Raw genomic sequence first — 144,179 nt, forward strand, 5'->3', positions numbered from 1 at the left:
TGCTACCCTCTCTTTATCCTCACCTATTTCCCTAGCATAATTTGTATATCTCTGTCAAAATCTCTCTACTAGAAACTTTACTTCTCTGTCAGACTTTGCCTCTAAGGAATTCAGCCTTTCTATTCATGCATAGTAAAGACTGACTTCCCAATGTCAATAATAAGCCTCTTATATCAGTCTAGCCTTTTTGGGTTTATAAATTCCTTTACAGAGAATCTCTGTGCTGCCAGATGTGGGTTCCCCAAAACTCCCTACCCTTGTGCCAAATCCCAAAGGGATATAGGGGAGCCAAATCTATTCATTTGGTTCCCTAAACCCCAAATCTTCCACTAGACCTTATCATTTAACTCCCTGACCACCAGGAACCCTAATCTTATTTTGGTTCCCTAAATCCCTGACAAAGGGAACCCCAAAACCTAAACCTCATCATTATCATAGAGATTGAAAAAGAATGGTCAAATAGGATGGAAGATGCAAATTAGGAGAAAGAACAATCAGTGAAGACAAATGAAAGGATTGTCTAGAACAAAGCTTCTTAAATTTTTTTCACTCAGGACCCCTTGTCACCTGAGAAATTTTATGTGATCTCAAATATATAGGTATGTAAAATAGGTATACAAATTAAAAATTACTGATAATAAATTACAATTTCACAACCCCCACATTCAGTCATACAACTCTAAGAAGCTTTGGTCTAGAAAAATATCAGGCAGACAGCTTGAGGGTGATAAAAACTAAGAAAAAGCCACTGTCTTCATCATGTCAGAGATCGTTGGTGATCTTTGAGAAGAGTTTCATTGGGAGGCAAACCATCTTATAAAAGACTGGGTTATGAGGAAGTAAAGGCAGTATGTAGACTATGCTACCCTTTGTCCTCAAGATTCTTTATCTTGTCTGTTCTGCTTATTTCTTCTTATCTCATTTTGAGCAGCTTCTTTTTATATTGGTTGAATTAGAATGTCCAACCCAGGTCAGTAGTTCATAACATGACAGTTTGTTATAGCTTAACTTTTCCTTATAATAGTGATGTAATAATGAAAATAATGTGAGAATGAACATGAAAGTTATGAGACAGATGATGATTTATTTATTCCTTCAAGGAACATTGGCTGTTTACAAGGATCTGGGGCATATGCTGGTAGCTTAGGAAAAGAAACAGCAGTTGTAAAATTGATATTCTTGAAACTGACCATGCTAATCTCCTACTAAAATTTTTCACTGGATCCCTATTTTCTAAAGTATAAAACATATATTCCTCAGCCTAATTTTTAAAGCTTTTCATGCTCTGACCTCAACCCATCTGCTTTTCCAGTCTTATTTAATATGATTCCCCTTCATGAAGTCTGCATTGCAGTCAAAGCAACTTGCTAGTTATTTTCTTTATAGAACATTTAATTTCCTTTTCCCCTGCCTCTTAGAATCCCCATCTTCTTTTAAAGCCTTGTAAAAGTTCCACAAAGCCTTTTCTGATCTCTTTCTACCTCTTGAAATTATCTTGTATTGCCTTGTATAGACTTTGCCGATTATCTTTGCATTTCTCTCACCCCTACCCTCTTCTTTCCCTTCTTCCTCATTTGGAACTGATTGAGACCAGGATTGATTTATTTCTTTTTGTTCTCATTCTTTTTTTCTTCCTCCTCCTCCTCCTCCTCCTCCTCCTCCTCCTCTCCTCCTCCTCCTCCTCCTCCTCCTCCTCCTCCTCCTCTTCCTCCTCCTCCTTCTCTTTCTCCTTTTCCTCTTCCTCTTCTTTTTTCTTCTCCTCTTCCTCTTCCTCATTTTCCTTCTCCTCATTTTCTTCTCCTTCTCTTCTTCCTCCTTTTCCTTCTCCTTTTCTTTCTTATCTTCCTCCCTCATCTTCCTCTTCCTTCTTTTCCTTCTCCTCTTCTTCATTCTTCATCATCTCCAGGTCTAGCACAGTTCATCATTGTCTCTGAATAAATATTTGTTGAATTGAATTTAAAAAAACAAAACAAAACAACAATAACAATAAAAAACAGCCCCATCTCATCAAGGAAGTACAGTGATTGAGCATGATAATGAAAGCTGTGATTAGTACAATATAAAAAGGTTGATGCTTCCACATATGTATAGTGGGATGCTGGCTGATGGAGGACTTGTGTTTTCTTGGTGTTAATTATTAGTCCAAAATTAGTACAAGTGGTAGACAATTGAATCATACTTTGTCGCATCTTTGCTTCAGAGGCTGCATTGAGTGCACAATCATCTGCAAACAAAAAATCATGCACCAACACTCTTTCCACTTTGATTTTGGGTTGTAGCCTTTTCAAGTTGAAGAATTTACCATCAGTGTGTTAGCTGACTTTGATTCCATGTTTATTCTTGTTGAGTGCTTTTGACAACATAGCTGAAAACATCATTCTAAAAAGCATGGGAGCAAACACACAGCCTTGTTTTATTCCATTGGTGACTGGGAAAGCTTGAGAACATTGTCCATTGTCCAGAACCCAGGCAAGCATGTGTTTGGGAGGCTTTGAAGGAAAGTATAGGAGAGAAGTATTAGTTAGATTGACTACCAAACTGAAGGTTTACAAGGCTGATCTGTCATTGTGCTGATTTCTCTCTTTCTCTCTCTCTCTCTCTCTCTCTCTCTCTCTCTCTCTCTCTCTCTCTCTCTCTCTCTCTCTCTCTCCTTCCTTCCCTTCCTCCTTTCCTCTTTCTCTCTTTCTTTCTTCTCTGAGGCAATTGGGGTTAAGTGACTTGCCCAGGGTTATACAACTAGGAAGTGTTAAGTGTCTGAAGGCAGATTTGAACTCAGGTCCTATTGACTTCTAATCACCGTGCTCTAGTCACTGGTGCTCTAATCACTGGTGCCACCTACCTGGGCCCTGACTTCATTTTTGCATGCCTGTGAAACCTGGACAGTCTACCAGTGCCATGCCAGGAAACTGAATCACTTCCATTTGAATCGTCTTAGGAAGATTCTGAAGATGACCTGGTAGGATAAAATACCAGACACTGAGATTCTTTCTCGAACTAAATTGCCAAACATTCCAATTCTGTTTCAGAGAGCACAACTCTGTTGGACTGGACACATTGTTTTAATGTGAAATGTATGCTTGCCAAAAACATTATTTTATGGAGAATTCATACAGGGCAAGCACTCACAAAGTGGTCAGAAAAGGTGATACAAGGACACTCTCAAGGTGTCTCTTAAGAACTTTAGAATTGATTGTATGATGTAGGAAATACTGACATAGCATGATGTGCCCTCATCAGAAAAAGGACTGTGCTGTAAGAGCAAAGCAAAATTGAATTATCCCAAAAAGGAAAGGCAATCAAGATTAGAGAAGTTGCTCCAAATGTTCATATGGACTATTTGTATCTGACCCATGGCAGAGCATTCAGAGCTCAGCCACAGTGGGACACATTGTAACTTGACTCTAACATAGTGATGTAATTTTGGTTGAAGGACAAAAAATGAAGGACAATACAACAATAGGAAAGGCTACAGTAGCGATGAGAATAATAGAGATGAATCATGTGATCTCAGTTTTCATAAAGCCCTCTGATATTATCTAGTCCAAATATGACTTGGAAAGAGCACAAGAAATAGGCCCAAAGCTGGGATAGAGAAAACTATGTGTGAGGAAAAGCTAACAGGTCAGTTTGGTTGGAAAACATGAAGTACATAGAATAAATGAAGAAATGATGTGTAAAAAGGTCAGAAATATAGAAAGGGACCAAGTTGTAAGGAACTTTAAGTGTGAAAAAGAGGTGTTTGTATTTGATCATAGAAGTATTAGGGAATGGTTAGGGTTTATATGCTGATGAAAAACCTGGTTTAAAGTATAGCCTCTGAAATATACTAGATTATGATCCCTGACTCCTAGCTTGGTGTCCCAAGCACCTCAGTAAGACTACAAATTGTAGAGTTGGTGCCAATTTGTATCAGCATAGGCAGTTTCCTCAATGGGCATTTCCTATAAAAACAACAAAATATTATCAAGGATTATTCCCCATTAGGCAAATAGACAAAATATATAAGTAAATATTTCTTAAAACAATTATAAAACATCAACAATATTCTGAAATATTTACTCTAAATCACTAATAATAAGAGAAAGTAGAACCAAAATAAGTCTGAGATTTTACCTCACCTTCAATATAATGGCAAAGATGTTAATGTTGGAGAGACTGTAAAAAGACATACACACTAATATGTATTTTAGGGAGTTATAAATTGGTTCGACTGTTCTGGAGAACATTTTGGAATTAAGCTAAAAAAAGTAACTAAAATGTTCATATACTTTTTACTCCCAGATTGCACTGCTGAGCATATAGTTAAAAAAAGCTGACCCAAAGAAAAGTCTCATATACATGAAAATATTTATAGTATTTTTTGGAGGGGGGGGCATAATAGCAAAGAACTGGAAAAAAAGTAGATTGTTTTCACTTGAGAGGACAAAAAATATAAACAAATCATGGTAGAGCAATGTTGTGGATATAATGTATAATAAAGAAATACAAATGTGAGGAATTTAGAGAAGCATGGGAAATCATAAGAACTGATGCAGAGTGAATTAAGCATAACTGGGAAAAACAGGATTACAATACTATAAATGGAAAGAATAATAAAATCATTGAATTCTGCTTTAAAAAAAGAACATTAAACTTGAAATCAAGAGTCCTCCACTCTTTTTCTTCCCTTACCTTTTTAGCTGAAGATCCTGCCTCATACATTACTGAAAGAAATTAAAGGCATTCAATGAAGAGTTCCCTCTTATTCTCCTCCTTATCTTATATACCTTTCTTACACAGGAATTCTTAACCTTTCTATGTACTGGACTCTTTTGGCAGCCTAATTAAGTCTATGGACTTCTTATAATTATCTTTCTAAATACATAAAATAAGTTAGGGTTACAAAGGAAATTACTTATATTGAAATAGTCACAGAAACACACAAACATACACACACAGAGTTCACAGAGCTTAGGTTAAGAACTCTTGCTTTAACATCTTCCTCCATTCTCTTCTTCATTCCAATTTCTGATGAAGATGTCTCCAGTCTTCTTCAGTAGATTGCCTTAACTATTGTTCTTTCTCATGTTCAATATCTCTATATTTACTATGTAAATATGCCTAGGACTCCCCCATTCTTAAAAAACAAAACAAAACATCTGCCTGGATTCTACCATCCTGGGTGTCTTCCGTCCTAAATCTCTTTCCCCCTTTTCTGCTAAATTATTTGAACATCCATCTACACTTGGTGCTTTCATTCATTGTCTTCTAAACTCTCTGCACTTGACTTCAGGCTTCATCACTCAAAAGAAATTTCTCTCTCCAAAACTACTACAATCTCTTAATTGTTAAATCTAATAGACTTTTCTCAGTCTTTATCCTTAACTTGCCTCCAGCATTTGACACTATTGATTGATTTTATTTTGGACACTTTAAACTCTGAGTTTTTGTGACTCTGCTGTCCTTTGCATCTTCTCTCCCCTTCTCCTCCCCTTTCTCTTCCCCTCCTCTCTTTTCCTACTTCCCCCTTCTCCCCTCCTTCTTTTCCTTTCCTCCTTCCCCCTTCCCCCCTTCTTCTTCACCTCTCTCTTTTTTTCCCCCTCTCTCTCCCCTCCCCCAATATCCTTTCACTTGAATTTCCTGGGTTCAGTTATCATTCCAAGATCTATATACATCCAGTTCTAATTTCTCTCATTCCCATTTAAAAAAAATCAACTGATTGTTGTACATTTTGAACTGGATATCCACTTACATATCTAATCAGTTGCCAAATCTTATAATTTCTTTCTCTCCAGTATCCTCTCATATATGTTCCCTTAAATCTTCTCACATGGCCACCACTGTAGCCATCTTTCAGATGGATTACTTCAATAGCTTTTTAACTGGAGTTCCTGCCTCACATTTCTTCCTATTTCAATTCATCTTCTGCTCAGCTGTCAAAATGATTTTGTTAAACATTTAAATCTTATTATGTCACCTCTCCATAAACATACACCTCTCCAGTGGCTCCTTTAAGATAAAAAACAATCTGTTTTGCTTTTAAAGTTCTTCACAAACTGGCCCCTTATCTTTCCAGTCTGTATAGATTTCTGTTCTTCAGTTACAGCGGTATGCTTATTGTATTTGACAAAGAACAGGGCTCCCTCTCTTGCCTTTATGTTTTATGTTGCCCTTGCATCTATGTAACAATTTATGTAATTGTGTCCTTCATTAGAAACAATGTAATCTCTCTGACAGAAAAAAAAAAACTGTTTTTACTTTTTCTTTGTATCTTCAGGGCTTAACACAGTGTCTGGCCCTTAGGTGTTCCATCCATGTTTGTTGATTGATGATCCTCGCCATTACTTTGCATATAATTTTGAGCATCCCCAGATAAAAGACTTAGGCAACTGAGGCAACTTCTTTGGGGATATGGTTACTCAATCATAAAATAAAGAATTTGAACAAGATGGATCGATAGCCTCTAAGCTCACTTTTAGCTCTATGACTCTATGACTTTATCGGCCCTCAGTTTCCTTGTTTGTAAAATTAGGGGTTTGACTACACGGTTTCTTTTGTCCCTTCCAGATTTGTACAAGTCATTTTGCCTTAGTTTCCCCATCTGTAAAACAAGAGCTTGGATCCGATGATCTTTAAAGTTTCCAGTTCTACTAGTCTCTGATTTTATGATAAACCCTGGGGACCATGCAGTTTCCAAGTTTGAAAGTGACTTGCTGACACATTTTGGTTATGCAAAAAAGCAAAAGACATAGGGACAAAGAAGCAACGTGGCTGCATCGGCACCTGTCCCTCACTCGGAAAAAAGGGTCAACTCTCCAACCTGAAGCAACGTTTGAGTCAGCCGGGAGAGGGGTGGCAGGACAGAAGCCGAAGGGGATAGGAATGGGGGAGGAGTGGGAGAAGTGTGTGCGGGGAATGGGGGAACAGGGGAGAAAGGGCGGGGACGGCGCCGGAACCCAAATCCCGCGGTACCCGCAGCGTCGCGGGGGCCGGGTCCCAAAGAACGCTGCGCTCAGAGACAAGGCTGCACGGCGCAGTGGATCCGGCAGGGGGCGCACTCGAGAGGTGGGCGGTCTCCCTCCTTCCTCCCCCCGAGGAGGCGGGGAGCGCGCGCGGAGGAGCCGGAGCCGGAGCAGGACCCGAAGCTGAGGCAGGACGAGTCGGTCGGACTGGAGTCCCGGCCAGGGCCGGGATCATGGGAGGTGAGGGAGAGGCCGGGATTCGGGAGGCCACGGAGGCTCGGAAGGCGATGGATAGGCCCACGGGAGAGGGGCGGGGCGGCCGGGCTTGGATCGCCGGCCACGGGGCTCACCCCCGCTTTCCTCTTTAGTTTTGGGGAACAGTGAGACATGGGGGGGGGAATGGTACGGCGGGAAGAGGGGCGGAGCAAAGGGATGGGAGGGGACCACTTGGGGAGAGGGCGCGGAGGGGAGAAAGGGGGGCTGGCAGCGGAGGGGGGGGGCGGTGGAACCAGCTGGCGAGAGGGAGAGAGGAACGGGGTAGAGGGGGGAGAAAGCCACGTTCTTCACCCCTTCCCCATTCTCCCCCTCCTCATTCTCGTTCCTTCCAGTTCTCTCTTCATTCTCTCTCCCCCTCCTCATTCTCTCTACCTTCATTCTTTCTCCTTCCCATTCTGTCTCCCTCTCTCCGTTTTCCCTTGGCCCTTCTCTTCTCCCCTCTTTATTCTCTTTCTTTTCTATTCTTTTTTCGTTCTCTTTCTCCTTTCCTATTTTCTCTCTTCTTCTACATTCTCTATCTTTCCTTATTCCCCTTTTCCTTCCCTTTTCCCTCATTTCGCCATTCCCCTCTTCTTTTTCCCATTTTTTTCTCCCTTCTCCATTCTTTCTCTCCTCCTCATTCTCTTCCCACACTCCATTCCCCCTTCTTGCTGCAGGTGGTAGAGCAAGCTTGTTCCCCACATTGGAGGGGCAGGGTCGGTTCCTTGGGATGAGTGAATCTAACCCTTTATACCCTTCTGTCTCCTGCCTTTCCTCACCAAATCTTTGCTTCCTTAATTTTCTTATCCTCATCCCCTTGCAGTAACTTCTGCTATCTCCCCCACTTAAATTTCACTTTTTCTCCTTCCTTGGTCCCAGTTTCCTTTTGTTCACTTTCAAAACCACAAACCTCTTCACCTCTTTTTTTCTTAAACAAATCTGTTGGTTTCCCCTTCTCTCCAAAGAACAACTCAGCTTTTTTCCCTTGCTTTGTGTATTGCCAAATTTACCTAGCTCACACCTGCTTTCTTATCACTCAAATTTCATTCATCTCCTTCATTTCCCTATTTCTCCACATGAACTATGGACATTATTTTCAAAATTGCTTTCCCCCTCTATTTGGAAAATCAAAAACTGATTCTTTAGGTAAGACCTGAGGAATAACATCACCACTGTGATATTTTTCTGTGGGTTCACATAGGTATATGTATGTATGTGTGTGTATATCTGTGTTTTTTCTTTTTCTTTGAAAACAAATTGGTGAGGTTATGTTGATTATATTGGGGAGCAAACTGATTAATGAAGATGAAGTAATTAATAGAATGTAGGGTTTCATTTTTAAAAAAAATCTTGTGTTTTGGCTTTTGGGTTAAATTCTATAATATTTCTTTTGTCAGTGATTTTTTTTTGAATGGGCTTATGTAGTCAGAAAACTTGAATTCCCTTATGATATTAATTTCTTAAGTATGCTAAAACCCTGAGGTGGTCTTCTAAATAGTGATAGTTTTGAGTTATTGATATATTGAGGAGTCTTTAGAACCATTATTTTTCTCTAGTTTTTCATTCACTGTTATTTCTGAATATTCTTCAGAAAAAGGTTAATCTGGCTGGCTCTTTGAGTAAAAAGAATGTATTATTGCAAACATTAGAATTTAGGCTTGCTAAAACTTCAGAATGGCCACAGGTTGGATATAGATATACTAAATTTCACTAGAATGAAACAAGCATGGAATGTATGATCAAGACATAATTCTTTAATAGAATATTGAGATGTTAACCATACTTGATTTGATAATAAAGCATTGTGTTTAACACAGTGTCTGGCCCTTAGGTGTTCCATCCATGTTTGTTGATTGGTGATCCTCACCATTACTTTGCATATAATTTTGAGCATCCCCAGATAAAGGACTTAGGCAACTGTCGCAACTTCTTTAAGGATATGGTTACTCAGTCGTGAAATAAAGAGTTTGAACAAGATGGACTGATAGCCTCCAAGCTCACTTTTAGCTCTGTGACCCTGATGTTGTTATTCCTTAGTTAGTCTGACTGACTCCATTTGAGGTTTTCTTTGCAAAGGGACTGGAATATTTTGTCCTTTCAACTCATTTTACAGATGAAGAAACTGAGGCAACGTGGGTTACACGACTTGCCCAAAGTACTTGAGGTCATATTTGAATTTGTGAAGATGAGACTTCTTGACTCCAGGCCCTGTATGCTAAGCAGTGAGACTTCTTGCCTGTATTCAGTGATAATGCACAAATTCTTAAGTTTATGAGAATTACCATTTGTTTTAAACTATAAGGAAGATAAAAAGCAAAAGCACTTAGCAGAGAGCACCTTAATTTTTTAATTATGGCAAATTTTTTAAGAGTACAAAAGCCATTTTCCTAAATATACTTTGTCAGACTTTTTGAGGTGGTGGGGCAGAAAGGTTTATCTTCTCGATTAAATAGAAGGGTTATGGTTTATCTTGGTAGAAGAATCTATCAACCAATCAGCAAACACTCATCAAGTGCTAAACATTGGAGATAATAAAAAGAGGCAAAAAACATTTCTAGCCATTAAACACTTTCCTGTGGGGGGACTCAAAAGATAGAAGAGAGGATTTTAGTTATGACTTAAAGGAAGTCTGAGAAACCAATAGGCAGTGATTAGGGAGAGCATTCCAGTCATTGGGAATTGACAAAGAAAATGCCTGAAGTTGAGAGATGGAATATCTTGTTGGCAGGAGAGTAAAGACACTGGTGTCATTGGATTAGATCAAGTAGTGGGGATCCATAAGGAAGACTTGAAATGTAGGAGGGGGCTAGTTTATGAGAGTCTTTGAATACCAGAGAATTTTGCATTTGATCTTGGAGGCAGTGGTGATGGGTTAGATTAGATTTGTTAGGGACTGAATGAGGCAGTGGTGATGGGTTAGATTATATTTGTTTAGGGACTGAATGGAATATAGATTGGAGTGGGGAGAGACTTGAGGCAGGCTGATCTATCAGTAAGATATTATAATAGTCCAGATGCCTGTGCCAGAGTGGTGCAGTGTCTCTGAAGAGAAGGAAGCATATTGGAGAGATATTGTAAAAATGAAATCATCAGGTTTTCGAAACAGACTGGATATGGGTAGTGAAAAATAGTGAGAATAGAGGATGAGTCTTAGGTTTTGAGAAATGGAGAGGATGATGTTGCCTGTAAAAATGGGAGAGGGAGGCAGAAGATTTGGGAGAGAGATAATATTCTCTCTGTTGGACATTTTCACTTTAAGATATCTATTGGACATCCACTTAAAAATGTGAGGTAGTTATGCCCTCTCAGGGTATAATTTAATCCAATAAATATTTATTAAACTTTTATCACATACAAGAAATTATGCTCAGTACTGGGCATATAAAGTCCTTTTTCTCTAGGATTTGCATTCTTTGAGAGAATGCTACTTGTACTTTAATTATAGTACAAGGAAAATTGTAAAGAGCAAGGGCCAACAGTGGTCGGGAGGGAAGGCTTCACAAAAGAACCTGAGTTGTTTCTTGAAGAGAGACAAGGATTATGAGAGGCAAAAATGAAGAAGGGATGTGTTGTCAAAATAAGGGATAGCATATATGGATATCAAGAGGCTGAAAGTGAATTATTAATCCTACAAGGACATTCTGGGGTACGTGCAGAAGATGCTAGTTGGGCATCTAATGCTTTCTATGTGTTGGGTGTTTGGAGATAGAGCCTGTGCAAGAAGTATATAGCAAAATGGGGATGAGATGGCAGAAATTGTGAAACAGTGTCTGCAACTAGGAACAGCTAGTAGTCCAATTTCATTGGAAAGTAAAATATATGAAAGGTAGTGATGTGGCCTTAAATATCAGACTAAAGTAAGGAGTTTGTATTTTATTTTATAATAATAATAGTTAACATTTAAATAGTGCATCCTATGTGCCAGATATTGTGTTAAATACTTTACAATTATTATTTCATTTGATCCTCGCAACAACTCTGGAAAAGTAAGGGCTATTATTTTTACTATTTTATAGATGAGAAAACTGAAACAAAGGTTGTGACTTGCCTCGGGTCACACAACTAAGTGTTTGAGATTTGACTTGAATTTATGTCTTCCTGTGACTCCAGGTCCAGAGCTCTAACCATTGTGCACCCAATACAAGGCAAGACATAGGCAACAGGAAACCATAGGAAAGTGACATGATCTTAGAAAGATTACTTTGGCAATTATGTGGAAGATTGCTAGGAGAGGGGAGAGACTCAGAGTAGAGGAAGCAACTGGGAAGATATTACAATAGTCTAGGCAACTGGTGATGAAGACTTATATTAGGCTAGTAGTCATAGTAGAAGAGATAAATTGGAACATATCCCTAGGCAGTGGGGAAAGAGTTAGAAGAGGATTAATTTGATAAAGGGGTTGGTTTTTGTCAAAGAGGAGGCCATCTTTTTATCACAGACTAAAGTAAAGAAGGAAAGAATGCACATTGATGTAGAGGGGTGTTGAGAGAAGAGAGATTGTACTACATTTGACTATTTGCTCAATAAAGCAAGAGGCAACATTTGCTGAAAAAAAAATGGTGCTGAGAAGGTTTGGAACAGCCATCAGAGGATGGGATAGAATTGAGTGAATAAAAGTTGGCTGTAATATTAATTTGATAATCTCAAGCATCAGAGAAGAATGGTGTGGATGATTCAGGGTGCAGGTTTGGCTGGATGAAAATGGAAGTAGGAAAGGAGGACAAAGGAATCAAGTGTGGAGGACAATGGAGAGCTGGACTTGTCAATTATCAGATCAAGATTATGAAGAGAGGAAAGGGAAGTCAGAGAAGAGATGAGGGATTGATTAGAATGGAGAAGCCAGAAGTTATAGGACAGAAGGAAAGAAGATTGTAGTGAGGAAAAAGAATAAATTTAGGAGTAAAGCAGAGGGGGAAATGAAAGGATTTGGCATTCTTATTATGAAGGTGGTGTAATTTAGAGTAATGGTAAAGTTTAGGGTATGACCATCTCTGTGAGTGATTGAAATAGATTATTTTCCTTGGAGAAAGGTGAGGTAGTTGGGAGGCTTACTTACTTCTCCCTTCTGTTTGGTTAATTAAGCACTTTTCTCCCCCATCTTTAAATTTGGGCTGGGTTTGGAGTAGAAAAAGGAGTGAGATTCTGAGATTTTCCTAATTTTTTTTTTCTTTATAACAAACTAATTTGAGCACCACTCATCTTTAAATTGGAATTGACTTATAGACATTGTATGCTGCATCAAATTACAAAAAGCTGGGGGAAGTCTGATTTATGAGAATATTGATACACTTTGGAAGGAATTCTATAATTTGGTTCCAGAGACATTTATTGCTTATTGTGTTAGGTATCAGAAGGGACCCTACATAGAATCACGGGATCACAGATTTAGAGCTGAAAGAGACTTTAGAGATCAACTAGTCTAGATCTCTTTAGGGATTTGTATGGACTATAATAATTTACCTTTATTATTTAAATATTTTATAAGTATATAACAATGCTGTGAATCAGCTTTTTTTTTTTTTTAAATAGATGAAGAAACTAAGTCCTAATCACAGTGTTAGTAAATGCTAATAAATGGATGTCTTTTCATTCTGTAATCTAAGACACTACATAATTAGGTTTTGGAGTAGAAATGAGTCCTAAAGGAATTTTGATGATTAGAGAAGAGGAAAGATATTCAGGGGTATGTTAGCAATAAGAACAACAAAATGGAAGTGTGAATGATTACAGGGAGGAACTTGAGTTGATTACAGGGAGGAACTGAAGATGGTTACTCAAAGGCAATGAAAATTAATTTAGACAAGTTGAAGGTGTTTTTGGGGTCAAAGGATCCATGAGTAGCCTTCGGCAAGTTACTTGATTTCTGTCGACTTCAATTTCTTCTGTAAAATGGGGTTGCTGGATTAAATAACCTCTTGTGTTGTTTTTGGTTTTAGATCTAGAGTCCTGTGATTTTATGAATGAAGCTAGTTTATGGACGGATATGAAAATTGAAATGTCCCAGATGGGATATTTGAACATTATATGATGAGCTATAAGAAATCATTGTATGATATGGGTAGAGGGCAGGATAAGTTTTTTCTTTAGAATCATGTAAATTTGGTCTCATTTGTAGGTTGCAAGAGAGGATTTTCCCCTAGTATATTTTTATTTTATTAAATATGTTTAAATAAGTATAAAATTTTTTTCTTAACATTTTTTTGGGGGGTGTGTGAGGCATTCAAAGTTAAATGACTTGTTGAAGGTCACATAGCTAGAAGCATTTGAGGCTGGATTTGAATTCAGGGCCTCCTGACTCCAGTGCTGATGCTCTATCTGCTTGGTCACCTAGCTGCACTTTTAACATTCCAAATTTTTTCCCTTCTTCCCCTTCCCTCTCCTAGAGAAGGCAAGGAATTCAAAATAGATTATACATGTGAAGTAATGCAAAACATTTTGCCATGTTGCAAAAGAAAAGAGATAATAAAAACTTCAAGAAAAATAAAGAAAATTTTCAAAAGAGGTTTCATTCTGCATTCACACTCTTTCAGTTCTTTCTCTGGAGATAGATAGCATTTTTCACCCTAAATTCTTTGAAATTAATTGTCTTAGATCATTGTGTTAATCAGAAAAACTAAGTCATTGAAAGCTGATCGTCATACAATATTGCTATTATTATGTTCTGGTTCTGTTCACTTCGTTTTGCATCAGTTCATATGAATTTCTCCAAGTTTTTCTGAAATTATCCTGCTTGTCATTTGTTACAGCACATTAGCATTCCATCACAATTATATACCACAACTTGTTCAGCCATTCCCCCATTGAAGGACATCCTCTCAATTTCCAAGTCTTTGCTACCAAAAAAAAGAGCTAAGTAGTTTTGTACATGTAAATCCTTTTCCTTTTCCTTTGCTTTCTTTGGGATGCAGACCTAGTAGTGGTATTGCTGAGTCAAAAAGTGCACACAGATTCATAGCCAGGACTTTTTGTAAATAGATTTTTGGGGAGAAGATGCAATGATCTTCACAGTCCAGAGACTCTGTGTGTAAATTTAGATATCTATATAAGCATTAAAAATCAATTTTAGGTTTTTAACAGGGGGACAAAATGATGAAAACAGCATTTTAGGGAGATGAGTTTCTGAGCTGTGCAAAGGATATATTGGAAAAAAGAATATTTATAGGCAAGAGCCAGTAAGGAGGGGATTGAGTAATCCAGGAACAGGGAGAAATAAGCTTCTTGATTAGAATGTTTTTGGTGGGGATGAAGAGAAAGAGAATGAGACATCTTGAAAGAAATAACAGAACTGTGTTGACAGATTGATAAATTAAAAGAGAGGTAAGAATTGAAGATGACACTAAGGTTTTCAATTTGGAAGTTTGGAAAGATTATAGTGCTATCATGGGAAGTAATTAACTAGTTTCCTTGTTCCCTGAGAAGATTTCATTTGACTTTACTATAGAATCAAAGATTTATCTGGAATGTGGAGAAAGGGGACAGGACAATTGAACAGCAATTTGGAGTCAGAATTTCATCTCTATCCTTGAGAACAGCAAATTAGTTCAGATTTCCTCATTTTCCCCTCTCCCAATTAAATTGTTAGTAAACAAATGATATACATGCAAAAGACAACTTATAGGGAAGTGTTTAGAAATATACCTCTTAAACCAAGCAAAGGAATTTAATGGATTTTTTTTTCTTTTGGAAGCATTTTAAGAAAAAAAATTCTGTCCTATTCTGTAGTTGAAGAATATGTGATTTTCTTCTTCACTCTTTAGAATTTTAGAAGCATGGGTTGAGCTGGGACAAAAAGGAGAGAAATTGAAGCTTAGTGGGGAAAATAAAGCATAATGGACAGATATGTTTTGTTGAGCATATGAAATGGTAAATGAAGTCAAAGAGAAACACATCTACAGAAACTTTATTTTAGATTTGCATCTTATTTTAGTGGTCTTAGGATTTCCAGGGCAAAACTGCTTGTCCTTTTGCAGAGGGGCATAAGAGAGACATCAGTTTTCTGTAATTTTAGAGAGCTCCCTGGAGTACTGAAATATATGGGACCTAAAACAAATTTGAAGCAAGTCAGATTTCACATATTGGCTATTACTTTTCAGATATTTACACTTGGGTTTCTTAGTTATGAGATACACATATAATGTGTGGAGTTGAAAGAATATTGGCCACATCAAGTCAGCTAGCCACATGATTTCATTAAGTCACTTGACTTCTCTTGGCTTCAGTTTCCTCTTCTGTAAAATTGCTAGGTTGGAATAAATAATCTCTAAGGTTTCTTTCATTTTAAAAATCATATATATATATAAAATTAAAGCTTTTTATTTTCAAAACATGCACAGATAATTTTTCAACATTGATCCTTGCATAGCCGTGTGTACCAAATTTTCCCTTCCTTCCCTCCACCATATATATATGTACATATATATTTTAATAATAGCCTTTTCAATATTGACCTTTGCAAAACTTTGCAAATTGTTCCAAATTTTTCTCCCTTCCTTCTCTCCCCCCTTCCCTAGACAGCAAGCAATCTAATATGAGGTTAAACATGTGCATTTCTTCTAAATTTTCATATTCATCATGCTGCTCAAGAAAAATCAGATCAAAAAGGAAAAAATATGAGAGGGAAAAGAACCGAAGCAAACAAACAACAACAACAATAGTGGAAAAAAAAAACAAAACTATGATTTGATTCATATTCAGTCTCCATAGTTCTCTCTTTGGATGTGGATGGCTCCTTCCATCACAAATCAATTGGAATTGCCTTGAACCACCTCATTGTTGAAAAGAGCCAGTCCATTGCAATTGATCATTAAAACATACTTTTGTTGTTGCTGTGTATGAAATTGTCTTGGCTCTACTTTACTTAGATCAGTTCATGTAAGTCTTTCCAGGCTTTTCTGAAATTAGCTTGCTCATTATTTGTAAAGGGCTGAAACTCTTGAGTTAATGCACTGAGGTCGGACAACCGAGCACTTAAGGCTAATTACTGATTGGACAATACTGTATAAGCATATGCTTGGAAAATGGCCTTCCCACTATCCTGTGCTGGCTCGATAATTGGTATATATAGAGAATTGTAGGCGGAACTAGGGGGTGAAGTAAGACTAGCCAGGGTTACTTTTGGGCAGGAGGCGAAGAAGAGAGGTCATGGAGATTCTGTGTCCATCCAAATCACTCCTACCCCTAAAGACCAAGAATAAAGACCAAGGGCTTGTGCTTATCTTGACTCCGGCTGATTCTAAGGTATCTAGGGTGCTAATTTGGTCTTTGCAATTATTTCTTATAGAACAATAATATTCCATTACAGTCATATGCCACAGCTTATTCAGCCATTCCCCAGCTGATGGACATCCATTCAGTTTCTAGTTCTTTGCCACTACAAAAAGGTCTGTTACAAAGATTTTTGCATATGTAAGTCCTTTTACCTTTTTTAATGATCTCTTTGAGATACAGACTCAATGGAGATACTGCTGGATCAAAAAGTATGCACAGTTTGATAGCCCTTTGAGCATAGTGTTATATTGCTCTCCAGAATGGTTCACAACTCTATCAGTAATGTATTGGTATTACAGTTTTTCCATATCCCCTTCAACATTTATCATTATCTTTTCCTGTCATCTTAGCCAATCTGAGAGGTCTGAAGTGGTATCTCAGAGTTGTCTTAATTTGCATTTCTCTATTCAATAGTGATTTAGAGCATTTTTCATATAACTAGAAATGGCTTTAATTTCTTCATCTGAAAGCTGTTCATATTCTTTAACCTTTTATCATTTTGGGAATGGTTCTTTTTTTTATAAATTTGAGTCAATTCTCTATATATTTTAGAAATGTGGCCTTTAACAGAAACACTAGATGTAAAAATTTCCCCCACCTTTCTACTTCCCTTCTAATATTAGCTGCATTGTTTTTGCTTGTACAAAAGCTTTTCAATTTAATATAATGAAAATTATTCATTTTGTATTTCATAATATTCTCTTTTGGCCACAAATCCTCCCTTCTTCCCAGCTCTGAGAGGTAGACTATTCCTTGTTCTTCTGATTTGCTTATATTATCATCCTTTATGTCTAAATCAAGAGCCCATTTCAATCTTATCTTTGTATAGAGTATTTAATGTTGATCATGTCGTTTCTGCCATACTATTTTCCAGCTTTCCTAGCAATTTTTGTCAGATAATGAGTTCTTATGCCAAACTGGAGTCTTTGGGTTATAAAATAGCAGATTACTCTAGTTATTGACTATTGTGTATAAAAACTGTATTATTCTATGATTTGTAACTTTTTATGTTTTTAGTTCTTTAGCGGGAGTTATAATAAAAACCATATTGTCACTTTCTCTCCTCTCCTCCATCCAGAAAACCTCTCCTGCTTATTGTAGAGATGCAATTAAATTCTAGAGACCAGCTACGTAGTGTAAGAATGTGTTTTCATCAGTATGGATAATGTGTCTTTGTTTTGTCTACCATTTTGACCACCTTGAAGCTGTGCACAGTTCTTTATCTTTTGCATTACCTTCAAGATGTAAATAATCCCCCAAATTCCATGCTTTTATTGGGGCAGCATAATTTGATGGAAGGAATGCTTCAGCATTTGGAATCAGGTCAGAACTGAGTTCAAATAACCTCTCTATCACTAATTGTTTATAACCATACTGCTCTGCATCTCCCTAGCTCTTAAACAGATGTTGCCTGAATTTCAAACGAATGTACTTTTTACTACTTTTTGAAAGTACTTTATTCCAAATTAACATATAAAAAAAGGAAAAAACACTTTAACTTTGGTTACTCAAGCATATATTTTTGGGAGAGGCTGTATTGCCTAGTTGGTAGAGCACTGAAGTTAGTCAGACCCAGGCTGGAATATTTCCTCAGATGCTTAAGTAACTGTGACCTCTTGAGAGTTACTTAATTATTACAAACCTTTTCCTTTTCTGAAAATAGTGTTATACTAATCTTAGTGGTTTGTTGCAAATATCAAAGCACTTTGAAAACCATATAGCACTATAAGAATATGAGTTGTGAATGGTGTTATTGAAGCAGGAAGAAACTTGAAAAGGGAAGAAAAATCAAAGCTTTTTTTTTTTTTTTTTTGCATGACTTAACTACTTGCACTTGTCTTTGGTTGCTTTATTTTTCTTTAATTCAGTGCCTAATTAAAATAAAGATCCAAAAAGTCAAAATATGATGCATTATACTAAAATGTAGGGCATAAATGTTTGATTTTTGTAGATTTCTTTATGGATGAAAAATCATTGTCTCTTATTTTAGTGATGATTTATTATAGTGTATAACTTGTTCAACAGAAAAGGGAACTTAAATGTTCTCTTTCTTTCTGTTCACTTAATTTCCTATCTCCCAAGTTAATACATTTTCTTTTATATATCATACCCTACTACCCACTGATTATCTTAAAACAGCTGCATTAATTGATGGATTTTAATGACTATTTACTATAAGTAATTGTGGTTTGTTAGGCTAAGTATAGTACATGCTTTTTCCATGCTTTTTAGTTAGGAAATCATTGACTATCTGTGGAAACACTTGAAGAAGGGAATTTTACCCACTGGGACTCATTCCTTTCTCCCTACATCTGATTTGGTTCTATTCCCAGGTAGTACTTAGGCTATAAATAGAGGCTGTCAATTGAATGCCAGCAAGTAGTTAGTGAAGAAAATGAAAACTGTCTTTACTCTTTAGGGTATATGGCAGATTGCTGATAGAGATTCTGTGGAGCTATAAGATTGGGGTTTTAAAGCTGGTTTGAATTTTTTTTCCTGTTAAATTTTCATCATCAATCTTAGCTATAAGTGCTCCATACTTGTCAAATGCATGATTATAGCCATGTTGCTACTGAATGTCACCCTGTAGTCAAGGGATAGGTGGAAGTTCAATTAAAATGAAAATTTAGAGCTGAAGTTCCAGTATTTGGTGTTTGCCTTTTTCAGACAACCTCCTATGCTTGCTTGTCCTTGCCTCAAAGAAGCCTCTTCCCTGTCTTGTTGGTTCCTTTTTACATTGTTGGATTACATGTTCAGGAATGTACCATTAGAAATACTAGCTATAAGGAGCCTAATGATAATGTATCATGATAGACTAAGGTCTCTAGCCAATCCTTAGATTTATGGATCTTCATTCTTATATAGAGGGTCAGCTCAGTCCACATTTGTTGTTCCTAGCTAGCCAGTAACAAAAGCTGTTCTATAGCAATTTCTTGAAAACTTTGAAGCTAGGCTTTAAAATGCTAATCTGAACTGGTTCTGAAAATCTAATCTTTTTGTTGACCTCCAAATTTGTATTGAGAGCCTTAGATTACTGAAGGTAATACTGTTGCAACAGGAGGCATTATTGAAACTATTGCTATAATTCATAAGGGAAGATTTTGCCTTCTTATCCTAGGCTTTCATCCTCTTGTAGTTCTTACAGCTATTTCTCCAGCTTTTATATGCCATCTGACTAAATTATTTAGCGGTAATAGGGATTGAAGAGGGAGAGGTTTATGGGTCATCCTTTATAATGCTAGTGTTATTGTTGGTGAAGAAAGTGGTGTGGATACATACACCCATGCACACCTGTATATATACATACATACACACACATGTATACACATGTATATATTTTAGTTTTTATTTTTCTGTATGTGTATATATCCTTAAAACATTCATTAAAAAATTTTGAATTGTATATTCTCTCCCTTCTTCAACTCCCTCTTTGATCCATTGAGAAGGCAAATAGTATATGATATCCATTATACATGTGAATTCCCGTAAAACATATATGATATCCATTATACATGTGAATTCCCGTAAAACATTTCCATATTAACCATGTTGCCGAAAAAGAAAGTGGAAAAAAAAAGTTTGTCTGTATCCAGAGCTCGTTATTTATTTCTCTGGGTGTATATACCATTTTTCATTATGAGTCCTTTGGAATTGTCTTGGTTCATTGTATTGATCGGAGTAGCTAAGTCTTTCACAGTTTATTACTGTTAAAATGTTTCAGTTACAATGTTTACCTGGTACTGCCCATTAGTTTTTTTAAAGCCATCCCCTTTGTCATTTCTTACAGCATAGTAGTAGTAGTCCATTACAATCATATGCCACAATTTATTTAATTATTCTCCCAATTGATAGGTACATGGATTCATTTTCAACATATACTTTACTGATATTCTAAGGATTTGATTTCTGAACTAGTTAGTAACTCTGGTCAGGGCAGCTAGGTGTCACTGTGGATAGATTCATCTTCCTGAGTTCAAATATAGCCCAGTTGATTGTTATCCTTCTTTCTAGAAGAGGACCAAAATGGTATTACTATGTTAGGGTCCAGTCACAGTGTGTTTGTACCTTGGAATGCTCTACCAGAGGTTGGACACAAATAGTCCTTGTGAACATGGGGTTGCTTCTCTAACTGCACCTTGTGTTTCTTCTGAGCTAATTCAGTTCTGCTTTGCTTATAGAGCATAGTACCTTCTCTGATGAGGGCCTGCCATGCTGAATGGTCCTGGTCAGTGTCTCCCATGTCATACAATGAGTTCTGAAGTCTTCAGATACTAGCTGTATGACCCTGAGGAAGTCATTTAACCCTGTTTGCCTCAGTTTCTCATCTGTAAGTGAACTAGAGAAAGAAACGGCAAATTATTCCAGTATCTTTGCCTAGAAAACTTCAAATGATTGAACAATAATAATCTGGTCACAGACAAGTGTGTGGTCATGTAAATTGTTTCAGGAGAACACACATGGGACACATGCCATGGGCAATGCCATGGGACACATGGGCAATTGAGAAATATATAAACAGAACACAAGACACAAAAGGAATGAAATATATCTTTGGATTAAAGACTTGCCTCATCCATCAGTGTCAATGCAAGAGGTCCTGAATTCTGAATTGTTATAATCATGAAGCTGCACACTGCAACATTCCACATTCCTTAGAGCCACAATTGCACTCTGAGGGAAAGGATATATAGAAATTACTTCTAAATACTCTGGTTCATTGCAGTCCTTGCTAAGCCAGAAACACTGCTGTAATTCCTGGCAGTGTGCCTCTGTTCCTTTCCCACTTTTAGGTGGGAAAACAAGCTTTCCTTGTGCTAATACTTGTAATGAATGCTGCAAAACAAGGTTTTATTCTTTTACTGTACTGTTTGGAACCCTGGAATAGAATTATACGCTCACAGATTTAGAACTATAAAGGTGTTTATAGGTCATCTAGCCTAATCTCATATAATTAAGTGGAAAAACTTGGGTTTGAACCCAGGTCCTCTGTTTTCAAATTCAGCACTCATTCAACTATATCGTAAGATTGAGCTTATTGCTTTAGGTTAATTGTTATAGCACATTGTTACTTCAGGTAGGTATTATTTCTAGTGGTGTGATTTAGTCTAGATTAGTGATTTAGGTATTGGTGTTTTCATAAAATAAGGAGACATAATGGAGTTCTACTTATATTTGTCTTTCAGCATTGTTCATTGAAAAACAGAATTCTTGCATTCATAAAATATGTATTAAGAGCCTCTTATGTATATGATGCTCTGCTAGTCCTTAAGGCAGTAGAAAACTTAGGTAAGATTTGGTCCCAGTCTTCATAGAATTAATAATCTAGTATCTGGGTAAAATGTTCTTTGGATTTGAAACAAGAAGGCATGAGTTCAAATCCTGCTTCTGTTTACTATCTATGTAACCTTTGGGCAAGTGATTTAATCTTTCTGGGTTATAGGTTCTTCATTTTTAAAGTGAGGTGGTTGGACTAAATGTAATCCCAGAGAAACTGAGGCAAGATTGAAATTAGAGAGTTTTTAATATTTTATTTAAAAAGGAGAGATTTACTGGGACCAAATGGATCCATGGTTTGGTCTCAGGGTTGAATGAGACTATCGTCTCCAAGAATCCAGCAGCCAAAGTTGAGTTCTCAATGACATACACACACGTACACACACACGCGTGCGGCTCAGCTACAGGGGTAGATGGAGGCAGGGGTGGAGTCAGAGCACTGAGAGCAGGAACGGGACTATCAATCTGGTTCTGACAGGGTGGGGGAAGCACCTGAGATGGGGATGACATAAATGGGGGAGGCACCTGGGATGGGGATGAGATAATGAGGGGAGGCATATAAGATCTTTATCCTATCAAACATTCTGATGATTAAGAGGGAAGGGTGGTGTTGCAGCATTGAGCATTACAATTAGGAACCGAAGCAGGACAATTAGGGAAACTGAGTCAGGACAATAAAAGGGAACTGGAATAACATAAGTGACCTCTAAGGTCTCTTTCAGCTTCAAATCTATGATCCTATTGCTTGAGCACATTACATTGTTGAAGAAACAAGAAGTAAATGAACTTTTGAGAGTTGGAAGTTAGTTACTTGTGGGAATAACTGTATTTAAATATAATTGATTTCCCTTGTAATCGCCTGTATTTTAATATATTCATTTTAAGAACATTCTGAGAAGGGGGCCTATAGGCTTTACTCAGCAGCCAAAGAGGGCAAAGATACAGAAAAGGTTAAGAATCTGTGGCCTGTAGAAATGGGAGGTAGAAGTGAGGGAAAAAGCAGAGAATTATGTGAGTTGTTTTGGGTCACAAAGCTATGTATCAAAGGTAGGAATGAATCCAGGTCTTTTGACTCTGAGGTCCTCTCTTATCTTTTGGTCCCTGGTGTTAAATTTATAGATAAAAAGAATTATTCAGATTCTGTCTCTCTCTCTCTCTCTCTCTCTCTCTCTCTCTTTTTAATCACCAAGCATTTATTAAGCACCTATTTTATGCCAAGAATAAATCTTTTTTTTTTATATATTCTTTTAATTCTCTCTTTTTTTTTCTTTAAATAACTTTTTATTGACAGAACCCATGCCAGGGTAATTTTTTACAACATTATCCCTTGCACTCACTTCTGTTCTGACTTTTCCCCTCCCTCCCTCCACCATCCTCCCCCCCCCCCCCCCCCCATGGCAAACAGTCCTTTACATGTTAAATAGGTTACGGTATATCCTAGATACAATATATGTGTGCAGAACCGAACAGTTCTCTTGTTGCACAGGGAGAATTGGATTCAGAAGGTATAAATGACCCAGGAAGAAAAACAAAAATGCAAGCAGTTTATATTCATTTCCCAGTGTTTTTTCTTTGACTCAGTTTCCCTAATTGTACTGCTTCAGTTCCTAATTGTAATGCTCAATGCTGCAACACCACCCTTCCCTTTCCTTTGGGTTTTTCTTAGCTGCTTCTGTCCATCCTTGATCAATTGAAACTGAATTAGCTCTCTTTATTGAAGAGATCCACTGCCATCAGAATACATCCTCATACAGTATCATTGTTGAAGTATATAATGATCTCCTGGTTCTGCTCATTTCACTTAGCATCATTTCATGTAAGTCTCGCCAATCCTCTCTTTTATTCATCCTTTTGGTCATTTCTTATAGAACAATAATATTCCATGATGTTCATATACCACAATTTACTCAACCATTCTCCAATTGATGGGCCAGATTCTGTCTCTTACTTAATGCTGGACAAACTATATAATTTCAGTGCCTTAGGCAATATGTTAAGAATGAAGTACAGACTGATTGCTGATCTATATTAGTAAAGGTTCTTGGCAGCTAGGATGGAGTACTGGGCCTGTAGGTCTTCCTGAGTTCAAATCTGGCCTCAGACTGATGTGTTTACTAGCTGGATGATCCTGGGCAAGACAATTAGTCCACTTTGTCTAAGTTTCTTCATCTGTAAAACGAGATGGAGAAGTAAAGGGCAAACCACTGTAATATTTTTGCTAAGAAAACTCCAAATGGAGTCATGAAGAATGGGATACAATTGAGAAACGTCTGAGCAACAACAGATTAGTAAAGGGAATTCCCACATGGGAAAAATTTTTTATGCAGATGAAATCAGTTTCTGGGGATGCAGGATTGTTGGGCTGTTGCAGTCATTCTGACATGTAGTGATTCATGAGAATAGAAGGGATTTAGTAGTTAAAAAGATGGACTTCAACACTTGACAACTTGGGGTGTGTGTGTGTGTGTGTGTGTGTGTGTGTGTGTGTGTGATAAATCAAAGTTTTGAACCAGGGAGTCAAGTTGCCATCACCAGAAACAGAAAAAGGGCACTGATGGCATACTTTCTGACATTTTGATTTTTAGGTGTTGATCATGTTTGAGGCATCTGTAGATGAGCTGGAGCTGAGGTTTAGCTCTGCAGAGGACATGGAGATTTGAAAAACATCTGTTTTGAGGTAGGTTGTAATTGAGGCTATGGGTATCAATGAGGTGGCCAAAGGGGAATGTAGAGAGAGAAGAGAAGTTCAAAAAGGAGACACTTAAGGTTCTATGATATTTTGATAGTATTCTTAATTACCTTCAAGGATCATGACTTAGATTTGCTAGTTAGTCCTAAATTGGCCACTTTAAAAAAAATAAATTTTTCATTAAAGCTTTTTTAAAATTTCTAATAATATTTTTAATGACAAAAAAGAAAAAAGAAAAAATTAGCATAATTAGTGAATACAATATAAAAATCTGAAAATTTGTGCAATGTACGCTTCACCTCTATATAAAGGTTGAAGTGGGAGTGGCTTCTCATATCATTTCTTTCAAGTCGTGAGTGTCTACTTTTTACAGGCATATTTTATAAGAAACTTATTAGTATAGACTTCTTTTTTTTTAAATTTTTTTATTTAATAATTACATTATATTGACACTCGTTTCTGTTCCGATTTTTTTCCCCCTCCCTCCCTCCACCCCCTCCCCTAGATGGCAAGCAGTCCTTTATATGTTGGATATGTTGCAGTATATCCTAGATACAATATATGTTTGCAGAACCGAACAGTTCTCTTGTTGCGTAGGGAGAATTGGATTCAGAAGGTATAAATAATCCGGGAAGAAAAACAAAAATGCAGATAGTTTACATTCGTTTCCCAGTGTTCTTTCTTTGGGTGTAGCTGCTTTTGTCCATCATTTATCAATTGAAACTCAGGTCTCTTTGTCAAAGAAATCCACTTCCATCAAAATATGTCCTCATACAATATCGTTGTCGAAGTGTATAATGATCTCCTGGTTCTGCTCATTTCACTTAGCATCAGTTCATGTAAGTCTCGCCAGTCCTCTCTGTATTCATCCTGCTGGTCATTTCTTACAGAACAATAATATTCCATGACATTCATATATCACAATTTACCCAGCCATTCTCCAATTGATGGGCATCCATTCATTTTCCAGTTTCTAGCCACTACAAACAGGACTGCTACAAACATTTTGGCACATACAGGTCCCTTTCCCTTCTTTAGTATTTCTTTGGGATATAAGCCCAATAGAAACACTGCTGGATCAAAGGGTATGCACAATTTGATAATTTTTTGGGCATAATTCCAGATTGCTCTCCAGAATGGTTGGATTCGTTCACAACTCCACCAACAATGCATTAGTGTCCCAGTTTTCCCGCATCCCCTCCAACATTCATCATTATTTTTTCCTGTCATCTTAGCCAATCTGACAGGTGTGTAGTGGTATCTCAGAGTTGTCTTAATTTGCATTTCTCTGATCAATAATGATTTGGAACACTCTTTCATATGAGTGGTAATAGTTTCAATCTCATCCTCTGAAAATTGTCTGTTCATATCCTTTGACCATTTATCAATTGGAGAATGGCTTGATTTCTTATAAATTTGAGTCAGTTCTCTATATATTTTGGAAATGAGGCCTTTATCAGAACCTTTAACTGTGAAAATGTTTTCCCAGTTTGTTGCTTCCCTTATAATCTTGTTTGCATTAGTTTTATTTGTACAAAAGCTTTTTAATTTGATGTAATCGAAATTTTCTATTCTGTGATCAGTAATGGTCTCTAGTTCATCTTTGGTCACAAATTTCTTTCTCCTCCACAAGTCTGAGAGATAAACTATTCTATGTTCCTCTAATTTATTTATAGTCTCGTTCTTTATGCCTAGGTCATAGACCCATTTTGATCTTATCTTGGTATATGGTGTTAAGTGTGGGTCCATGCCTAATTTCTGCCATACTAATTTCCAATTATCCCAGCAGTTTTTATCAAATAATGAATTCTTTTCCCAGAAGTTAGGGGCTTTGGGTTTGTCAAACACTAGATTGCTATAATTGACTATTCTGTCTTGTGAGCCTAGCCTTTTCCATTGATCCACTAATCTATTTCTTAGCCAATACCAAATGGTTTTGGTGACTGCTGCTTTATAATATAATTTTAGATCAGGTACAGCTAGGCCACCTTCATTTGATTTTTTTTTCATTAATTCCCTTGAGATTCTCGACTTTTTATTGTTCCATATGAATTTTGTTGTTATTTTTTCTAGATCAATAAAATATTTTCTTGGAAGTCTGATTGGTATAGCACTAAATAAATAGATTAGTTTAGGGAGTATTGTCATCTTTATTATGTTCGCTCGGCCGATCCAAGAGCACTTAATATTTTTCCAATTATTTAAGTCTGACTTTATTTGTGTGGAGACTTTTTTATAATTTTGCTCATATAATTCCTGACTTTCCTTTGGTAGATAGATTCCCAAATACTTTATGGTATCAACAGTTATTCTGAATGGAATTTCTCTTTGTATCTCTTGCTGTTGGGTAGTATAGACTTCTGCAATGAATCCTTTTCCTCTCTTTTGGAAATAAACACTTGAAAAGTTAAGTTCTGATATGTGCGATAACACTTAAAATGTTAACTGGTCTAGAAGAATAATTTCCAACCTTTAAGATGAAGCTTGTGGGATAGAGGTAGGACTAAAAAAGGGTATTTTGAAATTATTTCAGAGTTCACATATCTTTATGTTTATCAAGAGTTGTAATTTTGATCTTTAGACCCAGCAAAATATGCAGTATGACATATAATAAATGAGCAAAGGCACCTTATGTATACTGAATAAATAATTCCTTACACAATAATGTTTTTCAACATTTTTAAATATATATGAGTGCTCTTGGGATTAATAAAACATAATTTCATTTGTGTTACTGAATTTATAATTGCTTTTTGTCAATATATATTCCCTCAATCAATAGATTGTAATTATATAATTATCCTGTAAAGGCCAACACATTTAAAAAAAAAATCTTAAAAAGTGTTCTTGTACTCAGAGTGATTGTGAACTACTGGTCTAAACCAGTGAGCCCTAAACGTTTTTGATTGTACACTTTTCTTAATAAAAAAGATTTTGAGTACCTCCCCCCATATATGTATGTGAAACTTATTTATTAATTATGTGTCTACTATCATACCAATAATTATATCTTATAAAAATTATACAAAATAGAAATTTAAAAAGGATGAGCTAAAGATGAAATAATATTCTAGAGTGATTATGGAGCCACTAGAGTTTATTGAATAGGGGAGTGATTTGATGAAACTTATACTTTGGGAAAATCACTGGCACCTAGATGGAAATTTTAGAGAAAGGATTTAATTAAGGAAGGCAGATAGATCATTTAGGAGGCTAGTTCAGTAGTCCAGGTGAGATGTAATGATCGTCATGTGAGTAGAGAAGAAGCAGATACAAGAGACATTGTGGAGATAGCAACAACAATATTTGCCTAGTGATTGGATATATAGGGAGAAGAAGAGTGAGAAGTTGAAGATGACATCAAAGTTATGAGTGAAGGATTGGAGGAATGGTGGTGCTCTTAATAGAAATGGGGAAGTTTAGAAGAAGGGCAGGTTGGGAGGAACAATAACAAGATCTGCTATGAACATTGCAACTTCTCTGTAAAGGGTCATTCTCTCAGACTCATTTTGCCCACCCAAAATGAAAATAATGGAGGCAGAGTTCTTACTGTGCATTGCCCCAAACCAGAGCTTACTTTCTGAGGAGTACCTGCAGTAGCTACAAAGTAATCTGAGGGATAGGAAATAGATATGCTGGTGAGAAAATTTTCCAGTGGCATCTCTGAAGCTGGATTGTGGGTACTCAATAGTTAAATTATAATCGCCCCGAGAGACCAATGTTTGCTGCAAAATGCTTGGAGAAAGTTAGGGGAATAAGGGTAGGTGTGATTTGTTGGAGATACATTTTATAACTTTTCTTCCCAACTTCTGATTAGGCGATTTTGTATGTATGTGTATAGACACACAACACACACACACACACACACACACACACACACACACACATATACACACACATCCTTTGGGGTCAAGCCACACTTTCAGAGAGACTCTGGGCCTTAACTTTGGAGATAACTGGTCTAAGCAATGTGGGGATTTAGAAGAGCATTACTAGGTAAAGTGGTCAGAAAATAGAGGCAGTGGACCTTAAACTGGACCTTGAAAGATATTGATTCTTTCAGTAGGCAGAAATAAGTGGAGGGCAGAACATTTTAGGTAGATAGAATGTTCTGAGCCAGGAATATGGCAAGTGCTCCTTGTTTGGAGGGATGAATAGACCAGTTTTGCTAAAATGAAATTCCTTCCACATAGTCAGCAAGTGAAAATGAATATTTCATGTTGAATGAATATAGCAGAAGGGTTCTATATTGAGAAATAGTGAAATAAGAAGTTGGACACGTTGGTTGGGTTATAGATTTGGAAGGCCAGTCTAAAGGGTTTTGATTTTTTAGGAAGTAGAGAGCCATTGAAGGTTTTAACCTATTTGAGATTTTAAGTAATCTGATCAAAGCAGTGTTTTAGAAAGACTTCTCTGTTGACTTGGGACAGCTTGGTGGTGCAGTAGATAGAGTGCTGGGCCTGGATACAGAAAAACTCATATTCCTGAGTTCAAATTTGCTTAGACACTTACTGGCTGGGTCACTTGACCCTGGTTGCCTCCTTCTCCATATATATAATATGACCTGGAGAAAGAAATAGCAAACCAGTACAGTATCTTTAAGAAAATTTCAAACGGGGTCACAAAGAGTCAGACATGATTGAAATAGAACTGAAAAATAATAACAAAAATCTCCTAAATTCTTTGTGAACATACTTTCAGCATGTTAATTTGTGCTTTGCTACCAAATGCAAAGTGTTGACAGTGATCATCTAAAACCTTCCATATGCTGATGTATGTTTGTATGTACTTATGACTCATGAGCAGAATAATGTTCAACAATTGTTAGGTTGTTTTGCCAAGTCTGTGTTTTGCTTTAGTCTTTCTGGCATGAATAGTGTGTCTTCCTATAGTGTTTTTCTTAGCAAACATCTGAATTTGTCTTGACTCTGAATGTTACTTATAATATTATAGATAAGACCTCAGAATGATCAACCCTTCTAAAAGAAAGACAGCCCATTTGACAGAAGTCAGTGCTATTTTTAGAAAGAGGTTATATTAGGAACAGAAATCAAACCAGTTCGGTATGCTTTGATTCTCACCCTTTTAGGAAGTGGTATTGATATATGTTGCTGTTTTTGATTGATTACTTCACCTGCATAGCTCATCCAAATGTCACATTTCAAAAGAAATTTCAGTCCAGTAATGCTCAGAAAGCAGCATATAATAGAAAGTTCATTGGACTATAGAAGGGAAGGAGGAGGGAATGTGCATTTATATAGCACCTACCATGTATCAGGACTATGCTTTACAAATATTATCTCAATTAATCCTTATAATAATAAGCCTGTGAGGTAGGGGCTGTTATTGGTTATACCCATTTTGCAGTTGAGACAACTGAGGCAGACAAGTTAAATGATCTGCCCAGGTCACATAGTAAGTATCTTGGATTGTATTTGAACTCAGTTTTTCCTGACTCCAGGCTCAATTCTCTGTTCTCTGTGCCACCCATCTGTCTCTTGTACATTCCTTTAATTAATGTAAAATTTTTGTAAAGTCATGGAGTTTGTTCATTGACAAAAGCTTTACTTTATGAGCAGCACACTACCACGTTATTTAGTAAGTGAAGAATGTAACACACTGAGTTTTAAGAGGGCATAACACAAATAATTATGGCAGCAGCTTTACTAAGTGACTTTTGTGTCTCTTATTGTAGATATTTTCACACCAAAAGTACAATTAGTGGTATCAGTGGTGTATTCTCACCTATTTATTTGGGGATTACATAGTCATATATTACTATTTCAGTAGAAATGCTGATTTTATAGAATGAAAGTAATGTAGTAGCATCATTTATCTGATGACATGTAACTGCAAACACCTGGTTACTATATCTGTCAAGACCGTACAGAGGGTTCTAGCATTTAAAAAATTATTTTAAGAAGCAAGTTTCCATCCAGTGTCATGACATTTCTTTTATTTTTTTTTCTTAACATTTTCACCAATTTGCTGCTGTCTTATTTTCCTTTCACTTCAAGGTATTTAAAATAGTAAATTTTATTTCACATGCAAAATAATTAGCTTTATTAAAAGCTTGTTTCAAAAAATTGTTTCAATTGTTCAATGTAATTAAATTACACACTCTTTGATGTGTCTTTTATTTAGGTAACTTGTTTTTGGCAGCTTGAAACAATAAAACTAATTTTAAATGCTTTCAATTAAGGTATTTAAAAAAAAAAAAAAAACTTTGTAAATGGGGCAGGCAGGCAACTTGAACTGACATTCCAAAAAAACTAACTGGATATAACATATAAAAATGAGTATTGCAACTTGATGGACCAGTAATTAAAGTCTTTTTACCCTAAAAAAAAAAATCAACTGCCAATATAAGTGATATGTGTGGTTCAGGTGTAGACTGGTATGGTTATAAGGAGGCCTGGGACCAGTTTCTGTCACATTTGAATGAGCTGTACCACCCATGTTCCTTAGCTGTCACCATCTTAGTTTTCATCTACACTGTGTTTTGATTTCTGTTAATATCCTTTGCATCAATTATTTGTTTGTTACTAATTGATTCTTGAATGATTTTTGGGTTCAGAATAATGACATATGGATCCTTTTCAACCCATCTCTAATCTCTATATCTCTAATTTTAATGAATTACAACTATACTATTGTTACATGAGAGAATGGATGACAAGATCATGGAGTTTTAGGATCTGGAGCCTCAGGGATCATCTATTCTAGCGTTTCTTAACCTGGGGTCCATGAATAGATGTGTGTGTGTGTGTGTGTGTGTGTGTGTTGTGTGTGTGTGTGTGATTGTCTGTGAACTTGAATGGGAAAAAATTTACATCTTTATTTTCCCCAACTTCTAATTGATGTTTACTATTTCTTTCAATTATGAATTTTAAAATATTCTGTGGAGGAATGTGTATGTTTCAATAGACCACCAAAGGGTTCTATAATACAGAAAAGATCAAGAACCTTTTATCTCATCCAATCCCTTTATTTTGCAGAGGAGGAACCGAACCGTTTCAGAGAAGTTAAGTGACTTTTAGAAAAAACCTTTGCTCTCTTTTTCTCCAACAGAATCCATTCTTATATCTTTGCATTTCGAGTCCAATACTTTTTCTTTTATAGTACACACACTGTCATCTAATCATTTAGTGATTTAATATTTTGGATATCTAAATACTTAATAGTTCTATATAGCTTTCCATAATATAAAATGTAAAACTAAGATGTCATTATTCAGAATTTAGGTTGGTTATCTTTAGCTAAGCATCTTCTTTAAACTCTTCACTGTGTTGATCTTAAAAAATCAAGAGAACTGTTATGCATTCATATGTTCACCTTCATTGAACATGTTCATAGTCAGTAGACTGAAATATACTACAGTTACTTGTTACTGCTTAATTATGTGTGATTGAAGCAGCAATGCTTATTTTACCTATAATTAAGATTGTATGCGGTTTGATTGATGGGCTTGAAAATGCTTGTTTCTAGCACTAGATTGCTATCATAAGGACATTTTTTGAGGCTGTTTTTATGCATTGTAAAGCACTGTAAAATTATAGGCTATTTAAAAATAATGAGAAATGAAGTTCAAAAAGATGAGGAAAAAAACAAATCTGACATAATTATTTTAGAATAGTCAGGAAAACTAAAGCCCAGGATTGACTGAAACTTTTGATAAATGTTAGTGATAATAAAAAGGCCCTTTTTAGTTATGTTGAAGGCAAGAGAAGTAACAAGAAAAGGATGAGACTTCATTATAGGACAGTTCACAAGAAGATGGAAATAACCCTACTCACTTTATACCGTTTTTCTACCAAGAAGAATAATCATTATTCTCAGATGGGTTATTATAGAAGAAAAAAGTGGTTCACTGGTTATTTTGGAAACCCAAGTAAGTGAAAAAAACAGGAGCAACCTTTCTGTTTTCAAGTTTGGTAGCTGGTTTCAGTCAAATACTAGCTCATAAGTTTTGATGAAAATTTACAAATAAGATGACCATAATACTTTCAGTGATCTTTGAGGAATCATTAAAAAGTGATAAGAGAACAAAGTTACAAAAAGATACATACTATGAAAGTGGATATAGGTAGATGTCCCATTTTTTAAAAAAAGGTGAAGAAAGTAGATTCTTCAAACTACAACCAATAAACTTGATATGAATTCTTAGAAAAAATACTAAAAGAGATTATTAAAGGTGTGCTTTATAAAAACATTGAAAAACTAGTGATCACTCTTTTTTTTTTTTTGCTGAGGCAGTTGGGTTAAATGACTTACACAGAGTCACATAGCTAGGAAGTCTTAAGTGTCTGAGACCAGATTTGAACTCAGGTCCTGACTTCAGGGCTGGTACTCTATCCATTGCATCACCTAGCTGCCCCAATCACTCTTTTTTTTTTTTTTTTTTTTTTTTTTAAATTATTATAACTTTTTATTGGCAGAACCCATGCCTGGGTAATTATTTTTTACAATATTATCCCTTGTACTCACTTCTGTTCCGACTTTTCCCCTCCCTCCCTTCACCCCCTCCCCCAGATGGCAAGCAGTCCTATACATGTTGAATATGTCACTGTATATCCTAGATACAATATATGTGTGCAGAACCGAAGTTCTCTTGTTGCACAGGAAGAATTGGATTCAGAAGGTAAAAAATAACCTGGAAAGAAAAACAAAAATGCAAACAGTTTACATTCATTTCCTAGTGTTTTTTCTTTGAGTGTAGCTGCTTCTGTCCATCCTTGATCAATTGAAACTGAGTTAGATCTCTTTGTCGAAGAAATCCACTTCTTTCAGAATACATCCTCAAACAGTATCATTGTTGAGGTATATACTGATCTCCTGGTTCTGCTGATTTCACTTAGCATCAGTTCATGTAAGTCTCTCCAAGCCTCTCTGTATTCATCCTGCTGGTGATTTCTTACAGAACAATAATATTCCATAACATTCATATACCACAATTTACCCAACCATTCTCCAATTGATGGACATCCATTCATTTTCCAGTTTCTAGCCACTACAAACAGGGTTGCCACAAACATTTTGGCACATACAAGTCCCCTTTCCCTTCTTTAGTATCTCTTTGTGCCCCGATCACTCTTAACCAACATCATAATCATAAAAGCTGGTAGTGTATTAAGGATTTCAAAGAGATTTACATATGTTATGTAATTTGATCTTCACAACAATTCAGTTTGGTAGATGAATTTATCTATATTTTATAGATCAGAAACTTGAGGTTTAAAGGGATTAAGATTTACCTAGGATCACACAGGTACTAAATGTTTGAAATGGAATTTGAACCCAGGTTTTTCTGACTACATGTATTATGCTTTAAAGTAGGGCCAGATTATTGAAAGCTTTGAAAATTTACAGGAGAAATTTATCTTTTTAAAAAAGATTTTTATTTTCAAGTTATATGCATATATAGTTTTCAGTATACACCTTTGCAAAACCTTGTGATCCAAATATTTTTCTCCCTCCCTTCCCCCTTCCCCCCTCTTCCTTAGAGGCAAGTAATCCAATATATGTTAAACAAATGCAATTCTTTTATACGTATTTCCACAATTATCATGCTGCACAAGAAAAATCAGATCAAAAAGGGAAAACATGAGAAAGAAAACAAAATGCAAATAAACAACCAAAAAAAAAAAAAATGAAACTACCATGTTTTTATCCACACTCAGTTCCTACAGTCCTCTCTTTGGGTGCAGATGTCTCTCTCCATCACAAGATCATTGGAACTGGCCTGAACCATCTCGCTGTTGAAAAGAGCCACATCCATCAGAATTAATCATCATTTAATCTTGTTGCTGTGTACAATGTTCTCTTGGTTCTGCTCACTTCACTTAGCCCATGTAGGAGAAACCTACATGGATTGATGCTTTCTGAAATCCTGTTGATCATGAGAAATTTATCTTTGATAGGATAGATATTAGGAAGCCATTGAGAAAAGTAATTATTAAAGTATTGTTTTAGTAAGATTAGTTAGATAGTAATATGCAACATGGATTGGAGATTGATTATTACAGTTAATAGAATTTTCTTTTCGTTTGGATTATCTGTATCTATTAGACGTCCCTTTTGTTCGGAGGCTGTTGAAGTAGGAAAAAAAAAAGAAAAAAAAAGAGAGGAGGAAAAGCATGTATTCTCTTAGAACAATTTATTCACATTTATCAAATTAATAAATTTAGTTATTTATAGATATTTGTGAACTCCATTTAGCAAAATATTACTGTGTATAATTGCAGAATTTTCTGCCATTCATCATTTGAAACAAAATCAGCAAATGTTGGTTTGCAGTTTCACTGGACATTTTAATGAATGCTGTGAATTGGTTCAAACTGTTAGCTGAGGTTTTCAGTAAACTAGTAGAGTATATTGGGCTTTCTTTACTCAGAACTGAGGTTGGTTACCTCTAATAGAAGCATCTTTGATGTTGCAGTTAAACACTTCTGTTTGTGTTGATTTGAAAAAAGCAAGGGCATTTGTTAAGTATGTATTATATGTCCTCCTTAGTTAATAGACTTGTTAAAAATTACAGTAGTGTGTTATAAGGATCAAGAATGTATTTTCATTTAATACCATCATTTAATGTTATCTATCTGCTACATATTTTGATTTAAACTTCAAGAATAAAAGATAAATGGAAGCATATTTCCAACAACTTTTAAATGCTTACAAACTTAAATTCATTTTTGAAAGGGATGCTTTATTGTTTTCTCTTGGCTCTTTCTCGAGGTGAAAGGTGGGTAGTTATTTCTTGGTGTTGCTGGATAATTAGTATTCTCCTCCTCCCCAGTATCCTTATTGGAGGATTTCAGTAAACTTATATACCTAGACTTCTGAGAGCTGCTCTCAATTTGATGACAGTTATAAGGATGATTGACATTTCTTTTGCACTTTAAGGCTAATAAAAGACTTTGCATAATGAACATCTGATATAATTAGTGAATTACTTATTATTTATTTAATTATGTGTGCATATACTGATAGAGATATGGTGATATTGGGAATAAAACTACCATGGTTAATGTTTCCTAAATAACTGCTGAAACACTGGAAATATTTTTTATAAAATGAAACAGAGCAATATTTTAAATCATAGAGCACTACTAAAAAATTCCATCTCTGCGTGATTTTCAAAGTGATTAGAAAATTTCAAAAATTGTAAAAATGGATAAGATTTTCAATATATTATTATCAGATTTTATTAAAAACACATGAAAGATTATAAATGTAATACTGGCTAAACAAGTTATAGATCCAAAATATCAAATCTGGCAAAATAAGAAGCCCTGTTGCAAAGACTAGGATTAATCACCTTTTTTGCTTTTAGAAAGAGAACGCATGAAGGTCAGATATCAGCAGCAATTTTACATGAATATATCTAAATTTTTTTTTTTTGATGCTATGCCATTTTCCCTATGTTTTTTACACAAACTGATATCAGATTACAACATCCATGTTAATACAGGAATTTCATTTCTAGGTTTGTTCTTTATTGAAATAGGGTGCCATCTGAAATATTGCAACAACATAGTCTTGGACTGAATGGCATTACTGGATTTTAAAGAACATTGTCCCAGAAGAGCATATTTTAATAGTTTTTAAAAACATTTTATATCCACTTAATTATGTGCTGTGGAAGAGGCAGCTGTCTACCACCATTTTAATTCATAAGAAAGGCAATTCAGACTTGCCATCCATACCCCTAAGCTGTAGAGTTTAGGGTAGGATTTATACCTTTGTCATGTCAGATTTGAATGATTTGAATACAAGGAACTGATATATCAACCATAAGGGCTTCATGCCTATTGATGGCCTCAGTGCTTGGCTCTATCTGACCAATGCATTTGACTCGTTTTGTACAATTCTGTCTGGATGGCCCTGAGATAAAGTGGTTTGCATGAATACATAGCAGGTACTCTACTGGGATAGTAAGATTTCTGACTCTTCTGGAGGGTGTCCTTACATCAAGCATTTCTATCCAAGAAGGTATAAAGCAGGGTTGACTTCTTAATCTAACCCTGAAACTGATGATCATGCCCTGAGAAAGATGGGGCTAGTCTTTAAATTGTATGGTAGGAAAGTTAGTGTCCCAGCCTATCTAGATGATTTAAGCCATAGGGACTGATAACCTGACCTCCCTTCCTTAAATGTTGAATCATGTGAGTGAGGTTGCTAGATTAGGCAAAATATATATCCTTGTTAATTGTCCTCATCCAGAAGTCTTTGCCACCTATCTGAATAACTTCGGACAAGAAAAGGAGTAGAGTGCAGCAGCAACTGTCCACAAACGTTTCATCTAAATGGAGGATAAATAAATAACACTGTCCTGACCCAAGGTTAAATGACAGATCTTAGATTCTAAGAGTGGATAGTTTGAACTTAGACATTTTCATCAACAACAATTAATTTACAAACCTTATCAGGATAAAATATACTCAAACTCTAGCTTTTTTTTTTACCCCTTTGGGAGAAAGATCTTTTACCTGGCTTGTAGACTGGCATTTTATTCGCAGATCTGAGGAGATTTGGCTCTGGTGATAATCATTATTATCTGTGTCAGTGGAAGGCATTAAATTAAATACACCTTCAAATCTTTGCTACTCTGGTCCTCTTATCCAAAAGTACAGTTTCATGTTAAATAAAACTAATTACCTGCTAGAGAGCTGGAAACCACTGAAATGAGGATAAATTTGAAGGTTCCAGTACTTAGAGAGGCACTACCATTGTCTCTAGCTCAGGAAGTTACAGAATGTATCGCAATGTAGTGATAGTTGGCATTTTGGGAAATTGGGATCCAGCAGTGATACAGTGTTGCTCAAATTAAAAATCAGCATCATATGTATAGACTTTTTTTTTTAATAGCTTTTTATTTACAAGTTATATGTATGGGTAATTTTACAGCATTGACAATTGCCAAACATTTTGTTCCAATTTTTCCCCTCCTTCCCCCCAGCCCTTTCCCTAAATGGCAGGATGATCAGTAGATGTTAAATATAGTAAAGTATAAATTAAATACACAATAAGTATACATGACCAAACCGTCATTTTGCTGTACCAAAAAAATCGGACTCTGAAATATTGTATAATTAGCCTGTGAAGGAAATCCAAAATACAGGCAGGCAAAAATATAGGGATTGGGAATTCTATGTAATGGTTCTTAGTCATCTCCCAGAGTTCTTTTGCTGGCCATAGCTGGTTCAGTTCATTACTGCTACATTGGAACTGATTTGGTTCTTCTCATTGCTGAGGATGGCCAGGTCCATCAGAATTGGTCATCATATATTATTGTTGTTGAAGTATATAATGATCTCCTGGTCCTGCTCGTTTCACTCAGCGTCAGTTTGTGTAAATCTCTCCAGGCCTTTCTGAAATCATCCTGTTGGTCATTTCTTAGCGAACAATAATATTCCATAATATTCATATACCACAATTTATTCAGCCATTCTTCAATTGATGGGCATCTACTCAGTTTCCAGTTTCTGGCCACTACAAAGAGGGCTGCTGCAAACATTCATGCAATATGTATAGACTTAATAAGGCAACTCTATTAGAAGAGTATAGACATATATAGAGAACATATCACCAGTATATAGAATGAATTTTTGAGAAGAATATTTCTTTTTTTATCTTAATAAGGGCATAAAGTGTCCTTTTTAGGATCCAAAGAGTAATAACTGCATTTATTCCACATAGAATTTTATTGTGTAATATTTTATGTAATATACATTTATATATTACCTTTTTGTAAACATGCCTACGTGTATACTTTTGTTCTATTACTATTAGGTACTTAGTGTTAAAAATTCTGAAAAGAATAATTTTACAACATAAGTTCTGTATATATGTATACTTTAAATGTTATTTGAATAAGAGTAAGATATCTGTATTTTACTGATGAGAGAGAAGACTCTAGTCTTCTGGTTCTAAGTTCTGTGCTTTTCTCATTATTGTCACTAAATCTGAGGAGGACGGGAAGCATACTCCAAGACACTAGCATTCAGAATCCTCTTTAGAATTTTCAGACCTACGTTCTTAGAATATTTAATTTCTGTTGATTGAACAGTCACTGCCCTCTACCAATATGCCACATCGTCTATTGTTCATTATACTTATTGGAATCCATTTTGATGTGCCAGTTATTTACGCCTGAAACTTTAAACAGATTCAGATCATCTTTAGCTCATAAACTCCTTCTGTCTTTGTTCTTATCCTGGGTAATGCTGCCGTAACCTTTGGATCACCTGTTTTATTAATAGCAAATTTATCCGTTCCCTTGAACTTTTCTTTTAATCTTTCTTCCACCTAAATTGAGTAAATGTCCATCAGTTGGAGAATGGCTGAACAAGTTATGGTATTTGAATGTAATGGAATATTGTTGTTTTATAAGAAATGACAAGCAGGCTGATTTCAGAAAAGCTTGGAAAGACTTGGTTCTTCAATTTCACTGGCTATTCTTCAACCATTATTCAAGAATAACCATTTTCTTGTGAAGTCCTGGCAATTGTCAGGCAACAAGCATTTATTAAGCCCTACTGTTTACCAGATATTTCAGTGATAAGTGCTTGGGATACAGTTTAAACAAATGAAAAAATCCCAACTTAACGGCACTTCTGGGCCACTCTCCAGATTTCCTTAATATTAGAATTAGGTTCCTAGTTTTCTTCATTTAATCTCCTCCATCCTCAGAGATTTAAGGATTCCTGTTGACCGCCTATATAATAATACACTGACCTCAGAATGAGAGTTGGAAGGAACCTTAGCAACCATCTACTCCAACTCATATATGAAAGAATTCCCGATAACATTTCAGACAAGTAGTCAATCAACTACTGCTTGAAGAACTGCAAGGAGATGGAAACCACCATCTCTTGAAGAAAACCATTCCATTTTTGGACAGCTCTAATTTAAGGAAGTTTTTCTTGACATTAACCCTAAATTTTTCTCTTTTCAACTTATACCTATTGTTAACTATTTGAAAATAGCTATCATGTATTTTTACTTCCTTCACTCTTTCATAGGATCATTTTATTATTAGCAAATTATTCTGCTTCCTTCCCCCTCCCCTGCCCTATCTTCTTTTTTCCATCATGCCCAGTTCTCATATGATATGACCTTGAGGCTTAGAACGGAATATAATTTGCCAGATAGGGTCTTAAGTTATTCTGTCTGTTGTCATTTGTGTATAGCTAATTTCCAAATTTGTAATTGCAACCCTGACTTCTCTTGAAATCCAGATTTGCATTTTCAATTGCTTATAAGATAGAATAGTCTGGGTAGAATCATTTCAGGAATTAGTGGAGACATAAAGCAAAGGAAGGATCTTTGGGGTAGCATAATAAGCTGCATAATCTAGGGCTGTATGGCTTTCAGAGAGGAGGGGACTCAGGTGTGCTGATTTAGTATAGCTATTGGAGAAGCTAACTTAATCACAGAGCACAGAAGTATCTATAATAACTGGGCTAGCAGATTACCTTCAGTTAAAGTAACCAGGAGAGAGAATATGGTAGGAAAGAATTTCCAGCTACTCGATCCATTGAGAGCGTTAGAGGAGGGTTCTATAATGCAGGAGGCTTATGGTCACATAGATCCCAGAGGCATGGGACCGGGACAATATTTTAACAGATTCCATAGCCAGTGAAATTGAAGATCCAAGAAGTGGCTGAAGATTTGAAACCCAAGTGAGGATGTTGCAAGATGCAGAAAAAGAAGTGATTGTGCCACAAAGCACGAGCCCTTACATCTTGAAGTAGATTGCAGAATTACCATATCTAAATATCTAGAGCTTGACTTAGCATCTTGTCAGATATTTCTGACTGAATTCCTGGATGAAACATCAAAAAAAGGAGTTAAACAGGAAAGAGGTGACTAAGAAAATCAAAGGCCTCTATATATTTGTAGTTAGGACTAGATCTGATTTGTGAACTTTGTATTTTCTTCCCCTTCTTTGTTACTTTTAACCATTATCTTTTTCCTGTTAGTACTTACTTGTTAAACTCTTAGAATAAAGTTGCCTTGTCATTTTTAGATTGCAGAGTAGAACAAAACATTTCCGTTGTCTCTTGAAGGCTAGAAGTGAGTAACAGTCAATAAGTAAACATGTATTAAATGATTATTGGGTGCCAGACACTGTGATGGGGAACGAAAGGCATCAGAAGAGCTGATGACAGTAAGAAACTAGGAAGTAAGTAAATAAGCCTAGACTTGGCAGGTTGGCCATGGTGTCATATATTCTGAAACCAGAGTCTGTCTAGACATGTAATTTAGAACTTTGAAAAGATGAATGTGCCAAGTTTGTGGACTTGGAATTGAAAATTAGTTATAGAGAGTACTCTTTAAAACATTTCTGAATTTTTATTTTTCCTCATTTATTTCATAATAAATTTTTAGTTCCCTCTTAACTAGGTGCAGTCTGAGATGTTTTATCCATCATTGTCAATATAATGGCTCTGGCATTGAATGCAAATAAGCTGAATTGAAAAAATTTTCAAACTTTCTATCTATTATACCTCTTTGCATTTTTAAAAATAATGCATTATAATAAAAATAAATATCCAAAACAATTGACCACATGGATTCATGTTATTATATGTGTATAGCGAATATTTTAAAATGCAGATTCTGTATTGCCATATTTTCAAGCATTTTAATCAATTAAAATGGCTTACTCTGATAATACTTATTACAAATTTCTTTTTCATTGTTGAATAAAACATTGGGTGGAATATGGTAAAGATCATGATTTCAGTCACCCATATTTACAGACTTGGTGTGATCTTTAATCCTCACTCTCACCCTACATGACTAAATCATGCCATTTCTACCTTCACAGCATTTCTCTCATGTGTCCCCTTCTTTCTTCTGACAGAGCCACCACTTTAGTTTGAGCCCTCATCACTTCTCATCTGGACTCCTGCCATGGCCACCTAATTTACCTCCCAGCTTCCAGTGTCTTCCACACAGTTGCCAAATGATATTCCTAAAGTTCAGATCTGTCATTCTCCTAATAAATAAACTTCAGTGGCTCCCAGTCACTTTTAGGATCAAATATAAACTCTTCTGTTTGGTATTCCAAGCTCTTCACAGCCTGGCCCCAATTTATCTTTCTTGATTTATTTCACTTCCTTTTAAATATGATGGTTTAGCCATACTGTTCTTTTACTATTTTGTTTTTTTTCCAAATACATGCAAAGATAGTTTCCAACATTCACCTTTGCAAAACCTTGTGTTCCAAATTTTTCTCCCTTCCCTCTCCCCAAGACCACCACCAAGGGAAAAAGAAGGTAAAAATACTATACTTTGATCTACATGCAGTCTCAGTAGTTCTCTCTCTGGATTGGATGGCACTATTGAAATTACCTTCATTGTTGAAAAGAGCCAGCTTTATCACAATTGATCATCACATAATCTTAGTGTTATTGTATGCAAAGTTATCTTGGTTCTATTCCACTTAGAATCAGTTTCAGGCTTTTGTGAAATCAGCCTGTTCATCATTTCTTATAAAACTAATAATATTCCATTATATTCATATACTGTAACTTATCCAGCCATTTCCTAACTTATGGGCATTTACTCAATTACCAATTCCTTGCTACTGCAAAAAGAGCTACTACAAACCTTTATGCACATGTGAGTCCTTTTCCCTTTTTTATGATTTCTTTGGATGTAGAAACACTGCTGGATAAAAGGGTATGCACAGTTTGAAAATCCTTTGGGCATAGTTCCACATTGCTCTCCAGATTGTTGGGATCATTTCACAACTCCACCAATGTATTAATGCCCCAGGCTCCCCACATCCTTTCCATCATTTATCATTATCTTTTCCTGTTAGTCTGGGAGATGTGAAGTGGTACATCAGAGTTGTCAATGCATTTCTTGAATCAATAGTGATTTAGAACATTTTTTCATATGACTAGAAATGGCTTTTATTTCTTTGTCTGAAAATTGTCTGTTCATATCCTTTGAGCTTTGTTAATTGGGGAATGACTTGTATTCTTATAAATGTGAGTCAGAAATGAGGCCATTATCTCTGAAATACTGGTTGTAAAATTTTTCCTCCAGCTTTCTGCTTTCCTTGTAATCTTGTTTGTGTAAAACCTTTTTAATTTAATGTAATCAAAATTATTCATTTTACAGTTTATACTGTTCACTAATTCTCCTTTGGCCATAAATTCCTCTCTTCTTCATAGTTCTGAGAGGTAGACTGTCCCTTGTAATTCTAAATGTAAATGCTTATAATATCACTTTTTATATTTAAATCATAAACTCATTTCAACCTCATCTTTAGCCATTCTGTTCTTACTGACCTTCATATAATATATGCACTCCATCGCCATCTTCATGTCTTTACATTGACTATATATATATATATATATATATATATATATATATATATATATATATTTGCAAGATACTCTCTCCTCATTTTCACATTTTAAAATCCCTAATTTCCCTCAAGACTTTGCTTAAGAGCTTCTTCAAGAGGTTGTTTCCTGTTTCTCCCTTCTCCAAATTGCCTTGTATTTGTTTTAGCTGCTCATATTTGTGTCCTTGATAGAATGAATGTAAATTTCTTGAAGCAGGGACTATTTCAATTTTGTCTTTGTATTTCAATTGTCTGATATATTGCCTGGTTCTTAGTAGGTTTTTAATAAGTAATTTTTTGATTCATTAAGTGATATCTGGAAATTCCTCCAATTTAACTTGAACATAAATAAATGAATGTGTATTATTATTCCAAAATCAGTAATTGTTAGATCATTAATGAGCAATTTTTATTTTTTTTAAAGTTTGTACATTATGAATATATTGTGTATTGCCTCTTTTAATGAGGGGATAGAAAACTTGTTCACAGGTCATGGAGTTTACTTAGAATGAGTTTAACTTGGTAGAGGCCTTTCCTTTTGGAAGGAGCTCTTGGGTTATGAAATTAGGAATTTCTTTTGAGGGAATAATGACAAAAAGGGAAATATAAGAACTGATTTATATAGGTAGTTTTTAATGCATCGTAAGATAATGTTTTACTTCACCTGGAGTTCTGAGATTCCACATTCTTTACAACAGGTCACTAGGACTAGTTATATTGATAAATTCCAATGAAAGCTTTAATAATTGACTCAGAACTCGGCCATTTCAGTAGGCTGAGAGATTGCTGGTAATTGGTTCCTTATGGGAGAGGGAAGGAGAACATTCCAGGATAAAAATTATGGAAAGAAATAGCAAAAGAAGTGGCTGAGTCAGCCCCCATGCATTGCTGCTGTAGAGGAAACTAGTAATTGTAGTGCTGGTTTAAAATACTGAAGTAATTTAGGTATACTGTCAATCTGAAAGGCAGACAGAGAATTGAAGGGGAATGCCAGCTATTGAATATGTGGAAAAGGAACAAATGAGGCTCATTTGGTTGCAATGGCACATATTCAATTAGAATACTGTCTCTAAAAGTTTTTTTTTTTAAATGATAATAACAAACTAAAATTTATTTTTTAAAAACCATTTCTGCCTCTTTTCTGATATAAATAAACTAGTCACAAGTTTTCAAATATTTTTGGCTCTTGCAGTAATTTGTTTTGCACTGTAGATTCTATAACACTTATACTTTACACAGTACTTTAGAGTTATAAAGTCTATAAAGTGAATTGTCCAAGGCAACATGTATAGTGTCATAGAGGGTATCTCTTGATCTTTTGATTCCAAACCAAGTACTTTTGCATCTGTGCCATGTTCCCTACAGTGTATTTGACATCATTTTACTATTTCCACAACTATCACTCTAATTCAAACTATTTTGTTGTAATAGCTAACTCTTTCTTAATCTAGTCTTGATTAGTCTACTGCCAGATTAATTTCCCTAAATATAGCAGCAGTCATGATGTTTCCTGTTTTGAATCAATGGTTCTTCATTTTCCATATTAGGTTGTCCACCACAAAAAGTCCATATATATACGTCTGTTTGGCACTCAAGATCTTCTTCAGATGTCATGTCAGTAAACATTTCTTAAATTCTTGTTATATAGAATAGGTAATAATATATTGAATATAATAGTAATGTAATATAGAGTAATATATATTATATATAACACACACATATGTGTATACATAAATATGTATGTGTGTATATACATATATATCACTACATGGGATAAACATACACAGATAAAAACTTCAGTACAGATATTTTAAAAATTCATCTTTATTAAGCTATTACTATGGCATTGTGGTAACAACAAAGAAAGTAAAAATGATGGCTGTTTTCAAGGAGCTTACATTCTAATTAGGGAGACAATTTGCAAATAACCCTACTGCATCAATTATTCATTTCATTGGAATTTATCAATATAAACTAGTCCTACTGATCAGTTGTAAAAAATGTGGAATCTCAGCAATCCAGGTTGGAATAAAACATCATCTTACGATGCATTAAAAACTACCTCTGTAAACTCAGGAGATCCTTCCAAAAGGCAAAGATTATAAATAATCTCCCAGAAAAAGCACTAATAGTGGAGGTTGGTAGGACTAGGAAATGACTCTTGTAGAAGGTGGGATTTGAACCAAGTCTTGAAGAAAGATAAAGCAGCAAGATGGAGTTGAAAAAGGAGAACATTTTGTTTTATTGCCAGTAAAGAGGTACAGTGTAGGGAGATAGAATGTCCTGTGTGAGGAATAGCAAGAAGGCCAGCATCTAGATTGGGGAGGAAATGGGAGAGGAATAAAATGTATTAATGGATAGAGCAGTGGACTCTGGAAGATCTGTGTTTAAATCTGGCCTCAGACACTTATCTTCTATGTGCCTTTGGACAAGTCACTTAACCTTGTTTGCCTCAGTTTCCTCATCTGTAAAAGAAGGAAATGACAAACTATTCCATTATGTATACCAAGAAAACCTCAAATAGGGATTGTGAAAAGTTGGATACCACCCAACATAACATTTACTGTATTTTTCCTTTACTATAGTTACTTATCATCATGTGTTGCAATTCCCATAATAAATACTTGTGCTTTCTCTTGGACATTTAAAAGATAGATTAGCATGAAGTAGAATGGAGCTGATCATAAGGTGGCCTTATTAGCAGTCTCCTTCCTTTTTTTTCCTTTTCCTTTCTTTTTTGATCATGGTGGTGTAACTGTAAAATGACACCAGTTTTCTTAAAATTTCTTAAATAAGACCAGTCTAGAAAATAGTCTGTGAAAGTAATTTCAAATTAGGAATTCCAGAAATGTTTTGAAAATAGCAGCATTGTTGGAATAAATTGGAAATCTACTAAGGTAAATTTCTGAAGGAGGAAATGCATGGCTGTGTAAATTCTGGTATATTTTTTAAAAGAGCAATCTCATTTCTTTATAACCCACATCCCATTTAGGATCACTTGTGAAGTACAAATAATGACAGGGCTCATCGGGTTCTTTTGTTTTAAGAAAATATTAAATTAAAATTGAGGTTCTGAATATTTAGTTTAACACTCAGATTTAGAACTTCAGCTTTGGGTTTACATGGACTGGTTTCAATCTTGGTACCTCACATAAATTATTCTTGTTAGTTTACATCCCCACTCATGTTTTCTCTGAGAACATCATAATTTGGCCCATTTTGCCTTTTATCTGTCAAGATATATATGGCTCATATATAAATCTCCAAGAAAAGGTAAAAAGACCCTCACCTCTCATGAAAGTCCTTAGATTAACATAGAGAATATAGGGGAGCTTTACTTTTATCTGCCAGCCAAGGCACGAGGGACTTGTACCCAAGATCAAACATGTCAAGACATGTCTTCCCTCTTTAGTGAAGCTCATTCCTTCCCTTCTGGACAGAAATATAGTCATCCAGATTTTAAATAGTTTTTTAAGATTGAAGCTGCCTCCAAAGAGGAAAGAACCGGCAGTTCATAAAGAATCAAACACCTTTTCACTCTACACCAATACTGGTCCAGCCAGGCTCATTCCTTCACTTCATGACAGATTCTGGTTCTTTCTAGGACTTCCTTTTTTTTTTTTTTTTTTTTTTTCTTTTTTCTTTTTTTTGCTGAGGCAATTGAGGTCAAGTGGTTTGCCTAGGGTCACACAGCTAGAAAGCCTAGGTATCTGAGAATGATGCGGGAAAGATTCCTTTCTAGATTCCCACCTTCTCCTAGTTAATAATGTAAATGGCCCTTTAACTCTTAATTTCCAGGAAAACTAATTTCTCCTGGTGTTGGTCCAGGGTGTAGACTAAGAAGTCAGGGGAAAACTGGAGGACTATAAATCTAATCAAGATAAGAATGCAATTTAAGCTCTTAGAAATCTTTGAACTGTGCTGCCTTTCTTTAAAAAGAGTTGGTTCCTCAATAAGCAAAGATCTTAAGCCTTCCCCCCACTTTCCCCACTCTTATATGGGGGAGGGGTGGAAGGGGTCAGAGGGAGTTTAAACTCAAGTTCTTCTGACTTCAGGGCTGGTATTCTGTCCACTGTGTTACTTAGCTGCCCCAGGACTTGCTTTTTTTAATCTGCTGAAACCTTGATTTAGGAATTTTTCCCTTTGGTAATTCTGCCTCTAGGAAATCTATTTGTAGTCTCTGTATTCTCTCCATTTTTATTTTCCTTTACAGCCCAAATCCAAGGGCTCAGCTTTATACTAATCTTGATTTTAATCATCCATTCTCCTGCTAGTGAGTTTTCTAGCATTCAGAGCAAGGAGTCATGTTCCATCTAGTTACCAAATGTGGGGATCAATGAATATTAGTATTCTATATAGTCAGATGACATCAGACACTTTAGACCTTGTCTTAGTAGCTTTGTAGTTAATTTGGATAATTATATTAAGATCTCTTTCTTTTTCACTTTCTCTTTCAGTAAGATAGTTTATGTCTCTAAAAAAGCAGAGTTTAACTTTAAAAAAAAATTATTATGTTATTTTTCCCCAGTTACATATAAAAGAATTTTAAGTATTTGTTTTTAAAACTTTGAATTTTAGTTTTTCTCCTTTCTTCCCTTCTTCCCACCCCCCCATTGAGAAGGCACATGTGAAATCATGCCAAACATTTCCAAAAACATATTGTGAAAGAAAATATAGGTCCTTCCCCCCCCCCAAAAAAAAACACCTCAAGAAAAATAAAATGAAGGAAAAAAAGTATGTTTCTTTCTGTATCTAGGTACAATCTTAGTTAATAATGTAAATTGCCCTTTAACTCACAAATCCTTTTGAATTCCCTTTGAATTCCAATAGAAGATCTGGACCTGTCCCAGTCCCACCCAGATCTGAGCCAACTTTGGGGCTACACCCCAAAGCCCCTCGAGCTAAGTCTCCTATTATAAAAAGGCCACGCTGGGAAACCCCTCTTTGCAGAGATTCCAACCATGCTAGCCATGTGAGGACCCTCTGTCCACTGGACCCTCTGTCCAGTGCCCTCCTTATCTCTATCTTCACCTATCTCCTTACTTCCAAACCCAATAATAAACCTCTTTTATCAATCTAGCTCTCGGGCCAATAAATGCTTTTATTGGGGACTCGCACCGCTACTAGACCCCATTTAGCGTCGCTACTAGACCCCATTTAGCCGCCGAATCCAAGGGGGTTGCAGGGGAGCTTTGCTTGACTCCCTGTACCCCAAACCTGCACTAAACCTCAACTAAACCCTAATTTCATTTAGGTACCCCAAATCTAGACCTCAACAATTGTATTGCTTAGAATAGCCAAGTCAAGAATTCTTTTCAAACAGATGAAATTAGTTTTCTGTAATTACTAATTTAATAGTTTTCTGTAATGATGAACTCTAAAATGGCTTATAAAAATAATTAAGAAATAAAATTTAAATCACTTCAGTTAGTTTATTACCCAATTTTATATAAAAGAAATACTTAAGAGGTTTAAGGTATCCCAGGCTCATTTGTTCAACTTTAAATCAATTTTATATGTTTATTAAATTTACATAAAACTAAGAATAATTATTGAGCTATTGGATGACAGAATTGAAACTAAGAAGATAGATTTTACTTATTTATATTAAAAAATCAATTTCATGGGTATGAATTGGGGGAGGAGTTAGTTCAGTATTCAGGTTAAAAAAAAAAGATCCAGATTCTGTTTGACTTAAAATTTAATATGCATCACAATGTACATGGAAGTGATAAAAGTCTTTAAACCAGAAAAGAAGTGTATTCCACAGTTCAGGACAAGCCATATCTGAATTATTCTGTTAAGTTCTGAGTGATATAGAAAAAGATGACTTGTGGTGTAACAAAAAGGATACTGGAGGCAAAGGATCCAAGTTTCTGTCCCAACTCTGACACTTAACTGTCTATAGGAGCTAGAATAAATCACTTACCTTCTTTAGGCCTCTAATTTCTCATTTGTCAAAGGAAGCTTTAGACTAATGATTCCTAAGTTCTCTTCCAGCTCTAAATTTATCCTATTATCCTATTTTTGATCAAATGAAAAACAGAGGGGGTTTATTTGTACACTGCATTATAATAATTGTAATAACACTATCAATCTACCTTCTAGATCGTATTGATCTACCATCTACCAGAACATGGCTCTTGAGCCAGGAAATGATTTCTCTTTTGGATTTTGGAAAATCTTTTTGGATTTCTTTGATTTCTCCATCATGCTCCTGATCTTGGGACCTTTCCTCTCCCCTTTTACCACTTGCTCCCTTTCCTATTCTTGGAAGTATTGTCCTTTCCAATTAATAAGCTTCTTCAGACCTAGGACTTCCATTATAAATTTCGATCCCTATCACTTAGCATTGTTTGGCGTATAGTTAGCATTGAATAAATGTTTACTGACTGACCTACTAAGTGACTTTTTGTGATTAGGGTAAAACAAAACAGCTTTATACACTTAAGTACCCTCTGAGGACATCACTGTATGACATCAGTACAGATAGATCCATAGAATCTTGGAAGGGATCTGCAAAAATATTAAAAGTTCATTCTCCTCATTCTCTTTATTTTATGGAGGAAGAAGAGGAAACTGAGGTTAAATGGAGTAAGCGATTTACTCCAAATCACACAGCTTATTAGAAGCAGAATACTTCATAATAATCCTGTTTTATCAAAAAAAGGTTAAATTGTGCTAATTCAGCCTTTATTAGGTACTTCTAAGTGTTGGGAACTCAAAATGTGAAAAACATACTTTTTAAGAGCTGGTAGGAGTTTAGAATTTATTAATATTTTTAGAGAGGCAGGAAAATGTATAAAAAGTTATGATTTCTATTAGAGGGATTTAGAGATTAAAAAAAAATTGAAGACTAATAAAAAGAAAAGTTTCATTATCTGGGAAAAAAAAATGATTTGTTAGGGTACTTTATTCAAGCCCCATTATGCCAGATACAGGGAGGATTGCTGCATTGTTACTTATTTTCAAAGCTTTTCTGACTAGGAGCAAACAAAAACAATAAAAGATTTTCTGTAGTTAGGGATTAGTTCTTGTCTGCTTAGGCAAAGAGTAATTGAATTTTTTTCAATCCAACAGTTGACATATTTAGTTTTCCACCTTTCAACATAAGTTTATTGCCTCTTTTATTCCAGGGCATAGTTCCAGTTTGAGGTGAAACCATGAAGAAAAAGTAGAACAAATAATAATGCTTTTCCGAAATCGTTTTTTGTTGCTGCTGGTCTTGGCTGCTTTACTGGCCTTTTTGAGCATCAGTCTGCAATTCTGTAAGTATGTCATGTCATGGTTTTTTTTTTTTTTTTTTTTACCTTTTTATTGTTGAGTATCCCAGAAGGGAAGACGTGATTAGGTATTCCTTGTTTATTCATTTAAGGAATAATGAAGTATGGAAAATCTGAATTCTTTGTTGTTTTTATAACATGAAAATGGAAAATTTGTGTATATATAAGTATTAGTTTTGTTTTATTGTACATTGTTGTATATTGTTCATCCTCCCATGCCCTCTCCTTTGGCCAATTGTGACCTCTTTACTTTGCTTGCAAAGGTTTACTAGGAATGCCCTTATTGACTATCATCCCTTTCCCACTTTACCTATTTCTGGATCTGTTACTTTTTTTTTTTTTTTTTTTTTTGATATTTGACAAAATGTTTTATATCTTAGTCATGAATCTTACTGTTATTTGCTTCTCAATAATTTAGTTCATTTAGGTAACCCAAACTGTTGGAATTAAACATATAAATGAGGAACTTTTATTTTTTAAATTTTTTTTCATAATTGTAACTTTTTATTGACAGAACCCATGCCTGGGTAATTTTTTACAATATTATCTCTTGTACTCACTTCTGTTCCAACTTTTCCCCTCCCTCAGTCCACCCCCTCTCCTCAATGGGAAGCAGTCTTATACATGTTAAGTATGGCACAGTATATCCTAGATACAATATATGTGTACAGAACCGAACAGTTCTCTTGTTGTACAGGAAGAATTGGATTCAGAAGGTAAAAATAACCTGGGAAGAAAAACAAAAAAGCAAACAGTTTACATTCATTTCCCAGTGTTCTTTCTTTGGGTTAGCTGCTCCTGTCCATCATTGATCAACTGAAACTGAGTTAGATCTCTTTGTTGAAGAAATCCACTTCCATCAGAATACATCCTCATACAGTATCATTGTTGAAGTATATAATGATCTCTTGGTTCTGCTCATTTCACTTAGCATCAGTTCATGTAAGTCTCTCCAAGCCTCTCTGTATTCATCCTGCTGGTGATTTCTTACAGAACAATAATATTCCATAACATTCATATACCACAATTTACCCAACCATTCTCCAATTGATGGGCATCCATAAATGAGGAACTTTTAATAGGTAGATGTCATCCTTTTTATAATCAGTTTAGAGTGATTTCATTGTTGTGAAATTTCCAAAGCAAATTGAATTATGGGAAAGAGCATAATGGGATTGTAAAAAGAACATAATCTAGGAATATAAGTGTAGTTTGGGAGAAATCAAATTTTGGATGAAATGTCTGGGTAAGTAAGTTTTTAACAAGTTTCTTCATGTAATTTGCAGACTTATAATGGATGCTTAAGAAATGTTACTGTTGATAACAAAATTATTGAAAATATTTTTTTTAAAGAAAAAGTAATGGACCTACAGTTGATTAATGAATTTAAAAGTATAAAACTTGACACTTTCAGTGTGTGACTCAGTGGTTTGTTTATTATAACTTTTCATTCAAAAATTTTCCAGTCTTTGCTTGGAGAAGTGAACTCTTAGAGTCAACTCCAATTTTTCGTCTGAAAAGTTGACAGGTTAACTAAATGGTAGAAGCTAGAATAAGGGTTCATTTTATCTGCTCCATTTCTGTTTCATGAGTTGGTTTCCACGTCATTGAATTGGCTTACTTGGTTTGTTTATATAACTCTACTGAAAGTACCTTCTGTTTTAGGACAGTCAATTTTAAGACATACTTTTATAGACACATTTTGCAGGGTGAATTATCCTGTGTACAAGCACTTTTTTCTCTTGGATTTATTGGTGATACAGAGGAATCAGAAATTAAGACATGGATATTTTTACATCATTTCTGCTCTTAGGTAAACTTTTATGCAAACTAATTTTTCCTCCATTATTGTGGAAATTAGATTTATCTACTTAGATAATATTGAGTGTTTATACTATAACATAACTATAACTATAGAATAAGAAACTAGATTGTGAAAGTTTAATTAAGCATGTTTTCTTTAGGCTTCCTACTTTTTAAATGAACTTTATATCACTATTTTGACTAATTTGTAGGTAGTGAATTAACAACATAAATATTTTTAAATTGTATAATCAAATATAACATGATGATAAGACATAATATATTTGGTTTTGTGTTTTAAAATGATATTCTTTGCTATATTAATGTTTTTTCCTGATATTTTGAGAAGTCATGATGCTATTTAATATACAACAAAGTCATTCTATTTTCAATAGTATTTTTCTTTTAATAAGTACACTGGTGAACTTCATAAGTTTATAGATATTTAATCATTTACATTATATTTGATTGTGTAGAGGTGTAAAGAGATATAAAATATGCTTTTTTTTTTTTTTTTTTTTTGCTAGGTAAACCTAAAAAATCCTCTAATTACTGATTCTATATAAGTTAGATTTGTTTACACACAAAATACTAAGTATTGTGTATAGGGAAGTAAATAGTAAAAATTTAATTAAATAGGTTTTCTTTATGAACTGGTCTTCAAGTGTGTTATTTAAAATAAATGGATTTTGCTCCATTTTTTGGACTAATGTTTTGATAGGGAAGTAACAAATAGAAATACTTTTATAGCTTTAAATGATTTTTAAAATTTTTATGTTTTAATATTTTGAATTATGGAATTGCTGCTATTTCTGCTTTCATCTTTCATTATTTAATACTATATTTTCTTCCTTGATATTCTCTTCTATCTAGGTTTTTAGGATCTCATTCTCTCCTGATTTACTTCCTACTTATGATACCTTCTTTTCTGTCTCCTTTGTTGTATTCTTTTCCAGTATCTTTCTTAGATCTCATAAAGGACTTTTTTCAATTACCGTGAAATTTTGCAAATTATAGTTGTCTGTTTTTGTAGGTTAACTCCTTTCTAGTTTGTGAACTATATGTCAGGACTGGACAGTTATATAAGCTCTTTATCTTCTTGAGTGGGTAAAACATTACTGCTAAGTAGGTTCTTAATAAATCAGGTGCTGAATTCTAAATTCTGTTGTTAGAAACAAAATTAAGAATATGTAAGAAGCATATGTTATTTATTATTAGGAGAAAACATCAGATTTAATTAAACATTGCTTGAAAATATAATAGCTTAAATTGAATTGAACATTTAAAAATAAAGTTGTGTATATGGCAAAGACTTCGGAGATTTACAGATTCATCATGAACCTGCTTTGGTTTTGTGTCTGCTTTTTACTTGTAGGTGATTAAGTACCAGTTTCATGCTTAATATTTTATTTAATATTTAGTCTTTCTATATTTCAAACTTAGATAAGGAAGATTGGTTAATGTTTTTAATTGTAGGTGAATATATAGATTACCTTTAAATAAACTGAGATTAAACTTCAGAGAACCTTATGTGCCTGTTGTGTGCAAGGCATTATTATAATCAATTACATTTTAATTTTTACCTAAAAGAAAGTTATATAGATTTACTGAAGCATATTAATTTATTTGGTTAAGACTTGCAGATTGATGCTCTCTCTATATAGTTAACATTTTCTAATTATGTTGAAAGAATTGACCTTCGCAAACTGTATTTATGTGTAAGACATTAGTGCAAATAGGAATAAAACTCAAAAAATGGTATTAAAACCATTGTCACTAGTCAGAATTTTTATTATAGCATTGTATGAAATCTATTTGTGTTGTTACTAAAGATCTCTTGGTTGCCCATGCCAGTGGTCTTTTCTCAGTCCTTATTCTACTTGATCCCTCAGCAGCTTTTGATACTGTTGCTCACTTTTTCTTCCTTGATATTCTCTTCTATCTAGATTTTTAGGATCCCATTCTCTCCTGATTCACTTCCTACTGTTGATACTTCCTTTTCTGTCTCCTTTGTTGCATTCTTTTCCAGACCATGCCTTTTAACCATAGGTGCCCTCCTGAGCTGGACCCTTTTCTCCATGGATACAGTTTCATTTGGTGATCTCATCAGCTCCCACAGATTTAATCTCCTATCTCAATTCTCAAATTCTCAAATCTGTTATCCTATCGCAATGTCTCTGCTACTCTCCAGTTTCTATCTGCAGCTGTCTTTCAGGAACCTTGAACTGGATATCTTGCAGAAATATGAAACTCTCTTGATTTGCCCAAAATGGAATTCATTATATTTTCCCCTGAGCCCTCCCTGTCTCCTACCTTCCTTTTTATTGTGGAGGGCAACAGCATTCTCTCAGCCGTTTAGGTTCACAACCTACAAGCCAACCTGGATTCCTCACTCTGCTGCCCCCTCCCCACCCCAAGGCCTACCAACTTCCCCTTTGCCAGATTTCTTCAACAAGCTGCCCTTTCTCCCCTGCCACTGCCACCATCCTAGGCTGACCTTCATCACCTTGGCTATTGTAATAGCCTGCTCTTAAGTCTGCCTGCCTCAGCTCTCTCTATTCTAATCTGTTCTCCATTCATTCATTAAAATGGTTTTCCAAAGCATAGATCTAATCATGTCACATGACTCTTCTCCACACTCAGAAAACTCTTTTGACTTCCTGTTGTCTCAGGATCAAATATAGAGTGATCTGTTTGGCACCCAAAACCCTCATAACCTAGTCTGTTCCTACCTTTTCAGTCTTACACCTTCCTCCCCACTACTTACTCTCTGGTTCAGTGACATTGGCCTCTTGCCTGTTCCACACACAAAACAATCTGTCTCTTAGCTCTGGGCATTTTCTCTAGCTCTCCCATAAGCCTGGAATGCTTTACTGCGTCTGTTCCAACTGTTGAGGTGTGAAAAATGAGGGTTGAGAGATCCTCTGGTTGATGTTGCAGATTCTTTGCGAAAGAATTTGCATTGGAGAAGTTTGTGGCAAAAAATGAGTTTATTACACAAGAAAACAGGTTTTTTAGCAGGCAAAATCCTATTAGGATTATTTGCAAAAGTCTGGGCACACAGCTTTGATTTTATTGATTTTTTTTTTGTTGTTGTTGTTGTTGCCCCAAGCTAGGGAGAAATTTGAAAAACTAATTTTCGAATCAATAGGAGTAGTGATTATGCCCCAGGCCAAGATCTCCAATTGAATCATAGGACATTATTTATCTGGGAGTTTGTCTTATAAGCAGGAAGGTAGGGCCTCTCCCAAAAGCCAAGAGGGGTTTTGATTCAGGGCCTTTCCAAGCCTTCCCCCCAAAAGATCAGGGGGAGAGTTTACATCACAACAAATGACCTTTTTTGGATTCTTCCCAATTAAAATCCTGTATTCCATAGGAATCCTTTCCCAGCCCCTCTTAATTATAATGTTTTCCCCTTGTTAATGATTTCCTATTTATTCTGTATATAACTTTGTATGTATTTGGTTTCATATTGTCTCTTCTCTTAGATTTCAAGATTCTTGAGGGAAGGGACTGTCATTTGCCTTTTTGCGTGTGTGTGTGTGTGTGTGTGTGTGTGTGTGTGTGTGTGTGTATGTATGTTAGTCCTGAGGTTATCATTGTGCTTAGCACAAAGAGCTTGATAAATATCAATTGATTTATTATTGAGAACCAACAGAGGAGAGTTGCTTCAGTGCTAATCCTTTGATCCTGAAATGGGAATATACAGGAATAATATATTATAGTTGGAGGGAGTAAGGGAACTAAGAAATGAGAATATTGCTTACTTGACCAATATAGATAGCACAGAACCTCAGGAAGTAGCAGTGAGTAGATTTGAGTTTGATTTTTGGGAGAGACTGGCTGAATGTGGTAAGCAGTAAGCATTTAGGGAGGAAGGAAAATCTTTTTTAAAGCAAAATTGTAAGATATTTGAAGTTTTTACACAGAGATTACAAGCATATTTGCTTATGATTGACTTCATTCCATGAATGATAATACTTTATTTTTCCTCATTTCCTTTTTGTCTGCTCTTCCTGATGATGATTTTTCATAGACTAATAGGTCACAGTCACCAAAATGATCTCTGAAATCTGACTCTTCTTTTTAATTTAATATCATTATTTTAAATTTATTTTTTATTCTGAACTTATCAAACATCAAAAAAAGAACATTGAAAGTATAATAGAAAATGGGGATTATATGTGAAATCATGACTCTTATGTAAAGCTTGCTTTAAAAAAAAAAAAAAAGAAAACATCATGTATGGTAGACACATGCCTGTAATCCCTGATATAGAAAGAGGCTAACAGTGTAGATTGCTTAAATTCAGAAATTCTGAATTTACCTGAGCACTTCCAGGGTTTTTTGTGGTGATCAGATGAGAAAATATTTGTAAAGGGCTATGTAATTGCAAGGTGTTATTATTATTATTATTATTGTCATTAGCAGTTATAGTAACGTATCTAGAATATTTTTTTTAGGGCAGCCCTGAGAGAAATCTTCTGACAAATAGAATTGTTCATTGCCTTTATTGCTACTGAGTTACCTTAGTTATCTTGAGTATTTTGATTTGGGGCTTCTTTGATATTTTAAGTAGATCTTTTGATTTGACTATTATCTCCGCTTCTTCATTTCACTTCCTTCTGTTCTTATTTTGTGTTACTGCTTTATCTCTTATTATAAATCCCCAGAAAGAATTCCCTCAATGTGTCAGAAGCCTCAATTATGGTGACTTTGGACATTTCCTTTAATTTTAATGCTGAGAAAGATACTGACACGAATTATCATATTATCTCTTAGTTTAGATTTATAGACTAAAGCATAATCTAGTACCTATTTGTTTTATTAGATATTGGTAGTAAAGAATTGGTACTAAATGGAAAAAAAATCACCTATGAGTACAAGGTACTGGAAAGCAAATATAGGGATTCAGTAAAGAACAAACTGTGCTGACGTGTCTGATCTGATGTCCTATAATAGAGTTATAGGAAGTGCTGAGAAGAAACTATAGATAATATATTTTATTTAAACCTATCTTGGTCAAAATGAGGCTTCATTTTTATGCTCCATATTATGTTATCAGCAAATTAGAAAAATGTCATCTAGTTCTGTGATTTTTTAAAAAAACATTCTGCAATTGTATTCTGTGGAGTAGAATTAATCATCTCCAGGATCTAGTCCAGAAGTTTAAAAAAATGATGGCTACATCTTGTGTACATCTTTTTTTTTTTTTAAAATATTTTATTTTATTTTATTTTATTTAATAATAACTTTATATTGATAGAATCCATGCCAGGGTAATTTTTTTACATTATCCCTTGCACTTGTTTCTGTTCCGATTTTTCCCCTCCTTCCCTCCACCCCCTCCCCTAGATGGCAAGCAGTCCTATATATGTTAGATATGTTGCAGTATATCCTAGATACAATATATGTTTGAAGAACTGAACAGTTCTCTTGTTGCACAGGGAGAATTGGATTCAGAAGGTAAAAATAACCCGGGAAGAAAAACAAAAATGCAGATAGTTCACATTTGTTTCCCAGTGTTCTTTCTTTGGGCGTAGCTGCTTCTGTCCATCATTTATCAATTGAAACTCAGGTCTCTTTGTCAATCTTGTGTACATCTAACTGCTAAACAAAAACTGTTTTGGCAAACAATTTCATTTGAAGCACATCCTTTTGTTAAACTATTTCAACAAAGGATTTCAGTTGAACATGAGATTGCATGCCTAAATTTAATGGATTATTTTACTGTTATGTGTGTGGAATTGTGGCTAGGTGGTTAATTTTTGTGTCTTACAATCAGTAGTACTTTCAGATATATTCGTTCTGTTTAATACATAGTTAAAAACAAAATTACCTTAAAAAACCCAAACCAAACCAAAAGCTTCCCAAACATATCAACCCTTGCTTTCAGCATATCGAAGAAATATAATATTCTGTTGAAAAAGTTATAAAAAAGATTTCCATTGAAGAAATTGACACTGAAGTGGCTTCAAGAATAATTCACTTAACTAAATGCAATGTAATTCAGAAAAAAAATTAAATGTGAAATTCAGAATTACATTGTACAATTATATTCATGCAACTACTTAATTACATTGAATTTTTTTTTTAGTCCACCTAACACCAGTAACACCAGTCAAAAATGGAATGAATGGTAAAAATCGCAAGAGAATAATGCCTGATCCATTGACTGAACCTCCTGTTGTTAACCCTATTCATGAAGCTCGTATTTACTGCAATATTCCAAGCATTACTGAACGTAGTGCAGAAGGTAGGTTTTTGCAATATTGTATAACAAATTCAGTATCTACAATAAATAGTTTTTTTTTCCCTTAGAACTACTTTGAAATAAAGAGTTATAGGTTTAAAATACTTGGATGGGGAGGGGCGGGTCAGGGCAAAATGATAGCAGGAATAAGTGTACTCAGCCTTACAGCTTGGTTATCTTAAAGTTCAAAATCTTTTAAAATGTAGGAATATGCCCCAATATGTTTCATGGAAATTAGTGTTTTATATTGATAAGTAGAATTTTGCTCTGTACACAGTTTTTTAAAGGAATATCTTTTTGTATTAAAGTATTCATACAAAACCTAGTATATCTTAATATTGTTCCCAAAACTAATATTTAAACTATACATTTCTTATTCTGTAGGTCATGCACCTTATTATTTCAAGTTAGTTTCTGTTCATGTGTTAATTCGTCATGGAGACAGATACCCACTTTATGCCATTCCTAAAACAAAGCGACCAGAAATTGACTGTACTTTGGTTGCTAACAGGTAAGCTGCATTTAACAAATCTTTTCCATGATTATAATTATTTTTGAAACTAACATGTTGTTTCATTTGTTTCATACCACCAGCTGTTGCTTGTCCTTTGTTTACACATTTTAATTTTCAAAATTAAAGAGGTAACATTCTTTAGGATTCTATTTTTAAAAATATGAATGATTATTGTGGTTTTTAAAAATAAATTTAGGTTATTGTGACAGCTAGGTGGCATAGTGGATAGAGCATTATCCCTAGAATCCAGAGGATTCAAGTTCTCCTGAGTTTAAATCTGGACTCAGACATTTGATACTTGACTCTGGGCAAGTTACTTAACCCTGATTGCGTTGGGCCCCCAAATTTAAATTTAGGTTATAAATTTCTTGAGGGCAGAGACACTTGTCTCATTCATTGTCTCTTTTGGATGGAATATGGCACAATGGAAAGAACATATTTGTTGTGTAGTCTAGAGGCCTGGGTTCAAATATTACCTCTGAAGTTTACTGCACATGTGACTTTGACAGGCCTTGGTTTCCTTATCTGTAAAATAAAATCCTAACTCTAGGTCCATGATGTTGTCATGCCCAACTATGCCCAGCCATGATATCTTTCATTTTTAGTAAAGATGTATAAATGGAAAGAATATCAAAATAGGAAATGGAAAATATGAATCTGGAAATTCTAAGATCTTAAAATTATAATGGTAGCTAACCACAAGAAAAAGTATGAGATGACAAGGATGTATTTAGAAATATGTAATATCCATAAGAGACAATATGGTCATGTGGTTAGAGGGCTGGTCATGGTGAAATGAAGACTTGGATACAAGTTCTGCTTCTAACACATACTAGCTATCTGACTGTGACCCATCATTTCATTTCTCAGCCCCCACCCCCATTTCTTTCAAGACTATAAATTGCTGAGCAAGTGCCATTGATAAATAATTTCTTTACCAGAAGTTTCCTTAAGGCAACTAATAAGGCAATAGATTTTATTTCTAAAATATTAACAATGTTCTTTTAAATTTCGTTTAAATTATATAGTAGGAATATGTCATTTACCTAATCAAAAGATCAGGAGAAAGGCTCCTACTTGATCTGGGTTCATATAGGCCAACAGAATTAATCTGGTATCAAGTGAATTCTTTTGGTCACCTATACCTGTTTGTATAGACACTCTTTGACCTAAATTGGAGCTTGTATCTCTCTTCAGTGGCCTGAACTGTCATATAATTACCAACTTATGCTGATTACTTCTTAGGGTCATATTTGAATCTGCTTGTACGATTAGGGCTTGTACAACTGTTTCAGTTCAGTTTGTTTTCCACATCCAAATTGCTGTGTTATAGAACTGACTTTGTGGTTTTTTATCCACCTTTTTTCATGTGCTCATTTTGTATCTTACAAAATGCCTAGATATAGTAGCTACTCATTGAATGGAATCAAATTATCTCTCGAAACTAAAATAGAAGAATATTAATTGATTTTAAAATTTTATAGAAAAAAATTTTCAAAGTTAATAGAATGTTTTTTTTTATTTTTCTTTTTACTCTTTAAAATTAAAAAAAATTTTTTTTCCTGAGGCAATAGGAAGTGTTAAGTACCTGAAGTCAAATTTGAACTCAGGTCCTCCTGACTTCAGGGCTGGTGCTTTATCAAAACATTGTACCACCTTGCTGCCTCCATTTTTTTACTTTTGAACTGTCATTCCATGAATTTTCATGCATCAGCATTACTTAATTTAAATTCCAATTTGAGTTATTTGAATTTATTTTCTGATAAGACTACTTTTTTTTTTAGTATTCTAGTGAATAACTTATTACTTATACAGTTTATACTACTGTATTGTTGACTTTTGAATGGGTATGCAAAATAGGTCCTATATTAAGCTTTATGCATTAACATTTATGATATGAATAGATACTCAAGAGTAAATTAAGAAAATGAGACCAGTTCCTTGAAGTTTGTAAGAATTTAACATTTTTATTACTTTCAGTATTCAGCATGCATAAAATTTTCTGATGAGTCCAAAGTTAGGTATATTTTTATTGAAGAAGTATTTATTTTCATATGCCAAAATGCCAAAAACTTAATTGTAATTTTAAGGTTTAAGCCAAAAGTATGATGCCTGAGTTTTATCTGTAGAGGATATATTAAGTACTTAGTTTTATTAACTATTTTTTAAGAAAAGGACAATTATATAGTTAAATTAGGATGAAATGATTTTTTATTTGTCCCTGTCTTTATCAGATCTACTAATACCTGTATAACAGATTAAAATTTGAATGAGAAAGAAGCTTTTTCTGATAAATACTTTATTAATTGCTTCTTCCACTGAAGTTCTAATTTGATATTTTATTGAGAGGTTAATAGTGGCCTTGACTTATTTTAGGTTATGCTAATAGCAGCTCTCATAAGTTCTATACCAAGCTGGAAAGTCTTTGATTACTGGATGTCTCTGCTCTGGAGATTAGCCTCGTTAAATTCAGAGATTTATCACCAGGTTACCCATAAATTGATGATTTTTATTTTTTCTTGGCAATATCTTAAAGAACATTTACTATATTTGTGGAGGCATCAGGATCTGTGTAAATGAAAGAAGTACCTACACCAGTGAAGTCATAGATCTTTGAAACATTAAGTAATAATTTTATAGGTAAAAATTTCTGAATATGTATTTCCTTTATGTGGAGATAATAGCTAAGATCACAAACTACTGCTTATAGAAAAAAAAACCTACCAGGTTTTTAATTTATTTTTAATATGAAAGAGTATTTATGAATAGTCACACTGAAAACATGGAGAATCTAGGAAACTGTTTCTTGTAACTGTCTTTAGTTATATATTTTAAGTTTAATTCTCAGATAACATTCACAAAACTTTTGCTTAGATTCTGAATCAGAATCCTGAGATATTGAAAGAAGTGTTTTCTGTGTCTTAAAGGGTAACCTATAGTTTATGAAGATAAGTATTATCAATTTTATTTTCATTTTATGAAAAAGATTAATTTCCAGATTGCATACATTTATATGTATTAAGCTTTGTGAAAAAAAATTATTTCTTGTGCTCTAGTGAAAAACATTATGTATCCTCTAGTATTTAGAATAACAGCATTTTGTGTTAGAGTATACCAGATTTAGCACAGTATAATTTTAAGATGTACCTTTACAAAGTAAAATTTTGAGATTTATTTTTTTGTGTGAATTTACTGAAGTCATTTTAGCATATTTAGAGCAAAGATTACATTCATTTAAAATGTCACTGTTAATAGAGCTCAAGTGGTGAGTTTGTTGTTACAGTGTTTTGTTTTTTGCCTTTTTTCCTTATCGTTTCTTGTATAACCTAACAGTTAATTTCCCTCTTTTTCTTATTAAGTAAACGTCATCATTTAGGAGTCAGTTGGGAAGTATGTATATATTCTTATATTATTTCACTAATTAGGGAAATTGCTTACTAAATATTTTACTTTTAAAATTAATTTTATATTAATACACTGCGAGATTAAAACTTAAGGTTTTATACTGGTTCTTTTTCTTTTTCTTGGCCAACCAGTGGTTTGATTCAAGGTGCGTTTAAATGTGATATAAACATGGCAAAATGCTTTAGCTTTAATCATGGAAGTGAAGTGCTTATCATATGCTTCTATTCACTACAAGGTTAATTCTTTAAAAATACTGCTTTCATCATCTCATATGCCTGCTGAGAAATCTCCAGTGACTCAATCTAAGCTCCTTGGCATGGCATTCAGTGCCCCCTACAATCTATCCACAGTGTTGCTAACTTTATTTCCCCCCACTTCCCAGTTAAATCCTGTACTGTCACCTGAACATGACTAGCATATTCCTACCTTTCAGGCTTTGTTCATGGCATTCTTATTGTATAGAATAATTTCCCTGTCATTCCAATCTGTCTAAATCCTTTCATCTTGCAAGGCCTCGCTCTAATCTCATTCATACATGGAACTTTTCTAGATCACTCCAGCTTACTTTCCATGCCTTTCTTACTCCTTTGAACTCCTATAACAGTTTTTGTCTATACTGCTCAATTGACACAAAGAAACAAATGATGTGCAAATATATTTTGCTTAACAATTGTAAATTTCCTTTATAGCTCTACATTCATTTGTTTGTTGTTTGATTTATAACAAGCTGAGTTAAATATTACCATTCTTTAAAGGAAATATAAAGTTGAATTTTCATCTTCATATGAAGGCAAGACATGTGAAACAATTAAAAAGTAGGAGCGTATAATAAAGTGCTAAATTATAAAGTACAACAAATATGTATAATAGAAGTTAAAGGAAAAGATGAGTGTAATCTGAACTTTCCAAAGAAAACTTTAAATAGCAGATAAAGCACTCAAGCTGAGACTTGAAGAATGACAATTTTATTGATGAGTGTAAATGGTCAAATGATCAAATTTTAATATTAAAATCCAGTGATCAGTACATTATACATGACAAACTCAAGTTTTTGTTTGATTCTCTGAGAAATGCTTAGGGTTATTACCCTTTATTCTTGAGATCAGTTTTTACCTCTTGATCTTTAAATGTGGTTGGTGGGTAAGAGTTAGTGACAAAGCCTCAGGACCTTACTATACCCCAAACTGCTTGCCTATTATGCATTTGTTGATCTGAAGCTCATTTTTCTTAAATGTAGACTAAAAATATTTATGAAGAGAGACTGTAAGTATGAAAAAACATCTAGCTTTGAACAATATATTTGCTTACTATAAACCATTCAATTTTTATCATAGTTTTTATTGTTATTTTATTAAGCATTTATTGGATTAGATTGTATTTTGGTTTGTCCATTTTAGGAAACCAAACCATCCTAAACTTGAAGCTTTCATCAATCATATGTCAAAAGCATCTGAAGTCTTCATGGAAGGCACTCTTAGTACTCTGCCTCTTTATCCTAGTCATTCATTGTGTGAAATGGGAGAACTCACACAGACAGGCAAGTTTCTTCTTTGTTCTTTTGAATTTCTCAAGAATGGATTTTTCCTCAGAAAAATCCTTGTCCCCTTGTTTTCTGGTCATGTTTTACACGATTAAAGAGTTATTTTCTTTTGAAATCTGTTGCCTTGCATGTAGCTTCAATTTACAGAATGCTTGTTTGGAGACATTATGACTAAATGAGATAACATATGTAAATTTTATGTAAATGTTAGCTATTGCTATTGGCTGTCATCAGTTTTTTGCTTCATTAATCCTAGTGGTAACTAACTAGCATTCATTAATTGAAGCAAATTTGAAAAGATCAACCTTCTCATCTACCACATCACATAGGACAAGTGAAGCATGAATTAATTTTACTTCAGTACTTCAAGGATCTATTGTAGTTCTGGATACTCTCCTAATAGTATATAGTTTTCTAGAGTTAACTGTTTTCATGGAGGTGATGTGCCTCTCCAAATTTAGCTAGACTGGTCCTCAAACAACAGATATACACAATCACTGAATTATTATTCTAAGATTTTTCACCTTGGTATGGGACCTTTCATATCTAGTGCTTTTTTAGGCATAACTTTTGAGAACCCAACGTTACTTCTTTAATATGCTTAGAGAAACAATTAAGCACTAAACAAAAGAATTGTCATAGTGCATCAAATCAGTAGTCCTGATAAGTGGTTGGATATATATAGTTGGTCTCTGCAAAATATCTTCAAGAGGAAGATAATGTAAGAGAGTACAGTTTTCTTTATGAACTCAGCCTCAGCTTCAAATGTTTAAGGATATGCTTTGAACATTTATTTCTAAGTCCCTTTAGTTAATTATGGATCAAAGAATTTATCAAAAATGTATTGATATAGATGTTCATATCACTTATATTTTAAATCTGCCCTGCTTTTTGAAATTCAGTTTAATTCAATAACATTTATTAAGTGTCTTCTATGTATAATGCACTACTTTAGGCTCTGGGGAATAAGAAGACAAAATGAGAAGCAATCCTTTCCTCCATGTGATGTTCCATTCTGCTTCTGTAGCTAACAGGTTCCTTAAGTTTATATTTCACTGTAAAACAAGATTTTCTTTTTTGATAGAAAAAAATATTGTTTTTTTCTTTTTTAAGCTTCGAGGTCTGTTATAATATTTTAAGATTTATTAATTCAGAAAACATTTGTTAAGTGCCTATTATATGTAGACGATTGTGTTATTCACTTAAAAAGAGATGAAATTTAGATAAGACAGAATTCCTTCTTTCATGTGGAGCTCAATCTAGTCGAAGTTATTGCATGTGCAAAATTAACTGTAAATCATAAGTGCTGAGGAAGATATAAACTGTGGTAATAAGGTAATAAAAGCATCTTTTAAAAGTTACTTTTAACATATCTATGCACTTGAGTTCATGAATTTCACCAATATATAGAATGAAGAGTTATGAATTTTTCTTAGCTTACCTGTTCTTAAGAGTTTCCACACATAGTTTAGAAATTTACTTTCTCTTTTCTAACTTTATTGCCTTTTTTTTGAGATTTGTATTCTGAGTATCTTCTGTGCTCATAGTTTTATGTAGAGGTAACATATGCATTTGTTTTTTGTTTTTACCCCTGAGGATGCCTAGCATATTGTCTTTTTTTGGTTATAGTCAGTAGTACATTTTATATTTCTCCCTGAGTATATCAACTTAATGATTCCATGACCTCTTCTTTTGATTGTACCTGTTAGATTAGAGGCAGTAATTATATAAACTTAGTTTGGCTTATTTTTCCTTAAATATTTTACCTTGTACATGCTTACATTAAAACTTAACCCCTTCTTTTCTGCATAGCCATATAGCTTTATGAAATTTGTGTGCAATTTTTCATTAACAGCGTCACATTTCACTATTAGGTATTGTTTAGTGAAATCTGCAGGTTTTGGAATTTTATAGTACCCTATCTTTTTTACTAAAATGAAAGGGTCTTTAAGAGTTTAAATTATTTCTCTTGAGACAGAAGTTTGTTTCCACCAGCTCAGGAATGGGAAGGTCAAGTGAGACCAAAAAGGGAGATTAACAAATTAGGGAGTAGTAGCAGATGAATAGATTTTAAAAATTTATTTAGGATTTGATTGAAGGAATTTACTGAGCAAGTTGAAGCTCCATTCTCCTCTAAAAACTGAAGAATACTTGCTAATGGAGAAGAAAAAGTCATCCCTTTGTCCTTTCTAATTAAAGATTTGGCAGCCAGTTGTCTATATGTGGTAGCTGATTCTCATCCTCTTAGGAAGTTCCCAGAATAATAAAGATAATAACCAGTGACAGTTCCCTTGGGAGTTTGGGGAAAATGAGTAGACATTTGCTGTCTAGGAAAAGCAGGTGTGGAACATGCATTATCACATTCCTCCATAAGTGGAGGTCATATATCTCTGTGTCATTTTTGATACATAAATTTGCATGAAAGTTTCTTTTATGAATTGATGATAGTCTTCCAGTTTGCACATTTGAGTTGGATTTAAATATTTCTATTTTACATTCACTAAAAAATATAGAATTTAAGATTGATTAAGCTTTTGTAAACTCATTCTATAAACTGTTCTCCTTTATATATTGTTTTATATACTTTCCTTCAGCTGTTGTACTCAAGAAAATTTTTGTGGTCATTTTTATTAGGTGTTGTTCAGCATTTGAAGAATGGACAGTTGTTACGAGACATTTATTTAAAGAAACACAAACTCCTTCCAAAAGATTGGACTACAAAGCATCTTTACTTAGAGACAACTGGAAAAAGTCGAACTCTCCAGAGTGGACTGGCCTTGCTCTATAGTCTTCTCCCAGATTTTGACTGGAAGAAAATTAACTTTAGGCACCAGTGGAGTACTATCTTCTGCTCTGGAAGTTGTGATTGCCCAATGAGAAATCAATATCTAGAAAAGGAACAACGTCGTCAGTACCTCTTACGTGTTAAAAACAACCAATTAGAGAACACTTATGTGGAAATGGCAAAAATAGTGGGGATTCCCACAAGGCAGCTAAGAGCTGCTAATCCCATAGATTCTATGCTTTGCCACTTTTGCCACAATGTCAGTTTCCCTTGTACCAAAAATGGCTGTATCGATATAGAGCATTTTAAAGTTATCAAGACACATCAGATAGAAGATGAGAAAGAGAGACGTGAAAGGAAACTTTATTTCAAGTATGCCCTACTGGCCTCTCATCCTGTACTTAACCAGACGGTCAACCGTATGCTGCGTATTGCAGAAGGCAGGAAGGAAGAGATTTTTGTTCTTTATTCTGCTCATGATGTCACTTTGTCACCAGTTCTCAGTGCCTTGGGTATTACTGAAGCCAGGTTTCCAAGATTTGCGGCCAGATTGGTCTTTGAACTATGGCAAGATGGAGAAAAACCTACTGATCATTTCATCCGTATTCTTTATAATGGAGTTGATGTCACATTCCACACCTCTTTTTGCCAGGAACACCACAAGCATTCCAGCAAGCCTATGTGCCCTCTTGAAGATTTTGTTCACTTTGTCAAAAGGGACATGTTTTCAGTCTTAAATAGTACTAGTTATTATGATGCATGTCACCGAAAAACATTTTAGAAGAAAACCAGTCTGTATTTTATGAAATTTGTGCTGGTACAGAAAATGACCACTTTTGGTTATTTCTGATTCAAAAAGTATGACAATATTGCTTTGAAAAAAACTTAGAAATTCCAATTTAGGACCATATAGGTGGATTGACTTGAATAGCAAATATTTTGCCATAATTTGGTACAAGATCTAGTTTATTAACTTGGTACATTTCTAATTCATTGATAAAGAGGTACACTGCTGTAAATTGATGTTGCTTGGAATAAATGATTTTCCTTTTTATGCTAGAGTAGATAAGTTTAGGGTTGCTGATTCAGAATGTTGTTTTCTTGAACAACATGGTACTATATAATATATAACCAACAGACCTCATCCACAATAGTTCTTAATCTCATGCAGATATAGGTACTACTTAAATGGAAGTACTCCCAAATTGGATATCCCACAGCTCTCTAATGTGGTTGTACTTGTAGAAGTAATTTGAATACCAAGAAATTTATGTTGGTTTTTCCAGTACTTTTACTAGCAACATATATCTTGGTATAACTATCTAATTACAATAGAATATGAGGGAAATGGTTGTTAAATCAGGATGAATCTAGTAGCAAAATTGTTAAGGTATTTTATGTTTAGGATGATAAAAAATACTGTGGTACAAGATCATTAAATGTGTTTTAAATATTTGTCTGCTGTAGCAAAAGCTGGATATGCTGAAACTTTGATATGCGATTTAGTATTTTTATAGTCTAGAAAAATATTTTCTAAGACTTGTGTTAGAAATGGTATAGTACCAGTTTTAATTTTCTGTATTTTCTTGATATTCAGAGATTTATGAAAAGTCAATTTCAGATATCTTCAATGACCATATTACCAAAAAATAGCATTAATGGGTAATTTTTTTTGACCAGCTGTGGAATTGAATATGTTTTTAAACCACTTTTGTTAGTTATAAATGGTAAAATCTGATTTGATTTTTGAGGATATATTTGGGGTAAAACTTCATTATCAGAATATTAATTTAATTTTTATAGTGGTAGTTTTTTTATACTTTTAGAAAAGATTTTAATTTAATCTCTGATATTTGAAATAATGGTGCTAGTTAAATCAGAGGAAATGTAATCTGAGTGAGATTCTCTAGTGTTATTGGCATTCCAGACTCTTATTTTTATTTTTATTTTTTTTGCTCAGTGCTGCATTTGAATACACTAGTTTCTATCAATAAATTTTTGAGAAATATTTGCATATTCTGTGGTTACATTTTGGAGTACATTTTTTAGAAGATTTATCTTGAATGTTTCTCTTCTTAAAAGCTTACATGTTATCACTTGCTAGCATTTTTATGCTAATTAGAGTCTTTACATACATTCAAGATATAGTTGACTAAGATCTTCTAAATATAGCATAAGTATTTAAGAAAAAGGGTATAATCCAGAAGAGTTTTTTAAAAGTCAAATTAAAACTCTATAGGATAAACAAGATATTTTGGATAATAACCAGTACCCATGTATGGCCGTGCATGTTGCCTTCCATGACTTTGTCTATAAATAAAATTTAAAAATTGTGGTAACCTTTCTCCCTCCCTCCCCCCTTCTCACCTGCCACCAGCCCCTCTAGAAAAGGATAATACTGGATTAGATGATCTTCAAAGCTCTCTCAAACTATGATTTTATGAAGTTTAAGTTTGTGGCATTTTTTTTTTTTTTTTTTTTTTTTTTTGCTGAGGCAATTGGAGTTAAATGACTTTCCAAGGGTCACATAGCTAGGAAGTATTATGTGTCTGAGGCCAGATTTGAATTCAGGTCCTTCTGACTTCAGGGCCAGTGCTCTATCCCCTGTGCCACCTAGCTGCCCCTTGTGGCAGATTTTTACAAAAAGTTTTATTAAGGGTACAATCATGTTGTTAATTTCAGAGAACATTAGATATGTGGTATAGTGTGGTATTGTTAAGATATATTTGAGGACTTTGAATTTGACAGAACAAACATTGTTGATCAAAAACAATATCATAAGTCCATGAGATATTGTATTTCAACTAAAATTTATTATAAGAGAAATGAATATCATGATTAACCTAAACAAGTGCATAGAGTTCACAATTCATACAGAAGTTTGCATATTCATGACAATAGAATAAAGGAAGGAGGAGAAAACAAAAATTTCCTAAAAGGAAGTGTCATAGGAGAGGGAAAGGTATAGTAAAAGCAGGAAAAGGATCCCCGTCCCCAATTCCTTAACAATATACAATATAAACGTGTGTATGTATGAATGTGTGTGTGTGTGTTTGTGTATACACATACACAGACACACATATATAGTTTCCTAATCCAGTTGGACAATTATTTTTTTAACTCAGGATTTTATTTTTTCTTGTGATGACTATTTTTTTTCTTAAATCCTTTTAAAATGAAAGAAATGAATATAATAACATATTTAAACTAATATTTTCAAGTCTACAGTCATGATTCTCAACCTTTTTGCCATCAAGACTCCTTTGCACTTTTAAAAATTATTGAGAATTCCCCATATAATTTTGTGGGTTTTACCAATTACCATTTTACCATATCAGAAATTAAAACATCTTAGTAGTATTATGAAAATAGTTTTGGCCTCATGAAATCCCTGAAAGGGTTTCCAGGGGCTACTGGACTATACTTTGAGAACCACTGGTCTATAGCCCTGTAGTAGAGTTAGACATGCTAAAAAGATTTACTTGTCTGAGCTCATAGCTGAATCAGAGAACAGACCGATAATTCTGATTTCTCTGATAGCCACTATTCTTTATATATAGTCTGGATACCTCAAATTACAACTAAGGAAATAGTATGATTATGCAGCAATGTGCATTGATTAAGCAATTTGTAGTTGTAAAGTAGAAAATGGTGTTAAATTTTGGGTTTTCATGCTGACTTGGTGTTAAGAGGTTTTTTTTTTCCCTTTTTTTGAGACAATTGGTTTTGTGACTTGTTCAGGATCGCACAGCTAGTAAGTGTCTGAGGTCAAATTTGAATTCAGGTTCTCCTGACTGAAGGGCCAATGCTTTATCCATTGTACTATCTACCAAAGCATTTTCATCTATATCTCTACTAGATTATTTAATTTAAAAGTTTTGGGTTATGCTTTATTAATGTCCATTTGTATGGCAGCCAAAAGACAAGAGCCAGTCCAAATAAAGAGTGATACAGATGAAGTCTAGTTAACTGGAATGATATTGTATAACTGAACCGTTTATTTCCTGGAGGAATCAATGGCCTAACTTTCCTAGGCCCATTCATGCATTTCCAGTCAGTTCAGTTTATTTAACACAACTAATAAATATGTGTCAATCTCTGTTGCAGGGGATAAGAAGATAGATTCTGTGAAGAATTTGGTAATACCCTTCAAATTTAAGCAATCAGCAATTGTCTTATACTTGTTGACTTAAAAGCATGGGACAATGTAGAAGAAGATGGCAAAAATGTATTGAAAAATATGGTTCATGACCAAGAAATGAAAAGAACTTAAAAAATCTTAGGGCTCTAGCACAATCTTAGGTACTTTATACAAGAAGACAAGCAATAGGTGCTAGTTATGGTAAGCACTAAGTAACATCACAAAAATGCAATTGACTCGATCTTAAGAGTTAAGAAATTATTGTTTAATGATGCCAGTAAACTCAATCAACTTGTTAGAACAAAAATCAAAATCAACATGAGATTATAAAGATAAACATCTAATGTGCAATTAAAAATGATCATACATGATTTATTTTAACAAGTTATTGATACTGAGAAACTGGAATCAACAATGTTCTGGACTGCCTCAAGAGATGGAGTGTTTCTTCCCTTTATAGGTCTTCAAGTGGATGACTACTTATCTGATTATAGTGGAGATTCCTTTCATGTATGAGGTGAACTAAATGCTGTTGAGATTCCTTCTAACTCTCAAATACTGTAATTCTTTGACTTTCACCATTAACTATGGGGTTTAAGTGATAAAAATAAATCAAGATCTAAAGATCCTAGTATCTGTCTTAACTAGGAAATACTTGAATTCCTTACTAAGTGGAAAAAGATTTTTTCCAAGATTAACACAATTTAGAATACAGACTTATTCATAATATTTTGGGGAGGAAGCCAATGAAAGATCATGAGCATTATTGGCTCATAAAATAATGAAAAGTGTTAAGGACCATGCCTAGGTGAAGGGGCACGTCAATTCTCTGAGAGCCTCCACAGCTGTGAATCATAAACTTGAAGGAGTTTGCAAAGCAGCCTTTGTAGATGTTCCTTTGCAGATTGGGAGTGGAATAAATTGGAGGCGAAGAGAGAGGTCAGATAGTGCAGCTGCCTCTCAGTCTCCTTGTATTATCGTCATCATCCTCTCACATGAAGATATCCATTCTACAGGTCTGAGTTAGACCTCCAGTAGCCACTGGCAGGTGGCTCCCATATTACAATAGAAAAGCAATCATTGGAGAAAATAAGTATACAGAAAATTTGCTGTGGGACACATGTCAAATTATGATGTGCATTCAAGGATGAAACTAGAAGGATGACAAATAAGTAGATAAAAAAATGAAACATCTGTTGAGATTTAAATAGACTTTTTTTTTTTTTTTTTTTTTACCTTCAATGATAATATGGTCACTACATTTGGATTCTCACCAGTCTTTGATGTGCTACATGAGTGAAACTAAAGAAAATAAAAATGTGAAGGTCAGCTGGATGAGACTAAATATATACACAGGGTGCCTGTGCTAGGGACAGCATAATACTGAGAGTGATTTTTAAAATAACTAAAAGAGGGGAAAATTCTGGGAAGATGGAATAGGTTGGCAAATTTGAAGTTCTCCCCGGATTTCTCCCACAAGTAAAACAAATTTGTACCTGAAGGCGAACAAAGACTGGTGAAAAACCAAGAAAACCTGGGGCAGAAGAGGGGTCCTCTTGCTATAACTCCACAAGATCTGAAGAAAGATTGGGGCTAGGATTAAACCAGTCTGAAGTGTAAACACCTCTGGGCTAGTTCAGAAACACCAAGTGGGGGCCCCTGGGGCTAGCTAGTTGTTGCTGGAGCCTCAGCAGTAACTACAGACACTTTCACCTCCTGGACTATTTGTCCAGTAGGGGTTTGAAAGGGGAAGACAGAGTGAACCTTGGCTTATTGGGAAATCAAGGCCCAGCTGTGCTGCTAAATGGAGGCCCTAGGTGAGAAGGAACGCCATGAATGCAGAAGCAGTGAGGCAAAGGACCCTGCTGGCTCTGGGCACCTGCAGGAAGATGGAGTTCTTGATTTGGAGTTCTTGGTCAGAGTAGAGAGCTGAAGGAAAGCTTGAAGCATCATTCTCCCTACCCCATATTTAGAGATATTTACACAGATACTTCTTATTAAAAAAAAAAAAAAAGATGAACTTGCAAAGAAGAAAGAACTCCGCCTTTGACACATATGGGAACAGGAAAGACCGGGATTCATCTTCAGAGGAGGACACTTGAAAAAAGTTTCTACCTCAAAGAGTAATGTGAAATGGCTCCCTGCCCAGAGAGAATTTACAGAACTAAAAAAAAAATTCAAAAATCAAATGAGAGACATTGAGGAAAAACTAAAGAAAAATTAAAATTGTTCAAGAAAATTATGAAAAAAGTTAACCAATTAAGAAAGGAAATAAAAATAATTCTGAAAATTAGAATTGGGCAAGGGGAAGCTAATGAAGCTATGAGAGACCAAGAAATAACAAAACATGATAAAGAATGAGAAAATAAAATGTGAACCATGTCATAAGAAAAACAACAGATTTGGAGAACAGAGCAAGAAGAGAAAATATAAAAATAATTAGACTGCCTGATGTGACCAAAAGGAGAACCTTGACATAATAATGCAGTAAATAATCCTAGAAAATTGTCCTTGATAGAACATGAGGGGAAAGTAGAAATAGAAAAAATCCATAGATCATCAACTTAAAGCGATCCTTTGTGGAAAAAAACATAGGAATATTATTGTCAAATTTTGAAAATCCCAGATCAAAGAGAAAATTTTACAAGAAACAAGGGAAAAAACATATGCTGGAACTACAATTAGAATTGTACAATCACATATGAATATTATGGAATATTATTGTTCTGTAAGAAATGACCAGCAGGATGATTTTAGAAAGGCTCACATGAACTTTCAGAGACTCACATGAACTGATGCTGAATAAAATGAGCAAGACCAGAAGATCATTATATATTTCAACAACAATACTATATGATGATCAATTCTAATGGCTGTGATTCTCTTCAAAATGAGATGAACCAAATTAGTTCCATTTGTTCAATAATGAAGAGAACCAGATACACCCAGCGAAAGAGCTATGGGAAATGAGTGTGAATCACAACATAGCATTTCCACTCCCTATGTTTTTATTCACTTGCAGTTTTGATTTCCTTCTCAGATTATTTTTACCTTATTTCTAAGTCCGATTTTTCTTGTGCAGCAAAATAACTATGGATATGTATACATATATTGTATTTAACATATTTAACATGTATTAGTCTACCTGCCATCTAGGGGAGAGGGTGGGGGGAAGGAGGGGAAAAGATGGAACAGAAGGTTTTGCAAGGCTCAATGCTGAAAAATTACCCATGCATACATCTTGTAAATAAAAAGCTATAATTTAAAAAAAAAAAATCTAAACTAAAAAAAAAAAAAAAAGAATTGTACAACCACAATAAAAGACCTCAGGTCCTGGAATCATATCTACTGACAATAAAAAGAACTAGGCCTATGGCCAAAATATATCATATCCAGCAAAATTATCTATAATTTTTAATGAGAAAAAAATGGACATTCAGTGAACTTGCAGATTTTCAGGACTTTGTATCAATTAAACCCAAATTTATTTATTTATTTTATTTATTTATTTAAATAACTTTTTATTGACAGAATCCATGCCAGGGTAATTTTTTACAGCATTATCCCTTGTACTCACTTCTGTTTTGATTTTTCCCCTCCCTCCCTCCACCCCCTTCCTCAGATGGCAAGCAGTCCTTTACATGTTGAATAGTAAACCAAAATTTAACATATAAAAGCCAATATCAAACAAAGAGCAATTTTAAGGAACTCATTATGGACAAACTTTAAATATGGACAGATTTTTTTTTTTATATTAGGAAATGTATATTTTATGTTTAAGATTTACATCATCAGTAGGATAAGTTCAAAAGATAGACTGGCAAAGTAAAGGTAATAGTGATCATGTTATACAAAGGAGGCGCAGAGGAAGAACAGACACAGGCATTAGAGTAGGGAGAAGGCCGAGTAAGTCTGAAAACTTATTCACATAGGAAATGGGTTCAATCTGCAACCATACAGATATACTGTGAAGGATATAATATCCTCCAAATTTGTAAAGAAATAAGGGGGGAAGAATAGGGGAAAGAAAGGGTGAGGGAAGAAGACACCCCCTAGGTGAGAAGAGATTAAATAATAGTAAGCCAAGTTATGGGGCAGAATTTAATGAAAGAGTCAGCAGGTATAGGAAAGTTATGTATATCTGGAGTGTGTGTATGTGTATGTATGTACATATTACATATGTATACATAAATATATCCTTTCATAACTCTAGCTTGCTTGGGGGTAGTGGGAATGAAAGGGGAAAAAAAGAATAAAGTAAATAAGGTGCTCAGCAGAGAACAGAACAATTTACAAGGAAGTAAAGAAAAGATGGGACACTTGAATATAATTTCTTCTGCTAATATATATACTTTTTAAAATTGGTAATGTCATGTATTTTGAAACCTCCCTGATGTTCTGCTGGGCACATGATGATGTTTTCTTTTGTTTCATTTTGTTTTGTGTTGCTTTTCTAGTTTTCTTTTTTACTTATTCTGTTTCTTCAAATAAAATAAATTTGGAAAAAATTGAAGTAACTGAAAGGGGGAAATAGAAAATAATTAAGAGGAAGTTATAGAAATTACTAGTAAAAGAATTCCTTTTTAAACATCACCTTGGTATAATAACTAGCTTTTGCAAGATTTTTCACAGGGGGAACATGTTAACTCCTGAGACAGACCATTCTATTTTTGAGCACTTTTAATTGTTAAGAATTTTTTTCCTTACAAGAAGTCTAAATTTGTCCTTTTGCAACTTCTACCATTACCCTTAGTTTTGCCCCTTTGGAGCAAAACAGAACAAATGAAGTGCATCTTTTATGTTATAATTCTTCAGAAAATCAAAGACAGTTCCTTTTCCCTTTTCCTCCCAATCTTCTCTCAACTAGCCCTACCTAATTCAATTGGACCTCCTTAAGCTTGAACTTGAAGATTTTCACTTAACCTTTAGTTGGACACAACCTGGTTAATCAATGTCTTTCTTAAAATGTGATGTGCAAAACTAAACATAGTGATTGTTTCTTTTAAAGCAATTGAGCAATTGAGATTAGATGACTTGTCCAGGGTCACACAGTTAGTAAATATCTGAGGCTTTTCATAGTATTTCAGAAGCTGTCTTGTAATACCAGAGAAACTGAGGCAGACAGAGATTGGTTTTTAATCTTTAATGTGGAGAGTTTAAGCTAGCAGACTGCATGGGACTCTTGTCCAAAACATTTGGCACATTATAAATCGAGGAAGGGAACTTATATAGGGTTTTAGCTAACTAGGGTTTGCAAACAGAATACATAACCAGAGTATACAATCTTAGAGGAGAAACAAAGGCAGATAAGGGGGGCAAGGACATTGGGAGGACTGAAAAAACACAATTCTAGGAAAGAATCATAACTTAATCCTGACAGGATTGGTCAAGATAAGAAGTTCTAGGGCAGGAGACAGTGAGATGTGGGGCAAAACTCAAAAGGAGGGGAATCCAAAAGGATTCAAAAAAATCCTAGCAAGGATTGAGATAAAGCACCTGGAGTTTATGACACAATGGTATGTAAAGGTGGTCAAAGCTTCAAGACTTTTCTTGGACTCTCTTTTTAAACTCAATCTCTAGTCCTAATGGCAGGAAAGGGGGAAAAAGGAGGTTCACTCAAATTTCTGATCAGGGCACAAAACAGTGGAATTTTGGGATCTTTATTCTTCAGGAATATTCTAATATTATCTAAGTTTGGCAACTAAGTAATGCCACAGTGTATAGAGCTCTGGGCATGGAGTCAGGAAGATCTTAGTTCCAATTTGGCTTCAGACACTAGCTGTATGACTGAGCAAATTGCTTTCTGTCTCAGTTTCTTAACTTTAAAACAGAGATCATAGTAGCACTTACCTTGCAGGGTTATTCTAAAGATAATAATAATAATAATTAGCATATGATGCTTACTTTGTGCTCGGGATTATGCTAAGGACTTCACCATGATTAGCCAATTTGATCCTCATATCAATCCTGGAAGTTAAATGCTGTTATAATTCCTTATTTTACAAATAAAGAAACTGAGGCAAATAGATTAAGTAACTTGCTCAGAGTCACACAATTTAGTTAAATGTCTGAAAGTAGATTTGAACTCAGGTCTTCCTGACTTCAGATTCAGCACTCTATCCACTGCACTAAGATCAAATGAGAATATTTGTAAAATACTTAGACAGTGCCAGGTACAAAAGTAAGGATTATATAAATGTTTATTTTCTACCCTCCCTCCCTATTAGTTTTCTTACCTCTTATATCACTCACATTCTTGAGCTTGTATACTAAAACAGCTTTTTCAGGTGAGCTGTTCTTTAGTCATTCCTCCTTCATATATGTGAAGATAATTTTAAAAATCTAAATGTAAAACTTGGTGTTACTGCTATTAAGTTTGGTGTGATTTGATACAGTATTTTAGCTATGAAGATATTTTCAAATTCAGACTGCCATTCAGTCTGTTAACAGTCCCTCTCAGCTTTGTGTAATTTATAAATTTGACTAGCATGCATTCAGATGTTATCTGAGTTATTGATTTAAAAAAAAATTAGAACAGCATTAGTGGAGATCCTGGGGGACACTTTACTGCATTTTCCAATATGACATCAAACCACGAACAGCTATGCTTTTGTCTCAGCTATTCATCCAATTCTGAATCTATCTAGTTGTAACATACAAATTTTAAGCTCTGAGTTCTATAGCTAAATTCAATTCACATTTATATAATGCTTTCCTAATAACATAATGAGGTAGATAGTTCAAAAATCATCCATAACCATTTTACAGATGAAGAAACCAGTTCATATCGGTTAAGTGACAAGTCTATGGCCATCTAATAAGTTTCAGAATCAGGATTTGACCCACATCTTCCGATAACTAAGTCCAATTCTTTTCCTGTTGTGCTACGTTGCCTTTCTATAGCTGAACTTGGAAGGGAAGCACACCGTTGATAAACCACTCCAAGGGTTTTTCAAACTGAACAAAACATTTATGAACAGAATAAAATACTTTCAAATTTGCTTCCTTGGTCAGGAAATATGGAGATGAGAACGTCAATTCAAACATTTATTAAATACCTAGTCTGGGCTAGATACTGCTAGGTTATGGAGATATAGGGACAAAGGAGAATTACAGCAAAATGAGTGAGTGAATGGTGATATCAAAACCCAGCTCTCCTTTCCATTCCTTGTACATCTCCTTGTATTATCCTTAATACAAGCTAGGTGCCAAATGAATCTAAAGGGGTAAAAGGAAAGTTTTCATGTGGAAAAATCTGCCCGGGGGTGGGGGTGGGGAGGGGGGAGACAGCAGGCACTGAACAAATGAATATACAAAAAAGGCCTAATAATACAATAAATAGTAAGGAGTAAAAGAGATGAAAAGGAGAATGATGCTGTAATAACTACAAGTTGATTTCTAACACAGATCACATGAATTCCAGCAACCTTAAAACAGTTGGAGAGCTTAATATAAGTTGTTAAATGTAGATATAAGGTCAAGTTAGGCTTCTTAATGACGTCTTCAAAAAGAATTGATGGTTTAGAACGAAAAAGAATGACTGATGCCTACCACTTATTGGCAGAGGTGGTGGGCTATATAGATGGGTATGGAATGAAGCATTCAATTCAGACAAGACCAATGTATTGATTTGCTCTCATTTGTTAAAAGGAAAGGTCCTTTTGGGTGGGAGAATGGAATTCTTGGAAAAAGTGATATTTAAAAGAAAGACAAAGCTTAAAAAGAAGAAAAGGCTGTCTTCAAAAATGAAATTATATAACAAAAAGTAACATAATAGGTCAACAGCCAGCAAAATAGAAAGAATACTTGAGATCTCTGGGAGCAAAGGCAAGTCACCTTCTAGGTAAAGCATTATAAGATAACCCAAGAATTATCTTAAGATGAAATAAAAGCCCTAAATACTATACTCCAGGAAATTGTAACAAAAAGTTGCCCAGAAACATTGAAAATGGAGAGCATAGCACACAGAATCCATAGGGTGTTGCCAGAAGAATTCTAAATTAAGATCATTCAGAAATACAACTATCAAATTCCAGAGCTTTAAACATTAAACAAAGGATGCTTAGAAGAAAACCACATTTCAAAAAAAGATGTTCTGAATCTTCTGTTACCAATAGAAATGAAAGCAAAGCCTAAAATGTGATATCTTACTGAAGCAAAGGAAATCAATTTCTAGCCCCTAGATAACATTCTGTAAAACAATGAAAAAAGCTTTTTGTGTTCAGTTTAAGGAAAGAATTTGTATCATTTTTTACAGAAAAAAGGTCATGTATATCAGAAAATTGGTTTGCAAATTCAAAGAAAAGAAACATCAGAATGGTAAATAAGTTCATGTAGCATGACAGTATTAGCAAAACAAAACAAAATCAATGTTTATATGCAACAAAGAGCCTTCAAGACTAGTAGTATTTTTTAGAAATCTTTGTGAGATCATTAAAAGAACAAAGAAAACATTTACTGTAGAGCCACTAAATTGGGGTAAAAAAAATTTCTTTTTTAGAGAAGGAGCTGGAAAAGAGCCATTACTAGGAGAGTGGAAGGGGAAAGAACATAGAAGGCAGTCTGATCCAACTCCCTTATTTTATGGCTAGAGATGACTGAGGCTTAGGGAGAGTAGGGGAATGTAGATTCAGGTATGGATCTTGGATCTAATGTTCATTTAATTGCATGTTGCCTCCTTTATGAATTGATATTTCTACAAATGGAGTGTCATGGATGAAGGTATTTCAAAAGAAAGTAATTTGGAATGGGTTAGGAAGGTTCCTGAAATATGTGGCAGGGCTAAGTGCAAGAGGGGCCAAATCTCAACTTGAGTGAAGATCATTTTAACGGAAAATTTAACGGAAAAACACGAACGGAAAAAAAAAAAAAAAAAAAAAAAACCATGAAGGGAATTCAGATACTAGCATATCCTGGAGGAAGCAAGGAAGGGGAAAGGAAAAGAATTGAAATGTAATTCTGTGAATAGATCACAACAGTTAAATATCATTTCAGCAAAGATGTGGGACAATAGGGAATAGGTAGCAGGGACCCAGAAACATGTTAAATATGTTAAATGTGAAAAAGAGTAACAATAAGTACAGTCAGAATCTGGTTGGCTTGGGTTGAGTTGGGGTGAAGGTTTGGAAGGAGGAGAGTCTGAAAAGATTGAGATCAGATTATTTAAAACAAAACAAACCATAAGGTCCTAGTACTGGTTTGAGAAAAAAATTAATATAAAATTTGATAAAGAGAAATGATAATTTTTAATGTTAGTGGACTACCATAAAACAGAAGAAAGGGACTAAATAGATAGGAAACAGAATCCAACAATTTGCGGCATAAAGTCTGTGTCTAAAACAATGACATATACATAGTTAGATAAGGAATTGGAATATAATTTATTATTATATGTCAGATACAATTTTAAAAAAAAGCAGGAGCTGGAATAATGATTTCAGATAAATATTGTCAAAAGGTATGAAAAGAGAAACTTGCTTAAAGGTATCATTGATAAAAAAAAAACTAATACAAATATTACATATTGTTATTGATGAGTTGTTTTGGATATTTGTGATTCTTTGTGACCCTATCCAGAGTTTTTTTGAAAGAAATACTGGAGTTCTTTGCCATTTCCTTTTTTATCACATTTTACAGATAAGGAAACTGAGGCAAATGAAGTTAACTTGCCCAGGGTCACATAGCTAGTGTCTGAGGCATGCACTGACTTGAACAGGCAAAATACCTAAATATTAAAATAAATAAAAAATTAAAAAATAAACAAAATACTAATTGCTGGCTTTTAAGCATTTAAAATACTTAAATTCAATCCTCAGACACTTCCTAACTGTGTGACCCTAGACAAGTCACTTATCCTCACTTTCCTTATCTGTAAAATGAGCTGGGGGTGAGGAGGGGAGAGAGACAGAGACAGAGAGATTTCCTAGCTGTGTGACCCTAGACAAGTCACTTAACCCTAACTTTCCTCATTTGTAAAATGAGCTGGGGTGGGAAGAGAGAGAGAGAGAGAGAGAGAGAGAGAGAGAGAGAGAGAGAGAGAGAGAGAGAGAGAGAGAGAGAGAAAATGAAATTTTACAGATGGGGAAACTGAGGCAAACAGGTTTAAGTAAATTGCACAGTCACACAGCTAGTTTGAGGCCAGATTTAAATTCATGAAGATGAATCTTCCTGACTACAGATGTGGCACTCTATCCACTGAACCACCTAGCAGAGACAGAGAAGTTCAGAAAAAGGATGGATGGATTTTAAAAAAGGATAGTGAATAATGAGTTCTGTTTTTGGACATGTTGAGCTTGAAATATCTGGGACATTAAGTTGGAAACTTCTAATAGGCAATTAATTAGTGGAACAGAGTTCATGAAGCTTAAGAGAGACACTGGGCCTGGATATTGACTTGGGAGGCATTAATACAGAGATGATAATTAGATCCATGGAAGCTGATGAGATCACCAAAGGTGAAGATGAAGGGACAAAGAATAGGAAGGGCCTACTGAAGAAATAAATCTGGACAAGAGATAAATAAGAGGGGAAAGCAAGAGACAATGTGTCATGAAAGCCCCTAGAAGAGTTATTTCTTTTATGTCTTTCAAGGAATCCTGCAAGATTTTAATGATTCTACATAGAATACTTGTGTGTCATTCTTGCATCTGATATAATGTCCTTTTGGATTCATTTAAGCAAGAATGTTGAGACTGGTATGTTTTGGCTCTTCCAGCAATATTTTCATTCACTGGATAAAGATGTCACATTTAGAATATTTATAATTAAATGAAAACTTATACAATGTAAAATTTTGCTAATCTTAGCAACTTCTGTCTCATTTCCTGCCTTTCTGACACTGCTATTGTAGAAACAAAAGGGAGCATGTAGGATTGAAAGTCTTTTTATTTTATTTTATGATTTGTCATGGAAATAAAAAAAAATTACTATGTATCTACCCAACTAGTGATGTCCTTCTCCATTCTTACCTAGGTTGATGCTCAGGAAACAGACTTGGTCAGTCACCAGAACATCTTAAAGTTACATATTGTAATATAGTAAAAATCATAATCAGTAAAGGAAGTAAAAGATACAGGTCTAAATGGAAAATAAATAAGTTTTTAAATAACGAACAGAACAGAAAGAAATAAAATAATAAAATACTTAGATTAAGGGGAAAAATAAAAGAGATAATGTAAAGTTTATGGGATAAAGCTAAAGCAGACCTTAGGGGGAAAATTGTGTATCATTAAATTAACAAAAGAGAATAACAGGATATATGAATTGAGTCTGAAATAAATCAGAAGGAAAAAAAATTGGGAAATTCCATTTAAAATAACTACAGAATGCACAGGCACAGAGTGCCCTAGAATTTGGAGATAAAAATCTGAATGACATTCATTCTTTAATTTTTAGAAATATACTAAAAAACCCCTCACTTCCACCCCAGAAAAGATGCTATTCTCTCATTGCCCCATCTTTTTCTTCTTCTTTGACATTTGATCTAAAAGGCATTTTTATAATTTATTAAATTTCACCAAGGTGTCCAGGTAATGTCCTATCTTGTGCAGTTTTCTGTATTTGCAGGTTGTGTTTCCATATAATTACCTGAGGATACCTGATAACTTTTATACTACACTTACCACTTCAGCTTCACCATCCCTGGCTTTCCTGTTAGTTGAGTCAGTAATGGTTTGAGGTTGAGGGGAATGTGCATGATGTACATACAATTACAGAACAATGTATGCAAAAGTAGTAGGTAAATTCAATAGAGAGATTCAGTGTCTATAATTGAGCTGTGCTATTATAATAAAATAAGGGGACTGGTGACAATATGAATAGGACAATGGGCCTGGAGTCAGGAATATCTGAGTTCAAAGATGGCCTCAAACACTAGCTTTGTGACCCAGGGCAAGTCACTTAATTCTGTTTGCTTCAGTTCCTTCATTTGTAAAATGAGCTGGTGAAAGAAATGGCAAATCACTCCAGTATCTCTGCCAAGAAAATCCCAAATGGAAAAGAGTCAGACATGATTGAAATAACTGAACAACAACAATAAATTATAATAAAGATGAAGACATTCTCTAAATTAATCTATAGATTTTGTGCCATACCAAAAGGTCACATAAATTAAGACAGAATGGATGGCTATCTGATTATGTTATGGATTCACAAATCCAATTTGTGATGCAGAAACAAATATTGGAAGCCTATTAGTGTATGATGCCCCTTCCCCATGTACCCTTGACACACCTCATGCTGTGTTCAAATACATGGGTGCCTATGTATACCTTTTCATTTTCCTTTTGTTAGATGCTGCCTGCCAATAGAAAAGTTGTTCTTTCTCCTGAGTGTTTTTCTTTTCCTTTAGTAGACTTGTCTTTACAGAAGAAGTTTAAATATAAGTTATCTTATTCCTCTGACAGAGCTGGCAGAGATTTTTTACATTTATACTGACTGTAGTAGTGTTACAAAATATAGATGTACTAAATGAAAGGATGGTGAATTCAAGACCAGAAGGTGTCTGCTTTCCAAAATTTAAATGGATGTCTTCTCAGGGATTATAAATTGCCTGCTTGATGAAAAAGTAGAATTCAATTTGCTCTAAAATCAATTTATACTCAAACTCACTTATTCTTTGTATTTTTTGTTCTTCCTTCTTTCCTTCCAACAGGCAGGTTATAATGGTGAATTTTATACGTGAAGAGGAACAGGTTATGAAATATTTCTTGGCTAGCTCATCAACTGGAGAGGCTCTGGGATTTGGAGTCTGAATATGAAAGTTTAAATTTTGCTTCCAATCCAGGAACTACATGAACATAATTATAAAACACTTTTAATCAGATAAAATCAGATTTAAATAACTGGAGAAATATTAATTGTTCATAGGTAGTCAGAGCTAATATAATAAAAATGACAATTCTGCCTAAATTAATTTACTTGTTCAATGCCATCCCAATTAAACTACTTAAATAGTAAAATAATAATTTTACTAATTTATTTAGTTTATTAATAAAATTATTGAGCTAGAAAAAAATAACAATAAGATTCATTTGAAAGAACAAAAGATCAAGAATATCAAAGGAATTAATTTAAAAACTGTAAAGAAAGTGCACTTAGCAGTACTATCTCTTAAAATTACATTGGAATGCAGTAATTTGAAAAATTTATCTGGTACTGGCTAAGAAATAGAAATATGAATCAGTGAATCTGAGTAATAGTAAATGATTATAGTAATCTTGTCTTTGACAAATTAAAGATTTAAGCTTTTGGGATAAGAATATACTTACTATTTGGTAAAAATTGATAGGAAAACTGGAAAGCAACTTGACAGCAATTGGATATAGACCAATATCTTACGTCATTTACCAAGATAAAGTAAAAATGAATATGTGATCTAGATATGAAGAAAGTTATCATAAGAAAAGTAGAAGAACATAGAATACATTATCTATCAAACATGCATAGGAGAAGAATTTATGAATAAACAGATGGAGAGCCTTGTGAAATGTAAAATGGATAATTTTGATTATATTAAGTTAAAAAAAAAAAAGTTTTGCACCAATGTAGCCAAGCAGAAAATTTTGGGAAAAAAATTTGTGGACAGTTTTCCCAGATAAAAGTCTCATCTCAAATATATAAAGAATTTTGTCAAATTTATAAGATTGAGTCCTCCCCAATTGATAGTCAAAGGATATGAATAGACAGTTTTTTGATGAAGAAATAAAAACTATATATAGTCATATGAAAATGCTTTAAAACATTATTGATTAGAGAAATAAACATAAAATATCTTTGAGATATTATCTCACACCTCAGACTGGCTAAAATAATAGAGAAAATGACAAATGTTGGAGGTAATGTGGAAAAATTGGGACATTGTTGGTTGAATTGTAAACTGATTCAACCATTTTGGAAAGCAATCTGGAATTATGCCCAAAGAGTTATAAAACTGTGTATATCCTTTGACCCAGAAATGCTATGATTAGGTCTATTTCCCAAAGTGATTAGGGGAAAAGGAAAAGAATCCATATGTTCTAAAATGTTTATAGTGGCTCTTTTTGTGATGGTAAAGAATTGGAAATTACAGGGATGCCCATCAATTGGGAAATAGTTAGATAAGTTGTGGCATATGATTGTGATGGAATACTACTGCATTGTAAGAAATGTTGAGCTTGTTGATTTTAGAAAAATACGGAAAGAATTGCATGAAATAATGAACAGTGAAGTGAGCAGAATCAAGAGAATGTTGTATACAGTAACAACAATATTGTTCAAAGAATAACTGTGAACAAGCAAGTTATTCTTAGATTTATAAATACTCAAATTAACTATAAGGGACCTATGAAAGAAGATGTTATACACCTCCAAAGAAAGAACTGATAAATACCAGTATGCATGGTATGGTTTTACATATATTTATAAATCTGTGTCAAATGGTGACATTTTCTAGTACAGAGTAGGGAAAGAGGAAGAGAAACAGTTTGGAACTTAAAATGTAACCCTCCTCCTCTCCCTCCCGAAAAAAGGAAAAAGGAAAAAAATGCTTCCATAGATTACTATGTGATTTTGAGCAAATTCCCAAATCTCTGAGCCTAGTTTGCTTTACTTTTAAAATTAGTCCTGCCTATCTTCCAGTATTATTGTGGAAAGCAAATTAAGTAATATATATGGAAACACTTTGAAAACTTTAATGTGCTATATAATTACAAATTACTGATAGTCTCATTAGCTCTGCACCTGAGCATCTATTCTTGAGGAAGTGGGAAGGAGAGAAAGTATCTGAGGAGTATAGGATGAGGAGTCAAGTCCTTATTTTCCCCCAAAGGTTTGTTCTTTTTATAATAAAGGCTTTTTTTGAGTCTTCCTGGCTAGTCTGGAACCAGAGTGCCCCAATTTTTGCAAGAGAAAGTACCATCCCGTTATTTAGCCCAGAAGTCATATCACCTGCCCTCAGATTACTAGTTCTAGGTCTAATGAGAGGACATATGGTTCCTGGTCTAGTTGTATTTTGGCAGTGTTGTTTTATGACCTGATCCCTACCCTTGGAAGTCTCCCAAACTAAAGAGGGCCACTGGAAAATTGGCTGAAAACCAGACATTTAAAAATGATGATGTGGCTAGCTCTGTATTCAGTATGGTAGGGATTTTAAAGAATTGCAGGACAGGTCAGGGAGTATAATAGGAAAGGGAAAGAAATATACTTAAAAGTAATATATTACTATGTAATACTATATTATTACAATATTATAAATGTAAAGTAGCATGTGACAAATGTTGAATGAGTCAGAAAAATATAAAACATCATAAAAATGTCTTTGCCTTATAGACAGGCATGAACTTGGGACCCAGAAAGTTTATATTTTCTTCTCCTCCCTTCCCAAATCTTTCTTAACAAATCCTTGACCTCAACTCATCTAAAAGCTATGCTAGTTCCAGACACCAGGTGCCAAATCTCAATGAAAATTTAGTTATATATCCCTCCTTCCCACTTCTTTTTCGTCATTCCAGTACAATCCAATCCAACCCAATAAATATTTATTAAGCACCCATAACAGCAATGTGCCAGGCACTGTGCTAAGCACTAGGGATACTGTTAAAAAGAAAGTCCACCCTCAAGGAGTTTATAACCTAATAGGGAAAGACATCAGGCAAGAAGTAGGCAGGAAAGTGGGGAGTGATATGAAAAGCTCTAAGCACAGGGGCATCTTGTTCTGTGGAGTTTCAACCAGGCAGAGCAGCAGAAATGAGTCATTTCAGTCCTTCTTAAAGGAAGGCATTGGGAGGAGTTTGGTAGTCCACTCTCCAGCTCTTCAATCTGGGGAGAGGAGGTTTAAAAAAGGAGAATCAATCAGAATTTGAGTTAGCCATCAAGTATTACTGTTTGGCCTTCATTCTCCAGCAGATCCATTACATCAGGATGGTGATAACATGACATACAAGTGAATTGGATTTAAGTGAGGGAAGGCTGTGCAAAGTCACCAGCCCTTTCTCCTTCAGTGCCATTTGGATTTCACAAGTTATAGATCAGGAGGACTGAAGAGGGCTCTGGATGCAGTGGGAGACCTTGGCCTTTTTAATCTAAGGTATTTAAGAGGTCTCAGGTTAACTGAGGCTACACTCAATCAGTGATTAAGGCTAAATAAGAAATGAAACAGAATGATCTTTTGCCTAGTCAGGAAAAAGAATTTTTGGCCAACCCAGAAACAATTGCTATTTCCATTCACTCTGATCCAATCAGGGCCTAAACAATGACCAAGTGGGCTTTGTCCTAGGCCCTATTGTTAGCCAATCAGTGAGATTCTGAGTGATTTGGGTTTAAGGCATTGTCCTTAAGAAAGAAATCTATCTGGTAAACCCCAAGATATTTTAGGGTGGTTTCAGCAATAAAAATTTACATTCCTTTGGGCAGAGCAGAGGCCTGATAAGGGTATGATACTCTATGTGGAAGGAAAGGGAAAGAAAAAAGAAAAACAAAACAAAACACCTCCGTTGCCCAACTGGCCAGTTTGAGTTGCCAGTGGGCAGCTCCTACAACTTCTTCTTCAAAGAGAACCAAACAGGAAAATGGTGAATTTAGAAGTGGCAAGCTTAACCTGAGGGGTATCTTGTTCTCTAGAGTTGAAGTCAGGCAGAGATCTAAGCAAATGTATATTAAGAACCATGTACAAAACATGGTGCTAGGTACCATACATTTCAAAAATAAAAGCCATCTTTGCCCTCAAAATGTTTACATTCCTTTAGGGGCTTATAACATGTACATAGATTAAATATAGCACAGGATAATTTGAGGAACCAGAGAGCACTGAGATTGGTGGGGATGGTGAATCAGGGAAGGTTTTACAGAGGAGGTAGCAACTGAGTTGAATCTTGGAGGAAGATATTTCTGACAGATGGATGTGAGGAGGAAATACATTCCAGTTTAGGGGGACACTGTAGGAATACAGGAAGATAGGAGATGGAATATTGAGTTCTGGGAGCAGTTCCTAGTTTAATTTGGTTGGGAAACAATTTGTCTGGAAAGGTAAATTGAAGGCAGATCATAAAGGACTTTAAAAGCCAAATTAAGCAATCTGTATTTTGTCTTGAAGGTGATAGAAAGCTCTTGAGCAGGGAAGTGACAGACAAAACTATTTCTTTTTTAATGTTTGAGAAATAATTGATAGCAGTTGTTATTTATTTATTTATTAAAGCTTTATATTTTCAAAACATATGGATAAATGATTTTTCAACATTGACCCTTGCATAGCCTCGTGTTCCAAATTTTTCCCTCCTTCCCCCCATCCCCTCCCCTAGATGGCAAGCAATCCAATATATGTTATACATGTTAAAAATATATGTTAAATTTAATGTATATAAACATATTTATACAATTATCTTGCTGCATAAGAAAAATCATATCAAAAAGGAAAGAAAATGAATAAGAAAACAAAAAGTAAGTGAACAACAACAAAAAGAGTGAAAATATTGTGTTGTGATCCACGCTCAGTTCCCATAATTCTCTGTATGGATGTAGATGACTCTCTTCATCACAAGACCACTGGAACTTGCCTCAATCATCTCATTATTGGAAAGAGTCATATACATCAGAATTGATCATCATATAATATTGTTGCCGTATACAATGATCTCCTGGTTCTGTTCATTTCCCTTTGCATCAGTTCATATAAGTCTCTCCAGGCCTCTCTAAAATCATCCTGCTGATAATTTCTTACAGAACAATAATATTCCGTAACATTCATATACTATATGAATATACTATATATTCTATATATATATATAGTATATATATGTGGTATATATATACTATAACTAATTCAACTATTCTCCAACTGATGGGCATCCACTCAGTTTCCAGTTTCTTGCCACTACAAAAAGGGCTGCCACAAACATTTTTGGACATGTGGATCCTTTTCCCTCCTTTAAGATCTCTTTGGGATATAGGAGTAGTTGTTTTTTACATCACCTTCATTTCCGAATATATTTTTCACTAGTCTCCAATCTAGGGAGCCACCCCTTGAGACAGATTTTTTTTTTTTTTTAAGAAAAAAAAAACGCTCTGTGACACTAATGAACACATATACTAGCTGATAAAAGATCCAATATTCCATATCCTTGGTTCCCTTCTTCTGCAAAGAAAAGATAGAGGTACATTTTAAAACTTGTTTCCTGGGACCAAGAATTATAATGTACATTGTAATGTATATTATAATAGTACAGTGTTCTTTTCTTTTCCTTTTTTTGTTGTTCTTTCCATTAATATTAATGAAGTCACTATATTTTGTTTTTCTAGTTTTGATTTCTTCACTGCCTTAGTTCCTAAAGTCTTCCTATGCTTCTCAGATTTCTTTGTGTATTACATTCATGGAGTTTGTTTAGCTATTCCTTAATTGATGGACATTTATTTTGTTTCTGTTTCTTTGCTATCATGAAGAATTCTGATATTCTCATATTGTAGTGTTATTTTTGAATTTGACCTTTTGGGGACATTTGCCTATTAGTGGGATATCTGAGTCAAAAGATATTGATATTTCACTGTCACTTGTTTAGCACAATTCCAAATTGTTGTTCAGAACAACTGGAGCAATCCATAGCTCAATCAACAGCATATTAATATGTCGATCTTTCTGATGTCCCTATTTCCATTTGTACTATTTCCATTTTTTGACACGTTTACCAATTTGTGGGGAGAGGTAAAACTTCATTTATTTTCATGTGTATTTCTTTTATTATGATTTGATACAATTTTTAATGTTAATTGTTTACAATTCTTCTGTGAATTATTTGTTCATATCCTTTGACCATTTTATTTATTGAGGCTAATATAGGCCTGGTTAATAAGAAGGTTATTAGTGGAAGGAAGATGCAGCTAGGTGGAGGATATTTTGGAGAAATATAAGAATAGAAACAAGGAAACTATTAAGTAAGTTATCATAGTGATTGAGGTTAAGGGTTATGAGTGTTTGTGCCTGTATAGTAGCATTGCGAACAGAGAGAAGAAAATAAAATGTGAGAGATGTAGATTTCATTATGACATCCAGTTTAGGAATCTGAGTGCTCAACCAAAATAGGAAAGTTTAGAGGAGGTAAGAAGTTAAAGGATGTGGGGATGATGAGAAAGTCTGGAGACCAGTCGAATTAAAAAAGGATTTTTGAATACCTAGTCTTTACCCAGTCTTATTCCCATAGCCCAGGCAGGATCAGTGTTACCTATCTGTTATCTTGTCACAGAAAGAGTCATATTATTGTTGTTTAGTCATTTTCAGTTAACTCTTAATGACTTCATTTTGATTTTTCTTGGCAAAGATACTAGAATGGTTTGCCATTTTCTTCTCCAGCTCATTTTACAGAGCAGTGTTAAATGACTTGTCCAGAGTCATACAGCTAATAAGTATCTGAGACCAAATTTGAACCCAGATCTTTGTGACTCCCGGCCTGGCATTGTATCTACTAAACTACCTCACTCCCCTAGGAGAACTATACCACATTTTTACTGTTGCCATGATATATGTGATTTCCAGGAGAAACTGTCTCCATATATATCAGCACAGTATCATGCTGAACATTAGCAGGGGTCCTCAAACTTTTTAAATAGGGGGCCAGTTCACTGTCCCTCAGACTGTTGTAGGGCCGGACTATAGTAAAAACAAAAACTTTGTTTTGTGGGTCTTTAAATAAAGAAGCTTCATAGCCCTGAGTGAGGGGGATAAACGTCCTCAGCTGCTGCATCTGGCCTGCTGGCTGTAGTTTGAGGACCCCTGATTTAGGGTATATAAGTGATGTGATTTTGGCATCTTTAAGTGACTTGGACTAATGGTAATTGCTAGGTCTTGGTATGGTTTTTCTGTTTTATAACCTCTTTTCTGGAATTTCTCTTTCCTTTATCCTTTTCTAGTTTCCCATTTTCAAGTTCAGTGAGTTCAAGGCAGATTCTCCCAAAATCATAGTACTCTATTACTATTATATCACTTAATTCTATACTAAGCCTTCTTAAATTTTTTCCACTTTCTACCCCTTTTTACCTGAGAAATTTTTTACATGACACTGGGTACATGGATATATAAAATATAAATCAATCATTTACTGATAATAAACCCTAATTTTGCCACCTCCCACATTTAAGATGCGATACCCCATGTTCGCAACCCACAGTTTAAGAAACTGGGCTCTATGCTATTTCAGTTAGTGGTCTGACTGACTTCCATAAATTTAATTATCAACTATGCTGATGATCTCAAATTCACTTATCTTGTCTTAAGCTCTGCTGAATTTCAGTTTCACATCTCCAACTGCCTTTTACACATCTTGAACTGGATGTTCAGTAAACATCTTAAACCCATTATGTCCAAAACTAAACTCATGATCTTTCCCTCTAAATCTTCTCCCTCTCCTAATTTCCCTATTATTGTTGAGGGCACCACTATTTTTCAGTCCCTTCCAGGCCACAAACTAGGTGTCATCTTCAACTCCTCATTATTTCTCACTTCCCATTTGTTCCTACCGTGTTACCAAGACCAAGACTTGTTGACTTCACCTTTGCAGCACTGCTTAAATATTCCCCCTTCTCATCTCTGATACTGCCATCACCTCGGTGCAGTACTTATTAGCTCATACTGGAATTATTGCAGTGGTTTGCTGGTGGATCTCTTTGTTTTAAGTCTCCCTATTCCCAATTCAGTCTCTTTTCAGATGTCAAAATGATGTTCTTAAAGTTCATGTAACCATGTTACTCTCCTACTCATTAAACTCCTACTCATAACTCCTTATCACTTCTAGGATCAAATACAAAATTCTGTTTGGCATTCAATCTTTCATAAAATAGTCCTCTCCTACCTTTCCAGTCTTTTTATATTTTACTTTCCAACACATACTTTTTGAAACAGTGACACTAGTCTCCTAGTTGTTCTGTGAACAAGACACTCCCATATTTTGGCTCTATGCATTTTCTCTGGCTTTCACCCATGCCGGGAATTATTTCCCTCCTCATCTCTATTTACTGGCTTCTTTTGAGCACCAACTAAAATCGTATCCTATAGGAAGCCTTTCCTATCCCTGCTTAATTTTGAATGCCATTTCTCTTTTAATTATTTATTATTCATCCTGTATTTAAATTTGTACATATTTCTTTGCCTTTTGTCTTCTCCATTAAAATTGTGAATTCCTTGAGGGCAGGGAGTGCTTTTTACCTCTTTTTAAAAAAATTCCCACTGCTTAGCACAGTGCCTGGACACCTAATAGGTATTTTATAAATATTTATGGATTGATTGAATTTTAGCCTTAATAATAGCTTATTGCTTAAAACTTTACTAAGACTTTTGTTATGGTTTGTTATTTTACATTGTATTACTTTAAAGTCATCTGCATAGTATGTTGAGCTTTGGAATGATAAATTAGTGCTTTATAAATCTGATAAGCAAAGGTTGCTTATTGCAAATGATAATTTGATGATGATAATTATAATTGGCTATAGGATACGTTATCAATAATAATGATTTTTTTCCATGCATACTCAGCCTAATGTTGATAGGAATGGAAAAGAGTCAGTGATTAGAATTAAGATTTAGAATCTTGCTTCTGTTTATACTTTTATTAACACTAATGTCTTAAGTAAAAGGTTCTGCCTTCATGAATGGTTTTCACAGATTGGTTTCTTTCTATTAAATGGAGGAAGTGAATGCAGCCACTTTTCATTTACTGAATTTGGAGTTGATATGCCTTGCTGAATCTTAGAATCAGTGTAGTCAGAACAGGAAGAAACCCTAGAGATAATTTAGTCTAATCTTAATCATTTAAATTAATCAAAGGCAGAGTGGTGGAATGATTCCAGAGCTGGCCTTGGAGCCAAGATTATCCTCTGACATATACTGATTTTGTGACCTTGGGCAAATTTTTGTTTGTTTGTTTTTAAGATACTCTTTAAGACTATAAATACAGAAAAGGTACTGTTCTGCATTAATTGAAGGAGTTTCCTTATCAGAAATTCCTTATGCCAATAAAATTAGGGATCTAGTCCTTATTCCTTATTGTTTTTCAATAAGGATTAGACACATATTTTATAGGTATAGGAAATAAATTTAAGAGAAGTTAAAAGCTGATTGTTGGTAGTCCTATCTTTGTTGTTGCTGGACAATTCTTTTAGTTCTGACTATGACACTGTTTGGAGTTTTCTCGATAGAGATACTGGAGTGGTTTGCCCTTCTCTAGCTTATTTTACAGATGAGGAAACTGAGGCAAACAGGGTTAGTAACAATACAAGATCACAGAATATACATAGAATTAGAGTTGAGATTTTAAAGATATGATCTACTCTCCTCATTTCACAAAGGAGGAAACAGGCACAGGAGAAAGAAAAGATGCACTTTTTAATTGTGATCAGAGAAAAATATAAGTAAACACATAGGAAGAGATATAGAAAAATATAGGTGACAGAGGCAGTAAGTGTCTGAAGCCACATTTGAACTTATGATGAGTCTTCCTGACTTCAGGCTCAACACTATCCACTTTTGTCTCCTTACAAATAAGGAAATAGACCTAGAGATAGAACAAGTCATAATGGAAAGAATGCTGGTCCCAACTAAAGGCAGAGAATGTGGCTTGGAATTTGGGTTCTTTCCCTTTCATGACCTGAATGATTTAGGCATCAGTTAATCTCTCTGGACCTTGGTTTCTATATTTATAAAGTGAGATAGTTGGACTGAGTGAACTTGAAGGTCCCTTCCAGTTTTAAACAGATGATTTAATTGATTTGCCCAAAGTCACTTCATTGTAAGTCACAGAAGTAGGGATTCCATCTGATGTTTTCAGCTTCCTAATCTGGTCACCTTATTTTCCATTATTTTGTATTATACTGTCTTCTAGGTATGAAGGTTTATAATGTAAATGATTTATTTTGCATTTATATTGGCCACTGACTTTCAAAATTCTTTGAAACGGCATCTTAGTTGGAATGTGAGCTTTGTCTATTATTTCATGGATAGCTTCTTTCTTTCTCTGAATAGTGTCTAGATTGTAACTGAAACCAGTTTTTTTCATTTTTGGGCAGCAAGAAACACTTCAATCTCTGCCACTAGGTGGAACCATAAATCTCTATTTTTTTCCTAGGCCCTTGTTAATATTGTGGAGGTTAAGATGGAGCCCCATGAGGCCAATCATATTTTGACTCTATTTGTTGATGGCTACTCTCACTCCCAGCCAGTCTTTCTGTTCTTTTTTCTCCCTCTTCTATTAAAATCCACTCCCAATGAAGGAGCTGAAAAGCCTATAGTTCAATAGGCTCATCAAATTTAATGGGTTATTTCTCTACAAGAGGGAATTTGCATTTGGGCTAGTGACAAAGTCTTAAGTCACTGAAGTTAATGATGGAAATTCAGTTGTCAATAGGTCAGGTGGAGGGAGGAGAAGTATTTGGATGGACAAGGCAGGGGTTGTTCTTGGTGTCCCTGGAATCATACTACATAGGGCAGCCACTTGTTCCATTCATGCATGAAGTTCTGAATCTAAGTAATAAGCCAGAGGTAGAATTTCATAGATCTGGGCATCTCTGGCACAGATGCATTTGTCAGGGTTGCTTTGAAATTCCCAAAGAAAGGGAGCTAATTTGAAAGGGATTCAGTTTTCTCATCTGTTGAGTGAGGGGTTTTGAATAGACAATTTTTAAGGTCTCTTCCTGCTCTAAATTTATAATCCAATGAAGATTTTTGAAAATAAATTTTTTTTGGGGGAAAGTCTCTCATTTTCAATATCTATTGTATTTCCTGAAAAAATGAAGAAAAAATGGAATTTTTTTCCATCTTTATTTCTCTAACTAAGGGATACAAGAATATTAATAGAATTAGAGTTGAGATTTTAAAGATCAATAAGCATTTAGTAAGTGCCAGGCTTAACGTACTATGTGCTGGGGGTACAAAGACAAAACCAAAACACTCCCTACCCACAAGGACCTGTGTTCTAGTAGGTGCATGTGTACGAAGGGGAAGGAGATGTGGTTCTTCAGTTGTTTTAGTTTTGTCTGATTTTTCTGACTTCTTTTGGTGTTTTCTTGACAAAGATACTTGACTAGTTTGCTATTCCCTTCTCCATCTCATTTTATAGATGAGAAAACTGAGGCAAACAGGGGTAAGTGACTTGTCCAGGGTAATACAGTTAGTGTCTGAGGCCAAATTTGAACTCAGCTTTTCCTGATTCTAGACCTGACACTATCCACTGTGCCACCTAGCTGCCTTGTTGAAGATATGACATGCATCCAAATAAACAAATATGAAAAAGATTCAAAATAATTTTGAAAAGGGAATTAATATTTGGGATTAGGAAAAGTTTCCTATAGGAAGTGAACCTTGAAAAGAACTAGGGATTTCAAGAGTCAGAGGTGAGGAAAGAGAGCATTACAAGCATGAGGCACAGCCTGGACAAAACATGGAGACAGGACTTCCTAGGATTGATTTTAATCCTATGGGATTAATGGGAATGAAAGCATAATTAGCAGAGTATGTTCAATAAATAGCAAGGATATTTTTAATTGGAGTGAAAAGTTTGTATTATAGCACAAAAGGAAATAAAAATTTTAAAATAGGGTAAGTCAAATTTAGAGAGGACCTTAAAAGCTAGACAGAAATGTTATGCAGTAGGAAATAGGGTGCTATTGGAAGGGTTTCTTAGTGGGAAATTTTCTGATTTTTAAAATCCCTAGATAGAGATATGACTCTAGATAAAAGTTGGGAAAATGTTATTGAAAGAATGAAGAAAGAGGGAAATTTCCAATTTTTGAGAGAAAAAACAATTTAAAATTTCCCCCGTTTATTGTGTGTATATATGTACATATATGTGTATAGTGCATAGTGTGTTTGAAGGACAGTGGTTAGAAATAGGATGAGGTCCTTTGGATTTTCTGCATTTCTTTTAATGGAGAGCCCACAAAATGAACTCCAATATCCAAAGTTATCCTTTTCCTGAGTTTTTCCCACTTCTTTAAAGACATAAGTTCCTTGCAGGAAGCTCCAGAAACCACACAAAAAATTTTTTTTGTTCTTTTTTTTGTAATTTTTATTCTAAAAAAGAACTCTTTTCACATCTCCCAAGTAAGTGAAAGTGTGAATCTAAACAACTGCCACGAGTAAGAAAGGTGAACTCAGGTTTTTGTTTTTTGGTGCTTTTTGTTGTTGTTTTTTTTTTTTTTTACAAATAATCTGTTATAAGCTGAAGGACAGGATGAATTAATCAGCTATTTTTCCTAATTCTTTTATTTGTGAATGTTGCTAACCTTAAGGAAGGAAGTGAATACAGACTTTTGGATTTCAGAAACTTACCTCTTTCTTGGGTCATATTCATATTAGTAACACCTCACAGTGACAGAAGATATTTCCTCTGACCAACCTTTTGTACATGCTTATGTAGGTATATGCCTCTTCCAATTGAACATTAACTTCTTGAGGGCAGGTATTGCTTTGTTTTTGTCTTTTTATGCATAATGCCTGACAAATATCAGGAAATCGATAAGTGCTTGTTGATTAATTGACTCATAGTCTTTCATCTCAGTTTTGGCTTTCTCTATGCAAACTTAAGTGTGGAGATGTGGAAGAGTGATCAAGAGATGAATTTATCCAAACAGAATCTGCTCTAAGCCCTTGTCTTATTGGAAATGCTTCTTCCTCCATATATATATATTCTATTATGTGAACTATGAGATATATATATCTCATAGTTCACATAATAGAATCACTTCCCATAGAGCATGTTGAACTATATAGAGCATTTTATTATTGGAACAGGAATAACAAAAACAACAACAAATATTTTAAAAAAAACCATCACATGACAAAAATTACCACATTTCCTCAGCTTCTCTTAGTCTTAGCCAACCCTCAAATGATGTATAGGACATTCTGAACCAGTTGGTTCTAGGAAAGGAACTCCCTTGCATATATATGTTGTTGTCAGCTTAAACTGTCTGGAGAGAACAAGCAGATTATTAAATCTTCAGTGTGAGCATTTGCCCCTCAGAGATCATCAGCAAATGCTATAACTCAGAAGTTGACTTATTGTTTTATTGATTGCATAGACTTAAAATGATGGAGGAAATACTAATAATGCCGATTAAATTTAATAGTTTGTTCTGACACATGTGGTTCTCTTCCCCTACCCCCATGAGTTGGTTGTTAAAGATTTACCAGCAGCAATCAGGCAAAGGAATGTTGACAATACAAAACAGTTCCCATATAATGGTCTTACACCATCTACTAGGGCTGGTCTTTGATCAAGAGTCAAGAACTTTGAACAATTCCCTCCTCCTCAAAGCATGGGGCATGCTTAGGATCTGATACAGACTGACATACCTTTCCTGTTCAGTGTTCTGTTGTCGGGGCCTTCTTTGATTCATCACTTTTGGAGCAGAATGAATGAAGCCAGTGGCAGACCCAAGCAAGAGCCAACTTACTCTTTGCATTCTGTCCTAACTTTTTTCACTTTGTTCCATTTCCAATGTCACATCTCTTTTCATTTTCTCCAAATACAAGGGTTTTCTAGGGAGTCTCTTTCTGTTGCTTCTACCATCATTTCTACTTTTCATTCCTCTTTCATTTCCTCACCAGGCAACTGAAGATACTGCTGCTCTGTGAAGGAGGAGAGAGGTCAGATTGAATGAAAACTATGTGACCTATCCTGTAAAATCCCACTTATGCCTTCCCTTTTTCTCATTAAGCCTTCCCTCCAACCCTTACTTTCTTCCTTTTCTGAATTCCTATGTTCTCTGAATTTATTATCTTTATGCTTAAGATTTGGTACATATATTATTTGTATTGAGAATCTTGTCTTTATGCTTAAGACTTGGCACATATTATTTGTATTGAGAATCTTGTCTCTTCAACTAGATCATGAGTTCCTGTTAAGCTGAAATTGTATTTTGTTCTTTTTGAAATTCTTCAGCAACTTTTTCAGTGATGGGCACCAATTATGTGCTCATTGAATGCTTTTTGAATAGAATTTGAATGTGCTGATTTAATTTTCATCCAGATTTTGAATGTTAGAGTAGATACAGCCTCAGAATGTGACCTTTTCAAAAGTGGTTATGTTCAAATCTTCTACAATATGGGGGTGTGTTTACACAATTGGGATTTTATTGTTTCCTCTTTATCTAGACAAGGACATGGACTACTTATATTCAAAGTCTGCCAAAAGGAAGTGCTACTGGCTCAATACATATTCGTTGTCCACTTGCTTGAATAGTTGATATAGAAAGAGAAAGTCCTTTTTAATAGTAGATTACATTAGCATTCCTGGACACTCATTAAGCATTTACAGTTTCCTGGAATAGTGTAAGATAGTTTCCCTTTGGGTCCTATCACTAGTAGATAGCAGATAGTAGAAATTTACTTCCTGTGTTTATATATGCAACAATAAATTTTTGATGAATTATGCTGGAAATTCTTTGTTAGTTTATAACTGATAGGTAGGAACCCTCTTTTGTTTATTGTTTTAAAGCAAGCAAAAACTTAAGTAGGTGTTTTTAAGACTATTTTTAACAACTCCCAGAGGGCAAATAATTCCAGAGCTATGTGAGAGAGAATGCTTCCTTTGGAAAACCCCTTCGTTAATGAGACCTTCCAGGAAGACCACAGCATGGCTACAAAATGTGAAAACAGCTGGTTGATCCAGCCAGTTGAGGAAAATAATCAAGTCAAATCAGGCTAAAATTTCATCTAACTAAGTGGATGGGTAGCATTAAAACAGCAGGGTACCATGAGAGGAATAAAAGCACTGGATTTGGAATGAGAAGTTGTGGGTTTTAATTCGGGCTGTACCACTACTTACTTGTTTTGTGATCTTAATTCAGTTAGCTTCCCTGCGATTTGGTTTTATTTATCTGTAAGATGAGGATAATAACTGTCATATCTAATTTAACTGTTAAAGCCGTTAAAGCAGTAACTGTTAATGATAATTTGACAATGTTCAGGACTGATTTGGCAGTGAAGGGAGTTAATATAATTTTAGACTGTATTAAGAGAAGTCCAAGATCCAGTGATAAGGAAATAAGAGTTTCTCTGTTTTCTGAGCTGGTCAGGTCACAATGGAATATTGTAGTGTTGTGGGTGCCACAGATTAATAATTTACGGAGCATCTTCTGGAGGATGATGGCAAATGGCATGGTTAAGCTCATGCTGTGTAGCTCTAATAGGAAAGGTAATGTTTTGTTTGGAGAAGACTGATGGAACATGATACTTGTTTTCAAGCATTTGCAGGACTTTCATATGGGGAACAAAGATTAAGGTATGATAGATTCATAGATTTAGAGCTGAAAAGCATTTTGGGAGCTATCAAGTCCAACACTTTAATTTTTGAATTGAGCAAACTAAGGCAAACTAAGGCATTGAGTAATTTGCTCAAGATCACATAGCTAGTGACTAAGGCAGGATTTGAATCCAGTTCTTCTTGTCTCTAAGTCTAGTCCTAGTAAAAAAGGTATCCACAGAAGTCAGATCAAGGAGCAAAGAGTAGGAATTTTAAAGGTTAAATCTAGGCTTGTGCTCTATTTTGGCCTCATGGCTTAGGTTAGAGACAAGTCCCAGATTTGAGGATTTGCAGAAAATTGGTATGTGGAAAGCTAATGCAAGTTTGACCTTTCTTACTATTCAGTATCAAGCAGAAGTATATCCACAACACAAACACACATATACTATGTAGTAACATCAACAGACAGTGATCTAAGTAGGGGCAAGTTCCCTAACATGAGGAAAACGTGTACAGTGGCAAGATCTGAATGAGAATTGATATTAGGATTGGAATCTTTTTGGGGGGGGAGTCAAACCTTAAAGATAGACTTCTTTGGGATAGACAATCAACACTCCATGTGGGAAGGGCCATTCTTAATTGGATCCAGATGTGGTAAGGAATTTCTCCAGGGCTGCTTATCGATACCAGACTCAAGTGAAAAGCTTCCTAAATGGGACCAGAAATTGGATGAAGGTTTGAGTTGGCACAACATTAACTGGGTGTCAATGTACAGCTATTGTCGTTAGTTGGGAACTTTGTCTTTCAGGACTTTCAGAATGAGTTTGAGTAGTGGAAATTTATAGGCTTTGCATTATTTCTTATATGTTTGTGGTCATTAGGACTAGTTAGCCTAAGTGATTCCATATTGGATCCTATCACTTATAAATTCAACATCAAATAACATATTTTAAAAATCACAGATATTCTCCCTGATTATAGAAAAATTCTTCAAATTCTTCCCCACGGTAAGAGCTATCCAAAAATGGAAGAGGTTGCTTTGGGGAGGCTCTTTCTCACTGCTTGACCACTTGTTGAGTAAATTATCAGAGGCATTCTTTTTCTGGTATGTTTTGGAATGGATGGCTATTGGGATCTCTTCAAATTTTGAAAATCTGTGATTCTGTGATTAGTTGGAGAGAGGAGAGATTATATAAATAGGGCTGCCTAAATATGGCTAAGCAGAAATATTTAGGTATAAGATGACAAAATTACAGTCATATAATAGAGTTATAGAGTGTTAGATTTGGAAAAGACCTTTGAGATTATCTAGCCCGACTCCCTTATTTTACAAATCAGGAAACTGAAGCCCAGAGTGAGACCATTGAGTCTGAATGCAGAGGAGGAACAAATAGAGGCCAATTTTTCTCTGTCTACCCTCTTTATTTCTTGTTGATTTCATCAGTCAAAAGATTTAAGTATCTTTTTTATAGTTTCTTTTTTTAAGTTGTAGTGAGCTCATTTATTTTTAATACATGTTGCTCTATGAATCATGTTGGGAGAGAAAAATCAGAGCAAAAGGGAGAGATTAAAAAAAAAAAAACAACAGAAAAAAAGTGAACAAAGCATGTGCTGATTTACATTTAGTCTCCTTAGGTCTTTTTCAGGATGCATTTGGCATTTTCTGTCTAAAGTCTAATGGGATTTCTTTGGATCACTGAACCACTGAGAAGAACTGAGTCTTTCATAGTTGCTCATCACACATTCTTGCTCTTATTGTGTACAATGTATTCCTGGTTCTCCTTGTTTTGCTAAGCGTCAGTTCTTGGGAATCTTTCCAGGTCTTTCTATAATCAACTTGTTCATCATTTCTTATAGAACAATACTATTCCTTTTATCTTCATATACCACAACTAATTCAGTCATTCCCAAATTGATGGGCATCTGCTTCTTTTCCAATTCTTTTCTACCAGCTACAAAGAGCAGCTACAAACATTTTTGCACATGTGGATCCTTTCCCCTCCTTTATGACCTCTTTGGGATATAGACCCAGTAGTGGCACTGCTGGGTCAAAGGGTATGCATAGTTTAATAGCCCTTTGGGCACAGTCCCAAATTGCTCTCCAGAATGGCTGGATCCTTTCACAATTCCTCCCAACAATCCCTCCAACATTCCTCATTTCTTTTCCTGTCATCTTAGCCAATCTGAGAGATGTGAGGTAGTACCTCAGAGTTGTTTTAATGTATATTTCTCTAATCAATAAGCGATTTAGAGCGTTTTCTCATATAATTATAAATGGCTTCAATTTTATCATATGAAAATTGTTCATATCCTTTCACTATAAATTGGGGATTGACTTGTACAAAAGATTTAATTATCAACTCTATGCAATGACTTCCAAATTTATATTATTCTCTATTATTATATATTATATATAATATTATACTATATATATTACTCTATTATATACATATATATTACTCTATTCTCTTCCCTGAACTTCAATCCTGTATCACCAATTTCCTATTGGACATTTCAAACTGAACACCCTGGAGTCATTTTGAATTCAATATCTACATAACAGCTCATTGTCTTTCTCCCTCAATCCTAGCCCTTTTCCAAATTTCTCTATTTCTGTCAAAAGAACTACTATTCTTCCAGTCTCTTTCATTCATAAATTTGATATTATTCTTGGATTTTCTCTTTACTTCATCCCATATACCCAACTAGTTGTTAGATCTTGCCATTTTTGCCTTTTACAATATCTGTTAGATCTGACCTCTTCTCTCTATTCTCATATCTGCCACCTAAGTTCAGTTCCTCATCCTTTTTCACCTAAATGATTCAGAATGACCTCCAAATGTCCCTCCCTGCTTTAAGCATCTTCCCACTTCAGTCTTCAAGAAATTCACTGAATTTCTTTAATTATACTTTTGTCCATGACACTTCCCTATTCAATAAACTTGGGTGACTAGAATAAAATATAACCTCCTTTATTTGATTTTTAAAGTTCTTCATAACTTGGTCTTATCCTATCTTCACAGTTCCATTGGAAATGACTACTGTTTCCACATTTTATGATCCCAGTAAGGTAGCTTTTTCTTTGTTCCTTAAGCATCCCCTGTCCCAAGCATTTTTCACTCATTATTCTCTAGAATGCGCTGCCAACTCATATTTGTCTCATAGTATCGATCTCTTCTTTTAAGACACACTCAAGAACCACCTTTTTTTTTTTTAAATTAAACCTTTTTATTTTCAAAATATATGCATAGATGATTTTTCAACATTAACCCTTGTAAAACCTTGTGTTCCAATTTTCTTCCACCATCCCCTAACCCCTCCCCTAGATGGCAAGTAATCCAATATATGTTAAACATAGTATAAATATATATTAAATCCAACCTATGAATACATATTTATACAATTATCTTGCTGCACAAGAAAAATCAAATCAAACAGGAAAAATGAGAAAGAAAATAAAATGCAAGCAAACAGCAACAAAAAGAGTGAAAATGCTATATTGTGGTCCACTCAGTTCCCACAGTCCTCTCTCTGGGTGGATGGCTCTCTTTATCACAAGATCATTGGAATTGGCCTGAATCATCTCATTGTTGAAGACAGCCATGTCCATCAGAATTGATCATTGTATAATTTTGTTGTTGACATATACAATGATCTCCTGGAAGAACCACCTTCTAAGTGAACCCTTTCTTCATCCCCTCAATTGCTAGTGCCTTCCTTCTCCTTAATAAATGATTCTTCACTGACTGGCTCCACTTTTTATTTGTACTTATTTATATTTATTCTATGCTTGCACAACCCAGGATTCAAATTGGAATCATTTAAAACTCTACTCATTGTTAAAGAGAATGATGATTCAGTGCAACAAATCTATGTGAGGGACAGAATTGGCCTTAGAGCTTGTGAGAGAAGACAACTTTTCTTGCTTTCGCTTTGAGAGAAAACACATGTGGTTGAAGATATTCATTAGAGAGAAACCCAGAGAAAGAGAGAGAGAAGCAAATTTAGGAAGCAAAAGATATGCGGAGGAATCAGTGATTCCGTGTGTCTCTGATTTCCAGCTTGCTTCTCTAGAGATTTTGGAAAATTTCCTCTTGGGTGAATATTCTCTGTCTCTGTCTCTATGTTTCTCTGTCTCTCTCTGATTCTGTCTCTGTCTGTCTCTGTATCTCTCTCCTCTCCCCCACCCAACTCCCCCTTTTTTCCTGAGATATCTTGATCCCATTGGGATTTACTCTATTTCTGGTACATTCTAATCAATATAATTCCTTTAAGCTCTGTTTGCTATTGCTTGGATAAATGTTTTTATTTTCTATTCACTATATACTAATTTTTTTTTTTTATGATTTTATGTGTAATTAACATTTGTTGAGAAGGAACCCAGCCTTTGGATATAAATGGGATAATTTTTCCACTTTAGGAGATAGCAATCACACAAGCAGTTTGAACCTAAAAAATCATTTTTTTCTAGGCTAATAATATCTAGAATGGGATAATTAGATGTAATTCTAGCCAGTACCCCTCTTTCTGAGGAGAGCTGAGTGGCCAGCCTTGTGGGGATAATTTCTTGCTCCCTTCCAGTCAGGAACCAAAGTCATCCTTGGCGATGGGTGGATGAAATTTCTAAGATATCTATTCATATTTCCCCATAAACCACATTTAAATAATTCATGGGGTTGGGGCAACTAGGTGGCACAGTAGATAGAGAATCAACCCTGAAGTCAGGAGGTCCTGAGTTCAAATCTGATCTCAGACATTTAACTGAGTTTAAATCTGCTCTCAGACACTTAACACTTCTTAGCTGTGGGATCCTGGGCAAGTCACTTAACCCAAGTAATGGGGCTTCATAAAAAAAGGAGAGCATATGTAAAAATACCTTACACTTATACAGCATGTTTGGATGCCTTGTGTATGCATATTGTTTTTCCTATTAGAATATATGCCCTTTGAGAAGAGTTATTTATTCATTGTATTTGCATCCCTAGTGCAGGGTATATAATAGGTGCTTAATAGATACTTGTTGGCCAATTGCCAAAAATTCACATTTATAAAGTACAAAGTATTTTTCATTTTACTGATGAGAAATATGAAAACTAAGAAGTGACTTGCCCAGGACCCCAAATCCAGTAAATGAAAGAGCTAAAGCCTACACATGGGGTTTTCTGATCCTCCAAAATAGTACTTGATTCTCTGCATCACCCTACGGTGAAGTCAGAGAGCCTATGGAGGTCTATCAGAGCACCATAGCATTTCCCCCTCTGAGTTTACTAGTCAAATGCTTCTTCCTCACACCAGGTTGTGTTGACTCAATGACCTAAGCTCAGGGCTGGGGTTATGGGAAGCTGTTGCTATGGGTTACCTCTATCAGCTGCTGCAGATGAGGTTTATAATCCTACTATTCAGCTGGCTCTCTTTGTCAACACAGCATGATCACTCCATCCCTGCCCAGCTCACTGGTGAGGATCGATCCCCAAATTGCTCAAGAAAAGAGAATCATTCTCAGAGGCCACAGTGGTTTGGAAGGGATTAGAAGTGGAGCCTATTGTTTACTTTCCTGCTAGGGTGAGCAGATCAAATTCCAGTCAATGAGACTAATATCCTGGACCTTTTGCTGAGGCACTCAAAAATGCCACCGTGAGTAATGTCCTGTTTCTTTTTTAGTCTGTCAGTCAGATCAACAGGGTCTTAGGCAGTGTTTGACATTCCCAAAGGAAAGTGGATTCCCAAAGGAAGAATCATTTATTAAGCATTAGCTATGTGCTAGTCGCTATATATTAAGGGTTAGAGATATAAAGAAAGGCAAGAAACCACTGCCTGTTCTCAAGGAACTCATGCTCCAATGGGAGAGAAAACGTGCATTAAAAGGACTGTGTGTTAACAAGATAGTGACAGGATAAAATGGAGATAAGTTTTGAGGGAAAGGCACTAGGATGAAAGGAAATCAGGAAAGGCTTCTTGCAGAAGGTAAGATTTTAGTTGAGCCTTGATGGATGAGGAGATGGAGATAATAGAGGTGACTTGGAGCATCTTGTTACTATGCACTTACACCTTGTATGAGAAAGGGATTTCAGACAGCACTCAAATGATGAGTGATCAGAATTTATGACTCCCGGGACAGGGTTTTACAATTCAAATAAAGTTAGAAAGGATCGTAAAGATTATTTAGTATAGGGATTCTTAACTCACACTCTGTCTCTCTCTGTCTCTGTCTCTCTCCCTCTCTCTCTCCGTGTGTGAGTGAGTGTGTGTGTGTGTGTGTGTGTGTGTGTGTGTGTTGAAGTCTATCAATCCCTTTTCAGAATAGTTTCTAAATGAATAAAATAAGCACAGGAAACCAACTGTACCAAAATAAAGATTTAATTCCTTTTCTCACCCCATTTAAGGTCATGGATTTCTTGAAGTCTCATCACAAATTCCAGATTAAGGACCCCTAATCCAAAGCAATTCCTTTATTTAGTTGATAGGGTCCAGAGAAAGGAAATAACTTTAATAAGTGGATACAGAAAGTTAAGGAGCAGAACCAGGATTTCAATTTAGATTCTCTGCTTTCACTGTCAGGGCTTTTTTCATAGCACTCTGTTTTACCCAAGGGGCAAATTCTGGTTTAAAAATTGTATTCTGTGACTCTGTTCTATTTCCATTTCAAAGAGAAACTGTCAGATGCTACATTTAAGATGTACCATTGCAGAGGGTAAAAAGTCAAAGCTTCCCTTCCCTGAAGTGAGACCTCAGTCCTAAATAATGCAACCACCCAAGGGGACTTCCCAGAGTTTCTAACTTTGAGTCCATAGGGGAGTAAGTCTGCAAAAATGTTTCTTTTAAACCACATTTCTTTCAGAGAAGTAAAATAGTACATAGGAAGACTCCACAGGACAGGTAGGAATTTTTCTTACTGGGATCTGACAGGCTGCTTACAAGTTCAAGGTTTCTGAAGCTTAAAAATCTCTCTCGTCAGGGTACAATAACACATCCATGGATGCAGAGTGCCATAATGAATGGAGTATTCAATAGTATTTTATTTTTCTAAATATATTCCAAATACAAAGATTGTTTTTTAACATTTATTTTTGTAAGAGTTTGTGTTCCATATTTTTCACCCTTCTTCTCCCTTTCTCCTCTCCCTAAGATAGCAAGCAATCTGATATAGGTTATACATGTAAAATACTTTTAAACCTATGAATGAAGTATTGGCCTTGGAATCAGGAAGACTTTTCTTCAGCTTTTGCCTTAGCTGTAGTTGTGGAACCCTGCTTAATTTAATTAATCTTGCTGCACTCAAGTTTTCTCATGTATAAAAAGGGGATAATAATAGTGAATATTAATGAAATAATAAATAAATGAGGATATAATAGGAATAATAATCATAGGATTGTTGTGAGGAGCAATTGAGATATTGTACATAAAATGCTATGCAAACCTTAATGGGTTATATAAACGTGAGTTGCTTTTGTATAATAACCCTATGAGATAGATACTAATAGAGAAATGGGTGTATGTATGTATGTATGTGTGTATGTGTGTTCAAATGGCTTATGGCCATATGAAAAGATTCCATAATGTGTTATATTTGTGTGATTTAAAGCAAATGTATGATTTTAGACCTTAAAATTTAATGTAAATAACAAACCAACCCAGGAACTTAAAGTTATATTAATTTGATAACAATCTAGTTGATAGAATATCAGACAGAAGATTAGTGTCTCTACCTTTTTTAAAACATTTTATTTCTCTAGTTTTCGGTTTTCTCATTTGTAAAATGAGTAAAATGTAAAAGGTACCTTTTTTTTTTTTAACCTTTAAGACCCATTCTAACTTGAATTCTATGATCTTATGGTAGACTTTCTAAGGATGATAGGTTCTGGCTACCAATATGAAGAAAGACAGAAGACATACCAACATTTGTATAAGATAATGTCATCATCTTAAACTGGGGAGAAAAGAAGACTTAGGGGGGACTTCATAATGATCTATAATTGTTTGAAAGTTGTCCTGTGGAAGAGGGATTGGAATTGTTTCCTTGTTCCTATAAAGCTAAATTATGATTAATAAGAACTATGGGTACAGAAAAGGATATTTTTGCTCAATATAAGAAAAAAACTTCTCAGTTTCAATTGTCCAAAAGTGGTATGGGCTGATTTGATCAAATATTGTGTTCCCTATCCATAGAAATCTTTTAAAGAAGACTAGATACTTGTCTGGAACTTTATGGACAATATTGCTTTGGAGTTGGATAAATGACTTCTGAGTTCCTATCTAATCCTGTGATTCTGTGAAATGATTATAAATGTGGGCTTTACAGTACCAAAAGCACTCTACTATATCACATTGCTTTCTCTGGACTATAAAGAAAACAGAGCCATAGTTTCTGATAACTGGAAAACAAAGAGCTGGTACTTTGTTGGGAAATAAGGTGAAGGAAGGCAATGCTTAATTTAAAAAAGTGTTCCTGGTCTTTGTTCTAGGAGGTTATTCAGCATTGTCAGAGAGTATTTCTGCATAGCTCTTTTTCAGAGTCCAAACTTATCTTTGGGGTTATTAATATTTAACAGTTTCTTAGAAAGCATTCTAGCTATCCTTGAGTTCCAGGCCAGGTATGGAGAGAGGTAAAATGTTAATAGTCAATTCTACTGGAAGTGATCATCTACCACCAAGAGGGGAATAGAAATTATATAAAGCTAGAATCTGTGGTCTCTGCTGATTAGTCTGTCTCTTACTTACTGGTTAAAAAAACAAAAACAAAACCTGCTGATTTGTCTATCTCCTACTTATACTTACTGATAAAAACATAATCCTTTACTAAAACCTACCCAAGGGAAATGTTTAAGGCTTTTTATTTTTCTTCTTATTGCATTTGATTCTGTGTTTCTCTACATTTAAATCCTTTTAAGGTATCACTCAAACTATTTTCTCTATTTCTCTATCATTTTTATTGCTTAATCACTGATAATAATAGTTGACATTTATTTAGCACTTTATAGACTGCAAAAAATTTTCATACATTATCTCATTGGATTCTTGATAACAACAGACCCATTAGCTATATGGAATGATATTTTTACTTACTATACACAAAATAATGTGCCTTGCTCAAGGTCACAGAGAGATCTGGCAGAGATAGGATTGTAACTCAAGTGTGTCTCTCTAAGTCCAGTGACTCCATTCATCACAATGCCTATGAAGTAATCCTAGGGTTATTTCCAAACTGATATCTCCAAACAGCTGTTTGCCAAACAATCCAGATGTTGCCTCATCCCTTGCTTTTACTCCCTTCTCCAACTTTCTATTGTAGCGGGGGAAACCGTAAAATGTAATCTGACACTGAGATTCCAGTGTAGAAAGGAGAAGGTGTAAGGAGGGCCCAGATTCAAATCACAAAATGGAACCCAAGAGTCTTCAAGGAAAAACATAGACCAGACAAGTGAATCTCTAGTGCTTAGAGTTACCACTCCAAGTTCTAGCATTTGATTGGATTTAATTCAACAAATATATATCAAAAGTCTATTATGTCCAAGGCACCATCCTCTTGTTGAGAGTCTAGAGAAGGAAAAGGCCAAGTTTCTGTCCTTAAATACTTAATCATTTTCTTACATTTTTTTTTTACAACTTTTTTTTTTTTTTTACAAATTTTGCAAATAGGAAAGAGTTTGAGCTTGGTGGAATGGGAAGAAGGCAAGTTAAGAATTATTGGATTATAGACCTAGAACTGGAAGGAAGGAGAGAGGCCATTTCCTTGAGAAAAAAATGAGATACAGAGATCTTGAACGTTTGACACTGAATTTGAACTTAGTTCTTTTTGACTCCAATATTACTGTCCTTTCCACTACATCATGTTGCCTCTCAAATCAAGAAAACTAGGTTGAGGTCTCTGGTTGACTAGTTAGCAAATCCTAGTTTATCTATGAAATATATAATATCTAGACTAACTATGTCACAGGCAGCTATGTGGCACAATGGATAAAGGTGCTGGGCCTGGAGTTAGAAAAATCTGAGTTCAAATCCCAGTCTCTCATATTTATTAGCTGTGTGACCCTGGGCAAGTCACTTATCACTGTTTGCCTAGGTTTCTTCATCTGTAAAATGAGCAGGAGAAGCTCATTTACCATTATCATTATCTTTGACAAGAATACCCCAAACAGTCACTAAGTCAATCAGACATGATTGAAATGATTAAACAACCACAAATTACCTCACAAGGTAAAGTACTATAGAAAAGTGAGCAGCTATCTTTGTGGAATACAGAAGAGAAGGGGGAAAGGAATAATATTTTCTTCTAATTGCTTGTTACATGATTATATTTTATTTTCCCACCAACTATAGGGGCTTCTTATTTTAATTCCTCCATAGTTCTCAGGCAGATTAGAGACTCAGTAGACTGACTCTACAATGCAAAGACTGTTATTCCCCAGAAAGGTTTTTAAAAATATTTTTTTACTTTTGGACACATGAATTTAATGAGGATGAAGAAATTTCATTAAGAAAAAGAGTTGTTCAGAAGGAACTTTAATTTGTTTAAGTTCTCTGCATTTCTATTCTCTCAGATTGATTAGCTGATAACCCTTTGAGAATTTTCAAGCAGAAGAAAACCAGGGGGGGCTTTCTGATCAGGTTTGGCTTGAATTAGATGAAATCTTTTTCAACTCTGAAAGTATAATTCTGGGATGAGTAATATATATTTGCATGCCTAGTATTTTAAATTTTACAAAATTATCCTTTGTCCTAGGTCAGTCTTATCTTATGACTTGTGAGAACTGAAAGGCATTTCTGCTTCTCCCATTTGAGCCAGTTTAAGTAGAAGACCAGATGCTGAGTACTTTACTTCCTCATGGATGTACGGATCTTATCTCAGAATGGCTGAAGAGACCATGCTGAGTCACCTGGGGGGAAAGGCCACCCCACTCCAGGTGGAAATTGTTAACCTAGCACCCGCTTTTTATCAGCTTCCGGGGAACAGCTCCTTGGAACTCGAGAAGGCCTTTTGGACGCTCTTACCCTCGCTCCGTTGGTTCCTCCTTCCTTTGACTCTGCTCACCACGGTCACACTGACCTTGAGCCCCCTTCTCTTGGTCACTATCCTGCGGAAGAAGAAATTCCGGAGTGAGCCCCGTTACTTGCTCTTTGCTAACATCATATTCTCAGATCTGACCTATATTCTGTTCCATGTGCTGGTTTCAACAAGTAACCTCACCGGTTGGAGCCTCGGGCGCGTTTTCTGCGGCATCCTCACTGACGTGATATTTATCGCCTATGCAAGCACCATCTTGTCATTCACCGTCATGGTGGCAGACACCTACCTTGCGGTCATGCTCCCGCTTCGCTATCTCTCCCTCATGTCCACGGCCACCGCCAGGAAAGTGGTGGCGGTGATCTGGGTGGTAGCCTGCTTCTTCCCCACCTTCCTGGTTTGGTTCAGCAAACGGCGGGATTCTCGATTGACAAATGACCACTCGCTGTGTATCCTGCAGCTGACCCTGAATTCCCACGCGGACACCAATCACCTGATCACGGTTGCTCACGTGTTCATCTTCTGCGCCCTCTTTGTCTGTGCGGCTCTGATCTCCTACTGCTACGTAAAGATCTACCACGTGGCCAGGACGTCGGGCCTTTGCATCAATCGTTATTCGAGGGCCAAAGGAACGTTGCTGATTCATACGATGTTAATTGTACTGTATATCAGTCCCGTGGTGCTTTTCGCCGTGGATCTTATGCTGTCTAAGAACCGTCGCATTGGAAACAACGCCCGATTATGGTTGATGGCCATTAACAGTGAAATACTGATGCTACTTCCTAGAGCCCTGCTGCCTTACTTGTACGGACTGAGATATCGGCAGCTTCTCCAGTCTCTCAAAGGCTTAGTCTCTAGGCGAAGAACCAGTGATATTCAAACAATTTCCCTTGGTTAGTGCAGCAAGGAAGCTCATCAGTCATGTTAAATGGCTTAGAGGATTAATTTCTCTAGACATCTCAATTATTTTTTCTGCTATAGTGGAATGTTTTGTTTTTTTTTCCTATAAAAGTCTAGTCAACAAACATTCATGGGGTGCCTACTCTTCGTCAGACACTGAGGTCTGTGCTGCTAACTGCATCCTCAGTCTCTGGAGACCAAATAGGAAATAAAACTTTCCCCAAAGAGCCCTTGATTATTAATAAATAAAACAAAATAAAAGAAGGAAGTGCCAAGAACTACTTTCAACCTTTTCTTACTTTAATTCCTGGACCTTGTAGGTTTCTGTTTTAATTTGTTCACTTTTCTGATTGGTGAATAAAATGTCTGAGTTGGGGAGGAGTCAGGGAGTTGAAATGTAATTTTGACTTGATGGCGGGACCAAAGGTCTATAAATAGTTCAGCTACAACTTTGTTTAGCTCTTATCTCCCTGTCCTTAACTTTATTACAAATGACCATAAATGACCATGGGATTTTCTGTATAGAGTGTTACTGTTAAATGTCTAAGCTCCAGAAAAAGCATTTGTCAGACAGTTTTATTTATTACCTGATTATAAAGTATAATTACTCTGGGTCATCTACCAGCCTGTGGAAATAGCTTTGTTATTAAAAGTCTTATTTTCTATATGGCATTGGCTTTGTTAATGTTTTAATCATTTCATGTCTAAATTCAAGAGTGAGTTGATCATATAGCTAATCTCTCTCCTGCCTGTCCTTTTGCTGTATAAGAAGGCAGAAACACGATATCACAGCTAGAAAAACCTATCAAGCACTGAAACAAGTGGAATTAAAGGGAATTTTGTGTCTACCCTTTAGTGAACTGAAATGCTTATTTTTATAATTTCCCATGTCTCTGCTGTCTTCATTGAGACTGTAAGGTCCCAAGAACCAAAGATTAAATCCTTTTGCTTTAGCTTCTGTAGTATGACTCAATCCTATTTCTTTCTTTTCTCTCCCATGGTCCAGGCATCCCACTTGCTGCCTCTAAATATGTCCTAACCTAACCTAACTTAACCTAGTGGGTGCTAGGTTAACAATTTCCACCCAGAATGGGATAGCCTCCCCCTTTCCCCTCCTTCCCCACGTGACTCAACATGTTTTCTTCAGCATGTTTCTGGGATAAGATTTGTACATCCAATGAGAATTTAAGGACTTTGCTCAGTGATGTTCCCTTAGAATACTCCTTCATATTTGTTCCATCTATCCAAATTCTACCTACCCATGAGTGTCAGCTCATATTGTACCTCCATCATGAATTCTTCCTAGACTACCTCTATTTATATTGAACTGTTATAATATTTCTAGTCCACATTATTTGCCTAATCTTAAATTTTTTCATATTATTAAAATTATTTTATATCTCATCAATCAGATTGTGAATACCTTCAGGAAATCTTATCCCAGAAACATGCCCTTTCCTTTTTTGTAACCACTTTTTTATCCTCCTTCCCATCTTTACTCCTTCTTCCCTCTCCTTCCCCAGTCTGCCAAAACATACATCTTATAAATAAATATATATACACACATATATGTATATATAGTATAAGTATATATACATATGTATATGTAAGTATAAGTATATACATAGCACAGTACCAGTATCATTATATGTATATATACACACACATATATACATGCATACATACATACATACATATACACATACAATGCAGGATTGAGCACATAGTTTGTTTCAGTAAACATTTGAGTTGAAATGAATTTCTTTATCATCTGTACACAAATCCTGGAAACACAGTGAAAGACTTTTTTAAAAAAAACTTTTTATTGATATTCTTTTCTTCTTGTTTACATTATTGTCATCCTTCCCCCAAACCCCTTCTTGTTACAAAATAAATGTAATCAAGCAACACTAATCCAATAATATATCGATCATATCTGAAGACATGAAGGCTTTATTCCACACTGCTGTGTAAATTCATTTAAGTCTTCACAAGTTTCTCTGAATTCTTCGTACTTATTTTTAAAAGCAAAATAAAGTCCACTAAATACAGATATCTTACAATTAGATATTCTTCAAATATTCTTCAAATCAAACAAACTCACTTTGTTTCTAGTTCTTTGCCATTAAGAAAAGGTGTTCCTATAAATATTTTTGTCTATACTACCATCTCCCTTTTATGTTTAATTATTCATTGGTTTCAGTGATTGGTTTCAGTCACATCCTCAAGTTTTAATTATATACACCTGCAGGCATATTTGAACAGAACAAGTCACAGGTAGATAAAAAGAGAGACATATTTATAAACCCAGATCCTGATAATACAACATTCTTTCCTTCTTCCTCTCTAATCCTAGCCAGGTTAGCTTACTTTGGCATGGTTCCTCTCCTAACTCAGTTTTCTCCTCTCTAAAATGATGATTGGGCTAGATCTTAATCTTTTTTTGTGTCTTACCTTTTTTGTTGTTGTCAATCTAGTGAAACTAATAAATCCCTGTTCAGGATAATATTTTTAAATTCATAAAATAAAACATATAGTTTTACAAAATAAGCCAAATATACTGAAATATAATTACCAAAATTTTTTTAAATTACCCAAAAAGGTTAAGAACCCCTAGACCAGATGGTCTCTGAAGCTCCAGTTCTAAATCTATGTTCCAGTTGAATTGTATATAATCACTTATCATCTCTCTAAACTCTTAGTCATCTGGTACAGGTCAGTAGAATCTAAGTTATTGGGGACACAGATTGTCTTGTTTTTGTATTTTTATTTCCATTGTCTTGACAACAGCCTTGTACATAATTTGGGTCTTTAACTGAAGTGGAACAAGTTAAACTAACTCTTCCACTCTATATGACTATAGCCTTGTACATAATGCAGATCTTTAACTGAAGTGGAACAATTTAACACTAACTTCTTCCACTGCAGAAAACATTCAGTGAAAGGAAACTCAGGTATTCCTGACTCTAGACCTAGAGCTCCTTCCACTGCCGACCTTCTTATCCTATAATGTATACCATTTCTGGCTCCACAAAAGAACAGCGTTTTAGAGCTGGAACAAACCTTAGAAACCATTTTGTCCAACCCTACGGCTTTCCAGAGGCACAAAGTAACTTGTCTAAAGATCACATAGCAAGTAGCAGAATGATGTACTGAAGCCAGATTTTCTGGCCCCAGATTCAGAGTTCTTTCCACTGTGCCAATTGCGTCTACTGATCATGGCCCATTTTCAGAATGCCCAAGTCTTTTTCTCTTACAGCTGCATCAATATGATCTTGCATTCTGTGTGTTTCCTTCATTTAACATCAAAGCTGATGATGTCTATAGCACCATATACATAAGAGTCCTTGTGAGCAGGGACTATATTTTGCCTTTCTTCATATTTCCAGTGCTTAGTACAGTACCTAGCACTTAAATGCTTGTTGAGTGTTTTAACAGTTCCAGTATACAGTGTTACCCCGCTCCCCCACTTCACCATGTCTGATACTGAAGAATACTATTTCAAAATTAGAAAGGATTTTAAAGATCATTTAAGTCAGCTTCCTCATTCTACAGGGCCAGACAGATTAGGTGACTTACCAAGCTCTTTAGTGTTTATATAGCTCTTTAGTGGCAGTCCCAGAACTAAAACCCAGATCTTCTGATTCTTAGTTCAATATTCTTTCTCCATTACGCAGTCAATGCAAACACCTGGTCTGAGTCAAAAGACTGCTGTGGCATTGCAACTCAAACTGGGGGGAGGTGAGCAAAGGACACAAAGGGTCCTTGTTGGACTTTGTCCATTTATGTGTATGGGGTGGGTCAAGAAGCCCTCAAGATAACACAGCTGGTGTCCTCAAATTAGGATACTTCCAAGCACACAGGAGTCTAAGGCTCTTAGTGATCTCTCTGTAGCGCAGTCCATAGAGGTAAGGAGACAGAGCTTTGGGCAGGACCACCAGGATGTTACAGATAGTCAGTGACAACCAGATCCCAGTCTGGAGGCTGATGTGGTGATGACGGTAAAGCAGTGTTTCGACCACATGGGCCAGAAGTGGGCAAAAGTATAAGAACAGTATTGTGTAATGCATCAGAAATGTGACACTGGCCCGGGAGGCTATACCCTTCCAAATGCCCAACTGGCGGGTTTTCATATAGAGGCTGAAGTAGCAGAAAGTAATTAGGAAGAGGCAGAGGAAGAGGGAGGTAACTGACAGGACATAGCAGAGTCTGACAGCATTGTCTCCGTGCAGGGTCATCACCAGAATGACCGGGAGGGAGCAGATTTCCACATTGCAGATTGTTGGCTCTTGTGTGGCCCACAGGATGAAGAAGACTGTGGCGGGGAAAAGGCCAGCAAAGACCCAAATGGATAAGATGAGCTTCTTGGTTCGGAGCAAGGTCATGATGGAGACATAGCGCAGTGGCCACAGGATGGCCAGGTATGTGTCCAGCACCATGGCCACAGCGGTGAGCAGCCCGCCGCAGTAGGCCTGTGAGATCAGAAACAGGAGGAGGACGCAGGCAGTCCTGGGCAGTCGAAAATCAGCCACATTCAAGATGGTGGAGAGTGTGTAGAAGAGGAGGTAGAACAGGTTATACAGCATGGCGCTGCCCAAGATGAGGTATCGCGGCTCCTGGCGGGCCTGGAAGTTGGAGAAGATGGCAAACAAGATGAAGGGGATGACCGCGGCAGCCACCAGCAGGCAGAGGATGGGCGAGATGAGGAAGAGCTTCATTTCGGTAAACTGCGTGGGGGCGCCCCAGTCACGCAGCTCGGGCGAAGAGCTTGTGTTCCAGGGCAGCGTGGTGTTGGCGTCGGGCTCCCTGCTGAAGACCAGGGTGGTGCTCAGCAGGAAGACTGAGAAGCACACGGTGATGTTCATCTCTCTGATGATCCTGGAGGGGCTGGGGAAAAGAAACCAGCACTTTGGTTGGGAGTTGCTAAGGATGCTCACAAATTCTGGGATGTCCTGGGTCAGGAGAGGCTACGACCTGGGGCAGACCTAGAGAGGCTGGATCCAAACTGTAGGAGGATCCTGGCAGATAGCGCCACAGGTACAGCATTAAAGGCAAGCAGTCAGTTAGAAAAAGGACTTGTAATAATAATAATAATAATAATATTAACAATGAAACTGACATTTCTATGATACTTCAAAATTTGTGAAGCACTTTATGAGCATGATCTTGTTTAAATCCCACTACATCCCTATAAAATTAGTTACTACAGATTTTTTTAAATGAAAAAACAGCTCAGAGAGATGAAGTGATTTTCTGGTGGTCACAAAGCTAGTAAATGTCAGAAGCAGGATTTGAAGTCAGGGTCTTCCAGACTCGGGGTCCATTACTACTTTTGCAAATTGATGTCCTTGAATTCATTAAGTAAGGCTACCCATGGGCATTCTACAGCTCTAAGACAGGGTGAGGTAGGGAGTAAAGTCAGAGCAGGCAGGGTCTGGTTTCAAAAGAGCTAAAAAAAGCAAGAGGGAGCCCACAGGAAGCAAGGTCTTGTGAGCTGGTCCACCCTAGCAATCCAGCTAGTTTAGAACTGGGATCTGGGGCTGGCTGCCCAGATTTTATTCCCCCTGAAGAATATGGATAGGTAAGGATAGGCAGGCTTGAGATGAGAACTTTCAAGAGATGAGGCTTACCTTTCAGGTCCTTGGGTAGATGCAGCAACGGTTTAAGGCAGAGATAAGGCTTATCTGACTTGACATGGCAGTTTGAATCAGAGAAAACAATCTGACCCTTTATCAGACTGGTGATCCTGGTGGAAAATTCAAGGGTGATCAAATATTAAAGCATATTCATCAAGTCCAAGAGATCCTTTCCCCAGCAAAAGACAGGATTCTTCCCTCCTAAGGAATAACCTCTGACAGAAAGCACTAATCCTCCCTGAGTCTGTTCAAAGAACTGGTGTCCTCTGATCACTCTCTGCTCAGGGAGTATATTCAGTTATTTATTCCTGATAACAAATCCCAGGGCCTGTACCCATTGCCCAAGCACAACAAGGCAGCAGATGGAATATTGACTTGATTAAATAGAGAGAGATAAAAAAAGATGTTCTGGTAAAGTAAAGCCATAAATGAGATCAGCTGACCAGTCAGCAATTATATGTCGGTGCCAAATTTATCAATCAGACAAAATCAATTAAAATAATATTCTTCCCCCCAAAAAAACCCCAACTCAACAACAGCAACAACACAACTTCTATAAATAGTGTGTCACAAGGCAGTTTGATATAATAGATGGAAGTCTGGCTTCCTTGTTTGAATAACATAGATTCAGCTATTGTCTCTGCCATCCTGATTATATGATTTTGGGTAAATCACTTAATTTTTCAGCCTGAGACGGTTCTCTAAGTTAACTATTTGTATCTGTGGAGGGGGTTGCCACACCAGAAATTTCCCACATCAATTAAATAATAGATTGGGATGAATTCTTTTCATGGCCTCCCTTTATTCCCTTATGCACCAATTTGTGGTTAATGAAAATAGTAATAATGACTTGCATTGATTTTTCTTAAAATGTTTTATTGACATATTTTGTTTTTACATTACCTTCATTTCTGATGACTCCTTTCTGATTCCTTTTGTCTAATGAGTCATCCCTTGGAAGAAAGAGAAAAAAAGAAACTAGTTCATCAAAATCAACCAACACATCCACCAAGTCTAGTGGTATATGCAATGTTCCACACCCATAGTCCTCTGCCTACACAAAGGAGGGAGGTGAGTTTTTTTTCTCTTCTCAGGGGTAGGGGAGGAGTCAGTACTTTACATATTTTCAAAGCATTTTCATATTCATTATATCATTTGACTCTCTTACTCCTTTGAGGTAGTAAGAGAAAGTATTATTATCTCCATTAGGGAAAGGACTCTGAGGTCAAAGGAGTTGCCCAAAGAGTAAAGATTAGAATTTAGATCTATTGATTCTCAGTTCAGAACTTTTTGTGGAGGAAGTCTTAAAATTACATATCTACTTGTGCAACCACAGATGAAGATTACTTTGTGGTCATCTACTCATCCTGTTCTCAAAGATCAACACATTATTCTTTTTTCCTTAAATGATGAATCTGCTGGATGGTCATGTAACTATGCAAGCTGGGCTCATTGTGAATTGATGTTATTTATGGTTGCTGGATCCTTATTGCTTGATTAATTTTCCATCACAATTTGCACACTGTTGATTATAAACTTCTCTTTCTTCAAACCTTCCAAACCACTTCTTCCCTACCCCTTCTTAATTGAGATCTTTGTCTCCTACTTTAACTGAGAAAAGAAAGGCTATTTGAGAATTTTCATTTCCCCCATGTCCCATCCCAAAGTCTCTTTTTATTTTTTATCCCTTTCAACTCATAACATGGCTTTCAATCTTAATATTTGATTGAAATTGCTCTGTACAAAGTTACCTATGATCTCTGAATTGCGAAGTCTAATACCCTTTTCTCCGTTTTACTTGCCCTCTCCACAGCTTTTGACATTTTCAGTGATCCCCTCCATTTAGCTCCTCTCTTCCTTTTAGGATTCTATGATACTGTGACTCCCTTTCTGTTTTTTCCCCCTTCAATCTCATTTGCTATATCACCATCACCTTCCTATGTATTTAGTGTGGCATGGGCATTCCCCAAAGTTGTGACCTATGTCCTCTTCTCTTCTTTACATTTTCCTTATTTGTGATTTTATCAGAACCCATAAATTTAATTATCCCTATGCATATTTCTAACTATGTATATATATGTATTTATGGACATACACATATGTATATGTATACATATATATGTGTGTATATTTTCATACACACACACACACACACACGTACATATCTATCTCCAGCCATAATCTCTGTCCTGACTTCTAATTCTATTTTACTAACTATCCATTAGACAACTCCACCTGGACATCTTTTATGCATTTCAAACTCAACATGTTTAAAATAGAATTTATATGCACACTTCCCTATTTCTAGTTAGGGCATTACTAGCCTTTCAGTCACTTAGGTTCACAGCCTTGCAATTACCCTCAGTTCTTCCCTCTCTCTCACCCCATATTCAATCAATAAGTCAATAAATATTGCTGATCTGACCTTTCCAGCATTTCTTCAGTTCATTCTTTTCTCTCTCCTCATATAGCTTCTGTGCTAGTTCAAGTTCCCATCTTCTCTTGCTTGAAATATTGCAATAGCCTCCTCCTTGGTCCCTTTGTTTTCGATTTCTTCCCTAGCTAATTCACTCTTTACACAGCTGCCAAACTGATATTCCTAAAACAAATATATAACCATGTAACTCTTCCCCGCTCCATTAAAAAATCCTCAATAGCTTCTATTGCCTCTAGGATAAAATAAAAGCTCTTTAGCTTGGCATTTAAAACCCTTTACAATCTGTGTCATTTTTCTTTTCAATTTCATTTCATACTATTCTTTTTGTGTTTCTAGCTACACTTGTTTTATTTGTATACAATCTTTTTAATGTAATCAAAATTATTCATTTTATACCAAACACTATTCTCTATCTCTTATTTATTCACAAATTGTTTGCTTATCCATAAGTCTTCTTGTAATCGCTATCTTTATATCTAGGTCATGTATCCATTTTGACCTTAATTTAATAAATGATTTAAGATATTAGACTATGTCCAACTTCTGCCAGGTTGTGGTCTTGTTTTCCCAACAATTTCTACCAAAGAGTGAATGGTGGGGAGGGGGAAAAGGAAAGGAAAGAAAAAATAAAAAGAAAGTTACATGATAATTTTATTGTATATTCAAAAACAGTAGCAAGAGTTGTACCTCATAGTTATAGTACATAATAGATATACAACCATATTTTAAAAATTCTACTGTTATGAAAATGCTTGTTTTATTTCATAAATTAAAAATAAAGTAAATAAAATTATTCCCCTTCCCTCACTCTGTTCCACTGAAATTGGCAAGTTCATGTCATTCTATTGCTTAACTCTGTATTTTTGACTATATTATTTGCCAGATCTGGTATGGCCTTGTCTCCTCTTAGAATACTTAACTTCTTTCAAAACACAGTTGAGGTGCTTGCTACCTATTACTGTGGTATTACCATTTACTTCTTCTTGAAAATGCTTTATTCTGGACACTAATGCATTGTTGGTGGAGTTGTGGTTTCACACTTGTTTAATCCAACCATTCTGGAGAGCAATATGGAAGTATGATCTGTGAGTGCCCTTACTAGCTCAGTATCCTAAAGAAATCATAAATGAGGGAAAAAGACCCCCATGTGCAAAAATGTTTGTAGCAGCTCTTTTTTGGTAGCAAAGACTTGGAACATGAGTGAATGCCCAACATTTGGAGAATGGCTGAATATGTTATATTATATAAAGTAATAGAATATTATTGCTTTATAAAAAATGATGAACTGAAGATTTACATGAACTGATGTTAAGTGAAGCAAGCAGAACCAGGAAATCACTGTACATAGCAACCAGACTGGTGATGATCAACTATGATAGATATGTTTCTTCTCAGCAATTCAGTGATCCAGGGCAATTCCAATAAACTTTGGATGAAAAGCACATCCATATACAGAGAAAGAACTATGGAGACTGTGTGGATCAACACATGCTATTTTTCACCTTTTTTTTTCTCCTCTTGGTTTTTCTTTTTGTTCCAATTTTTCTCTCTCAATATGACTCATATGGAAATATGTAAAAATTGAATGTACATATATAACCTAAAAAAATAAAAGAAGGAAAGGAAGAAAGAAAATGCTTCATATTATTTGAATTTACTTACTTATGGACACGATTTTTCCTTTAGTATATATGCTTTTTGCCAGTCACAGAAAGACTCAATAGAAGTTGCAGACCACGTTGTGTATGAGTGATTTGCTTTCTGGAACTGGGAAGAAGTTGTTATGGGAGAAAAATCTTCTCTCTGAATTTATGTATTAGGGAACTGCTGCAACTATATATTCACCACAATGCAGAAATTATGGGGCTAAAAACCTGTCTTTTATTATTATGTTAAAGAATAGACTCAGGTGTCAGAAAATATCTGAAGCCCTATTAGGATTCTGACAAAGTTTCTTATAAGTATAATTATATCATAGTGACAGAGAAATGATTTATTTACATTTTGCAATCTTGTACATTTCTTTTAGGCTATATAAATTAAAGAGAAAGGTCCATAATTCCATTCTTTCTTCAATTGTCATAAAAGTTGAACAAATTTAGTTAAATAGAATTATAGTTTTATATATCTGCTAAGGAAACAAATGTTGTCAAACAAACCATAGGTAAACTAAGTCAGGTTATAGATCAAACTACATTTAGAGGATTCACAAATAGATTGATTGAGGAGGAGGATTTATATGCCACCAAGAAGTTAGGGACAGTTGAGATTTATTTCTCTGATTTCTTAAAAGAGAAATGTTCAAGGTTCTAACAGAATTTTCACATTTCATGATACAAGGGCAGATAAAGTTAATATTAAGGTAGAATTTTAGTTAACCAAAATTTTCAGGAACAATGGCCCTGGGTTCCAAATAAGAAAAGGAGATAAAAAAATCCCCATAACAAGGTAAAAGGAAATTTATTCCATCTACCTCATATAGGAATGAGAGGTCCACATGTATGTGGGTATGTGATTAGGGAAGATCTTGGCAGTTACCTGAAGATCTATTCTGAGTGTCAGGTTGGTGTGATACAAGCATTTCTAACAAACGAATTGAAAATTTATTAATTAGACCTCTTGCCGTATTGGTCCAGGATATTCTCTCAAAAGAGCAATGATGTTTCTGTCACTGGCCTATCTCACACTAAGAAAGAAGTTGTACATTATTGTACATGATTGCCCTTGGAACCTGGTAGCAGCTGACAGTGGTGGAGGCACAGTGTAATGGAAGAAATAAAAGGTACTCTTATTGTTTGTAATTAAGTCATGTCCACTTCTTGGGGACCCCATCTGGGATTTTATTGGTGAAGATACTGGAGCAGTTTGCCATTTCTTTCTCCAGCTCATTTTACAGTTGAGAAAACTGAGGCAAACAGGGTTAGGTGACTTGCCCAGAGTCACACAGCTAGTAAATATCTGAAAGTGAACTTGAACTCAGGCCTTCTTGACTTTAGGCCTACCACTCTATCCACTGTGTCATCTAGCTGTCCTTAAAGGGGATAATCTAGGACTACACTGAGAGTTTTGAAGGAGAGGGCTAAATAATAAACATAGCCAGTTGTTGTAATACAGGACTAGGAAAGTCAAACACACATACAGCCTGCAAAATTCTGGAATCAGATTAAAATATAATTTGGAAATGTTTAACAAAATAAAGACACAAACGAACATAGATAATGGTAATTTGTGATTTTCTGAATCCATGTGTAACTTGCAGGAATCCATTTCTATTCAGTTTGACATTTGAGAATGATTCTATTATTTTTTTAATTTGTTATTTACTTTGCTATTCTGTCCTTATTAAAATGTTTTGGCAGTTAGGTAGAGTGTTAGATCTGAAGTCAGGTTGAGTTTGAATCCCACCCCAGACACTTAATAGCTGTGTGACCATGGATAACTCATTTAACCCTAATTTGCCTTCTTTTCCTCATCTATAAAATGAACTAGAGAAGAAAATGGCAAACAACTCTAATATCTTTACCAAGAAAATCCCAAATGAGGTCACAAAGGGCCAGATATAATTGAAAAATGACTGAGCAATAATAATGACAAAATTTTAGTATGCTACTCTCAGGGATTTGTTTCTTTTTGAATCTGATAATAATACCATAGAGGATAGAGAGCTAGCTATGAAGTTAGGAAAACCTGCATTACAGCCCTGCCTCTGACACATACTGGTTGTCACTGGTGTGACTGAGTAGGACACTTAACCCACTACTAGATTACTAGTACAATATCCTAGCACTATAAATCACAGTTTATGTTTATGTCAAAAATGGTTTGCTAATCAGGATTGGTAGATGAAGTTTCCATACCAGGAGTTACTTATACCTGTTTCCAGACCAAAAAAATTGACAAACTAGCCCCAAACCCCCAAACCAACCCCAAATCCTCACCTTTAATTGAAAATATTGAGGGATTTTGGAGTCAAACAAGCTCTGTGTTACAATTCCATTAGCTTTACTTGTCTGTCAAGTCATATTGCTCATTCAGATATAGCTTGAAGTTCATCAGAATCCTTAGGAGATCAGTCTCTGGACAGAAAGGTAAACTGAGGACAATGTAGCTCCTAGATCATCTGAGTAGTGGTTTATTGACATAATAATAGCTAACATTTACATAGACCTTTTGGGTTTGAGCTTTTTACAAATATTAATTTATATTATTCTCACAACAATTTTGGGAAGAAGGTGATATTATTATTCCCCCATTTTTATTGTTGAAAAAAAAGAGGCAGACAGAAAATAAGTGTGTGATTACACAGCTAGCAGGTGTCTGAGAGTGGCTTTAAGCTGAATAGTTCCTGACGCCCAGTCTAGTGCTCTAACCATTGTATCTCTTAGTCTTACCATCCTTGACATAATAGAAAGATAAACACCAAGATAGATATCTATGTTTTCCCTAGGATAAACAAATAAAGGAAAAGCAGATAAACTGGTTATTCAAGGACTGTGACAAAGATTCTTGGGAATCAGGACAGCTGTGCTTTATTCACAACTCTGCTTTTAATTCATTATGGGTCTTTGGACAGATTACTTAATCTTATTGCGTCTCAACGGACACTCACTTTTCTGCTTCAAATCAAAGGCCATCCGTGTCTTTTCTTCCTATATATTTCTTATATGTACTTCCATAAATCTTCCTAAAAGGATCTATATAACAGACTAAAGATCTTTCTTTAGGTTTTTTATTAATTCATCAATACTAGTGCAACATAGACTACCCTTGTCATCACAGATAGTAATCAGGTTTTTTTTTTTTTTTTTTTTTTTGCCTTCCCTGTAGGGTTCTCAGTACCCTTATGAAGAATTGGGCAGGGGTGGGGGGAGAGTACTTAGGTGCTCTGTCAGTTCCTCCAACCCCAACTGATGAAATTCCTCTTAATTGTAGTGGCTGGTAGCTTGTACCCTAGTTCCTTTAGCCTTTCACGCAGAGTGCCTTTCATGCAGAAATATTTGCTTTCGAAGTTATAATCACAAATATAATCTCTCTACAAACAGGAAATATAATCTTCCATCTTCATACATCTTTTTGTATTACAAATCTCTGGGGAAGGGAAAGGATTAGGTTCATACTTTAGCTTGGTTCCCAGAGAGCACAGTCCCAGTTCCAAATCTAAAATCCTCATCAGACTTTAGTTCCAAGTTCTCTGATGCTCAGAGGCTTTCCTGCTGGGCAGGGTGGCTGAAGCATCTTTCCTGGAGTCCTGGTTCCAAGGTCAGCATAGCTCAGACTCTGTGATCCCATGGGAATTATTTTGGGCACCTAGAAATTGAGAAAGACAAACATACAGAACAAAAATTAACATCCCCAGGCCCATTTCTTGGAGCAAATAGGTAAAAAGGGATAGTAGAGGAAATCCCTGGGGAACTGCTGTATGCTATGAGGGTTCAGTTCATGGTGCCCACACTGATAAAAGTACCTTAGAGCAGAAAGAGTGGTGGCAAAAAAAATCTACATTCAGAGAAGGAACTGATAAATAGAAGCATATACAGAATAAATTTAAACACATGTACTTATATGTATATATACCTACATGTGTCTAATGGTTGGATTGGGGGAGGGTAGAAAAAAGAAATTTACATTATAATTTTGTTGTATATTTGAAAGGAATAGCAAATTGTGCTTAGTATATTTATAGTTTTACCTAAATTTTTATTGTATTATGTTATATAAATGCTTCTTTTATTCCATAAATATATAGTAATGTAAAAAAAGATAAAAGGGGGCTAAAAAGAAAGTGGTGGGGAAGAAAAGAACTACTGACTCAGTCTGCCAGTTTTAAAGATGCAGGCAACCAGTCAAAGGAAGCTTCCACTGCCCACATGGACTAAAGAAGACTTCATGTTAGACAACCTGGACATGTGTGGGAATACATTCCTGTTAACCAAACTGGGCATGCTCAGACAAATTTGGATTACACAAATGCTATATCTGGGCTAATATATCTTACTACCTCTACATGATTGGCCCATTTCTTTTCTTGATCATATATCACTTGAATGATACCTTAATGACAATTCTTACATCCAAGTCATCATTGATAATATTCTGCAAACTATTTATAGCCACCATGTGTCTCTCCAAAGTCATTAGGGTCATGTGAAGTTTTGATTCTTCTGAGACCATAAGTTTCCATGATTCCTAGCTAGATAATTGCTAGAGGAATACTAACATTAAAATATAGAATTTGACAATAATAACATTTCTAATTTCCCAAATATAACTTAATATGTTCACTTCCTGTTATTCAATTCTGTATGTTGTTTTCTGAGGGAACATATCCATATGAAGCTAATGAAATAAAAACATCTCAGTAAATCATAACTTCTTTCTTGTACTTAGATCCAAATTTCTTTCTTAGATTTCAGGGTTGACTCTCCTTTATAGATCCATGAATTTCTCGTCTTTTTTGGGGGGGTTTGTTCATAAGATTTCCATAGATTTTAACCTATAATGATCTTTAGAAATAATCTAGTGCAATCTCCTATTTTTATAGATGAAGAAACTGAGGCAGAGAAAGGGTAAATAATTTGTTCAGTCATATAGCTGAGGATAAATTTGAATTTAAATCTTCCTGAGCCAGATTCATTCCTCTATCCAATGCATCACTGAGTTGTTTTTATAGTTAGACTCATAATAGCTTATATTCTTATAGTGCCTTAAGGTTTACAAAGGAATAAGACAATAACTCTGGGTGGCATAAATATTATTATTCTCATTTTATAGTGGGAAAAATTGAGACACAGAGAAGTGAATTACATTCTAGGATCATAAAATTATTAAATGTTTGAGTCAGGAGTAAATCCATGTCTCTTGATTCTATAGTATTCTATATTAGTATATATATATTATAGAGTATTCTATAGTATATAACTATACCACAAACTATATCACATGACCTTTCAGAGATATAAGAAATAATTTTGGCTTCTGAGTAAGAGGCACAAAATATCTGAGACAAGTAGCATGAAACCTGCTCTCAAATCATCCTTGTAACTCATTATTTAAAGATATTAAAAGAATGAAAACTAATTCAATTGAGCAAGAAGAGAGAATTCATTACTGCAGAGGTTTCTTTTACAATGAATGAGTTGAGTTAAATTTGCACTCTCTCAATCAGTGCCTAGGAAAACCTCAGGTTGCCTTAGCCTAGTTATGTGTCTTTCTTTGAGTAGTTTCTTTAAATTAATTAGTTCATTCATATTGACTGAGTGATACTATGTGCCCAGCCAATCCCATGCTAAGGGATACATATTTTCAAAGACTTTATGGTCTGGCTGAGATGACAAATTTAATCAAAGTTAATCGAAGGAAAGTTAAGTGCCTAAAATATAAAGTTCTGACTACAAATTTTATTAGGAATTTTGAGAAGGACTTGCTCATCATGGGATTATGTAGTCAAGAAAGTTTCCTTGGGAGATTTAGGATTTGAGTTGGATCATGAAAGATGGATAGAATTTAATTTAGAGGAGGTTGGGAGGGAAAGCACTGCAGAGAGGGGAAATGTCATAGTATGACCACTGTAATAGACTTCTCTGTCTGGGAATTAAGGGAACACAATTGTAGGGTCTAACAGATCAGGAAGAATCAGGTTAGCTGAGCCTTAGGCAAACATTTCCACCCCACCCCCTTGGAAAAGAGAACAAATTCTGACTCACAGCTCTTTATATGGTAACTAAATATTTCTGTCTTAGTCAGAAATTCATGGATTGTTAGTTGAGTGGGAGGAAGTCAGTGTAATATTACAGATTCAAAGACTGCTACAGTATTGTTAGCTTTTAAAAACCCAGCCTCACAATTATTATATGCACAGGCATTGTCATAGACATTGTGCCAGGTGTTGGGGATAAAAAGAGGAAAACTGACACAGTCCCTATTTGTTCAATGAATCTACACTCTAATGGCAAAGAGGTGGAATGAGGTGCTAGGGCCTTCACAAATAGGTATGATATAAGGTAGAATGTGTTAGGGCAAAGAAAGCCAGTGATGATGTTAATGAAAATTTTTAAAAATTAATTTCATTGTTGCCTTTTATTTTTACACTACTCTCATTTTCCTTAATTTCTCTTCCCCTCCCCATTCTTCTTGTCCATATTGGACCCTTCCTGGTTGCAGTATGGAAGAAATTAGATTTTGATCAATACTACATACTTAACACCAAGATAAGCTCCAAATGCATATGTGATTTAGATATGAAAGATAATGGCATAAATAAATTGCAGAAACATGCGGGGGGCGGGAATTCCCTTTCAAACTTATGAAGAGAAGAAAAGATCATGACTTCGATAAGGGACAGGGAAGACCACAGAAAATAAAATGGATAATTTTTGTTATATAAAATTAAAAAGGTTTTGCACAAATAAATCCAAAAAAGCTAAGATCAAGAGGGAAATACTTATCAGGGGAAAAATCTTTGCATCAAGCTTTTCTGATAAAAGTCATTTCTAATATGTAGAAGATATATGTATAATATATTAATATATATTATTTATAAAAATAAAGTTCTCAAGGGAAGAAACCCAGACTATCTAGAGTCATATGAAAAAATGCTCCAAATCACTAATTGCAATGTTCTTGTTAGCTTTCCGGAGGTCTTGGAACCAGCCTTGGTTTCAGCAGAATAATCAGGGATAAAGAACAGTCAGGGATAAAGTCCAAGGTCTTTGTCTCTTTCAGTCTTCCAGTCTGCGTCAACAATCGCAGCCAATCAGCCAGTCAGCAGTCTGTGTATCTCAATGTAATGTCCTGTTTTCTAGAGTCCCCAAGTTTGGGTGACAAAATGTACTGTTGCTTTCTAGAACCTCTACACCAGAATGGATTAAAATAATAGTGTCCAGACTAGCTCTCTGGAGGATCTCAGGACCAGCCCGAGTCCTTGGTCTTAGTGGAGAAGTGATGAAGGCAGGAGAGCCACCGTGAGGCTGTTCAAATCTTCTTTTCTGTGGCTGAGTTTGTCCCCAGTTTATATGCTCTATTACAATTAAATCAATTTATCATACTGAGTATAAGCCAATCATTATATCATTAGGGAACCATTATTTGTAAGATTAAATCAATCATACTGAACTAGAGAACTATTAATCACCATGTTAAACTAGATAACCATTGTATTATCAAGTCCACTGATTTAACAGTTGTAAGAATCCTTGCCTCAAGTATATTTTTCCAGAGTTCTGGCCCATTACAACTAATAATTAGAAAAATGTATTTTAAAACAATCTTGAGGTTCTACCTTATACCCATGAGGGAATTTATTTTGCTTGACTATGCATATTCATTCATTTCAAGAAATATTGTTATTGGAATGTTTTTCTTTCTTTCTTTTTAATGGGATGAAGGGTGCTAGGGAGAAAATATAGATTTCTGTTAATTTTTTTTTAAAGCATGGTGCAGTGAATAGAGAGCAAACCCAACCAGTTCAGCAACCAAATCTGACAGTGTATGCTGTCAGAATCTATATGCTGTCTAAATCCATAGTTTCTGACTTTCTACTGATAGGAGGAAGGTATGTTTTTATTTTATCAGTTCTCCAAGATTAAAATTATGATTTATTACACTTCAACTGCTTTTTAGAGTTGTTATAATTTAAATTATTGAGGTCATTGTGTATATTGTTCTTTTAGAGATAATTTTGTGCTGTGATGCCTACTTCACAGGATTATTCTGGAGAAAGTGCTCTGTAAACCAGTAAAGCTGTAAATTATTATTATTATCATGGTTAGTAAGATCCCAAGGTCCATTCATCTTCCTTATGGCCAAGGCTGCTGAGATCCCATGGAGGGGATTATTAAAAGCAAACATCATAAGTTTATTGAGAATTTTGATGCAGTATAGTTTTATGAGTGTCATCTTGGATGGCTTGTTGGCTTTAAAACTGATTTTCCTATCCACCTGCTTCTCCCCCTAATCACCATGACATATTTATTTATCTCTAAATCTACAATGAATAGTATGGGCAAATTAAAACAAAGTTAGGGATGGATCGACAGAAAAAGCTGATTAAGACACTGACTATGTCTCCAAAGATCCAGGTGAAAATAAGTCACTTTCAGGCCACCATCCACTTGGTTTGTAGAATAGGATTATAAGACTATAGAGTTAGAGATGGAAGGAAACTGATATACAAAGAGGTTAAGTTATCCAAGATCATACAGATGGGAAGTAGCAGGTTCTCATGATTTTAAGTCTGGCATTCTTTCTACCATGCTTTGCTACCTCTGGATAGTTGAAAACAATCAGATTTTCTCCTAAACTGAGAGGAAAAAATGTTGGACTTAGAGGGTCTTGGTTCAAGACTTAGTTCTGTTATTTAAAATCTGCATGACCTTAAGGAAATATCAATTTCTTTGTCAAATTGAGATCATAATCCTAGACCTCTCTCTACTTAGCAGTTGTTGTGAAAGTCATATGGAGTAATCTAAAGGACTTGTAAAGTATATATAAACATAACCTATTGTTGTATTATGCATTTTTATTATTTTTCTAGATATTTGTTGTTTCACACTCCCATAGGTCTAACTTTTTTCATAGGCAGAGGAGGCAGTTGCTTACATAATGTAATAGAAATGGTGTCAACCTCTGATAGAGTTGTAAAGTCATAGAATGACAGAGCTAGAAAATACATTTTTTGGGGTAGGAGAGAGAGCATTGGGCCACTCAATTCCTATACTAACTCTTTTTCCACTGTGTCAACAACATATCCCTCCTTTTTCTGTGCCCCTCTTTAACATAGACATCTCAGAAGTCCCTTGATACAGAATGATCTTGGTGATGGTAAATTATATTTTCATATTACCTAACCATGACCTCACCCACTTCTGTTACAGCAGATGCTAGGCCCGTTAGTGCATATGGCAAGAGGATCCTATATTCTGAGTCTAAGTGGAGAGACTCAGTTTTATAATAACAGAGTAGAAAGTCTTTCTCCTTTGGGAATCTGTTTTAAGTGCATATACTGCAATGAATATGTACATTTGCCACTTTCTTCCTTTTGTTCTCATCTCTCTTTGGTCAATTAAGATTTAAAAAAACCTTACATGCATTTTCTCATTTGATCCTCTTCACTAATTTGTGTGATCTAGCACCTGAGTGTTCCTCATTGTTTTTTCAAGTTAGAAAACTGAGGCTCAGAGAGGTTATATATCTTCTCTGTGGTCATGTAATAACCAATTCCAGTCTGGATCTCTTGACTTTCAAGTTCAGAGGTCTTTCAACTACTATGAAAGGAAAGCCAAATTTAGATTAAAAATGCTTTGATATTTAAGAATAGTGGTCTAAGGCACTAGAGTTTCCGCCAAAGATAAAAAATAAATCAAACGTAATCCAGATTAGTGGATTGTTATGTTACAGGTAGTCCAAGATGAAATAGAAATAGGTAGTCTAAGGTCTGAGTAATCTAAGATAGTGTCAGCACTTAATTGTCCAAGATTTGTATTGAGTAACTCCAGGATTAAGTTGGTGTTGGTACTTTTTCTCTTAGGATTCCTAGATCTTCTTCATCCTGCCTACAACTAGGATCCATATGATAAGTTTCCCTTTATCTCCTTCTGTGTCAGACTTCCAGTCCACTCATTAATTAAAAGTTTACTATGTGGTTGGTACTGTGCTAATTGCTGGGAATACAAATACAAGTAGAAAGACTATTCCTGCCCTCAAGGAGCTTATATTTTAATGGGGAAAGACAACATATACAAAAAGGAAGATGAAAAGAAGAACTGAAACTTCCAGGAGGTATGGTAGAAGAAGACTGAAGTACAAATTGGAAAGCAATGAAAGAGGGCTGGCTGAGGGTCCTTCTTAAAGGGAGATTCTCAGAAGAGTTGTCCAATCAAAAGGAGAAATCTGGGATGAAGAGTACTTCCATATTACTGTTCTACAAGAAATGATGAGCAGAAAAGTCTGGAAAAACTTGCATGAACTGAAGTGAATAGAACTAAAAGAACTTTGTACACAGTAATAGCAAGATTATGTGATGATCAACTGTGATAGACTTGATCCTTCAACAATAAAGTGATTCAAGGTAATTCCAATAGACATGTCATCCTCATCTAGAGAGAGAACTATGGAGATTGAATGTGGATCAAAACAGTATTTTCACCTTTTTTGTTGGTTGTTTGCTTGATTTTTTTCTTTTTCATGTTTTTTTTTTTTTTTTCTTTTGATCTGATTTTTCTTGTTCAGCATGACGAATAGGAAATTTGTTTAGAAAAATTGCCCATGTTTAATCTATATCTACTTGCTGTCTAGGGGAAGGGGGAAGGGAGGAGAAAAGGAGAAATTTGGAGCACAAGGTTTTGCAAGGATGAAAATTGAAAACTATCTTTGCATGTATTTGAAAAAATAAAATACTATTTAAAAAAGAAGAATACTTCCAATGTATGGATTGCAATGAGATTTCAGGGTGAAGAGCTGGGTCATAGGGAAGGAAGTCAGGAATGTAACTTGAAGAGGAAGGATTTCCCAGAGTCTATCACCTACCTGTGTCTGCTGAATATAATACATATTCACTTTTTTTTTTTTTTTTTTTTTTTGCTTATGCTCAGCTTAATCACTGAAAAACAATTTGCATTGATCCCATTTCAAATACTTTGTTTTTCAGATTCAGGCCTTATCTAAGCCATAAGATCATTGAACTTAAAGCTGGAAAACACATTCCGGATTCTTTAGTCCAAACTCCTCATAGGCTCCGAGATTTGAAGTAACTATCCCAAAGTAGAAAGTAGAACAATCTAGATTTGAATTCAGGTCCTTTCTGCTTTCTATAATACCACTTATCTAGCCTTTGTAACACTGGCCATTTATGGGTCTTCATATTCTCCCTACTCTCTCTTTCAGCTCTGGATTCTGTCCCTAGTCATTGCACTCTAGATCACCAGTTTTGCAGTTTACCGTCTTTTCTTTCCCTCTCCTTCTCTTCCAACCAAATTCCTAAGCCTAATCTTTCCTGTCCCTCCAAGACTGACTTTTCAGTTTTTTGCTACAGATCTGATCTTTTCTCTTGATGGGATAGCTCTGGACTCTGCCCATTGTGGCTCAGGTTTGTAACCCAGACTTGGTTGTTGTTTAGTTGTTTCAATTGTGTCTAATTCTTTGTGATCCCATTTGGGGTTTTCTTAGTAGGGATATTGAAATTTGCCATTTCCTTTTCTAGCTCATCTTAAAGATGGGGAAACTGGGATAAACATGATTAAGTTATTTGCCCAGAATCCCATAGCTAGCTAGTGTCTGAGCTAGATTGAACTCAAGATGAGTTTTCCTAACTTCAGTCACAGTACTTTATCTATTGTACCATCTTGCTGCCCTAAATATGACATCTGTTAACTGTCAAATGACAAAACCTTTACATTGCAGTACTAATGACTCCAGACCATGGAGGAGGAGGCCATTTTCCTTTTACTGTCCAGCTCTTCTACTTCCCCACACTGTTGACAAGCAGAATATGTTCTATCATTCTGTGATTCCTTTTACAACGTGTGGGACAATTTTTTTTTTTTTTAAAGCTACTCTTCAACTGATTGTCCTGTTTAGATGATGACAGATAATTGATTGAACTTACTTTGCTCCTCCCTAGCACTGCCAAAACTGACTGAATTTTAAATTGAAGTGACTGAATTGAGTAGTTGGTTTGTCATTGTTTAGACAAAGCCTTAGGGATCTATGCCTGCCCCTTGGGAAGTAAAAGATTTATAAAATGAAGGGGAAAAAAAAACTTAACCATCTGATCCCCCAATCTTCTTTTTCTTCCTGTTCCAAAGCCTTTTCTCCCTATAACTATTTTCTTTCCTGCTCCAATGTTCAATTATAGATATCCAGGCTATTTTTATTATCAATATTGTAAACTTGCACAAGTATTTATGTATAAAAGAATATAAGAAAAACAATTACTAAAATATAATTATAACAATTGCATGTTTTTTAAAACTTTTATCATTTTCTGATTTTTAACCCTGAAACAAAAAGTATGTGACTTTAACATGGTAATAACCAAATTGTTCTGTCTCCAGGATTCTTTTAGAAATGCTTTTTTAAAAAATTGTATTTAATTTGGCTTTGTTATTTTTTTCTGTATTTACTTGGCTATGGTCAGGCTATCTCTTGTTCCTTTTGTTCTATATTACTTCTTATAAGCCTTCCCAGATTGCTATTCTATGTTCATTATTCCTTATGTTGCAATAACATTTCATTACATCCATATAACAAAGTTTACTTATTCCCAGTAAGTACACCCTTTTTTGGGGTATTTCCCCCCATCAATAGAGGTAGAGTCTTAGTATTGGTACCAGTGGATAACATATTTTTAAATTCATGTAAAATTTCACATTGCTTTCCAAAAGGTTGAACCAATTCACAACTCTGACAGGAGCACCTATTTTAACACAGATATGCCTACCTTTAATTTTTTTCATTTTTTATTATCTTTGTCAATTTGATGGTAGAATCTTGAGTTTTCATTTCTCTATTATTGGAGATTTCATTGACAATACATATTTCTTCTTTTTTAGAATTGCCTTTCATAGCCTTTGACTGCTAATCTTTTGAACTTTGAACTTGTATCAGCTCCTTATAGACAATGGATATCAAATTTTATCAGAATCTGTCATCTAGTTCTGTTGGTTTCCAGAAGAGTAGAATATGTGACACTGCTACTAACACCTTTCCTTTCTTTTTTCCTGCCCCCCCCTCCTGTTCTCCATTAACCCTTCCTGTCAACATGAGAACAAAATGGACTATGGTGATTTATATATCCTATTCTTGAAGATGCAGTTCAGCTTTTCTGTTGATGCTCTGCCCAACAGCATCTGTTATTGCAGTTGGCTTTGATGTAATATTAATGATCTTCCTTAGATCCATTTGTGTTTCTCTTTTTTTTCCTCTGGGTCTGTTTCAGCTTAAGACTCCTGTTCCCTTTCAGCATTTAATCCAAGGGCTCTTCTCTAATCCTTCTGCCACCTTCCTTTTTGAAGTCCTCAACTCAATTAGGTTTAGCCTCACACAAAGCCCTGCCAGTTGTCTGGAAATTGTCTTTTCTGCTTCATTGTTTGTTTTCCTTCTGACTTGAATTAGTCTATACTGGTTGACTTTCTATTTGATGAGTTATATATAGACTGCAGATAACAACATCTGTTACCACTGCAATATCATTGAAACCCTTTACTTTTTAAAAAAAATTATTCTAAACATAGTAACCATCAATAAAAACAAACCTTACTTCTTATAAACAAATAGTTGTCTAGATTTATGATCTCATCCTCTTGGGTATATTCTCCAACCATGTGGTTCACATTCCATCCATGTTCTCTCATCCTCTTCCATTCTTGTTTACCTCTTCCCATAAATCCTCCATGGGAGGTCCACCTAGTTTGTTGGAGGCCATCCTTGAGTTCTCTTGACATGGTCTGGAGACAAATAGAGTGGGAGGGCTGTCTGTGGATTATCTCCTTTTTGCTATATGACTATAATGATCACCATATTTTTCAGTCATATATCCCACTAAGCAGAGGATCTAAACCTAATCCATGAAATAATTCATTTAAAAAAATCTTTTGATAACTTTCAATATAACTTGTTTCCCTTTTAATCTGGTACATTTTATTTTATATGTTTAAAACTATTATTCTGAGAAATAATCTACACATTTCACTAGAGTACCAAAAGAAGTCCATAACACACAAAAAAGTGAAGAATTCCTCCTTTAATACCATCCTTTATTCTGGCTTTCTTCCATAATCCTTGGCTGGTAATGTATTGCAGCCTATTCATTTGTAGTAAGAATAAGAATTATTTGAATGAATAATATTTGGATATAGAATTTTTTATAGATTTTTATTGACAGAACATATGCATGGGTAATATTTCAACATTGTCCCTTGCACCCACTTCTGTTCCAACTTTTCCCTTTTCTCCCTCCACCCCTTCCCCTAGATGGCAGGCAGTTTCATACATGTTAAACATGTTAAAGTATATCTTAGATACAATATATGTGTACAGATCCATACAATTCTCTTGTTGCACAAGAAAAATAAGATTCGGAAAGTAAAAATAATATGGGAAGAAAAACAAAGATGCAAGTAGTCCAAATTCATTTCCCAGTGTTCCTTCTCTGGGTGTAGCTGATTCTGTCCATCATTGCTCAATTGGAACTAAATTAGATCTTCTCTTTGTCAAAGATATCCACTTCCATCAGGATACATCCTCATACAGTATTGTTGTTGAAGTGTATAATGATCTCCTGGTTTTGCTCATTTCATATTTAGTATCAGTTCATGTAAGTCTCTCCAAGCCTCTCTGTATTCATTCTGCTGGTCATTTCTTACAGAACAATAATACTCCATAACATTCATATACCACAATTTGCCCAATCATTCTCCAATTAATGGCATCATTCATTTTCCAGTTTCTAGCCACTACAAACAGGGCTGCCACAAACATTTTGGCACATACAGGTCCCTTTCCCTTCTTTAATATTTCTTTGAGATATAAGCCCAGAAATAACACTGCTGGATCAAAGGGTATGCACAGTTTGATAATTTTTTGAGCATAGTTCCAAATTGCTCTTCAGAATGGTTGGATCCGTTCACAACTCCACCAACAATGTATCAGTATCCCAGTTTTCCCGCATCCCCTCCAACATTCCTCATTATCTTTTCCTGTTATCTTAGCCGATCTGACAGGTGTGTAGTGGTATCTCAGAGTTGTCTTAATTTGTATTTCTCTGATCAATAATGATTTGGAACACTCTTTCATATGAGTAGAAATAATTTCAATTTTGTCATCTGAAAATTGTCTGTTCATATCCTTAGACCATTTATCACTTGGAGAATGGCTTGATTTCTTATAAATTAGAGTCAATTCTCTATATATTTTGGAAATGAGGCTTTTATCAGAACCTTTAACTATAAAATGTTCTCCCAGTTTATTGCTTCCCTTTTAATCTTGTCTGCATTAGTTATGTTTGTACAAAAGCTTTTTAACTTGTGAAAATCAAAATTTTCTATTTTATGATCAATAATGATCTCTAATTCTTCTTTGGTCACAAATTCCTTTCTCCTCCAAAGTCTGAGAGGTAAACTATCTTGTGTTCCTTTAATTTATTTATAATCTTGTTCTTTATGCCTAAGTCATGAACTCATTTTGATCTTATCTTGGTGTACGGTGTTAAGTGTGAGTCCATGCCTAGTTTCTGTCATACTAATTTCCAGTTTTCCCAGCAGTTTTTGTCTAATAGTGAATTCTTATCCCCAAAATTGGGATCTTTGGGTTTATCAAACACTAAGTTGCTATAGTTATTGACTATTTTATTGGATATAGAATATCCAATTCTATTAAATTAAATATAGAATATCCCAAAAGTCTTAGTGTACTTCCAAGCTTTAATATCCTCAGAAATAGAACTATTATAAATTTACAAAATGTTTCTCATTGAAATTCAACATAATCGGGGCAGCTAGGTGGCGCAGTGGATAGAGCACCAGCCCTGAAGTCAGGAAGACCCGAGTTCAAATCTGGTCTCAGACACTGTCTAGCTGTGTGACCCTGGGCAAGTCACTTAACCCCAATTGCCTCAGGGGAAAAAAAAAAGAAATTCAACATAATCATTATCTTGTGCTATAATTGCTCTGCTCAATTTTTGAATTTTGTAAAAACTTTCATCAGCTGCTACTCAGTGATAGAAAGCACTGCATTTGTAATTTTAGCCTTAAGATCATTCAAAGAATGAGGTTTTGCTGCATATAAGACAGTTTTGACTTGTATTTTTTTTCAGTTGAGTCTGACTCTTCATGACCTCATTTAAGGTTTTCTTGGCAAAGATAGAATAGTTTTCCATTTCTTTTTCCAACTCATTTCACAGATGAGGAAACTGAGGTAAACAAAGTGACTTGCTAAGGGTCACATAGATAGTATGTGTCAGAGGTCAGATTTGAATTTAGGAATATCAGTCTTTTAGACTTTAGACCTAGCATTCTCTCTACTGAAACACTTATCAGTGGCCCCACATGAAAAAATCTAATAGCTATACATTAGGTAACGTAGATGACCAAGCAAGAGGACCTCCTCTGTTGATCTCTTGTCTGAAGAAGTATCATATAGAAATTGTCACGCTAACTATACATAATAATAAGTTATCCCAGCATGTTAAAATCCAAATAAAATAATTTATTATTTAAAATTTACAAAGCTAAATAAAGGCAAAGGAAATTTAAATACTAAACTTTCAAGTCTTTTTTTGGTGAGTTTTGCAACATTTGTACTTCTGAAGTTATAAAAACTTAAAACCACACTAAGACTTTTGGGACCCTCTATATGAGGTCGGTTAAGTGTAAATTTTCAAGTAATTCTGGGGTGTGAAGAATGGAAACTTGTTTGTGGGTTTTGGCTGCTGAAGGAACTGTAAGTGTATAGCAAATGTTTATGTTCTCCACTGAAATAATATGGCATGTTTTCTTTAGGTCAGCTAGGTGGATCAGTGGAGAGGGGATTAGACCTTCAGTCAAAAAGACATGAGTTCAAATGTAGCCTCAGACACTTATTACTGAATGAGTCATTTAACCCAGTTTGTCTCAGTTGTAAGTTGTAAAATGAGCTGGATAAGGAAATGGCAAACTGCAGTATCTTTGCCAAGAAAACCTCAAATGGGCTAATGAAGAATAGGACATTACTGAACAACAACAGCAAATAACAAATATTTTACAGAAGCACATTGGCTACAAGGGGACAGCTGTGGAAGGTTTGCCTTAGGGAGAGACATGGGAATTCTTGACTTTTGAACGTTGGTGAGGTGGCACTTTTGTAGTCCCTTAAAAGGAGGAAGTGTGAGGGCCCTTGATGTCAAAGTAAACTTCCTGCTTCATAAAAAGCAGGAAGTTTGCTTCTGTAAATAAAAAGTCCTGGAACAAAGTATGCATAGGAAAGATGAAATGCTAAAAAACAATCTGAATCTTTCTTGTTTAGGGCCATTTCTTGGTGCAAAATCCTGAAGAAAGAGACATTTTCTGTAATTGTACAAGTAACTGATTTGATGAAGTCTCAGACCTGACTTCCAGCCTGGGTACAACCTCTGGTGAGTGATGAACTGGGCTGGGGTAGGAGATAGTAGGAAGAGAAGAAGGGAACAAAAATAAACACACACACACACACATTCACATACCTACAACCACTCACATATGCCCCTGTAATACCAGCAATACCTAGCATATCACATAAGAACATAGTTTGTCTTTTGGACGTAAGTGAACAAAAGAACATAAAGGTTACTGAACCAGTTAATTTGTTTTTAACTTTTGCTGCTTGCGTAGTTTAATCCATTTTGGTTCAAATACAGAGATAATTTAGCCATCTGGCAACTTCACCTACCTTTTTTATTAGTGAACAAAGGCCTCTGAGCAGCCAAAAATAATGTCAGAAAATCCATGTGCATAAAGTTGTGTACTTTACTCAGGCCTTCATTTAGAATCTATTTGCTTTTACTTAGTATACAATCCTAACAAGCTTGACGCTTTGTTTTTTAAGTTCATGACAAATCAGAAGAGATTGTGGAGATTGCTAGAGGTGATCACACTTACTTCAGGGAAATGGAATAATTTATAGTCTGATAGTGAAAAAAGGAGGCAGAAAGCAAACATAAGAACTCAAAAAGCAGAACAGTAAAAGGCCATTTATTATGGAATCAAACAGTTCAACATAACTTTATGGTTTCTGTTCATTCTATGACAGTACAATACAATGATTTATGTTCCTAATGATTTCATGTCAACTAGGAAAGTTCAGTGTGATGTATTTGAGAAAGCAGGGAAGTATGTGAGAATTTAAAGATTTTCATTCATAACATTAAATTTTTTTTTAATAATTATAACTTTTTATTGATAAAGCCCATGCCTGGGTAATTTTTTATAACATTATCCCTTGCACTCACTTCTGTTCTAACTTTTCCCCTCCCTCCCTCCATCTCCTCCCCCAGGCGGCAAGCAGTCCTATATATGTCAAATATGTCACAGTATATCCTGGATACAATATATGTGTGCAGAACAGAACAGTTTTCTTGTTGCACAGGGAGAATTGGATTCAGAAGGTAAAAATAACCTGGGAAGAAAAACAAAAATGCAAGCAGTTTATATTCATTTCCCAGTGTTCTTTCTTTGAGTGTAGCTACTTCTGTCCATCCTTGATCAATTGAAACTCAGTTAGGTCTTCTCTTTGTTGAAGAAATCCACTTCCATCAGAATACATCCTCATACAGTATCGTTGTTGAAATATATACTGATCTCCTGGTCCTGCTCATTTCACTTAGCATCAGTTCATGTAAGTCTCTCCAAGCCTCTCTGTATTCATCCTGCTGGTGATTTCTTACAGAACAATAATATTCCATAAAATTTATATACCACAATTTACCCAGCCATTCTCCAATTGATGGGCATCCATTCATTTTCTAGCTTCTAGCCACTACAAACAGGGCTGCCACAAACATTCTTGCACAAAAAGGTTCCTTTCCCTTCTTTAGTATCTCTTTGGGGTATAAGCCCAGAAGTAACACTGCTGGATCAAAAGGTATGCACAGTGTGATAACTTTTTGGGCATAATTCCAGATTGTTCTCCAGAATGTTTGGATTCGTTCACAACTCCACCAACAATGCATCAGTGTCCCAGTTGTCCCGCATCCCCTCCAACATTCATCATTATTTTTTCCTGTCATCTTAGCCAATCTGACAGGTATGTAGTGATATCTCAGAGCTGTCTTGATTTGCATTTCTCTGATTAATAATGACTAGGAGCATCTTTTCATATAGCTAGAAATAGTTTCAATTTCATCATCTGAAACTTGTCTGCATAACATTTAAAATTTAAAAATTTTAAAGTGCTAACCTCTCAATTTTCAAGGAAATTACCATCTAGAATAATTAATTAATAGAAACCATTGTGATATGATGGAACCCTTTCTAGGTCTCAGTTTTCTCAGCCATAAAATTAAAGATGTTAAATAAAAATATTTCTTAGGTCCTTTCTGCCTCTAAATTTCATGATGATTCTTTTCTAACTTAATTAGATTGGTCCTTAGAAAAAGATAGAAATCAGCCCACAGCCTGTCCTTTATTCTAAAGGTTTCTAGTTTGGTAGGGCCTTGTAGATCCCTGGGTAGCTAGGTGGTGCCACAGCACACAGATAGATAAGCCTGACATCAGAAAGTTTTGAGATGGCTTAGTCATATCTTCTTGTGATGTCTTGTGACCCTTTTTTGAGGGTTAACTTGACAAAGTTATTAGGATGATTTGCCATTTCCTTCTCTACCTTATTTTATAGATAGGAAACTGAGGCAAACATGATTAAGTGATTTGCCCAGGCTCCCAGCTAGTAAATATCTGAGACTGGATTTGAACTCAGAAAGATGAGTTTTCCCAACTCAAGACCAGGCCCCCTTGTCCCCTGTGCCATCTAGCTGCCCTTTGGTTGAGATAGAGAACTTAAAAGTGAATTAATTAAAAAAGAAAGTATAAGGAGCTGCATAAATGTAAAGTATATATTTTAACCACTCAAATATTGGATACTTGATTGTTGAGGCTTTCTTTGACCATGCTCTAGTCTATTTGCTAAGAGAAAATCCTAAAAGCAGTCATAAAGATTTGGACACAACTGAAAAATGACTGATCAAAAAAAAAAGTAAAAGGAGAATATTAGACTTGAAACTCTTTCCATATTCTGAGAATCTAGAATTCAATCCCACTCTGCCAATCAATTAATAAGTTTACTTTTAATAGAAAAAGAGGAGCTGAAAACTAGAGAGTGAAGTGAAAAGGCAGCTGAGGCATGGTGGAAAAGTCTGGAGAGTCAGAAGTAAGGACATTGGGACTCCCCCGTCTGTTAAATTAAAGGCTTAGACTGGATAGATGATCGCCCTCAGCTCCTATCCAATTGTAACATTCTTTGATTTTATGCATCATCCCATTATTTATTTGTCCAGAGATAAACAGGATGGGATAGTCATGATAAAGGACCCTGATCATCTGCTGGGAAAGTCAGGATTATGTGACTCTTGTGTCTGCTGGGCTGCTTTTAGACCCCCTCTCCTCCTTCCCCCTCTTCCTATTTCTCCCCACACTTCGCCCTCCCCATCCAGCCAGAGCTGCTGTGTAATCTCTGAGCTTTCCACTCTGGCTGCTTTCAATCCCCCGGGGCACTACCTTCCCAAATCCAGATTTTAATTAATTGGAGTTGGGGGCAATGACAGGTTTCCATGACTCTAATTTCCCACTGTGGATTAGCAGTAATAACTTCTCCCCCTTCTCCTGCCCCCACCCCTTTCTTGTGGCCCTGATAGCTTCTTCCCTCCTGCTAAGACCATTTATTTTAATTATCACCATGCTGATTGCCACCATTAACATATGATGGTGACTAGGCTGCTGCTGCTATTGCTTACTGTCACTGACACTAGGAGCTTTTCCTAAGCCTTCAAGATAAAATTGCCCTCTCAGTGACCTGCTCTATGTCTCACCTTCTCATTTTTCTCCATGACTGCCAACCAAAGCTTTTCTCCCCCCACACCAGCTTTCTAATCTTACAATATAACGCGATCGGCTGTAGACTTGCATCACTGTTTTTAAATTTCACATCCATATCATTAAGTCCTACTTCCTTCATGAAGCCTTCTTGGTAATTCTTACACAACTAAATCTTTCTTTTTCTGTTCACTGTTGGAATGAAGAAGTCCAATACTGTGTGTTGTTCATTAACTGTTTCAGGTGTGTCCCTGTTTTGTTTTCCCACTGAGATTGGGAACTGAGGACAGGGTCTCATGTCATCCCAGAGAACCCAGCACTGAATAAATGCTCTATAAATATTTGTTGAAAATTCACTTGAATGTTATCTTCACATTTGCCAGTATTATCTGGCGGTTTAATATGCAGAATGCATAGACAGGATGTCTTTAGGGTTTCCTGTTACATACTCTCTAGAGAAGCTCAGAGAGGTAACTGGACCAATGACAGATGTTTCTGCTCTGAACGTGGTTGATGCTTATGAGGCAATTATTTCTAGATTTGAGACACACTGACTCAGGTAACATCATAAATATCCCCTTCTGTTAGTCTCAGAGAAAACATGTTGGATTGCTCTGAAATTGTATAAAGTTTAATTCAACAAGTGCCTCTTATGTGTAAGGAACAGTGTTGGCTCTGGGAGTGGGGAAAAAAAGGAAAACAATTTCTGTTCTCATTATTTTCGACTAATCCAACTGAAAACATACATATGCTTGCTTTAAATAAAACCATTTTGTTTCTCTCTTGTTGCCTTGGCTGGTTTCTTTAAACGCTGATGAATGGAGCCATTTCTTTCACTTCGGAGAGTAGAGAGGTGAGAATAACACTGGATTTAAAGCCAGAGGACATGGATTTGAATTCTGGCTCTGCTTAAATACTAATTGTATGAAATTGGGCGAATCTTTTAGTTTCCTAAAATGTATTTAACCAGTAGGTATCTGACTGCCACTCTCTACAGAGAGATACCCATATATTTAACTATACAATACTTTTACTCGGAATAGAGGAAGGAAAAGGAAGGAATAAGCATTTATTAAGTACCTATTCTATATGTTCTAAGAGCTTTACAAATAATATCTCCTTTTATCCATACAACAATCCTGGGAAAGAGGAAGGTATTGTTATTATCCCCACTTTATCTAAGGCAGATAGAAGTTAAATAACTTGCTCAGGATCACACAGCTAGTAACCATCTGAAGCTAAATTTGAACTCGACTTCAGCTCCAGTGCTCCACCCACTCTACCACCTAGTTGCCTATGAATCACTGGATAAATGGATAAGCCACTGAATAATGCAGCACACTTTTCACTCAGTGTTTTACTTACAGATTCATTAGGAGATATATTTAGATGGAGATTCTGAAATTCTGGACCTTGGATCTTAATTTGGTAGAAGACAGGCTCCTTTGGCCAGAGCTGTCCTCAGCTGTCCTGCCATGGGTAGGAATGTCCATTGTTTGCCATCTCTAGTTCATCTTTGAAGAAGAACATGAGTTGAGAAAATCCAATGTCTGTCTCTGCTAAGCTTTCTCATTTCTCTCATTTGCCTTCATTAAAGCTGCCTTCTATCACAGATGTATTTCATCCCGTCCTGTGACAATTTCTCTCATTCTTCAGTCCCAAAGTAATAGTGGATGGGTAGGGAAAAGGGAGATGGAGGGATATCTATAAAACAAAAGGTATAATAAGTAAAAGTAAGGATTTCTAAGTTCCTTCTAACCCATGAGCTTCAGTTCTTAATTTTGGTGTTGGCAGCAGCAATAAAGATTTGAAGATGGTTCTTATACATGGAAATAATATCAGTTTTTTTTTTCCTGATAAAGACGAGATCATGGATAACATGAGGCAACTATGTGGATTGTTTCAAGAAAGAGATAGAGAACATTGAAATAGGGTCAGAAAAAGGAAACTAAAAACATAAATACCTATATATATGTGTGTATATATAGGTATTTATGTGTAACTGGTATAAATATACATTCATACATACAAATGCACTCACAAACACACCTACACACAAATACACACACATATATAGACATCTCTCTTAGGAGAAGAAAATCAGTTATTTAAACATTGAACTTAATGAATTTCATGTTTTACCACACTCAAAGTCTACTTGGATTTCCCTTAAGACATATTATACACATCTCCTATAAAAAAACTTGCCTTAATAATGGGGTTAGGAATCCAGTACTGGGTTTTGAAATAGTCATCTTGTAGATCTGACTGAGAAATAGAGTGGACCTTGGGACAAATAGTGCTGCAGTGAAGTATAATGTAATCAGAGAATTTCGTTGTTCTTAATTGACCTTAAATATGATATTTACTATTTAAGGTACAACCATTAAATAGAGCCATTTCCTCATGAAACAGATCAGTAGAGAATCATAGAAGAAAAGCCATCCTGTATTATATCCTTTTATTACTTCTAGCTCCTAAGTACTTTTCCTTATGGTGCTTTAGGCAAGGACTATACTAACTTTCAAAGTGCATTTCATTTCTCTCAATGACTTCCTCCTGAAGTAAAGTAAGGAAGTATTATTGCTCACTTTTTTTTTTTTTTTTTTAAGAAATGGAAGCAATGAATCATACTTTTGGCCCCAAATGTGTGATTCTGTGAACTAAAATTGAAACCTACAAATCTGTTTTTTTAATTAGTAATTATGTCAACTCCAACCAAAAGAGAAGAAATGCGCATTTCAGAGAACTCCAATTAACTAGCCAGAGCTGCTGCTACATAACCATTAGTTAACATGGTTAACTTGAAAAAAAACTACATCATAAAAAACTTTAAACACAATTATGAAAGAAAGTGTGATCTGAACATTTCAGCCATAACTATAGATGATGGTTGGAGAAGGATAAAGGAATGTATTTAGTCTGAATTTTATTTCTCCAGGACAATGTAAAGGCATATCAT

At 35.2% G+C, this 144,179-nt stretch overlaps 3 protein-coding genes across 3 annotated transcripts; 2 read left to right on the forward strand and 1 right to left on the reverse strand.

The window, feature by feature from the left end:
- Positions 1 to 7,096: 7,096 nt before the first annotated feature.
- PXYLP1 (2-phosphoxylose phosphatase 1) lies at positions 7,097 to 68,384 on the forward strand. Its single transcript, XM_051985658.1, has 7 exons — positions 7,097 to 7,181; positions 24,323 to 24,414; positions 49,930 to 50,061; positions 57,977 to 58,135; positions 58,517 to 58,643; positions 63,449 to 63,588; positions 66,226 to 68,384. Exons 3-7 carry the CDS (start codon positions 49,983 to 49,985, stop codon positions 67,155 to 67,157), a joined length of 1,437 nt encoding a protein of 478 aa, XP_051841618.1. The 5' UTR covers positions 7,097 to 7,181; positions 24,323 to 24,414; positions 49,930 to 49,982; the 3' UTR covers positions 67,158 to 68,384.
- Positions 68,385 to 109,313: 40,929 nt separating this feature from the next.
- GPR148 (G protein-coupled receptor 148) lies at positions 109,314 to 111,279 on the forward strand. Its single transcript, XM_051991212.1, has one exon. It carries the CDS (start codon positions 109,540 to 109,542, stop codon positions 110,611 to 110,613), a length of 1,074 nt encoding a protein of 357 aa, XP_051847172.1. The 5' UTR covers positions 109,314 to 109,539; the 3' UTR covers positions 110,614 to 111,279.
- A 3,148-nt stretch (positions 111,280 to 114,427) lies between these two features.
- Positions 114,428 to 115,480, reverse strand: LOC127557214 (probable G-protein coupled receptor 148). Its single transcript, XM_051990622.1, has one exon. The coding sequence runs from the start codon at positions 115,478 to 115,480 to the stop codon at positions 114,428 to 114,430; it is 1,053 nt and encodes a 350-aa protein (XP_051846582.1).
- Between the last annotated feature and the right edge of the window lie 28,699 nt (positions 115,481 to 144,179).

Source organism: Antechinus flavipes, chromosome 3 (genome assembly GCF_016432865.1).
Source record: "Antechinus flavipes isolate AdamAnt ecotype Samford, QLD, Australia chromosome 3, AdamAnt_v2, whole genome shotgun sequence".
Lineage (NCBI taxonomy): Eukaryota > Metazoa > Chordata > Mammalia > Dasyuromorphia > Dasyuridae > Antechinus > Antechinus flavipes.

Bases quoted from the DNA above. Each gene is read 5' to 3' on its own strand.
- PXYLP1 (XM_051985658.1), top strand. From the start codon at position 49,983: ATGCTTTTCCGAAATCGTTTTTTGTTGCTGCTGGTCTTGGCTGCTTTA. The intron at 58,136-58,516 runs GTAGGTTTTTGC...CTTATTCTGTAG, and splicing joins TACTGAACGTAGTGCAGAAG to GTCATGCACCTTATTATTTC. The intron at 58,644-63,448 runs GTAAGCTGCATT...TGTCCATTTTAG, and splicing joins TGTACTTTGGTTGCTAACAG to GAAACCAAACCATCCTAAAC.
- GPR148 (XM_051991212.1), top strand. From the start codon at position 109,540: ATGTACGGATCTTATCTCAGAATGGCTGAAGAGACCATGCTGAGTCAC.
- LOC127557214 (XM_051990622.1), bottom strand. From the start codon at position 115,480: ATGAACATCACCGTGTGCTTCTCAGTCTTCCTGCTGAGCACCACCCTG.